Source organism: Scyliorhinus torazame, chromosome 14, assembly GCF_047496885.1.
Source record: "Scyliorhinus torazame isolate Kashiwa2021f chromosome 14, sScyTor2.1, whole genome shotgun sequence".
Classification (NCBI taxonomy): Eukaryota; Metazoa; Chordata; class Chondrichthyes; order Carcharhiniformes; family Scyliorhinidae; genus Scyliorhinus; species Scyliorhinus torazame.
Window position 1 is genome coordinate 205,183,502 of NC_092720.1, and position 144,179 is coordinate 205,327,680.

Sequence of the window (144,179 nt, forward strand, 5' to 3'; positions counted from 1 at the left end):
CAGTAGGCGAATTTTGGTTTAACCCGACCACGCTTAGCACGGACAAGCAGGTTAGGGCAGTTCTGCAAAAGAACAGGACAGCATTCGCGACCCACAAACACGACTGTGGCCTAATGACTGGCTCCGTACAAATCACAGGACCTGACCCTAGACCCCAAAAGCAATATGTATTTCCCCAAGAGGCAGAGGGAGAAATCTCAAAGGTAATTGACAGCTTATTAGAGCAGGGTGTACTTAGATCAATAGCCTCCACTAATAATGCCCTGATTTGGCCAGTGAGAAAACCCAATGGATCATGGCGACTTACCATCGATTACCGGGAACTCAACAAAGTCACCCCCGCAGCAGCCCCCAAGGTAGCCACAAGTCCCGGGACCATGCTCAAGCAGGGACTCAATTCCCGATACTTTACGGTTTTGGATATCAGTAATGGATTCTGGTCCATTCCATTGGCAAAGGCGTGCCAGTACAAATTTGCCTTCACCTTTAAAAACCAACAGGACATGTGGCCATGCCTTCCACAAGGATTCCACAACTCCACCTCCATTTTCCACCGACAGCAAGCAAATGGTTGAGCCAAATTTTCTCGCCCCGAATGTCTGGTCCAGTACACAGACGACCTACTACTGCAGACAGACACCAAGGAAGAGCACATCGAGCTTCTGTCCGAACTCCTGGAACTCCTACAAACAATCGGATGTAAAGTTAACCCCAAAAAGGCCCAGATTTTGGAACACAAGGTGATATATTTGGGAACAATTATCACGCACAGTAAACGCGAGATCGAGCATAAAAGGATTGACTCGATTGCTAAATTGCCCCTTCCCAGAACGTTTCAGCCCTCCGGTCATTTTTAGGACTGGTTGGCTACTGCCGAAACCACATTGACGGTTTCGCCAGCAAGGCAGCGCCCCTCTCAGACCTCCGAAAGAAAGGAACCCCCTGGGAATGGCTTCCGGAGCATACGGCTGCTGTGGACTCTTTGAAACAGGCACTCATAGCAGCCCCCGCACTACAAGTTCCAGACCCGCTTTCCCCCTATGCGATAGAGGTAGCAAGCACAGACCGCACCCTTTCGGCCGTGCTCCTCCAGGAACGGCAAGAACAGTTAAGGCCCATGGCTTACGCCTCCAGAGTTTTAGATGCTGTGGAGCAGGAATTTTCAGCATGTGCAAGGAACCTGCTCGCAGTTTTCTGGGCAGTCCAGTATTTTTCTTACATAACCGGACTGAACCCCATCACAATCCTCACAGAACACACCCCCACCCAACTTTTACTGGACGGATGACTCAAGGACGGTACAGTTAGTCAGATAAGAGCAGCTAGATGGACCCTTTTGCAAGGATGGGACATCACTGTTAAAACAACAAAGACCCACACCTTTTTCGCCAATAACCTACAGTACCCCGGAAGCCCCCATGAATGTGAAATTATCTCTCCACACCACAACACAGGCCCCTTTATTGCTAAAACACCCTGCCAGAAAGATAGGTAGGTCAACCCAGAGCCACAAGCACACAGACATGTGCGAACCCATTAAAATATATGTGGATGGATCTTCCACAATATTAGAAGGGAAGCACATAACAGGATGCGGCATTTATGTCGAGGACGCGCAGGGACGCGCCCTGGAAGAAATAGTAATAAAACGTCCAGGACACTTAGGCGCGCAGGCAGCAGAACCTGCGGCCATCGCATACATAGTGGAACACCCAGATTCCTTCCCCAGTCCAGCAGACATATATTTCGGACAGCCTCTATGTCTGCAACAGCCTTATGGAATTCCTACCCCTGTGGAAAGCAAGAGGATTTGTTTCCGCAGACGGAAAACCCCTCCCTTCAGCCCCATTGCTCCATCACATTTTAGAGCGAGCACAGGACAGGACTTTTGGAATCATCAAAGGTCATAGTCATCATCGTTCCTCCCCCCCTGGAAATGTAAAAGTCGACGCATTGGCAAAAGCAGGTTCCAGGCATGGATATTTTTGGACACCCCCCGAAAGCGCACCAGTGTTCAGGTCTCGAAGACTAATATTGAGGATTTAGTGCAGTCCCAGAAGCAGGATAGCAATCTCAGGGAGATTTTAAAAGTAAGATTCCCACCACCTTTTGATAGGGTTAAGAATGCTCTGACCACACATGACGGTGTGGTGTTAAAAGACACCCTTTATGTGGTTCCTGAACAGGATAGGAATCAACTGATTTGTTTGTTCCATGACAGTCATGGACATCAGGGAATCGATCCCACTACAGCCCACCTCAGGCAGCTCTGCTGGTGGCCGAGTTTCAAAGAAGATGTAAATCACTACATTGAGAATTGTCTTATCTGTGCCCAGAACAACCCAGACAGATATGCCAAGAAGGCTCAACTCAGTCACACCCGACCCGTTAATGGCCCCTGGACTAACCTCCAGATTGATTATATAGGACCATTGCCCCCTTGTAGGAATCGTTATAAATATGTCCTCGTGGTGATAGACATGTTTACCAAATGGGTGGAAGCATTCCCATCCAGAACAAACACTGCAAAGACCACAGCCAAGATCCTAACCCACCATTTACGAGATGGGGACTCACCCGCAGCAATGAATCCGACCAAGGTTCCCATTTTACGGGACGTGTCATGAAGAACGGCCTCACGATATTTGGCATTACCCAAAAATTCCACATTGCATACCACCTCCAGTCGAGTGGTATCGTGGAGCGCATGAATCGGACCCTAAAATCAACCCTCAGAAAAATGGTCCAGCAAAACAACACCACTTGGGACTCAGTCCTCCCCTTTGCGCTGATGTTTTTGCGAAATACAGTTTCAACATCCACAGGTTACACCCCACACACCCTCATGACCGGACGCCCCATGAAAGGCACAGAATTTTTATTAGGATTAGATTTGACCAGCCCCGAAGTGACGGCCCTCACATACGCGAAAGCAGTAGAACAATTAGTGGAAAATGTAAAAACGGCTCAGCTAGCAGCCACAGTGAAATTGGGCACAAGAAAGAAACAGAGCAAGGACTGTTTCGATAAGACAGTGCATGCGACTGAGTTCAGTGTAGGACAGCAAGTCATGCTCTCCGTATACAACACCAGCACATTCCTGCCATCGAAGTATTCGGGTCCGTACTCCATTGCGGACAAAGTAAGCCCTTCCGTCTACAAAATAAAGTATCCCAATGGAAAGACTGCGTGGTTCCATATCAACCAGCTTAAGGCATATGGAACACAGTCTAACCACGCACACCACGTCTTGCTCGAGCAGCAGACCACGCCCTGCCCACAGCCAACGTAACCCTACCCTCCCCCAACACGTCCAGCCCAGCCACGGACTCAACCCCGACTCCACCCCCGAACTATAGACTCCGCCCCGTAACGCCCACAGACTGCAGCAGCAGAGACAGCGACTATGACTCGGACAATAGCCACAGCACGCCTCCCTACTATCCACATGCAACAGGACCCACACCAGCGAATCTGACCACGATTCGAGTGATCCCTTCATGATCACTTTCCGACACAAACCCCACCACCGATTTTCTTGTTTTGTAATGCATGTCCCTGTTTGACATAGCGCCCCTTAGAATGTCAGTTAAACATTTTCTTGCATAGCTATGGTCAGTGTAGAGGCCATAGAAGAGTGCTCGCCGGGTCAGGGAATGAAGATCAACGCAGTTATGTGATCCTTCACGCTTCGCGTTAGGATCACAAGGAGGGTGTGTAGCCACCTGGGTTGGCCAACTCCCGACATAAATTGGAGAACAGCAAAGGCTGCAGAGAAATTCAGCCAACACAGGCAGAAACTAGCAGGCGCAAGTTACTGTGTATTAAATCCTGCAAAAAGCCCAGACAGCATCAATACAAGCAGCCATCTGCATAATAATGTAGCAGCCATCTACATACTGATGAGAAATCCCCGGGAACAAACAAAACATTTGGGATAAACAAAGCCAAGCCAGACTCCTCGGCGCTAGCAGGAGCCAACACAAAAGCGGTTAACGGACACCTCAAGACCGCCCATCGATCAGGGAACTGCTCCAGTATTGGGGAAATCGTCCAAGCGATTGGAACAAAGTCCAATCACTTGGAACCAGGTACAGGGTCCGCCCCGAAAAGCGGGAAGCCCCTGGGGACTATAAAGTTAAGCCCCCAAGTTCAAATCGTCCTTCTTGACCGGGTCACTCATCAATGCGAACCAACCCTTGACAGTGACCAGTGCAGCTGCCGCCGAGATCCAGTAAGTCTTAAGTCAACGCTCGCTACGAGATAGGCGCTCCTAGCTACCAGTTCGTATCAACTTCGAATCCCGCAGACTCAGAACCCGAATGAAAGGCCATTTGTTCCCCTGACCTGGTGGACCAGTCCGAAGCTAAGTATAGGCCTGTTAGTTGTAGAAGTAGCTTAGAAGTAGAATTTATGCAGGAGTAGCGATTACTGTGTATAATAAATGTGCTTTGATTTGAATCTTACTAACTGGAGTTATTGATCATTACTTGAACTTGAACCTCGTGGCGGTATCATAAAGATACCTGGTGACTCGAGAGCAAAGGTTATAAAACAGAGCCAATTGAACCAACCAAAAGTTAGCAACATGTCCACTGACACTTTCGACGTTTCTTCAGTAAGTACATCAGTGGAGCAACCACGCAACAAATATTTTTCTCAAATGTTCGATCAAATCCACTCATGCCAAGAAATCGCGTTATTCCCTTCATCTTGAGGGTATCGGAAACTCCTCAATAACTGTTGGTTTCACATCCCGTGTGACCATTCGACCCTGTCTGATTGTATGGCCAAGGAAAGTGACTTGAGCTTTTCCAAATTCACTTTTGGCTAGGTTTATCACCAAACCCACCTCCTGAAGTCGATGGAATAACTCCATCAGATGTTTTAAATGTTCATTCCATGTCTGGGTGAAAATTACCAGATCGTCGATGTATACCGCACAATTGGGTAATCCTGAAACGACTTTGTTAATTAACCATTGAAATGTGGCTGGGGCGTTTTCCATGCCAAATGGCATAACTTTGAATTGGTATATACCATCTGGAGTCACAAAAGCTGAAATCTCCTTCGCCCTTTCGGATAAAGGTACCTGCCAGTAACCTTTAAGTAACCTTTAGTATGGCAGGGGGGTGGGCACGGAAGCAATAGGTCAGAAGGTGAGAGCATTGAGGGAGAACTAGGGAACAGGGCCAGTCTGACTCTGAGGCAGCGCAGACAGGGAGAAGTTGCTGAACACAGCGGGTCTGGTGGCGTGAAGTGCATATGTTTTAATGCAAGAAGTATGACGGGTAAGGCAGATGAATTTAGAGCTTGGATTAGTACTTGGAACTATGATGTTGTTGCCATTACAGAGACCTGGTTGAGGGAAGGGCAGGATTGGCAGCTAAATGTTCCAGGATTTAGATGTTTCAGGCGAGATAGAGGGGGATGTAAAAGGGGTGGCGGAGTTGCTAGGAAGAATATCACAGCTGTACTATGGGAGGACACCACAGAGGGCAGTGAGGCTATATGGGTAGAGATCAGGAACAAGAAGGGTGCAGTCACAATGTTGGGGGTTTACTACAGGCCTCCCAACAGCCAGCGGGAGATAGAGGAGCAGATAGGTAGACAGATTTTGGAAAAGAGTAAAAACAACAGAGTTGTTGTGATGGGAGACTTCACCTTCCCCAATATTGACTGGGACTCAATTAGTGCCAGGGGCTTAGACGGGGCAGAGTTTGTAAGGAGCATCCAGGAGGGCTTCTTAAAACAATATGTAGACAGTCCAACTAGGGAAGGTGCTGTACTGGACCTGGTATTGGGGAATGAGCCCAGCCAGGTGGTAGAAGTTTCAGTCGGGGAACATTTCGGGAACAGTGACCACAATTTAGTAAGTCTTAAAGTGCTGGTGGACAAGGATAAGAGTAGTCTTAGGGTGAATGTGCTAAATTGGGGGAAGGCTCATTATAACAATATTAGGAGGGAACTGAAGAACCTAGATTGGGGGCGGATGTTTGAGGGTAAATCAACATCTGACATGTGGGAGGCTTTCAAGTGGCAGTTGAAAGGAATTCAGGACCGGCATGTTCCTGTGAGGAAGAAGGATAAATACGGCAATTTTCGGGAACCTTGGATAACGAGAGATATTGTAGGCCTTGTCAAAAAGAAAAAGGAGGCATTTGTCAGGGCTAAAAGGCTGGGAACAGACGAAGCCTGTGTGGAATATTAAGAAAGTAGGAAGGAACTTAAGCAAGGAGTCAGGAGGGCTAGCAGGGGTCACGAAAAGTCATTGGCAAATAGGGTTAAGGAAAATCCCAAGGCTTTTTACACGTACATAAAAAGCAAGAGGGTAGCCAGGGAAAGGGTTGGCCCACTGAAGGATAGGCAAGGGAATCTATGTGTGGAGCCAGAGGAAAATGGCGAGGTACTAAATGAATACTTTACATCAGTATTCACCAAAGAGAAGGAATTGGTGGATGTTGAGTCTGGAGAAGGGTGTGTAGGTAGCCTGGGTCACATTGAGATCCAAAAAGGTGTTGGGCATCTTGAAAAATATTAAGGTAGATAAGTCCCCAGGGCCTAATGGGATCTACCCCAGAATACTGAAGGAGGCTAGAGAGGAAATTGCTGAGGCCTTGACAGAAATCTTTGGATCCTCACTGTCTTCAGGTGATGTCCCGGAGCACTGGAGAATAGCCAATGTTGTTCCTTTGTTTTAGAAGGGTAGCAAGGAGAATCCAGGGAACCACAGGCCGGTGAGCCTTACGTCAGTGGTAGGGAAATTACTGGAGAGAATTCTTCGAGACAGGATCTACTCCCATTTGGAAGCAAATGGACGTATTAGTGAGAGGCAGCATGGTTTTGTGAAGGGGAGGTCGTTTCTCACTAACTTGATAGAGTTTTTCGAAGAGGTCATAAAGATGATTGATGCAGGTAGGGCAGTGGATGTTGTCTATATGGACTTCAGTAAGGCCTTTGACAAGGTCCCTCATGGTAGACGAGTACAAAAGGTTAAGTCACACGGGATCAGGGGTGAGCTGGCAAGGTGGATACAGAACTGGCTATGTCATAGAAGGCAAAGAGTAGCAATGGAAGGATGCTTTTCTAATTGGAGGGCTGTTACTAGTGGTGTTCCGCAGGGATCAGTGCTGGGTCCTTTGCTGTTTGTGGTATATATAAATGATTTGGAGGAAAATGTGACTGGTCTGATTAGTAAGTTTGCAGACGACACAAAGGTTGGCGGAATTGCGGATAGCGATGAGGACTGTGAGAGGATACAGCAGGATTTCGATTGTTTGGAGACTTGGGTGGAGAGATGGCAGATGGAGACAATCCGGACAAATGTGAGGTAATGCATTTTGGAAGGTCTAATGCAGGTAGGGAATATACAGTGAATGTAGAACCCTCAAGAGTATTGAAAGTCAGAGAGATCTAGGTGTACAGGTCCACAGGTCACTGAAAGGGGCAACACAGGTGGAGAAAGTAGTCAAGAAGGCATACGGCATGCTTGCCTTCATTGGCCGGGCATTGAGTATAAGAATTGGCAAGTCATGTTGCAGCTGGATAGAACCTTAGTTAGTGTTCAATTCTGGTCGCCACACTACCAGAAGGATGTGGAGGCTTTAGAGAGGCTGCAGAAGAGATTTACCAGGATGTTGCCTGGTATGGAGGGCATTAGCTATGAGGAGCGGTTGAATAAACTTGGTTTGTTCTCACTGGAACGACGGAGGTTGGGGGGGCGACCTGATAGAGGTCTACAAAATTATGTGGGGCATAGAGTGGATAGTCAGAGGCTTTTCCCCAGGGTAGAGGGGTCAATTACTAGGGGGCATAGTTTTAAGGTGCGAGGGGCAAGGTTTAGAGTAGATGTACGAGGCAAGTTTTTTACACAATGGGTAGTGGGTGCCTGGACTCGCTGCCGAAGGAGGTCGTGGAAGCAGGGACGATAGTGACATTTAAGGGGCATCTTGACAAATACATGAATAGAGTGGGAATAGAGAGATTCGGACCCAGGAAGTGTAGAAGATTGTAGTTTAGTTGGGCAGCATGGTCGGCACGGGCCTGGAGGGCCGAAGGGCCTGTACCTGTGCTGTACTTTTCTTTGATGTGGAGATGCCGCATTACATTCATCCCCCACCATCTGGCCTGCAAAATCCTACCAACTGTCCTGGCTTGATACAATTCACACCTCTTTAACCTGGGGTTACCCCATCTCTGGATATGTAAAGATTTAATCACCTGCTAATGCTCGCATTCCTAGCATTGTTTGGCATCTTTGAATTTGTCTATATATGTGTTTCTGGAACAGACCTCTGCATTCACCTGAGGAAGGAGCAGCGCTCCGAAAGCTAGTGACATCGAAACAAACCTGTTGGACTTTAACCTGGTGTTGTAAGACTTCGTACTGTACTTTTCTTTGTTCTTTGTTCTTTGTACATCCAGTTTAGAAATAAAAGCTGATTGTCCCACTTTCTCAACGCAATCCTCCAAACATGGGCTAGGATAAGAGTCCGTTCTTGTAACTGCATTAACCTTTCTATAGTCCACACACAACCGTTGTGTACCGTCAGGTTTTGGTACCATCACTATGGGTGAGCTCCATTGACTGCAACCCACTTCAATTATGCCATTTTTAAGCATACTCTCAATCTCTTTGTTAACCTGTGCCAATTTTAAAGGGTTAAGTCTGTATGGATATTGTTTGATTGGAACAGCATTTTCCACATCTACATCATGCATAGCCATTTTAGTACTTCCCAAATTATCTCCACAAACTTACCCATGTGACATCAATAACTCTTTCAGGTCAGTTTGTTTTTCCTCTGGAAGGTAACTCAACAATTTATCCCAATTTTTAAGAACATCCTCATTTTCCAATTTAATTTGTGGTCTGTCAAATTCACAGTCATCTGCATTTGGTTCGTCGCTTTGAGTTGGAATCAGTTAAACCTCCTTTTTCTCTCCTTCCCTTTCAAAGTTCCTTTTAAGCATATTCACATGACACACTCGGTGACTCTTCCTTCTATCTGGCATTTTTACCACATAATTCACCTCACTGAATTTCCTTTCAATCTGATAAGGTCCACAAAACCTAGCTTTTAAAGGCTCACTTACCACTGGTAACAATACTAAAACTTTATCTCCACTGGCAAAACTGCGAACTTTGGATTTCTTGTCCGCGACCCATTTCATCACATTTTGTACAACTTTTAAATGTGGTCTAGCCAATTCACCTGCTCTGTTTCATCGTTCCCTAAAATTTGACACGTAATCCAATAATGTAAGTTCTGATTTCTCACTCACCAATTTTTCCTTAATCAATTTAAGTGGTTCTCTTACCTCATGACCAAAAATTAGTTCAAAAGGACTGAATTTGGTTGACACATTAGGTGCATCCCTAATTGCAAACAGTACGAATGGAATTCCTTTCTACCAATCCTCTGGATAATCATGACAATAAGCCCTCAACTTTGTCTTTAATGTTTGATGCCACCTTTCTAACACTCCCTGCGATTCTGGATGGTACGCTGTTGCTTTAAATTGTTTTATTCCTAAGCTAACCATAACTTCTTTGAATAACTTTGAGGTAAAATTTGATCCTTGATCCGATTGTATTTCTGTGGGTAGTCCATACCGAGTAAAGAATTTAAGTAAGTCCTCCACAATGCCTTTAGCTGTAATATTACGTACTGGAATGGCCTCTGGAAACCTAGTAGACACATCCATTATCGTCAAATTATATTGATTCCCACTTTTTGTTTTAGGAAGCGGTCCTACGCAATCAATTAGGACCCTTGTAAAAGGTTCCTCAAATGCTGGAATGGGTATTAAGGGCGCTGGTTTTATCACTGCTTGAGGTTTCCCTATCACTTGACATGTGTGACATGATTGACAAAATTTAACTACATCTTTATGTAGTCCAGGCCAATAAAAATGTTTTTGTATTTTAGCTTGAGTTTTCCTTACTCCCAAATGACCTCCCATTGGTACTTCATGTGCAACTCGCAACACCTCCTTTCTATACCCTACCGGCAACACTACTTGATGAACTTCTGCTCACTTTTCATCCACCCGCATATGTAAAGGTCTCCATTTTCTCATCAACATCACTTTTACGGTAATAACACTCTGGTATACATGCAGATTCCTCTTCCGTGTATGCTTTCTGATACATCCAATTTATTTCTACATCTTTCTGTTGGAACTCCGCCAATTTTCCTGAATTAAAAATATCCGCCTCATCCTCCACCTGTTCTTGTTCTTTTTCAACCATCTGATCAAAAATCGTTTCTGATAATTGCACCTCAACTTCATCTTCACTCTTTGATTTCTCCTCTTGTCTTAACATGTGACTTTACGACCTTGTTACTACACAACCCGGAATAATCCCAGGATATTCATCCTTCTACACTTCAGTTGTCTGATTTTCCACTGGCTATCAACCACCGTAGGCATCACTCCCACCTGTGATCCAGCTATATCATTACCCACGATAAACTGTATTCCTGGACAAGATAGTTTCTCTATTACTCCTACTACCACTTTGCCACTCTTCACTAGTCTCTTCACTGAACTTTCCAACCTTACCTTATATCATGGAACTCTACTCACTTGGGCTTTCCTTTACCACTTTAACAAACCCCACTGTCTTATCCTGGTTTACCACATCAGCCTTCCCAGTGCTTTTCTTCAACCACCAACGCTGTGACTTTACATGGCCTAGTTTATTACAGTGAAAAAATTTCCATTTCTTTCCCACCGTCCTGGATTTCTTTTTTAGTCTGAGGTACGCTCTCCTTATTATTTGCCATCAGATCACCTTTACATTTACACTTGAGTATTGCTCATGTCCCCAGTTTCTATCCCTCACAGGCTGAAATTGATATCGGAAACCAAACTTTGATTTATGAACTAATTCATAATCATCTGTCATTGCTGCTGCTAACCTCACAGTTTTAACCCTCTGCTCTTCCGCATGAGTTCTCACTACATCAGCAATTACATTTTCAAACTCCTCCAAAAGTATAATTTCTCTAAGAGTTTCATAAGTTTGGTCTATTTTCAAATCCCTTACCCACCTATCGAAATTACTCTGTTTTAGCCTTTCAAACTCCATATATGTTTGACCAAATTCTTTCCTTAAATTTCTAAACCTTTGTCTGTCGGCTTCAGGCACTAGTTCATGTGCACCTAAGATGGATTTTTTCACCTCCTCATACGTTCCAGATACCTCCTCCGGTAGTGATGCAAACACTTCACTTGCCCGACCTATCAACTTTGTATGAATCAGTAATACCCACATGTCCTGTGGCCATTTCATTTGTTTAGCTACCTTCTCAAATGAAATGAAAAAGGCTTCTACCTCCTTCTCGTCAAATCTTGGCAATGCTTGGACATATTTAAATAGATCCCCACCAAGCCTTCGACTATGATGCCCTTTCTCACTATCCTCATCACTATCCTCCAACTGTACATTTCCCTTTACGTCTGCCAATTTTAACTGACTGTTATGTTTCATCGCCATTTTCTGAAGTTCGCACTCTCTCTCTTTTTCCCTTTCCTCGCTATCTCTTTCTTTGTTTCCTTCTTCTCTCTCCTTTTCTTTTTCCCTGATCTGTATCTCCCTTTCTCTCTCATTGCATATTCAAGCTGCTTTAATTCTTTTTCATCTTCAAGTTGCTTAATCTGCAACTGGATCTTTGCCATTTCTAATGAGTCAAACTGTATCTCAGGCAATTTTAAATCCTCACCCACCGCTATAATTCCTCACCTTTTCGCATTTTGTCAGGTAATGTTAACTGCGATGTTTTTGCCAAATCTAACAGTCTGCTTTTAGTCTCTGTCCGGAAGGTACTGCATGTGACCGTCTCCACCCCCAAAAACTTCAGAGCCTCTGAAAGAGCCATTGTCCACAACATATTCCCTACTTAAACTAAAATACCACACCTAAAAAGCAACCACAATATGCTCATCCCTCACTGTCTTTAAGTTCACTAAACCAATCCAATAGATAGACTTTTATCCCCCTCGAACCCCCAATTTGTTATGGGCCATTGGTTAGAGAACCCCAAAGTGTATCATGGAGTTCACCTGACTCACAACATTTAATAGATTGTGGTATGGGGAGCACAAGGCCCACTCTACAGGCGTGGTACAGCAGAAATGGAAAAGTATTTTTTAAAGCAAAATATGTTTGTTCGATGAACTCAAGTTAACCTTTTTAAAACATACAGTGAACATCTTAGCAACCATCAATTCAAATACAATCCCCCAAAAAATACAACACTAAGTAATTCTTACTTTCCTTTTAACAACCATAAGACTTAAAAACAAACCTTTAAACAGAAGCACATCAGGTTGAAGTCACTACTGAGAGCAGTTATTAGTTTTAAATCACCAAAGGATTGATTTACAGTTTTTAGATTACAGAGAGAGAGACTCATACACCTTCTGGCTGTGACTGCAGCTATCCAGCTCTGAAAACAAAACTAAAACACACCCTGCAGCAAACAGCCTAAAACAAAAGCAAAAAGCTGACAGACAGCCCAGCTCCACCCACTCTCTGACATCACTGCAGTAGTAAACACCCATTTCTGAAAGGTACTCTCACTACAGATATTTATATACATACCCATTTATGAACACCCATTTCTTAAAGGTACTCTCACATGACAATTACCAGTGCGGTAGATAACGGGGAGCCAATGGATGTGGTATATCTGGATTTGCAGAAAGCTTTTGACAAGGAGCCACACAAAAGTTTGCTGCATAAGATAAAGGTGCATGGCATTAAGGGTAAAGTAGTAGCATGGATCGAGGATTGTTTAATTAATAGAAAGCAAGGAATGGGGATTAATGGGCGTTCCTCTGGTTGGCAATCAGTAGCTAGTGGTGTCCCTTAGGGATCAGTGTGGGCCCACAATTGTTCACAATTTACATAGATGATTTGGAGTTGGGCACCAAGGGCAATGTGTCCAAGTTTGCAGACGACACTCAGTTGAGTGGTAAAGCAAAAAGTGAAGAGGATACCGGAAATCTTCAGAGGGATTTGGATTGGTTAAGTGAATGGGGTAGGGTCTGGCAGATGGAATACAATGTGTGCCCTGTCAATCTCCAGCGGTTTGGGGAAGCTGCCTCTCCCGACCATATTGCCCTCGCTCCTCCCTGGCAGTGCCACGATCCGTATATTTCGGTGCCGGGGCAGCTCTCCTGGTCTTTGACCTTCCTCTTTCAGCTTCCCTGGGTTGCTCCCAACATTTAAAGTTCAGACTCCAGAGCAACAATCCTGTCGCTCTGGTCTGTCGACGCCTTCTCAAGCTCCTGAATCGTCTTCCCCTGAGCTTCCAACGCCTCCGTCACTGCCACCTGGATCTCCACCTTTATCACCTCCCTCATCGCCAACAGCTCCTTGGTCTTCCGTCCAACTCCAGGCCGGGGTTGGAGAGGGGGGAGGCCGTTGTTTGGGTTGTCGGTCTCCTGTCTGGGGTAGCTGGGGACCCCTCGCCATGTGGGTCCGCTGACTCGTCCACCCACTACTCATGGCCTTTCCCTGCCATCTCTACGGCCTCTCAAGTTCACGCTCGCTGGAATGTTGTTGTTTTTCTCTCCCATTCTTATTTATAGGTGAAATAAGACTGATTTTTTGTTTTAAATTCGACTAAAGGTGCCTCTTTCGTTGTATTCTGGAGGAGAGCCACCTGATGTGCGACTGCTCAGTACAGCACCTTCACTAGATTTCCGGCAGATTCCACATGTGACCATTCAGAGAGAGAGTTTATAGTGAGATTGGAGATTAAGGCCTGAATTTCCCATCAATCTCCCCAGGCACTCAGTGGGCACAACAAACTTCAGACCGCGATCGGCCCCAGGATATGCTCCCGGATTCTCCATTGTGGATCTGCTTCACTGCCGCTGCCAATGACAATGGAAATTTTGGCGCTCAGCCAAATCTCCAGTCGCAGCAACGGGACCGGAGAATCCCGCCCATGATACCACACTCGCTGGTCAATTAACGGGCAGCCAGCGGGAAACATGCACTGGGAAAGGCTTTATCAGTGAGAATTGTTCCTGTGCCGAGGGAAGCCCATAATATTCCACAGATTTCCAACACAGAGCCCGAATATTTATTCACTGTCCATTTATTTCAGACAGGGGCACATCAATATACACAGAAATCCACACACACACAATTATCACTGGTAATGTCTGCAGGTCAATATTTTGTTTCTCTTCCACGTTTCAGAATGGGTTACACATTCCTCACTATTGAATGTTTGACCAGATAGGAAAGAAAAATATTCAGAGGGGAAGATATTCAGATGGCTTTGTGAAGGGTAGGTCCTGCCTCACAAACCTTATCGAGTTCTTTGAGAAGGTGACTGAACAGGTAGACGAGGGTAGAGCAGTTGATGTGGTGTATATGGATTTCAGTAAAGCGTTTGATAAGGTTCCCCACGGTAGGCTATTGCAGAAAATACGGAGGCTGGGGATTGAGGGTGATTTAGAGATGTGGATCAGAAATTGGCTAGCTGAAAGAAGACAGAGGGTGGTGGTCGATGGGAAATGTTCAGAATCGAGTTCAGTTACAAGTGGCGTACCACAAGGATCTGTTCTGGGGCCGTTGCTGTTTGTCATTTTTATCAATGACCTAGAGGAAGGCGCAGAAGGGTGGGTGAGTAAATTTGCAGACGACACTAAAGTCGGTGGTGTTGTCGACAGTGTCGAAGGATGTAGCAGGTTACAGAGGGACATAGATAAGCTGCAGAGCTGGGCTGAGAGGTGGCAAATGGAGTTTAATGTAGAGAAGTGTGAGGTGATTCAGTTTGGAAGGAATAACAGGAATGCAGAATATTTGGTTAACGTTAAAGTTCTTGGAAGTGTGGATGAGCAGAGGGATCTAGGTGTCCATGTACATAGATCCCTGAAAGTTGCCACCCAGGTTGATAGGGTTGTGAAGAAGGCCTATGGAGTGTTGGCCTTTATTGGTAGAGGGATTGAGTTCCGGAGTCGGGAGGTCATGTTGCAGCTGTACAGAACTCTGGTATGGCCGCATTTGGAGTATTGCGTACAGTTCTGGTCACCGCATTATAGGAAGGACGTGGAGGCTTTGGAGCGGGTGCAGAGGAGATTTACCAGGATGTTGCCTCGTATGGAGGGAAAATCTTATGAGGAAAGTCTGATGGACTTGAGGTTGTTTTCGTTGGAGAGAAGAAGGTTAAGAGGAGACTTAATAGAGGCATACAAAATGATCAGGGGGTTAGATAGGGTGGACAGTGAGAGCCTTTTCCCGCGGAAGGAAATGGCTGGCACGAGGGGACATAGCTTTAAACTGAGGGTTAATAGATATAGGACAGAGGTCAGAGGTAGGTTCTTTACGCAAAGAGTGGTGAGGCCGTGGAATGCCCTACCTGCAACAGTAGTGAACTCGCCAACATTGAGGGCATTTAAAAGTTTATTGGATAAGCATATGGATGATAATGGCATAGTGTAGGTTAGATGGCTTTTGTTTCGGTGCAACATCGTGGGCCGAAGGGCCTGTACTGCGCTGTATCGTTCTATGTTCTATGATATAACCTGATATAATATTTTGTGCTGGATTATCTTCCTTTCCTGAGCTCCCACATAAATCTGATATAACTTTATTGCTGAGATTAACCCCACTGTACTGACAGCTCCTGGTTCTCCAGTGCCCCACATTAAAGTTCTCATCCTTGTGTTTAAATCCCCTCATGGCCTCATCTCTCCCTCTCTCCATTGTCTCTCTACCACCTAACAGCCCATTCCTTTCACTCTGGCCAGTTACGCATTCCCCCATCTCTCCTCGAACAACCTTTGGAAGCTGTGCCTTCACTGGTCCAGGCCCCACACGATGTAATTCCCATCTAACATCCCCTCATCTCGTTCTCCTCCTTTCAGATCTTCCTTGAAACCCTTGACCAGGATTACAGTCGCCCCTCCCTTACACCCCTCCTTCTTTGGATAACTTCCACTAATGCAGTCGTGTGAAGCCCCTTTGGTGGTTTTCCTCTTTGAAAGTTTCTTTGAATTGAGGTGTGTCCGTAAAGTGATTGCTCGGCTCTGTGGAATGCACGGACTGTATGCATGAGGACCAACAAGTGACTGACCACAAGGCTCTGTAAGCCTGGTCAACTCAGACCCTGGTGACCAGGATGTGCTGAATAGAGTGCAGAGACACATCTGCTGTAGACCAGGCGAGGTTGGAGAGGAACCTGCATTCGGAGTATCTTTATGGTGTTTCCTCACTGCTCCTATTATGCAGTGTAGGCTCGGCACATTGAGAACGGTTGTAGTCTCTGCTTCCACAACCCCTGGTGAATCTGTTCAACTCAACAGTGTGGCCTAAATCTGGGACTCTTCCTCGCTCCTGTGGGTCAGGAGGAACATTTATTTAATCCTGTCATTTCTGCCTGCAATTGGCCCAGTCTTCCTCAAGGTGCAGCAGTGCTGTCTATGGACAGAAGGTCGGTACTGCAGTACAGGAAAAGTGATCAATCTCGTCTCCCAAAGAAACCCTGGATTAACCGAAAGAGAAAGAGAGAGAGAGGTTTCTATTCCTTTCTCTCACTCCCTCCCAGTCTCCTATCTAAGAAAGGCATTTCTTTTGCTGTTGCCCAGTGGAAACCGAAGTGAGTCAATCGCAGCACAGTCAAGGTAATCATCAGCTGACAAGATGTGGCAGCATCTTTTACTCCAGAAAGGACAAGTGCAGAGAAGTCGGTCATGAATTGTGTCCATGTGGTCCTGATGTACAAGGTGCTGAAGGTTGGAGATTGTAACTCAAATCTCACAAGGTGCTGCAGGAAGAAGGGGAAAGGAATTACAGCAGGTTGCAAAAGATGAGGAAGTGGAATGAAAGCCACTTTTACCAATACTTATCCTAGTTTTGGTTGACTAATTTCACCCGCCCTCTGCTCCTCCTCCTCTTCCTATCTGAAAGATACTCACCTTTGCTGTTTGATTTTCATGAACAAGGGCAGCCCTCTGGCACATGATCTACTCTTACCTTTGCCCCGATAGTTCATCACTGGCGAACGCCACAATCACACCTGCCTGAACCTGCCTTCCTGTGATGCCCGTGCAGTGGATTTAATGCAGGCATCCCTTACGACTGGATAACACAGCAGGTACTGCCTGACCTCCCCTGTAGTCAGAAGGTTGTGGGTTCAAGCCCCGCTCCCGAGCCTTGAGCATAAAACCTGGGCTGCAGCTCCGACTGAGTGAATAGTGAACTGTCCGAGGCACTGAAATGTTAAACTGAAGCCCCAGAATCATATCATAGATTATCATAGAATTTACAGTGCAGAAGGAGGCCATTCGGCCCATCGAGTCTGCACCAGCTCTTGGAAAGAGCACCCTACCCAAGGTCAACACCTCCACCCTATCCCCATAACCCAGTAACCCCACCCAACATTAAGGGCAATTTTGGACTCTAAGGGCAATTTATCATGGCCAATCCACCTAACCTGCACATCTTTGGACTGTGGGAGGAAACCGGAGCACCCGGAGGAATCCCACACACACACGGGGAGAACATGCAGACTCCGCACAGACAGTCACCCAATCCGGAATCGTACCTGGGATCCTGGAGCTGTGAAGCAATTGTGCTATCCACAATGCTACCGTGCTGCCTCTCGAATGTGTGTAAAAAGTCCCAGAGCATCATTTGAAAAACAGATGGAGCAGTTCTCTGTGTGGATTTATTTATTTCCCTCAGACAACATTGATGGAGGAGACCATCTTGGTCAATAACTCAATGTTGATTGTGGGATCATGGTCGGTGTAATTTGGCTGCCACATGACCTATATTGTAACAATGACTGCACCTAAAAGCATTTTACCACCAATGAAGTAGCTAAGAACATAAGAAATAGAAGCTGGTGTAGCCCACTTGGCCCCTTGAGCCTGCTCCGCCATTCATTAAGATCATGGCTGATTTGATTGCGGCTGTCACTTCACTTTCCTGCCTGTATCCCATAAATCCCAGCCCCCTTGTAGGTGAACAATCTGTCTAACTCAGCCTTGAATGTATTCAATGCCCGAGTCTCCACTGCGCCCTGCGGAAGAGAATTCCAAACATTAACGAGACTCTGAGAAACAAACTTTATCCTCATTCTGATCTTAAATGGGACAAGTCTTATTTTTAAATTGTGCCCTCCATCCCACCAAAGTTCACGATTTCCACAATAAGTTAAACATTTTCTCAGCATCTACCCTGTCAAGTGTCTTATAAGATTCAATAAGATCACCTCCCATTCTTCTAAACTCCAATGAGCGTGGACCAAACTTACTCCACCTATCCTCAGAACGCAACCTCTTCATCCCAGGACTCAGCGTAGTGAACCTTCTGTCAACTACCGAAGCATATTCATTTTTGAGTAGGGAGACTAAACCAGTCCTCTCGGTGTGGTCTCACTAACTCCCTGTGTACTTGTAGCAAAACTTCCCATTATTATCCTCCATCCACCTTGTGATAAAGGCCAATATCCTATTTGCCTTCCAATTGCCTGTTGTAGCTGCAGGCTAACCTTTCATGTCCGAGGACTCCCAGCTCTCTCTGCATTGCAGCATGCTGCAGTCTCTCTCCATTTAAATAGTATTCTACATTCCAATTCTTCCTGCCAAAGTGGACAATCTTACATTTTCCCTCATTGTTGTCCATCTGCCAATTTCTTGCCCACTCAACCTATCTAAATCACTTTGCAGATTCTTTGTGTCCTCACAGTTGGCTTTCCTACAGATCTTCTTATCGTCAGCAAATTTGGCTGCAACATACTTGGTCTGTTCAACCGAATTGTTAATATATTAAACAATTGATGCCCCAGCACAGATCCCTGTGTCACACTAGATATGATTCGCCAATCTGAAAATGCGCCACTTATCCAGACTCTGTTCGCTGTTAGTTGGCCAAACCTCTAACCATGCTAACATATTATGTCATATGTGGTAATCTTTTATGTGCACCCCATTAAATGTCTTTTTTACATCCAGATACACTACATCTACCGGTTCTCCTTTATTCATTCTGATTGTTACATTTTCAAAGAACTCTGAAGCAGCAAAAGTTCCCAGTCCTTTTCCCATCTATTTTAGCTCATTTTATCCAACACATTAATTGAATAATTAATGTTATAATCTACTCTTACAAACTTTTGCATCCTCTGGGCAGTGAGAGGGAGAGAGAGGGCTTAAATGGGGAAAATGGCACATTACTAACCTTGGGCCTGTCTCAGAGCCACAACTTTGTCTAACCTCATGGAGGTAGCAACCTGTTGAAATCGCTCGTAATGGGACTCAGTCAATTTAGGAGACCTGCCTGTATTGGAAGAGGAGAAAAAAATAAAACGGGGGAGTGAGAGAGAGACACACAAATATTTTAATGTCACGGTTTATAAAGTCTTCAAAGTTTTTACAACATGGAAAGGGGTCCTTCAGTCCATCGCATCTGGGCTGGCCATCAGGCACATATCTACTCGAATCCCTTTTTCCAGCACTTGGTCTGTAGCCTAGTATGCTATGGTGTGTGTTTCAAGTGCTTGTCTAAATACTACTTAAATGTTGTGAAGCTTCCTGCATCTACCACCTTTTTCAGGCAGTGAGTTCCAGATTCCAACCACCCTCTGGGTTAAAAAGCTATTCCTGAAATCTCCTCTAAACTTCCTGCGCCTCGCCTTAAATCTATTCCCCCTGGTTACCGACCCCTCGTCTAAGGGGAAAGGTTTCCTCCTATCTACCCAATTGATGTCTCTCAGAATTTTATACACCTCAATCAGGTCTCCCCTCAGCCTTCAATGCCTCTTGATAGCTGAAACGCTCCAGCCCAGACACCACCCTGGTGAATCTCCTCTGCACCTTCCCGAGTGCAATCACTTCCTTCCTATAATGTGGTGACCAGAACTGCACACAGTACTCCAGCTGTGGCCTAACCAGTGTTTTATACAGCTCCAGCATATCCTCCCTGCTCTGATATTCTACGCCGTGGCTAATAAAGACAAGTATCCAATATGCCTTATCCAATATTACCTCATCTACCTGTCCTGCTGTCTTCAGCGATCTATGGACATGTAGACCAAGTTCCCTCTGGTGCTCTGTACTTCCTAGTGTCCCACCATTCATTGTATATTCCCTTACCTTGTTAGTCCTCCCAAACTGCATCACCTCACACTTTTCTCACCATTCTGCCCATGTAACTAGCCCCTCTATATCATCCTGCAATCTAAGGCTTTCTTCCTCACTAATTACCACACCAACAGTATTTGTGTCATCTGTGAACTTGCTGATTCATACCCTCCACATTCACATCCAGATCATTAATGTACATTACATACAGCAAGGGACCCAGCACCAATCCCTGCGGAACACCACGGGACACAGGCTTCCAGTCACTAAAACAACCATCACCCTCTGCTTCCTGCCACTAAGCCAATTTAGGATCTAATTTACCAAATTGCCCTGGATCCCATTGGCTCTTACCTTATTGACCATTTTCCCACGTAAGATCATGTCAAAAGACTTACTGAAGTCTGTGTAGACTACATCAACTGCACTGCCCTTATCTACACACTGAGTCACCTCCTCGAAATATTCAATCAAATTTGTAGGACATGATATCCCTTTAACAAAGCCATGTTGACTATCCTTGAATAATCCTTACCTCCCCAATAATTTCCCTCCCACTGCTCACTGAGCTGTAAATTCCTAGTTTGTCCCTGTGACTATGTTGAATCATAGAATCCCGAGAGTGCAGAAGGAGGCAGTTCAGCTCAGCACAGTTGCACCGACTCTACGAATGAGCAGCCTTTCCATGCCCACTCCCCCACTCTAAAAGCAAAACTCCACCTTAGCTGCACATCTTTGGACACTAAGGAGCAATTTATCATGGCCAATCCATTAGACACGGGGAGGAAGTGCAAACTCCACACAGACAGTCACCCAAGGCCGGAATTGAACCTGGGTCCCTGGTGCTGTGCAGCAGCAGTGCTAACCATTGTGCCACCATGGGCTATCCTCCAGTCCACTGGCACCTCATCTCTGGACAGAGAAGGTTTGAAAATTATTGGGCTGGATTCTCCGTCACGCACCATCTGTAGCGTATGAGGAGAGGGGGGGGGAGGTGCAAGGCCAGTGGAATCAATACCCTAGAGTTGAATGTTCAACAATGGGAAGAAGGCAAAACGAAACCAGTCTTTTTACATTCCCCACATACAGGAACAGGAAGATGTCATTCAGTCCCTTGAGACATTTAATTAGGGCCCAGCTCTGTGGTGGGTTTCTGACGGCCGTGCTGACTTGCCATTGGCCGCTGATGGGATCTTCCAATCTGATCAAAGTCAATGGCCATTTGATTTGTGTTGCTCATTGACCGTGTCACTGGGGAACCCACCACGGGGGGATTCGCCCTCGGTGAGACCAGAATATCCTACTGACGTGACGAGCCGGAGAATCCCACCCTAGATTATAGGGATTAGGAGCAGGAGTTGGCCATTTGGTCCCTGGAAACTGCTCCGACATTCGGTAATACCCTGGCCCATCAGATTGTAACCTCAGTCCTGCCTACTCTCGATAACCTTTCACCCCATTGCTGATCAAGAATCTATCCACCTCTCCCTGACAAATATTCCCAGACTCTGCTTCCACTGCCTTTTGAGGAAGTGAGTTCCAGAGACTCACCACCCTCTGAGAGAAAGAAATTCTCCTCATCTCCGTCTTAAACGGCAAGTCTCTTATTTTTAAACAGTGACCCCTTGGTTCTACATCCTCTCACAAGAGGAGCCACCCTTTCCACATCCACCCTGTCAAGACCCCTCAGGATCTTGTTTCAATCAAGTCACCTCTTACTCTTCTGAACCCCATCAGATACGGGCTTTGCTCTTCATAAGACAACCTGCCCATTCCAGGTTTGCAAGGTTGGTCGGCAGCTTAACCCCATTTACTGGCCTTGGGTAGAATGATAGAATCTTTCAGCACTGGAGACCATTCAGCCCATCATCTATGTACTTGCTCTTTGAAACAACAGTCTAATTTAATCCTACTCCCCAGAAACTATCCCTTCACCCTGTAAATCAGGCCACTCTTTCAGGTGGTGCGTCCCAGATCTGAACAAGCCTCAGCATTAAAGGAAAACCTAATTTACTCTCCAGTTCTTTTGCCCATTATTTTAAATCTGTGACCTCCCATGGCCGACCCGCTTTCCAGAGGAAACAGTTTCTTCCTATTTGCCTCTATCGAATTTAGACTTAGACCAGGCCTTTGAGATTGACCAATTGGAATACGAGTTCCCTGATTTGTGGGCCAATCAGAGAACCTCTTCTTTGTACATAACAGGAAGTGTCAGATCCTCTGCACTTCCAGTATAGACAGCAAGCTGAATGCACCTGGTTGTACTGCTGTTGTTTTTGTTAATAAAAGGCATTCTGGTGAAGGGACTTCTGCCTCCGCGGACTTATTACAGTGGCGACGAGGAAAATGTAATGACCAAAGGAACCTGCTCTTTATCAGCCGCCACATATTGAGGGTAAGCCATTGACAGGCAAAATGCCTTTATTTGGGAAGTTGGATTCTTTTGACCCTGCAGTGGAAGACTGGGCTCAATATGTAGAGCGGATGAAGTACTTTTTCAGGGCGAACAATATATTTCCAGATGAAAACAAGCGGGTCATTCTGCTGACCGCGTATGGGCCGACAGCTTTTGCCATTTTGTACAGTTCCGGAGGCACCGGACACGAAAACTTTCCAACAATTGATGGACTTAATAAAAAAGTACTCTGACCCTCAGCCACCTCTGATCCTGCAAAGGTAACAGTTTTACTCTGTATTCCGAGACACCGGGGTGTCAGTCGCTAATTTTTTGACAAGATTATGACGATTAGCAGAGGCTTGCGAATTTGTCCTGACGCTAAATGAGATGCTCCGAGACCAGTTGGTGTGTGGAATAAATAATTTAGCAATACAAAAACGTTTGTTAGCAGAGGCCGAGCCGGATTGCATACAAGCATTGCAGCTGGCTTTGTCCTTGGAAAAAGCGGCGAGCGGAGCACATGAGTTACAGGGTACTCCGATAGAGGTAGACGCCCACACCAGTGAACCTGAGTTAAGGGACTACCACTGGGGGAAAAGGCAACTACACAGCCACCCTCAGGAACGACTCGGATACTAGGGAACCCGGGCTCACTTGCAGAACCGCTCCACAGCAACGGAATATTAGGACCAGACAGACTTCCGCCCGGCAAGAAATTATAGTTGTTGCCCGAGTTCAGAGCCAGTAAGGAACAACAGAAGTTTAAAAACCAACATTTCGGAGAAGGACACGCAGGCTGGGGTACAGAAGAATGCACACCCATGGAAGCCACCTACCTCCAACGAGGAACACCTAAATTGTGTAACGATGGTTAAATCAAGACCCATAAAATTAACCCTAAAGCTGAACGGATGGCCAACATTAATGGAGGTCGACAAGGGAGCAGCCGTATCAGTGATAGGAGAAACAGTATTTAATAAAATTCGCACTGGACTCCAACCTTTATCCCTAACCAGGACCTCGGCAAAACTGAGGACATACACAGGGGAACCAGTGAGGGTGTTGGGCACAACACATGTACCTGTGGCTTATGAAGAGCAACTGGTTAGGCTGCCTTTAATGGTAGTGGAAGGTTCGGGGCCAAGCTTATTGGGACGAAACTAGCTAAAAGAGATCTATCTGGATTGGGTAAACATTTTTCTGGAAAATGGTCGCCTGAGTAAACTCCTGTGCAGATACCCAGAGGTTTTCCGAGAAGGGCTAGGATCAATAAAGGGGGAAAAGGCGACATTACACGTAGATCCAGAGGCAGTCCCAAAATTCTACAAGGCCCGACCTGTACCCTTCATATTAAGGGAGAAAGTCGATACTGAAATCAAGAGATTGGAGCGTGAAGGAATAATAAAATTGGTCCAGTTTGCAGAATGGGCAGCACCCGTGGTGCCTATTGTTAAGCTGGACGGCTCAGTCGCCTTTGTGGAGATTTCAAACAAACGATTAATCGCTACTCACAACTGGACAAATAGCCAATTCCCGGATTGAGGATTTGTATGCAAAGCTGGCTGGGGGACTCCTATTCTCAAAGCTGGATATGAGCCACGCATATCAAAGCTGGACGGAGAGTCCCAAAAATTCTCAATGATCAACACACTGAAGGGCCTTTCTCCGTATACAAGATTACCCTTCGGGGTGTCATCAGCCTGTGCGATATTCCAGAGGATGATGGAGAATATATTAGAAGGGCTACCACAGGTCGCCATTTACCTGGATGACGTCCTCATTACGGAAAAACAAGGGCAGAACACCTGGAAAACTTGGAGGAAATCCTTAGGAGGTTTTCAGCAGGCGTGCGCCTGAAGAGGGAGAAATGTGTTTTCCTAGCACCTCAAGTAACCTATCTCGGGTACAAGGTTGACTAGGCAGGGTTACACCCTTTGAAGGATCGGGTGAGAGTGATTAAAGATGGCCCAGCCCCCACCACAATCCAGGAGTTAAGATCTTTTTTAGGACTGGTGGCGTACTACGGAAAGTTGATGCAGAACAGAGCTTCCATCCTGGACCCCTACACCAATTACTAAAAAATGGGCAAGCCTGGGAGTGGTCCGCCCGCCAAGACAGGGCTTTCAAGAAGATCAAAGCACAGCTCTCCTCAGAAAACGTGTGGTCACACTATGACCCCAAAAAAGCGTTGGTGCTCACTTTCGACGCGTCTCCATATGGCGTTGATGCAGTTCTGGCACTGATGCGCTAAGCGTCAGGAACCACAAAGACATGTGAGACTTTAACTCAGGCTTTAATATACTACATGGGAGGCTTACCCGACACAGACGACCCCAGACAGAATGGGGCCTGTCCCAGAAGAGGTTCTTATACTGAGTCCCGGGGGAGTGGCTAAGGCGGAGCTCTCCGTGGCCAGGTCGGGTTCCCTACCAGTGACCGAACCTCTGCAGAGTTACAGTACAATACACAGTATTACAGGGCCACGTTACGCACAACTATTATATACTATGTACAATGGTAGGGAGGTACAGTGGTGTATCACCACAGGCACACAGAGGGCAAAACAGACAGCAACGGCCTCTTGTGTTATCCTGGCAAACGCTGGCAGCAGCAAAACTAAAGTATGCCCAAATTGAAAAGGAAGGACTAGCTGCGATCTTCGCAGCGAAGAAATTTCACCAGTATTTGTACGGATGGAAATTCACGATAATCACAGACCACAGGCCATTGCTGGGCTTGCTGAAAGAAGACAAACCAGTGCCACCAATAGCTCCAGCCCGGATCCAACCCTGGGCCCTGCTACTGGCAGCATACCAATATGGAGCACCGGCCGGGAACCCGGGTGGCAAACGGCGACACACTAAGCATGCTGCCACTGGTACCCAGAATAGAAGAGACGGTGATGACACTACATTTCCTGGACACCCTTCCGGTGGTCGAGCAAAACGTCCATTTGTGGACACAAAGGGACCCAATTTTAGCAAAAGTAAAACGCATGGTGCTAACAGGGAAGATGGAAAGGCCGATCCAGGTGGAATTCCACCCCTACTGGAGCAGGAGAGAGCAGATTACTATGGAAGACGGGATACTGTTATGGGGAGCACGGGGAATAGTTCTTAGTCAAGGCCGTCGAGCCATACTGGCTAAACTACATCATGGGCGGCCGGAGTCTAAAAAATGAAGATGCTGGCCCGGAACTATGTCTGGTGTCCGGGCCTTGACACAGACATAGCAGCAAGTGGGTCAGACAGGCGATCAATAGAAGAGCCTCTGTTCCTGTCAATGTCATAGATAAACTTGTTTGATCATTACACATCTTTTCCATTTGTCTCTTTATCCCAGGCGAATTTCTCCGGACATCTGATATCATTGCGGTGGACCCTAATAAAAGTTACATACTCCTACACAGAAAGGAAGGATGCCCAGAATTAGGCAGAATCCTCCAGCTAAGTATGCCATCAACGACAGAAGGTGCCACCGGCAGCCCCGGTGCACCCATGGGAATGGCCAGGTAGACCATGGTCGCGACTTCATGTCGATTTTGCAGGCCCGTTTATGGGTTCAGTGTTTTTTGAGATAGTAGACTCCCATTCCAAATGGCTGATGTCTACAAAGTAAACTCGGCAAATACAACAGCAGCAATCAAAAACTTTGTGCCTCGTTTGCAACACATAGCCCAGAGGTGTCCCCTTCAGACAATGGATCGGTTTTCACCAGCCAGGAGTTCTCAAAATTCAGGAAGTCAAACGGCATTCGGCATATAAGGACGGCACCATACCACCCGGCAACAAATGGGTTGGCGGAGAGAGCAGACCCTAAAAGTCGAGTTGAAAAAACAGTTGGCAGCATCAGTAGACACCAAACTATCACGCTGGCTATTCGACTATAGGACAACTCCACAAGGGGAATAGCACCGGCAGTGCTACTCATGGGCAGACGACTCCGATTCAGGCTGAGCCTACTATTCCCAAATTTAGGTGGAAGAGTAGAGTGTAGAGTGACAAGAGACCCAATGCAGGGGCCACAACAACTCTCGCCGACAAAGGCAGTTCAACGTGGGTGAAAAGTTATGGGTCAGAAATTATGCAAATGGCCCCACATGGGTAGCAGGAACAGTCAAGGCCAGGACAGGACCTGTGTCGTACGAGATACGTGTGGGAGAACACGTCGTAAAAAAGCACCTGGACCAGGTTCGAGCCTCGGATTCTTTTCCTCCCCTGGAGGTGACTCAGACCAGCATACCGAGGACCGTTGAGAGTCCTCCCCAACAGACTATTCATGTCCTTCCGGCACTGGTGAGGAAATCGGACTTGGACATGGACACGATGGATGATGCGCAGCTGTCACCTGCCGCCGGAGGAAATGGGGGAACCGCCCCTCAGGCGCTCACATCGGAAAAGACGGGTGCCTAGCCGTTATAACCACCCCCCTACGTTGGAGGCCGAAGTGGAGGATCCGGACCCGGCACAGAAACAAAGAAAGAGACCGTGAGTCACGAGGACCACGGGGGCTCCTCGGACTTTGAGCGGGGGGGGAGAGGTGTAAAGATTTAAACCAGGCCTTTGATATTGGCCAATTAGAATACGAGTACCCTGATTAGTGGCCCAATCAGGGAACCCCTTTGTCTGTATATAACAGGGAGTGTCAGATCCTTTGCATTCATGTGCATTCAGCTTGCTGTCCACACTGGGTCGTACTGCTGTTGGTTTTGTGAATAAAAGGAATTCTGGTGAAGGGACCTCTGCCTCCGTGAACTTATTACAGAAGTCCCTCATAATTTTGTAAACCTCTATTGGGTCTGTCCTTAACCTCCTCTGCTGTGAGGGGGACAAGCTCAGGTATTCTAACCTGTGCAAGTGAAGTTTCTCATCCTTGATGTAATCTCCTGTAGACCCCGTCTGTACCAGCGACAAGGTCTTGTCATCCTTCCTGAGGTGTGGGGTGCCCAGAATTAGGCAGAATCCTCCAGCTAAGGCCGAAACAGTGATTTCTTTGAGCCCTTTGTCCAATGTCAATTTCAGTTCTGAAATGTTCAATTGAACCCCAGCCTCAACAGAGACAGAGAGAGAGAGAGAGAGAGACAGAGGGAGAGACAGAGAGATAGAGACAGAGGGAGAGACAGAGAGAGAGAGATAGAGACAGAGGGAGAGACAGAGAGAGACAGAGACAGAGGGAGAGAGAGAGACCTACATATGAAGAAATGCTTTGAGATATAAACCCTGAACAACCTCGCTCCAATTTTAAGTTAAGACCCAAGGTTCTCTCTCCCCAAAATTGAAAAGGGTCAACGTCTGTGCCAATAAGTTTGCACCTACCATAAAGAATCAGCCTTGCGAAGGTCACCAACCCATATTTCTTTCTCTGTAGGAGCATGTAACTACTATTAGGGTCCACCGCAATGATATAAGACGTCCGGAGAAATTCGCCTGGGATAAAGAGACAAATGGAAAAGATGTGTAATGGTCAAACAAGTTTATCTATGACATTGACAGGAACAGAGGCACTTCTATTGTCGCCTGTCTGACCCACTGACTCAGTCCCAGATGGGGAAAGGACAGTGTCTGACCCTCTGTCCCACCCAGTCCCAGAGGGGGAAAGGACAGTGTCGGACCCACTGTCCCACCCAGTCCCAGAGGGGGAAAGGACAGTGTCTGACCCACTGTCCCACACAGTCCCAGAGGGAGAAAGGACAGTGTCTGATCCACTGTCCCACCCAGTCCCAGAGGGGGAAACGACAGTGCCTGACCCACTGCCCCACCCAGTCCCAGAGAGGGAAAGGACAGTGTCTGACCCACTGTCCCAACCAGTCCCAGAGGGGGAAAGAACAGTGTCTGAGCCACTGTCCCACCCAGTCCCAGAGGGGGAAAGGACAGTGTCTGACCCACTGTCCCACCCAGACCCAGAGGAGGAAAGGACAGTGCCTGACCCATTGTCCCACCCAGTCCCAGAGGGGGAAAGGACAGTGTCTGACCCACTGTCCCACCCAGTCCCGGAGGTGGAAAGGAGAGTGTTTGACCCACTGTCCTATTCAGTCCCAGAGGGCCAGAGGTCAGTGTCTGACTCACTGTCCCACCCAGTCCCAGAGGGGGAAAGGATAGTGTTTGACCCATTGGGCGAAACTCTCCGGTATCGGCGCGATGTCCGCCGACTGGCCCCAAAGGTGCGGAATGCTCCGCATCTTGGGGGGCCGAGCCCCAACCTTAAGGGGCTAGGCCCGTGCCGGACGAATTTCCGCCCCGCCAGCTGGCGGAAAAGGCCTTTGGTGCCCCGCCAGCTGGCGCAGAAATGACATCTCGGGCGGCGCATGCGCGGGAGCGTTGCGGCCGCTGACGGCATCCCCGCGCATGCGCAGTGGAGGGAGTCTCTTCCGCCTCCGCCATGGTGGAGACCGTGGCGAAGGCGGAAGGAAAAGAGTGCCCCCACGGCACAGGCCTGCCCGCGGATCGGTGGGCCCCCATCGCGGGCCAGGCCACCTTGGGGGCACCCCCCGGGGCCGGATCGCCCCGCGCCCCCCTCCAGGACCCCGGAGCCCACCAGCGCCGCCTTGTCCCGCCGGTAAGGTAGGTGGTTTAATCTACGCCGGCGGGACAGGCATTTTAGCAGCGTGAGTTCGCCCCTACGGGCCGGAGAATCGCGGGGGAGGGCCCGCCAACCAGCGTGGCTTGATTCCCGCCCCCCGCCGAATCTCCGGTGCCGGAGAATTCGGCAACCGGTGGGGGCGGGATTCACGCCAGCCCCCGGCGATTCTCCGACCGGGCGGGGGGTCGGAGAATCTCGCCCATTGTCCGACCCAATCCTAGAGGGGGAAAGGATAGTGTCTGACCCACTGCCCCACCCAGTCTCAGAGGGGGAAAGGACAGTGTCTGACCCACTGTCCCACTCAGTCTCAGAGGGGGAAAGGACAGTGTCTGACCCACTGTCCCACCCAGTCCCAGAGGGGGAAAGGACAGTGTCTGACCCACTGTCCCACCCAGTCCCAGAGGGGGAAAGGACAGTGTCTGACCCACTGTCCCACCCAGTCCCAGAGGGGGAAAGGACAGTGTCTGACCCACTGTCTCACCCAGTCTCAGAGGGGGAAAGGGCAGTGTCTGACCCACTGTCCCACCCAGTCCCAGAGGGGGAAAGGACAGGGTCTGACTCACTGTCTCACACAGTCCCAGAGGGGGAAAGGACAGTGTCTGACCCATTGTCCCACCCAGTCCCAGAGGGGGAAAGGACAGTGTCTGTCCCACCCAGTCCCGAGGGGGAAAGGACAGTGTCTGACCCATTGTCCCACCCAGTCCCAGAGGGGGAAAGGACAGTTTCTTACACTAAACTATTATTTACAGCTCCAGTAGCTCCCTGCTGTGTCTTCTCCAGTTGGTGCCTTACTGGCCGACTGTATTTGTCCACAGCGAACATTGTTAAGCGCCCCCTGCCCTTTTATCGGGGAAGCTCATATTCTGCAAGTTCCAGGGGCAGGATTTTCCATCAACTGTCGCCGGAATCGGGGAACGCGATCGGACAGAGAGTGGGTTCTACACCAAAATCACGGCGGGCGCCTGTTTCACGCCATTTCCCAATTCGCCGTCACCTCGACAGTGGCGTCAATGCGTTCCACTCCGCATGTACAATAAACACCATTGGCATATCATTAGCAGGCCTGACCTGGTATCCTCTGAGGCCTCCGCAATTCTCCGCCTCCACGGGGGACTTCCCGACGGCGTGGATCACTTGTGCTTTTAAAAATTGAGAAACTTTGCGCTGCGGCTGATGAGGGAGAGAAAGGGGGTAGGACACGGAGGGGCACGACCGTCAGCTGCCGGTCCAGACACTGGCAGGGCTGGCTGGTGTGGGGGCCCCTGCCAGGGCCGGGATGGGGGGCGAGGGCACAGGGTGACCCTCCACGGGACTGGGGCAGTGTGCAGACACGGATCACCACTGCCGAGGCCTGCAAGGCAGCCATCTTGCTGCGAACCCCACCTTGTCCCCTGGTGCTGCAGGGTGAGACCAGCCATATGGGTGCCCCCACCCCATCACCCTGCAACCCAGCCCCCACCCTCTGCCATCCTCCCCTCCAACCAGCTGCCACCTGCCCGCGGGGCATCACACGGTCCACCCAAGGGCAACGTCGACAGTCGCCCCTACAGAAGGTGGCCAGATGGGGCTGCGGAACGTACTAAGGTGGGGTTCGCAGCAAGATGGCTGCCTTGCAGGCCTCGGCAGTGGTGATCCGTGTCTGCACACTGCCCCAGTCCCGTGGAGGGTCACCCTGTGCCCTCGCCCCCCATCCCGGCCCTGGCAGGGCCCCCCCCATGGGCAGCGGAAACCGACGGTACCCCTGGCAGCTCAGGCCAGAGGAGGACGGGTGCCCAGGCCAGAGGGGGAGGGGTGCCCAGGCCAGAGGGGGACGGGTGCCCAGGCCAGAGGGGTAACGAGTGCCCAGGCCAGAGGGGGAACGGGTGCCCAGGCAAGAGGGGGAACGGGTGCCCAGGCCAGAGGAGGACGGGTGCCCAGGCCAGAGGGGGATGGGTGCCCAGGCCAGAAGGGGGACGGGTGCCCAGGCCAGAGGAGGACGGGTGCCGAGGCCAGAGGGGGACGGGTGCCCGGGCCAGAGGGGGAATGGGTACTCAGGCCAGAGCTGGATGGGTGCTCAGACCAGAGGGGGACGGGTGCCCGGGCCAGACGGGGACGGGTGCCCGGGCCAGAGGGGGATGGGTGCCCAGGCCAGAGGGGGACGGGTGCTCAGGCCAGAGGCCCCCCCCCCTTGTTGGGCATCGACGGGACCAAGAGTCCAGGGATGGGGGCGGGACATTCGAGGGCAGAGTCCACAGTGCCAAGCGGGGCCATCGTGTAGCCCGGTGTACCTGATTGGCCATGAGGCTGTGCACCATGCTAACGTGTAGACCTTTCACCCCCTGCAGACACTGGATATTGGAATTCAACCAGCAATGGTGGCCTTCCTGCTGGTCGCCGCAGCCCTGGGGGATGCCCTGTGGCTGTACGAGCGGGAGCTCCTCGAGGAGGAGGAGGAAGCTGCAGCAGCGAAACAGGCCGCAGAGGAACAGGAGGCAACCACTGAGGATGGAGAGCCGGCCAACAGGTCGAGGAGGAGGAAGAGGAAGTGAGGAGGTGCCGTTGGCATGCCATTGAAGACTCCGGCTCAGCAGGGGGACAGTTCAACAATCTGCCTGATCATTGCATAGCTGCACCGCGGGGGGAATGGGGGAGGACTTCCGCTCCTGGTGGATGTCAAGGTGACGGTTGCCCTGAACATTTATGCCACCGAGTCCGTCCAGGCGCCGAGTGGGAACCTGGTTGGGATCTACCAGACCTCGGTACACAGGTGCGTCCGCGCTGTCACGGAGGTCCTATATGCCCAGGCGGATCAATATATGAACTTCGATGTGGACTGAACCTATCAGGATGCCCGGCTAGAGGGTTTGAGGTGCCCCGGGTCCAGAGGGTGATCGATGCCAGACTGCTCGACACAAACAGAAAGGGGATCCACTCGATGAACGTGCAGCTGGTGTGTGACCTTCAGATACACTTCCGCACCCGATACCCGGGCACTGTGCACGACACCTTCATCCTAGATGATTCCTGGCCTCTTTGAGGTGCCCCTGTCTGGGGGTCTGGCTCCTGGGCGTCAGGGGCTATCCGCTGTGGCCATGGGTGATGGCACCTAGACGGAGGCCACAGACCGATGGAAAGCCCATGCAACAACCAGGAGCATGACGGTCTCCTGAAGATGCGGTTCAGACTCCCGGACCGCTTTGGAGGGACCTTCCGTTGCGCTGGGAGGGTCACTCGCATCGCGCAGCAGATGCTGGGGGAGGAGGATGAAAGCCAGGCCTCGTCCAACATGGAGGATGTTGGGGGAGGGGCAAGAATGGACAGGACATAGGGCCCAGGCGGGCACGGGAGGTCGCACAACGTGCTTGTGACCATTGAGCACAAGGAGTGGACCACCTCCATCTGTGACTGCGCCACCACCTTCTAGGTCTGTACCACATCAGCCAGTGACTGCGCCACCACCCTCTCCACCGTGGGCGCGGTTGCATGCTGGCTTTTTCAGGACTCTTATGTTCCATTCAGCGATTGCCACGCATTCAAAGTGGCTTTTCTTTTATTTGTTCATGAGATGTGGACATGATGTGCCAGCCTTTATTGCCCATCCCTAATTACCCTTGAGGTGGCATTTAAGGGTCAACCACATTGCTGTGGGTCTGGAGTCACATATAGGCCAGACCAGGTAAGGTTGGCAGATTTCCTTCCCTAAAGGACATTAGTGAACCGGATGTGTTTATACGACATTTGACTTTTAATTCTTGATTTTTTTTATGAATTCATATTTCACCATCTGCCGTGGTGGGGTTTGAAACTGGGAGCCCAGAGTAGTACCACTCAGCCACCCCCTCCCTCCTTGAGGTGCACAATATTGCGTGAACCATGTCCCGGGCGGCCATCAAGAAATTGAGTTTATCGTTTTGAAAGCACAGCCTCCCTGAAGTACTTGTCACGAGTGAGAGCACTCCTTTCACAAATGAGGCGTTCTCCAGGTTCCTGAAGTCTGCAGCATATCTGCCCCATACCACCCGGCTTCGTATGGGCTAGCGGAGTCAACGGTTCAAACATTTAAAAGGGGCTTTAAGAAACAATCTTTGGGTTCGATGGCCACTAGACTGGCTTGTTTCTTGTTTCGCTACAGGAGCACTCTGCACGCAGTGACGGAGGTAGCTCTCACGGGATTCTAGATGGACCGGAGACCTCATACCCACCTTAGTATGATTTTTCGAGACATAGGAGCGAAATTGTGCCACCACCAGGAGCAGCAAAGGCATTGACCCTCTTTAAGTGAACCTTCCAGGAACTTCATAGCAGGTGACTCGCTGTTTGTTCGCAACTTCACCGAGGGCGCCCATTGGATCCCCGCCATTATCCTTCGCCAGACAGGGTCAGTCTCTTACAAGGTGCAAGCCCAGGAGAAAGCACCTTGACCATATTAGATCCTGGTGTCCACGCCTTGGAAGGTTCCACGTCCTCGGAAACTTCTTCCAAAAACCTATCTTCTGCCTGATAAAGCCACAGTAGCACTTCGTCTTCAGAGACCTCTTCTAGAACCGCAGCTGCGGCCTGCTTAGGCCTCTGCGGAACCCTATGTGAGTCCCGATGCGGAGATGACTGAGGTGGTGGACTCTGATTTGGGGATTGATGCACGATGAATGACCACTAAAGCAAGATTGTAGTCCAACTGAAGGCTTTAATAAGCTAGATGTTTCCCCCAGCAGCTCAGGTACAGAATGAAGGTTGCTGGGGCGGCACAGGCTCTTAAACCCCGCCTAGCAGGGCGGAGCTACCATACATCTTGACCAATAGGAAGCATTTGGTTTCCACCAATGGTGTTCCAGCATTACCAGGTACCTTAATACCTCTACTACCACATTCACCCCCTGTTAAAAAGGAGTCTGGCGGGGGTGGTGGCCTGATACTACAAACATGGTAACGTGGTAGAAATTATAGTTATGGAAGTACCGTAATACCTCCGTACAGCGTTTTGTAACTATTGACAATTTATGATTTAAATTTACAGTTTACAATTTAAAATGAAGCAATCAGTCGATCGGGGGCCCTGGTCGTCCTCTGTGATCGTCGGAGCTTCGGTGGTGACTCCGGTGGAGGCTCGGGCGTCCGTGACTCTGGGAGCGTGGCCTAGATCTCCGTGGCAGCTTCGACACCCCTACACGGCGCTGGTGGGGAAAACGGTTGACCTGTGAAGGGAGCACCTGCAGGGTACGTCAGTGGGTGGGGGGGCTTAGGCGGGGCCGGCAGAAGGACCGATCCTCCTGTAAGGTGCCCTGGTGGAGGGGAGGGTGGGACTGGTGGTTGGGGTATGCGTGGGGCTCCGGCGGGCGCCAGGTCTCTAGGGAGACCGTATCTTGTCAGCCGTCGGGGTACGCCACGTAGGCGTACTGGGGGTTAGCGTGGAGAAGATGGACCCTCTCGACCAACGGGTCCGACTTGTGCGCCCGCATGTGTTTTCGGAGCAGGATGGGTCCGGGTGCTGCCAGCGAGGTCCCAGAGGAGGACTTCCTGGGGAAGACAAGGAGATGTTCGTGAGGTGTCTGGTTGGTGGTGGTACAAAGCAGTGACCAGATGGAGTGGAGGGCATCCGGGAGGACTTCATGCCAGCGGGAGACTGGGAGATTCCTGGACTGTAGGACCAGTAGGACGGTCTTCCAGACCGTTCCGTTCTCCCTCTCTACCTGTCCGTTACCCTGGGGATTGTAACTGGTCGCCCTGCTCGAGGCGATGCCCTTGCTGAGCAAGAATTGACGCAGTTCGTCACTCATAAAGGAGGACCCCCTATCATTATGAATGTAAGCGGGGAACCCGAACAGTGCAAAGATGCTATGGAGGGTCTTGATGACGGTGGTTGTGGTCATGTCGGGGCAGGGGATGGCGAATGGGAACCGGGAGTGCTCGTCAATCACGTTCAAGTACGTGTTGCGGTCGGTGGAGGGGAGGGGGCCTTTGAAGTTCATGCTGAGGCGTTCAAAAGGACGGGAAGCCTTTATCAGGTGCGCTTTCTCTGGCCGGTAGAAGTGCGGTTTGCGCTCCGCGCAGATTTGGCAGTCCCTGGTGGTTGTCCTGACCTCCTCGATGGAGTAGGGCAGGTTGCGGGTCTTGATAAAATGGAAAAGGCGAGTGACCCCCGGGAGGCAGAGGTCCTCGTGGAGGGTCCACTTGTGCGGTGGCACATGTGCCGCGGGACAGGGCGTCAGGAGGCTTGTTTAGCTTCCCGGGACGATACACGATCTCGTAGTTGTAGGTGGAGAGTTCAATCCTCCACCGCAAGATCTTATCGTTTTATATCTTGCCCCGCTGTGCATTATCGAACATGAAAGCAACCGACCGTTGGTCAGTGAGGGGAGTGAATCTCCTGCCGGCCAGGTAATGCCTCCAATGTCGCACAGCTTCTACTATGGCCTGGGCCTCCTTTTCGACTGAGGAGTGGCGGATTTCGGAAGCATGGAGGGTGCGTGAGAAGAAGGCCACGGGTCTGCCCGCTTGGTTGAGGGTGGCCACCAGAGCTACGTCAGACGCATCGCTCTCGACCTGGAAGGGGAGGGACTCGTCGATGGTGTGCATCGTGGCCTTTGCAATGTCTGCTTTGATGTGGCTGAAGGCCTGGCGGGCCTCTATCGACAGGGGAAAAACTGAGGATTGGATCAGGGGACAGGCCTTGTCCGCATAGTTGGGAACTCACTGGGCGTAGTAACTGAAAAACCCTAGGCAGCGCTTCAGGGCCTTGGGGCAGTGAGGGAGGGGGAACTCCATAAGGGGGTGCATGCGTTCAGGGTCGGGGCCTATAACTCCATTTCGCACTACGTTGCCGAGGATGGCTAGGCGGTCAGTACTAAACACGCATTTACCCTTGTTGTATGTAAGATCTTTGCGGTCTGGAGGAATTTTCGGAGGTTTGTGTCGTGGTCCTGCTGGTCGTGGCCACAGATGGTGACATTATCGAGATACGGGAGTGTTGCCCGCAAACCGTACCGGTCAACCATTCGGTCCATCTCGCGCTGGAAGACCGAGACTCCGTTGGTGACACTGAAGGGAACCCTTAAGAAGTGGTAGAGCCGCGTTTCCTAGACCAGCTGGAGTTCCCGAAGGTTGAGGAACAGGAGATGACAGGACTGGGAGCGCAGATTGAGGTGGAGGAGGTGGTAAAAGGAATTGGGAACATGCAGGCAGGGAAGGCCCCGGGACCGGATGGGTTCCCGGTGGAGTTCTATAGGAAATACGTGGACCTGCTGGCCCCACTTCTGACGAGAACCTTTAATGAGGCTAGGGAAAGGGGGGCACTACCCCCGATGATGTCGGAGGCGACGATATCGCTGATCCTGAAAAGAGACAAAGACCCGCTGCAGTGCAGGTCATTCAGGCCTATTTCCCTCTTGAACGTAGATGCCAAGCTTTTGGCCAAGGTGATGGCGACGAGGATAGAGGACTGTGTCCCTGGGGTGGTGCATGATGATCAAACGGGGTTTGTTAAAGGGAGGCAATTGAATGCTAATATACGGAGGCTGCTGGGGGTGATGATGATGCCCCCACCGGAGGGGGAGGCGGAGATCGTGGTGGCGATGGATGCAGAGAAAGCATTTGATGGAGTGGAGTGGAACTACTTGTGGGAAGTACTGAGGAGATTTGGATTTGGAGAGGGGTTCATTAGATGGGTTCAGCTCCTGTACAGGGCCCCGGTGGCAAGTGTGATTACAAATAGGCAACGATCTGACCACTTCCGACTATATAGGGGTACAAGACAGGGGTGCCCCCTGTCCCCGTTACTGTTTGCGTTGGCAATTGAGCCACTGGCCATAGCGCTGAGGGGCTCAAGGAAGTGGAGGGGGGTACTTAGAGGAGGAAAAGAGCATCGGGTGTCATTATACGCGGATGATTTGTTGTTGTATGTCGCGGACCCAGTGGAGGGGATGCCTGAGATAATGCAGACACTCAGGGAGTTTGGAGAATTTTCAGGATAGAAATTGAATATGGGGAAGAGTGAACTGTTTGTGATGCACCCCGGGGAGCAGGGCAGGGGAATAGACAATTTACCGTTGAGGAGGGTAACAAGGGATTTCCGGTATTTAGGGATCCAGGTGGCCAGGAACTGGGGAACCTTGCATAAGCTTAACTTGGCACGACTGGTAGAGCAGATGGAAGAGGACTTTAGGAGGTGGGACATGGTGCCCCTGCCATTGGCGGGCAGGGTGCAGGCGGTTAAAATGGTGGTCCTTCCGAGGTTTCTTTTTGTGTTTCAGTGCCTCCCCATACTGATTACAAAGACCTTTTTTAAGAAGGTGGACAAGAGCATCATGAGCTTTGTGTGGGCTGGAAAGACCCCAAGAGTGAAGAGGGGGTTCCTGCAGCGCAGCAGGGACAGAGGGGGACTGGCACTGCCGAATCTAAGTGATTATTATTGGGCCGCCAACGTGTCAATGATATGTAAGTGGATGAGGGAAGGGGAAGGAGCGGCATGGAAAAGACTGGAGATGGCGTCCTGTAGGGGAACTAGCCTAAAAGCACTGGCGACGGCGCTGTTACCGTTCTCCCCGAAAAAATACACCACAAACCCAGTGGTGGTGGCAACTCTGAAAATTTGGGGGCAGTGGACACGACATAAGGGAGTGACGGGTGCCTCAGTGTGGTCCCCGATAAGGAACAACCATAGGTTTGTCCCGGGAAGGATAGATGGGGGATTTAAATCTTGGCAGCGAGCAGGAATTGCGAAATTGAAGGACTTGTTCTTAGACGGGACGTTCGCGAGTCTGGGAGCACTGACAGAAAAATATGGGTTGCCACCTGGGAATGCATTTCGCTATATGCAAGTGAGGGCATTTGTGAGGGAATTTCCGCTGCTCCCGGCTCAAGAGATCCAGGACAGAGTGATTTTGGGGGCATGGGTGGGTGATGGTAGGGTGTCAGATATATATAGGGAAATGAGAGATGAGGGAGACGATGGTAGAGGAGCTGAAGGGAAAATGGGAGGAGGAGCTGGGGGAAGAGATTGAGGAGGGGCTGTGGGCAGATGCCCTAAGTAGGGTAAACTCTTCGTCCTCGTGTGCCAGGCTCAGCCTGATACAATTCAAGGTTCTACACAGGGCGCATATGACGGGAGCAAGGCTGAGTAGATTTTTTGGAGTGGAAGATAGGTGCGGGAGATGCGCGGGAAGCCCGGCGAACCACACCCACATGTTTTGGTCATGTCCGGTATTGCATGGGTTCTGGGTGGGTGTGGCAAAAGTGATTTCAAAGGTGGTGGGGGTCCAGGTCGAACCAGGCTGTGGGTTGGCTATATTTGGGGTTGCAGATGAGCCGGGAGTGCAGGAGGCGAGAGAGGCCGATGTTTTGGCCTTTGCGTCCCTAGTAGCCCGGCGAAGGATTCTACTTATGTGGAAAGAAGCTAAACCCCCGGGCATGGAGGCCTGGATAAACGACATGGCAGGGTTTATAAAATTTGAGCGGATAAAGTACGCACTAAGAGGTTCGGCTCAAGGGTTCACCAGGCGGTGGCAACCGTTCCTCGACTATCTCGCAGAGCGATAAGGGAAAATAGGAAAGGTAGCAGCAGCAACTCAGGGGGGAGGGGGGGGAGGGGGGCGGGGGGGGGGGAGGACTCATTTGGGTCCTCAGGGGTTTTATGTGTGTGTTTATATATTAGTTATTTATATTAGATGTTACCGAAGTTACTATTTTAGTTACTATTTTTGTTGTTTCTTATTTTGTTGTTGGCAGTTGCCGTTAGTTAGCATATTATTTATTTAAAAAACGATCAATGTATATATTATAAAGCTGTAAAATGGGAAATTTTTGTTTGATCGAAAAACTTTAATAAAATATATTTTTTAAAAAAGAAAAGAAGTGGTAGAGCCGCCCATCTGCCTCGAAGGCAGTGTATTTGCGGTCACTAGTGCGGATGGGGAGCTGGTGGTAGGTGGACTTAAGAACCACCGTGGAGAAGACCTTGTAATGCGCGATCCTGCTTACCAGGTCGGATATGCGGGGGAGAAGGTACGCGTCCAGCTACGTAAACCTGTTGATGGTCTGACTGTAGTCGATGACCATCCTATGTTTCTCCCCGGTCTTTACCACCACAACTTGAGCTCTCCAGGGGCTGTTGCTAGCTTCAATGACTCCTTCCCTCAGTAGCCTTTGGACCTCTGACCTAAGAAAGATCCAGTCGGTTCGCAAACAGGGAAGGCGGCTCGACCTTAAGGGTCGCGAGGCCGCAGACAGTGAGAGGGGGTATAGTGCCGCCGAATTTGAAGGTTAGACTTTGGAGGTTACACTGGAAGTCTAAACCTAGGAGTGTGGCCGCGTAGAGGTGAGGAAGGACGTATAGACGGAACTTTTTGAACTCCCTTCCCTGGACTGTAAGGTTTGCTACACAAAACCCCTTTATCTCTGCCGAGTGGGAACCGGAGGCCAGGGAGATTTTTTGATTAACGGGTTGGACGAGGAGAGAACAGCGCCTTACCGTGTCGGGGTGTATGAAGCTCTCCGTGCTCCCAGAGTCGATTAAGCAGGACGTCTCGTGCCCGTTGATAAATACAGTCGTTGTAGCAGTTGAGAGTGTTCGAGGCTGTTCCGGGTGCGGCGATGACCAGCTAAGTTGCACGTTTCGGCAGCTCCCGGTGGAACGGACTTTTGGGCTCTTGATAGGAGCCCCAACGGCAATTTTAACGGCTAAAAACACCGTGCGGTAAACCAGAAGGGAATTCCCCCTGGACACGGATGGAAAAAGGAGAGGAAAGTGGCCGGATTGCAGCGGATCCTTTGGAACAGCGGCAAGAAAGGCAAGCAAAAACCAAGATGGCGTCGGAAGGTGGCAGTTTCACATGGGGCCCTGAACAACAAGAGTTCTTGAAATGCTGCGTGGAAGAGATAAAAAAGGAAATGAAGAAAGAGCTGTTGGCCCCGATACTACAGGCGATCGAAGGGCTAAAGGAGGAACAAAAGACCCAGGAGCGGGAGCTTCGGGTCGTGAAGGCGAAGGCAGCCGAGAATGAGGACGATATACAGGGCCTGGTGGTGAAGACGGAGATACAGGAGGCACATCAGAAACGATGTGTGGAGAGGCTGGAGGCACTGGAGAACAACGCAAGGAGGAACAACCTGAGGATTCTTGGTCTTCCTGAAGGTGTGGAGGGTGCGGACGTCGGGGCATATGTGAGCACGATGCTGCACTCGTTAATGGGAGCGGAGGCCCCGGCGGGTCCGTTGGAGGTGGAGGGAGCATACCGAGTTATGGCGCGAGGACCGAGAGCAGGAGAAACTCCCAGAGCCATAGTGGTGAGATTCCTCCGTTTTAAGGATAGAGAAATGGTCCTTAGATGGGCGAAGAAAACTCGGAGCAGTAAATGGGAGAACGCGGTGATCCGCGTTTATCAAGACTGGAGTGCGGAGGTGGCGAGAAGGAGGGCGAGCTTTAATCGGGCCAAGGCGGTGCTTCACAAAAAGAAGATAAAATTTGGAATGCTGCAACCGGCAAGACTGTGGGTCACATATCAAGGGAGGCACCACTACTTTGAGACGGCGGATGAAGCGTGGACTTTTATTGTAGAAGAAAAACTGGAATGAGTGGATTATTAAAAAGAACGTTTGGACAAAGTGGTGGGGCGAATGTGGGGGGCGAAGAGGGGTTTTATGTTCTAATCCTGCGGTGTGGTAACTTTTCTCTCTCCCACAGGGGGTGATGGGGGGAGGTGGGGAGGGAGAGGAGATGGGGCGTTGGCCATGGGGGGCGGGGCCAAGGGAGAAGCGCGGGCTTGGCTCCCGCGCTATGATAACTATGGCGGGAATAGAGAAGCAGGAAGGAGGGGGCGTCGCACGGTGCGAGCCGCGGTCACGGGGGGAAGCCGAGGTCAGCCAGAGTTTGCTGACTTCTGGGAGCAACATGGGGGGAGTAATTACGCTAGCGGGGGGTCTAGCGGGGGGGGGGTGGGAGGGGGGAATTACTGGGTTGCTGCTGCTGGGGAAAGGGGGGAGCGGGTACGGGAGAGGATGGGCGGGGGGGCACCGCCTGGGGGAGATACAGCTGCGTGGGAACTGGGTGAAAAGCTGGAAAAAGATGATGGCTAATCGGCAAGGGGGGGGGGTGGGAAGCCCCCCAACTCGGCTGATCACGTGGAATGTGAGAGGGCTGAACGGGCCGATAAAGAGGGCACGGGTACTCGCACACCTTAAGAAACCTAAAGCAGATGTGGTTATGTTACAGGAAACGCACCTGAAACTGATAGACCAGGTTAGGCTGCGCAAAGGATGGGTGGGGCAGGTGTTCCATTTGGGGCTAGATGCGAAAAACAAGGGGGTGGCTATATTAGTGGGGAAGCGGGTAATGTTCGAGGCAAAGACTATAGTGGCGGATAACGGGGGCAGATACGTGATGGTGAGTGGCAAACTACAAGGAGAGACGGTGATTTTGGTAAACGTGTATGCCCCGAACTGGGATGATGCCAATTTTATGAGGCGGATGCTAGGACGCATTCCGGACCTAGAGACGGGAAAGCTGATAATGGGGGGAGACTTTAACACGGTGTTGGAACCAGGGCTGGATAGGTCGAAGTCCAGGACTGGAAGGAGGCCGGCAGCAGCCAAGGTGCTTAAAGATTTTATGGAGCAGATGGGAGGTGTAGACCCGTGGAGATTCAGTAGACCTAGGAGTAAGGAGTTCTCGTTTTTCTCCTATGTTCATAAAGTCTACTCGCGCATAGACTTTTTTGTGCTGGGTAGGGCATTGATCCCGAAGGTGAGGGGAACGGAGTATACGGCTATAGCCATTTCGGATCACGCCCCACACTGGGTGGATTTGGAGATAGGGGAGGAAACAGGAGGGCGCCCACCCTGGAGAATGGACATGGGACTAATGGCGGATGAGGGGGTGTGTCTAAGGGTGAGGGGATGTATTGAAAAGTACTTGGAACTCAATGACAATGGGGAGGTCCAGGTGGGAGTGGTCTGGGAGGCGTTGAAGGCGGTGGTTAGGGGGGGAGCTGATATCAATAAGGGCACATAAAGGGAAGCAGGAGAGTAAGGAACGGGAGCGGTTGCTGCAAGAACTTTTGAGGGTGGACAGACAATATGCGGAAGCACCGGAGGAGGGATTGTACAGGGAATGGCAAAGGCTGCATGTGGAATTTGACTTGCTGACTACAGGCACTGCAGAGGCACAATGGAGGAAGGCACAGGGTGTACAGTATGAATATGGGGAGAAGGCGAGCAGGTTGCTGGCACACCAATTGAGGAAAAGGGGAGCAGCGAGGGAAATAGGGGGAGTGAGGGACGAGGAAGGAGAGACGGAGCGGGGAGCGGAGAGAGTGAATGAAGTGTTTAAGACATTTTATAAAAAATTATATGAAGCTCAACCCCCGGATGGGAGGGAGAGAATGATGGACTTTTTGGATCGGCTGGAAATTCCCAAGGTGAAAGAGCAGGAAAGGGTGGGACTGGGAGCACAGATCGAGGTAGAAGAAGTGGTGAAAGGTATTAGGAGCATGCAGACGGGAAAGGCCCCGGGACCGGACGGATTCCCAGTCGAATTCTATAGAAAATATTTGGACTTGCTCGCCCCGGTACTGACGAGGACCTTTAATGAGGCAAAGGAAAGGGGACAACTGCCCCCGACTATGTCTGAAGCAACGATATCGCTTCTCTTAAAGAAGGAAAAGGACCCGCTACAATGCGGGTCCTACAGACCAATTTCCCTCCTAAATGTGGATGCCAAGGTCCTGGCCAAGGTAATGGCAATGAGAATAGAGGAATGTGTCCCGGGGGTGGTCCACGAGGACCAAACTGGGTTTGTGAAGGGGAGACAGCTGAACACGAATATACGGAGGTTGTTAGGGGTAATGATGATGGCCCCAGCAGAGGGAGAAACAGAGATAGTAGTGGCGATGGATGCCGAGAAAGCATTTGATAGAGTGGAATGGGATTATTTGTGTGAGGTGTTGAGGAGATTTGGTTTTGGAGAGGGGTATGTTAGATGGGTGCAGCTATTGTATAGGGCCCCAGTGGCAAGCGTGGTCACGAATGGACGGGGATCGGCATATTTTCGGCTCCATAGAGGGACAAGGCAGGGATGCCCTCTGTCCCCATTATTGTTTGCACTGGCGATTGAGCCCCTGGCGATAGCGTTGAGGGGTTCCAAGAAGTGGAGGGGAGTACTTAGGGGAGGAGAAGAACACCGGGTATCTTTGTATGCGGACGATTTGCTACTATATGTGGCGGATCCGGCGGAGGGGATGCCAGAAATAATGCGGATACTTGGGGAGTTTGGGGATTTTTCAGGGTATAAATTGAACATGGGGAAGAGTGAGTTGTTTGTGGTGCATTCAGGGGAGCAGAGTAGAGAAATAGAGGACCTACCGTTGAGGAAGGTAACAAGAGACTTTCGTTACCTGGGGATCCAGATAGCTAAGAATTGGGGCACATTGCACAGGTTAAATTTAACGCGGTTGGTGGAACAGATGGAGGAAGATTTCAAGAGATGGGATATGGTAGCCCTGTCAATGGCAGGGAGGGTGCAGGCGGTTAAGATGGTGGTCCTCCCGAGATTCCTCTTTGTGTTTCAGTGCCTCCCGGTGGTGATCACGAAGGCTTTTTTTAAAAGGATTGAAAAGAGCATCATGGGTTTTGTTTGGGCCGGGAAGACCCCGAGAGTGAGGAAGGGATTCTTACAGCGTAGCAGGGATAGGGGGGGGCTGGCACTACCGAGCCTAAGTGAGTACTATTGGGCCGCTAATATTTCAATGGTGAGTAAGTGGATGGGAGAGGAGGAGGGAGCGGCGTGGAAGAGATTAGAGAGGGCGTCCTGTAGGGGGACTAGCCTGCAGGCTATGGTGACAGCCCCATTGCCGTTCTCACCGAGGAACTACACCACAAGCCCGGTGGTGGTAGCTACACTGAAGATTTGGGGACAGTGGAGACGGCATAGGGGAAAGACTGGAGCCTTGGGGGGGGTCCCCGATAAGAAACAACCATAGGTTTGCCCCGGGGGGAATGGATGGGGGATATGGAATGTGGCAAAGAGCAGGAATAACGCAACTGAAAGATCTATTTGTGGATGGGAAGTTCGCGAGTCTGGGAGCGCTGACCGAGAAATATGGGTTGCCCCAAGGGAATGCATTCAGGTATATGCAACTGAGGGCTTTTGCGAGGCAACAGGTGAGGGAATTTCCGCAGCTCCCGACACAAGAGGTGCAGGACAGAGTGATCTCAAAGACATGGGTGGGGGATGGTAAGGTGTCAGATATATATAGGGAAATGAGGGACGAAGGGGAGACTATGGTAGATGAACTAAAAGGGAAATGGGAAGAAGAGCTGGGGGAGGAGATCGAGGAGGGGCTGTGGGCAGATGCCCTAAGTAGGGTAAACTCGTCGTCCTCGTGTGCCAGGCTAAGCCTGATTCAGTTTAAGGTATTACACAGGGCGCATATGACTGGAGCGCGGCTCAGTAAATTTTTTGGGGTGGAGGATAGGTGTGCGAGGTGCTTGAGAAGCCCAGCGAATCATACCCATATGTTTTGGTCATGCCCGGCACTACGGGGGTTTTGGATGGGGGTGACAAAGGTGCTTTCAAAAGTAGTGGGGGTCCGGGTCGAACCAAGCTGGGGGTTGGCTATATTTGGGGCTGCACAAGAGCCGGGAGTGCAGGAGGCGAGAGAGGCCGATGTTTTGGCCTTTGCGTCCCTAGTAGCCCGGCGCAGGATATTGCTAATGTGGAAAGAAGCCAAGCCCCCGGGGGTGGAGACCTGGATAAATGACATGGCGGGGTTTATAAAGCTAGAGCGGATTAAGTTCGTCCTAAGGGGGTCGGCTCAAGGGTTCACCAGGCGGTGGCAACCGTTCGTCGAATACCTTGCGGATAGATAGATGGAATGGGAAAAAGAAGGCAGCAGCAGCAGCCCAGGATTTGGGTGGGGGGGGAGGGGTGGGCGGGGGGGGGTAACTTGTGACAAGGCAGTTGCCTATTAGGGCTAGTTTTCATTTTTGTTATTTAATATTTATTCATTTTTTTTGTTTATATAAAATAGGTCATTGTTATTTGTGCTGTTATAATATTGTGTAAAGGATGCACAATGTACTGTGTTGGTTGACCAAAAATTTTCAATAAAATATTTATTAAAAAAAAAAGAGAGTGTTCGAGGCTGGGACTGATCCAGAGTCACCGAGGCTAATCGCAGCAGTTGAGTGTTCTCTTCGGGCAGTGTGTGGTCAGCCGAGCTGGGGTCCTGGGGGTTCATCCAAGATGGCGGCTCCCATTTGTCGCACATGGCTGGGGTGCACAAAATGGAGGCGCCCATCCGTCTAACGTGGCGTCCGCAGGACAAGATGGCGGTGCCCGGGGGCCGCACGTGGCGCTGGAGTAGGAAGATGGCGGTGCCCGCTGGCCGCACGGGGGACCGTGGAGAGGTTTGTGGTGGTGGTCTGCATTCGCCGCCGGAGACCGTGGCAACCGCACGGGCCTGGCATACCACCACGAAATGGCCCTTTTTACCGCATCCCTTGCAGGTGGATGCGCGGGCCGGGCAGCGCTGGCGGGGATGCTTGGCCTGCCCGCAAAAGTAGCAGCGGGGCCCCCCGGGGTTGCCAGGTCGCCTTGCAGCACAAGCTTGTGGCGGGGATGGGGGATGTCTCGGGGTCAGCTGCGGAGGGGTTCCACACTGCCCAGGGGGCTGCCGCGCGGTCGGAAACATAAGCGCGGGCGTTTCTGGAGGCCACATCCACATGTGAGGATAGCATTCCTGCCACGAAAGCGTCCCGGACCAAGAGTTCAGCGTGTTCGCTCGCCAAAACTTGAGGGCAGCTGCAGTTTCTCCCCAACACCAGGAGTGCACGGTAGAATTCTTCCAGCGATTCCCCAGGGGTTTGTCGCCTCGTTGCTAGCAGATGTCGGGCATAGACCTGGTTTACCGGGCGAATATAATGTCCTTTTAGCAGCTCTATTGCTGCATCGAAATCTTCCGCTTCCTCGATAAGGGTGTAAATCTCTGGGCTCACCCTTGAGTGCAGGACTTGCATTTTCTCTTCTCCCATGGGTGTGTTTTTGGCCGTCCCGAGATATCCTTTAAAGCACGCCAGCCAGTGCTTGAAGATTGCCACTGAGTTTTTTGCGTGGGGGATGAGTTACAGACACTCCGGCTTGATTATGAGCTCCATCCTTTTTTTTATACTAGCTTATTAAATTGATGCACGATCAATGACCACTAAAGCGAGGTTGTAGTCCAACTGAAGGCTTTAATAAGCTAGATGTTTCCCCCAGCAGCTCGGGTACAGAATGAAGGCTGATGGGGCGGCACGGGCTCTTATACCCCGCCTAGCAGGGCGGAGCTACCATACACCTTGACCAATAGGAAGCATACAGTTTCCACCAATGTTGCTCCAGCATTACCAGGTACCGTAATACCTCTACTACCACAGGGATGGAAACAAGGGCGATCTCCGATGGGGAGACCTCAGTTCCACAGCCTCAGGAACAGCAACTGCCGCAACGTGCGTACCGGAGGCGGTGTACGCCTTCGAGATGTACGCCGTCCAACTACCAGTCAAGCGTCAAGAGGGTCCAGCGCTGACTTCCGATGATGGGGATGAGCTGAACGGATGCATGAAGGGTGGCTCTCCTCTTCAAAACTTGAAATTAGGCACTTTTAGTCCAAAAATAGACTGCTGAACCCCCCACCTTCCTCCAATATCACCACAATGAACGAGGCTTTGCCAGGCAACAGCCTGAGGAGGAGCAAAAAGATGGCAGTGCCAATAAAAGTCTGGAGGGGAAGATTGAGGCGATGCCGAATACGGAAGGTGACAAGGATCTGGCCACACTCGAATGGGATGGCCGCCAGGACATATGCTGGGCTACACCCCTATTAATGAATGGAGAGACTCCTAACACAGGAGCTCCAAGTGCTCAACGATGCCATCAAACCCGAAATGATGGCGGCGGTGAAAGTGGCATGAGCGGAGGCGCTGGTCCCCCTTCAAGCAGCGGTGGAAGAGAAAACGGCATCTGGAGACACAGAAGGCCGTGATCAACCAAAGCGAGCGGAACACCTCACCGGAGACGGAGATGGTAAGGTTGGTGGCGGTGCAAGGGATGCAAAGGGGGCAATTCGAGGACCAAGAGAACCGGTCACGCTGACAATAACTCCACATTGTGGGCCTACTGGAGGGCACTGAGGACAGGAACTCTACGGAGTGCGTGGCACAGATGCTGGGCAAACGTGTTGGAGGGGGAAAGCTTCCCCAAGCCCCCAGAAGTGCTCGGAGCCCACAGGCCACTCCAGCCAAAGCCCAAGGCCGGGGAGCAGCCACGGACCACCATCGCAAAACTGCACCAGTACCAAGACCGGGAAAATATCCTGAACTGGACAAGACACATACCATCCTGTAAACGGGAAGAACACTCAATCCGTGTGTACCAGGATATTGGGGCAGTCCTGGCCAAATGTCGGGCGGAATTTAACACAGTCAGGCCCTTTACAATGTGGTTCGGAATGCTGTGTCCCACCAAATTCCGGGTGGCTTTTCCGGGTCGGGATTACTACTGCACCGGCAGAAGCAGACATATTCTAGCACAAGCACGGTCTGGGAAGCAACGACACCAGCAGTGAACCAGAACTCAAGTCTAATTGGTCAAAAAAAAAAATGGAGGGACTGTTTGTGCGAGACTGACCTGTCTCGTCTTGATCTGATCTGACGATGAGTCTCGGAAAGGAGGGGGTGAGAGCAGTAGGACGCTGGAGGGGAAAAGGGGGGGTGGGGGGAGAGAAACGCTATGGTCAGGGGAAGGTGTGGATTGAACCTTGGGGGGCACCACACCAGCAGATGAGCAAGCACAGAGAAGTACTAGCGAGTGTTATGGGGGGGAGATAGTGCCTGGCAGTAGGGGGGGGGAGAAAATTCTGCAAGGAGAGGAGGGTAAGCCCACAGGGGTGTGGGTCGGGGGTGCTGGCATGTCCAGGAGGAAAGTTGAGGGGTGGTGGGGGTGGGGTAGAAGGCTTGCTATGATAGATTGCACATGGCGACAACGGAAACAAGTTCACTGCAAACAGCGATTTTGGAGGGCCCTCAAACAAAAGGAAATCCCAGAGAGCTGGGGCGCATCCACATGGATAAATAATGATGGTGGCCATCTTGGCTGGCCCCTGGATGAAGGGAAACCCTGGAACACAGGGGCAGAGCCACATGGTGAGTACAGTTGCTGCTATTTAGCACAGGGCTAAATCGCTGGCTTTGAAAGCAGACCAAGGCAGGCCAGCAGCACGGTTCAATTCCCGTACCAGCCTCCCCGAACAGGCGCCGGAATGTGGCAACTAGGGGCTTGAAAAATGAAATGAAAATCGCTTATTGTCACAAGTAGGCTTCAAATGAAGTTACTGTGAAAAGCCCCACATTCCGGCGCCTGTTCGGGGAGGCTGTTACGGGAATCGAACCGTGCTGCTGGCTTGCTTTGGTCTGCTTTCAAAGCCAGCGATTTAGCCCTGTGCTAAACAGCTTTTCACAGTAACTTCATTTGAAGCCTACTTGTGGCAATAAGTGATTTTCATTTCATTTCATATCGGAGGGAAGGGAACAGAAATCCCCCATCAGCCACCTCAAAGGATTTACAATGCAGAAGGAGGCCATTTGGCCTATCGAGCCTGCACCGGCCCTTGGAAAGAGCACCTTACCCAAGCCCATACCTCCACCCTATCCCAGTAACCCCACCTCACCTTTTTGGACAATAAGGTCAATTTATCATGGCCAATCCACCTAACCTGCACATCTTTGGACTGTGGGAGGAAACCGGAGCACCGAGGAAACCCACCAGACACGGGGAGAACATGCAGACTCCACACAAACAGTGACCCAAGCCGGGAATCGAACCTGGTACCTGGAGCTGTGAAGCAGCAGTGCCAACCACTGGGATACCCTTCCGCCCTGGAATGCCCGGTGACAAGATCCAGAGTCTTCATCCGCCTGAACAGTCTGAGAGCCGATGTCATCTTCCTGCAAGAGACGCACCTGAGGGAGAAGGACTGACTGCGGGTAAGAAAGAGCTGTGTGGGACGTACTTACCATTCCTGCTACAGGACCAGGGCTGGAGGGGTGGCCATATTGCTCAATAAGAGGACAGCATTTACAGCGACGAGGAAGGTTACGGACCAAGGGGGGACGGTACGTCATGGTTAGTGGTGTCCTGGAGGGGACCAGTGGTCCTGGTAAACGTGTTCGCTCCCAACTGGGACAACGCGGAATTTATGAAGAAAGCTATGGCGGACTCCCCCGACACAGTCACACACCAACCCATCATGGGGGGGGGGGGGTTGCTTTAACTGCGTACGGGACCCACGGACAGACAGAGCAAACATCAAGTCGGGGGGGGGAGGAAAATCAAATATGGCAAAGGAATTGAATGCTTTCAGGGAACAGATGAAGGCAGAGGACTCATGGCGTTTCACACACTCAGGGGAAAAGGAGTTCTCCTTTTTCTCCCAGGTACACAGGGTATATACTTGGATCGGCATTTTGGCAGTGGGGAAAGCGGTGCTTCCAGGGGTAGTAGGAGTGGAGTACGCAATCATAATCTCCGACCACACTCCACACTACGTGGATGTGAAGCTGGAGACGGGCTGGGAACAGCGCCCTCCTATGGAGGCTGGACATGGCCAATAAGGCATTCTGATATTTCATAGAATTTACAGTGCAGAAGGAGGCCATTTGGCCCATTGCCCTTTGGAAAGAGCACCCTACCCAAGGTCAACGCCTCCACCTTATCCCCATAACCCAGTAACCCCACCCAACACTTAGGGCAATTTTGGACACTAAGGGCAATTTATCATGGCCAATCCACCTAACCTGCACATCTTTGGACTGTGGGAGGAAACCGGAGCACCCGGAGGAAACCCACGCAGACACGGGGAGAATGTGCAGACTCCGCACAGTCAGTGACCCAAGCCGGAATCGAACCTGGGTCCCTGGAGCTGTGAAGCAATTGTGCTATCCACAATGCTGCCGTGCTGCCCCAATCTCACAGACCATAGATGGGTACCTTACCGATAACCAGGATGGGGAGGTCTCACCTGCCACGTTCTGGGAGGTGCTGAAGATGGTGGGAACTGATTGTGTGCAATGATAGGGAAGGAGAGGGCGGCCAGGCAGCAGCTAGTCGACTCCATGCTGGAGGTGGATCGGTGGTGCTCCTCGACCCCGACTGTGGAACTACTGGCGGAGAGAAAAAAGCTACAGATGGCCTTTGACCTGCTCTCCACTGGGAAAGCAGTGCACCAGCTCCCCCAGACATGAACATGAGGACAAAGCCAGCCACCTGCTGGTCCAGCAGCTGAGAAAGCAGGCAGCCACGAGAGAAATAGCCCAGGTTCGGGACAGTAGTGATAGGCTAGTCACCACGGCGCAAAGCGTTAACAAAGCCTTTGCAATCTTCTACTGGGGTTGTACACCTCACAATTTATTCTTAGAAGCCATCATCTATCAGCATATGCAAGTTCTGCAACATTGCTGCGGCCTGCAAGGTAGCCATCTTGCTCTGTACCCCACTGACTACCCAGCTTGCCCCTGGATCTGCAGAGTTCCACCGGCCGTATGGCTGCCCCCACCCCACCATCTCCGGGGATGGGGTGGGGGTGGAACACAGTGGGGGCAGAGTCCGCAGTGCCAACCTGGGCCACCATGTAGCCCGGTGGACCTCGTGGGGCACGGGGGGGTACGCATGCTAACGTGTCGACCTTTCACCCCCTGCAGACAATGGATATTGGAATTCAACCAGCAATGGTGGCCTTCCTGCTGGTCGCCGCAGCCCTGGGGGATGCCCTGTGGCCGTACGAGCTGGAGCTGCTCGAGGAGGAGGAGGAAGCTGCAGCAGCGGAGCAGGCAGCAGCGGTGCGAGCAGCAGAGGGGCAGAGGGCAGCCGCCCAGGTTGGAGAGCCGATTGTCCAACAGGCCGAGGAGGAGGAGGTAGTGCAAAGGAGGCGCAGCACAAGGCCTCGATCATACCGGCAGCACCTGACAATTGAGGACCCGCCAGACCTCGAGCCGAAGACTCTGGCTGAGCAGGGGGGCCATACGCAGATCATGGCGCTCATGGCACCGCGGGGGAATGGGGGAGGACACCCACTCGCGGTGACTGTCAAGGTGGCGGTCGCACTGAACCGTTACACCATGGGGCCCTTCCAGGCGCCGGGACCTCACAGAGCTCGGTGCACAGGTGCATCCGTACCATCCCGGAGGCCCTATATGGCAATTGGCGCAATACGTCGATTTCAATATGGACCGAGCCAACAAGGATGCCCGGGCAGCGGGGTTCGCCACCATCGCCGAGATGCCCTGGGTCCAGAGGTAATCCTCATTGGGGTATAGACCTTTGCAGTCCACCCGATAGCTGAGGTAGACTACCTGCTTTGAATAAAACATGCACTTGGCTCGCCCTAGGCGGACACGCTTCAGCAAACCGCTTCAGCACAGCCTCCTGGTTATCCAAGTGCTCTTGCTCATGGGCATCTGTGACCAGCACGTCATCTAAATAAACACATGGGAATCCCCGCAGGATGTTCTCCATTACGTGATGAAAAATAACACAGGTGGAGGACGCTCCGGAAGGTCACCGCATATACTCGTATAGGCACCTGTCTACACCCCTTTGCGGAGAAGGTGTATGCCATCCAGCAGGCCCTCACCCTGACGAATGCCTTGGAACTTCGATCTTTCCTCAGTCTCGTTAACTATTATGCGAACGTGGCTACCACATTTGCTCCCTTACACCTCCTTTTGAAAAAGGTCCCTGTGTGTATTGATAGTGACCTGCTTGCGAGAAACAGGATCCAACTCAAGCTGAAAATAGGCGTTGTTCCTATCGAGCTTTGTGAATGAATACCTCCCTCCCCCTGCAAGCTTCGTGTAGAGATCCTCAATGCGGGACATGGAGAAGCGGGTGAACCACAAAACCGTGTCCACTGTTAATTTATAGTTCCTGCATTAAAAATCCGCTTCGCACGGCTTCATGACCAGAGCCACCAGTGCTGCCCAATTTGTGAATCGGACAGGCTTAATGATCCCCACGGATTCCAACCGGCCTAGTTCAGTCTCCACCTTTTCAAGCAAGGCATCGGGAACCGAGCGTGCCCGGAAATATTATGGCGGGACTTCCAGGTTTTCCTGTATGCGGGCTACAGCCCCTTTTATCTTCCCCAATCTGGGTTGGAACACTTCGGGGTATTCTAAAACCTCGCCTAAATCCTCCGGAACCTGATGAAGAATGTGCTGCCACTGCAGCTGCAGGTGACACAGCCAGTCACTGCCCAACAGGCTGGGCCCGTGGCCTTTTACACCCTCCCCCCCCCATGCCCTTTTACCACAATGAACTGGCACCATAAAGCACCGGGGTCCTGGCAGTAACTGCGATATCCAATGGTTGTCCAATCTGGTCTGGGTATTTGTCAAATCCAGGGTCTGAACTCCATATCCAGCAGGTACCCATTCACACATACTGCAACATTAATGGGGGCCTCTCAGGGGAGCTGCTACACAATGCAACTGCTTGCAGTCGTCCGCCTCTTCTGGCTCATCTAAATAGAAAGAACGGGCTGGCAGCGGCTTCTACCAGGGCATCTGGCTCTCTGCTTCACCCCTGGTCTGCTCTCATGCTGGGATCAGCGACCACAAGCCCCACATGGGTCTGGCTCCCCTTCTACCGACTCCGGGGAAGATTCGCACTGAGGCTCGCCCTTCGGCCGATGGGTCAGGCCTTTACGATGCTCGGTCCAGGGACGGGTTGGGGCCCCAGGACGGGAGGGGGCACGTCCTAAGGCCTTCACCTCCTTTCCCTGCATCTCCTCACTCTGCACTTCTGTGGGACAGCGCAATCTAGACGACATGTTGCAAAGTTAGGGGAGGTTCGGCCAGCACCTTCTGCTGTGAGGCCCCGTTGTTTAAGCCGCAAACCTAGCGGTCACGTAGCATTTTAGACAAAGCAGTGCCATATTCCCAGAATTCCGTAAGGTTTCATGACCTTGATAAAAACTCATTGATGGACTCACCCGGGGTTCTTTCAGCGGTATTAAACCGTTACCGTTGTGCTATTATTGACCGGGTGAGATTAAAACGTTGCCCCACTAATGCAACAAGTTCATCCAAAGTTTTAGTGTCTGGGGCCTCTGAGTTGATAAGGCTCCGTATCTCTCCCAACGTGTGTGTACCACAGGCAGGGAGGAAAATGACTACCTGGCAGTCGTTCTCAGCGATATTGTTGGACCGGATAAAGTAACGCATCCTCTGTATGTACTGATTTCAATCTTCCAGCCCAGCATCAAACACGTCCAACCATCTGAAAAGAGGCAAATTCCAATCTGTATCTAATAAAGATGAGGAGGTGGCTCAGCAACATTGACAGCTAACTAGTCTTTATCCACATCGCCAGTTTTGTAAGGACAACAAAGTAACCCACCGAGTGCTGGAGAAACAAAATTTACTTTATTTTACAGAACTATTATGTACAGCTCCTGTAGTTCACTACTGGGTTTTCTCCAGTTGGCGCCTAACTGGTCGACCCTATTTATACAAAGCGAACATTGTTAAGGGTCCCTGACCTCAAATTGGGGAGCTCATATTCTGTATGATCCAGGGGTAGTGAATCATCCTTACTTTGATAAGGCTCGGAGAGGCCAAAGTAAGACATAGTAAACGGCATTTATTTTACAACAATTATTTACATGAGTGCCGACCTTTTATACAAGCAGGGGTAACCTACCCCACCCCTAGAGGGGAGCTCATATTCCTCAAGGAACACAGGGCCATCCCCATAACGTATGTCCCACGCATGTTATTACATTCCTCCTTCCCCCAGCAAAGTCCGTAGACACCTTCGAAGGACGATGCTGAGGAGAAGATGATAAAGTTGCGAAGATCATTGAGGAAGAAGAAGAAGAATCAGAGCAGCACCAGCAGTAGTCGGATGACAAACACGTTTCAGCTCCGGCAGGTCGCTGTCGAGAGGAGGTGTAGGGTCGGCGGACGTGTACCTTGTCGGCAAACGACGTTTATGGCCGATCATTGGTCGGGGGAGGGGGGGACTACGACATTGGTGCCGGAGATCCCAGATGTTTGCATCTCCATGCTAGAGTCTGTGGACAGAACATCAGGTATGTCAGCGTCGCGGGAAAATGAAGGTGTCGCAGCAGTGGGCTGTCCCGGCAGTGGAGCTGGAGTATCTGAGGAAGAGCTCTGCTGCAGTAACTGACAACGAAGAGACCGCCGGGAAAGGATATCATCCATGTCACCATATAAGCTGCCTACAAACATAAACCTGGTGAGATGCAGGACCCGATTGATGGACCGTGATCCCAGAGAGCAAGTGTGCGCCTTCGGTAAAGTTATGAATGTAGACTGCATTGTCAGGTGCAAAACGTCAAAGAGATCGTGCCAAAAACGCCCTTGCGATTCTTGGTTACGGCGCACCTTAGTGCCAATGTCTGGCATTAGCAAACAGTCGCGTCCGAAGCTGTCAACCCATTAACAGCTCAGCAGGGACCACCCCAGTCACCAGGTGAGGAGTGGTCCTAAATGAAAACAGGAATCTTGCAAGCCGGGTATCCATCGAGCCCACAGTCTGATTCGTCCACTCCTTCTTCCAACCCCTTGAGAGCACATGCTCTCTCGGCTAAACCATTCGGTGATCAGGGGCGGTGAGGACATGGCGAATGCCGTTGCACTTCGCAAAAGCGGCAAACTCTTTGCTCATAAGTGAGGTTCCATTATCAGTGATGAGCACCTCGGGTGTGCCATGGACTGATAGAGAAGCACGTAGGTACTCTATAGTCGCCCGGGATGTGATGGACGTCATCCTGTGGCCCTCCAGCCACTTGGACTGGGTGTCCACCATGATCTGAAACATCAACCCCAAAAAAGAGCCATCAAAATCCGCATAAACGCCAGCCCAAGGGCGACTCAACCACTCCCTGTCATAATATACACCAGTATATCATGGTGCAGACACACACACTGATGGACACACAGCAAAACCAATCAACACACACAACACCGCAGCCAATCACCAGTTAGAGCACACTCACTATATAGACAGAGGGCATCAGAGTTCCCGCTCATTCGGGATGCAGCCTCTCAGAAGGACAGAGCTTACAGCACAGATCTTCACCATGTGCTGAGTGCATAGACTGGTTAGGACAGGCATAGGTCTTTGGTTTAATCTAACATCGTGTTAACCTACAGTGAAAGTATGTTCAACAGTTTCTGACTTAATAAAATAGTGTTGTACTATTTTAAGTGTTGGTGGCCTGTATGTGTTCCACGGATCCAGAGCACCCAACACATCATGGTACCAGTAGGTGAGGGATATTAGAACTTCTTAGACCTACCTGCAAGTGATCCTCCTTCCACCAGCATACAGTCATCCTGCAAAATGGACAGCGTCCGCCCGCCGCCGCCGCTCCGCATCACCGGTAACCTAGGGGCCAACTGGAAGATATTCAAACAACGCTTCCAGCTCTACCTTGAAGCCACAGACTGGAAAGCTGCCTCAGACGTCAGGAAGTCGCTCTCTTCCTATCCACGGCCGGGGACCATGCCATCCACATTTTAAATTCTCTCACCTTTGCTGATGGTGAAGATAAATCAAAATTCAAGACGGTCCTCCTTAAGTTTGACAGTCACTGTGACATCGGGGTGAATGAAAGTTTTGAGCGCTGTGCATTCCAACAGCGTTTGCAGGGTCCTTGCGCAGTCCTGTAATTACGGGCCCACCTCCGACTCCATGATACGCGACCAGATCGTTTTCGGTGTTCAGTCGGACCCCTACGCCAGAGCTCCTCAAGGTAAAGCAGCTCACCCTAGCGACCGCCATCGAGACCTGCGACCTACATGAACATGCCACTAGTCGGTATTCCCACATCCAAGCGACTGAAGCGCACCGAACAAGGGGACGTCGACGAACGTACTGCGCAGGCGCGCACCACGTACGACCGCACCGCACTTAAAGCGGCAATGTCCTGCCAAATCCCGACGATGCCTGCGATGTGGCAAACTTGGCCACTATGCTGCTTTCTGCAGAGCAGCTCAGCCTGCCAACTCTTGTCGCTCCAACCAGCCTCGCAGGGATGTCCGGGCCATTCAACCCACGGGCACAGAGCCCGATTCGGACCTGCTACCCGATATTGACACCGAGGACCTGAAGGCGCCTTTTCGAGTCGGTATCATTTCAAAAAACAGGGTGTCCCCGAAGCAAAGAATCCAGCCTCGATCGGTATACAGCATTGATCCGGACGATGAGTGGTCTGCCAGCCTTACCGTCAACAGGTCCCAAATACGATTCCGCCTGGACACTGGTGCCTCCGCCAATCTCATTGCGCGGTCTGACCTCCAAAGCCTTCAGGTCAAACCAGCCATCCTGCCATCAGCCTGCCAGCTATTGGAGTATAATGGCAATGACATTGCTGCCAGCGGCTCATGCCAACTTGAAGTGACGCACAGGTCACGCAAAGCCATCCTTCCCTTTGAAATTGTGGGCTCCTCGAAAGCGCGCAGGCATGCAAGCTGTTGAACCCAGTTCAGAGAGTTCACTCTCGCTCTCCTGCTGACGCGTCTGCCTTTCAGGACACTGACTTCAGGGCGCAGCTCGACGCCATTATCAACCAGTACCACGACGTCTTCGAGAGCATGGGCACGCTCCCATACACCTACAAGATTTTATTAAAACCGAATGTCACGCCGAATGCACCTCGCAGGGTCCCAGCACCCCTTAAGGACCGCCTCAAGCAACAGTTGCAGGACCTCCAGAACCAAGGAGTGATTTCCAAAGTCACGGAACCGACCGACTGGGTCAGTTCCATGGTATGTGTAAAAAACCCTTCCGGCGAATTGAGAATTTGCATTGATCCCAAGGATCTAAATCGCAATATTATGAGAGAGCACTATCCAATTCCCGAGAGCGAAGAGCTCACAGGTGAGATGGCTCGCGCCAAGCTCTTTACGAAACTTGACGCCTCAAAAGGATTATGGCAAATCCAGCTCGATAAATCCAGCAGGAAACTCTGCACATTTAACACCCACTTTGGAAGATATTGTTACAACAGGATGCCGTTTGGGATCATCTCGGCATCAGAAGTGTTCCATAGGATTATGGAACAAATGATGGAAGGTATTGAAGGTGTTCGTGTCTATGTCGATTACATAATCATTTGGTCCACCACTCCGCAGGAGCATGTTAATCGCCTCCAGCAAGTATTCAGACGTATACATGAGCATGGCCTCCACCTCAACAGGGCCAAATGCTCTTTTGGTCAGACAGAACTTAAGTTCCTCGGGGACCACATCTCCCAATTGGGTGTGCAGCCGTATGCGGACAAGGTAGCTGCCATCACAGCTATGAAAACACCAGAGGACAAGAAGGCGGTCCTCCGATTTCTGGGCATGGTCAATTTTTTAGGGAAATTCATCCCTAACCTCGCCTCTCATACCACGGATCTCAGGAACCAGGGTCGAGGTTCTCCGACCCCCCCGCCGGGGCCCACCGATCTGCGGGCGGGCCTATGCCGTGGGGGCACTCTTTTCCTTCCGCCTTCGCCACGGTCTCCACCATGGCGGAGGCGGAAGAGACTCCCTCCACAGCGCATGCGCGGGGATGCCATGAGCGGCCGCTAACGCTCCCGCGCATGCGCCGCCCGGAGATGTCATTTCCGCGCCAGCTGGCGGGGCACCAAAGTCCTTTTCCGCCAGCCGGCGCCATTTTGGGCGCCGGTTGGCGGACATCGCACCGATACCGGAGAATTTTGCCCCTGGTCAGGAAGACGACAGACTTCCAATGGCTTCCTGCCCACGAGCGAAAATGGAGAGAACTCAAGGCAAAACTGACCACGGCCCCGGTCTTCGCTTTCTTTGATCCGGCAAAGGAGACCAAAATTTCAACCGATGCCAGTCAATCCGGCATTGGGGCAGTGCTCCTTCAACGTGATAAGGCATCATCATGGGCCCCCGTTGCATATGCGTCACGTGCGATGACCCCCACGGAGCAGCGCTACTCGCAGATAGAAAAGGAGTGCCTGGGCGTTCTGACTGGTGTTGTTAAGTTTCACTATTATGTCTACGGTCTTCCTCAATTCACCGTCGAGACCGACCATCGCCTGCTGGTCAATATAATATAGAAAGACTTGAACGACATGACGCCTCGCCCCCAGCGTATTCTTCTCAAGCTCCGGCGATATGACTTCCAGCTGGTATTCACCAAAGGCAAGGACCTCATCATTGCTGCCGCTCTCTCCAGGGCAGTCAACACTCCATGTGACCCAGCGGGATTTGTCTGCCAGGTTGACGCCCATGTGGCATTCGCGGCCTCCAATCTACCTGCCTCGGATGAACGCCTCGTCCAAATTCACTGCGAGACTGCGGCTGACCCTTTGCTACAGTGTGGCATGCGCCACCTAACGGACGGGTGGCTCAAGGGCCATTGCCCTCAATTCAATAATGCCAGAGATGATCTGGCGGTAGTAGACGGGGTTCTTCTAAAATTGTACCGCATTGTCACCCGCTTGTCCTGGAACAACTACACGAGGTCCACCTTGTCGTGGAAAAGTGCCGCCGACGGGCCCGAGAGGCAGTGTACTGGCCCAGCATTAATGACGACATCGCCAACACAGTGCTCAACTGCCCCACTTGTCAGCGCTTCCAGCCAGCCCAACCACATGAGACCCTGCAGCCCCATGAGTTGGTCACGTCAACATGGACCAAGGTGGGCATTGACCTGTTCCACGTGTCGGGTAGAGACTATGTCCTGATCGTGGACTACTTTTCGAATTACCCGGAGGTGATACAGTTGCACGACCTCACCTCGTCTGCAGTCATTCGTGCATGTAAAGAAACACGGCATCCCGCTCAGGGTTATGTCGGACAATGGCCCCTGCTTCGCCAGCCAAGAATGGACCAACTTTGCCAGGCGGTACAATTTTGCTCATGTGTCGTCCAGTCCCCTGTACCCCCAATCCAATGGCAGAGAAGGGAGTACAAATCGCCAACCGGCTCCTATGCAGGGCTGCCGATGCTGGGTCTGATTTCTACCTTGCCTTGCTGGCCTATCGCTCCGCCCCACTGTCCACTGGCTTGTCGCCCACCCAGTTACTCATGAGTCGCACCCTGAGGTCGACGGTGCCGTCCATCCATGTCCCAGACCTCAACCACGTTCCTGTCCTTCACCGGATGCAACTGTCTCGTGCACAGCACAAGGCGGCTCATGACTCCCGTGCAGCTGATCTCCCTGCTCTGGCTCCAGATGACAACATCCGCGTCCATCTTCCGGATGGTGGCTGGTCTGCAACCGCTGTTGTCCTTCGGCAGGTGGCCCCCCGCTCGTCCCTGGTTCGTCTACCGGATGGCTCTATTCTGCGCCAGCCAAGAATGGACCAACTTTGCCAGGCGGTACAATTTTGCCCAAGTGTCGTCCAGTCCCCTGTACCCCCAATCCAACAGCAGAGAAGGGAGTACATACCGTCAAACGTCTCCTATGCAAGGCTGCCGATGCTGGGTCTGATTTCTACCTTGCCTTGCTGGCCTATCGACGCACCCTTCGTCTCGTTCCACGCTCGCCACGTGATCCTCCAGTGTCGCCTCGCCCTCCTGCTGACCCTGCCACGGACTATGCAGAGCTCCCTGTCACTCTGCCTCCCCCTGACTTTGATGCAGCCCAGCCCACTCCTGAACTGGCGGCTCTCGACCCACCCTTGAGGCGGTCAACCAGAATTCGTCGCCCACCTCAGAGACTAAATTTATGAACTTTTCGAATTTATGGACTCTCTGAATTGTTTTGTTGCTTTGTTTGATCGTTTCCCTGGTTTGTATATAGTGTTGATCGCATTACTCTTGTTGCATACTGCTTCTCTGCACCAGGCACCTTCCCATGTAAATAGCTTAGTTCTCATGTACGTAGTCCTGTAAATATGTCTTCGCACCCCATACGTAGTTAGGAACATTCTCACCACACATTATTTATTGCCACACACATACATTTTTTATAAAAGTGGGATGTCATAATATACACCAGTATATCATGGTGCAGACACACACACTGATGGACACACAGCAAGACCAATCAACACACACAACACCGCAGCCAATCACCAGTTAGAGCACACTCACTATATAGACAGAGGGCATCAGAGTTCCCGCTCATTCGGGATGCAGCCTCTCAGAAGGACAGAGCTTACAGCTTAAAGCACAGATCTTCACCATGTGCTGAGTGCATAGACTGGTTAGGACAGGCATAGGTCTTTAGTTTAATCTAACATCGTGTTAACCTACAGTGAAAGTATGTTCAACAGTTTCTAGCTTAATAAAATAGTGTTGTACTATTTTAAGTGTTGGTGGCCTGTATGTGTTCCACGGATCCAGAGCACCCAACACATCACTCCCAGGTGCCGCCTTGGGGTGCTCCTGATGTTTCTGATATATGGGGCAGACCTGGGCCAGAGCCTCGATATCTGCGTCCAACCCTGGCCATCAAACGTAGCTTCGGCGAACTTCTTCAACTTGGAGACTCCAGGATGTCCCGTGTGAAGATCCTTGAAAACCAAAGCCTGCAGGGATGACGACCCTCGTGTCCCATAGGAGGATACCGCCCTCCACAGTCAATTCTGAGAATTTGGGAGAAAGCGCCTACAACTCTCCTGGAAGCTGTTGGCACTGCCCACCGTACAACACCAGCCGACGTACCTTAGCCAGCACAGGGTTGGTCTGCGTCCACTCGCGGGCAGAGGACGCAGTCACAGGCAAAGAGTCCATAAAGCTGAGCACTGCGATGGCTTCGTCCGCAGTGTGCGGTTCAGCGGCCGCAACAGACAAGGGGAAGACAACTCAATGCATCGCATTCGCAATTTGTGTCCCTGGACGGTGTCCAGAAGGGTACTCATATGCGGCTAACAACAAAGCCCAGTGTCTGGGAGGCAAACGTGATTGGACGGTCACGGCCTTCACACATATGATATGACAGCCTATGCCATATGGCGAGGCATCACAGGTCACAAACAAAGGTTTGGACGAGTCATAGAATCTCTACAGTGCAGAAGGAGTCCATTCGGCCCATCAAGTCTGCACTGACCCTTCAAATGAGCACTCGAAATACTACATCCCTGCAACCCCATTACCTAACCTGCACATGCCTGGACAATAATGGGCAATTTAGCATGGCCAATCCATCTGCCCCATACATCTTTGGACCGTGGGAGGAAACCGGAGCAGCTGGAAGAAACCCACACAGACACAAGAAGAACATACAAACTCAAGAAGAACCCGGAATGGAACCTGGGTCCCTGCCGCTGTGACGCAGCAGTGCTAACCACTGTGCCACCGTGCCGAAGTTGAAATGAGTCAGCAGTTTCGAAGAGGATAAATGGCGCTTTACCTCCTTAAAGGCTGTCACCTGGGTCGCACCCCAAACCCAGTGGTGGCGCTTCGTCGATAGCAAGTGAAGGGAGGCCAGGACGGTAGCCAGGTTAGGGACGAAACTCCCAGAATAATTTATGAGACCTAAAGAAGAACAGGGCTCTGTGACGTCTCTTTATCGCCTGTAATTTATCCACTACCATTTGTAGCCCTTCGCAAACGACCCGGTAGCCCAAATAAACCATCTCCTTGGCGTGAAAGACGCATTACTCCCTGCGCAGGCAGACTCCAGAGAACTTCTATAGCACAGCATCGAAGCTCCTCCGTGACCCCTGTGATCAAAACGGCATTGAGATAGATGGCAATTCGCAGTAAACCGTGCAAAATGCCCTCCATCATGCGCTGAAACACAGCACACACCGAGGACATGCCAAACACAAGCCAGGTATAATCGTGCAGACCCTTGTGTGTGTTGATAGTCACATAGTTCCTCAAGGCCTTATCCAAACATAGTTGTAAATAAGTGTCACTCATGTTGGGTTTATTAAACGTCGATCCACCAGCCAACGGAGCGGATAGATCCTCAATCCTGGGCTGAGGCTAACGGCCTAACCTAAAAGCCGTGCTCACCGTTAACTTGTAATCGCCACAAAACGTCCAATCCGGCTTCAGCCCCGGGACCACCAGTGTAGCCCAGTCGGCAAAATGCACGGGCCGGATGATCCACAAACTTTCCAACCATCGAAGCTCGATCGCAACCATCCCGATTGATGGGATAAGGATCGGGTGGGCCAGAAAATATCTGGATAGTATCCATGACAACCTTAACGGGCCTAAGGCCAGGCCGAAAAACTCGAGGAACTTGCTCAGCACTGAGCATAGGTCCCCCATCTCCACTTGAAAAACATATCGGTAATCACACTTTAAGTGGCACTGCCAATCATGGCCCAACAAGCTAGGCCTTCGCCCTTCACCACGATGAGGGTTGGGTGCAAGGACTGACAGTCATAAACCACTGAAGAGAGTGTAGACCCCACTATATGCAAACGTTCACCCGTATACGTGGCCAACCGAGCTGCGGGTCGTCAACAACAAAGGACTCTCTCCCTACTTGATCTATGTTACGTCACTACCAAAACAGCCGCTCCTGTGTCCAACTGCATCCGGAGCAAATGTACCTTGGCCCGCACCAGAATACGGATCGGGGCTGTACAGGGTGCCGACACACAATTGAGATACACTTTGACCTCATCCTCAGCCTATTCCAGGTCGTCCAAACACATGGGCCTTACCCTGGGGCATCCTCTCTCCTATATCCGGTGGCTACGTCCAACCTAATATCTGCACGTCACGCAGGGAGCAGAATTGTTGTCAGTGGCGTCCAGGAACAGTGTGTGGCGTGGAACCTGTCATAATATACACCAGTATATCATGGTGCAGACACACACTGATGGACACACAGTGGGACCAATCAACACACACAACACCACAGCCAATCACCAGTGAGAGCACACGCACTATAAAGACAGGGGGCACCAGAGTTCCCGCTCATTCAAGTAGCAGCTAGCGAGTAAGACAGAGCTCACAGCCTGCAGCACAGACATTCACCATGTGCTGAGTGCATCGACTGATTAGGACAAGACAAAAGTCTTTAGTTGAAGCTAGTATCGTGTTAACCCGCAGTGAGAGTATGTTAAACAGTTAATGATTCAATAAAATAGTGTTGCACTATTTCAAGTGTTGATGACCTGTATGTGTTCCACGGATCCAGAGCGCCCAACACAACAGAACCTGGCCCCGTAACCAAAGGTTGGAATCGCTGCGGTGTTCCTTCTGAGCCATAGAGGAACCACGTAGGGGCAGCACCGGAGAACACTCACTTCCATACCCTGCAACTCTTGAAGGCCCCTTGCAGCGCTTCCTTGAGAAAGGGAGATTTGCATCACTTGTTGAAACATGAGGAAACTTTTGCCCAGAAATTTCTTCTGAGTTTCATTGCCGTTTACCCCACAGACTAAACCCCCATGGGGCACATCCACTAAAACAGTCTCTAAACGGACTGCCCTGTGGACCTCTCGCTGTATTGAACCTGTATCGGTGAACAATGATAGACAGGGTTGGATTGAAATGCTGTCCCATAACGACAAGCTGGTTCAACATCATCGATTTGGGTGCCGCTGGAAATGTGAGGCCCTGGATCATTCCAAACGTACGCCCTCCACAGGCCATCAACAATATTACGGTCTGGCGCTCATTCACTATGATATTATTGGCTCTGAAGAAGTACCGTATTCACTCTGCGTGCTGATTCCAAGTTTCCATACCAGGGTCAAAGGCATCGCCAATCACCCAACCTTGCAGCGCAGTCCAGAAGAAAGAAAAATCAACATGGGGAGGTGGCTCAGCGGGATAGGTTACACGTCAGCAGCACCAGGTTTACCCTCGTCGCCAGTTTATTAACGCTTGGGGAGTCCAAAGAAAGCAAAAGTAAACAGCATTTATCTCACAACAGCTATGTATGTGAGTACCGGTAGAAACTCACCAGGTACACGCTCCTGTCAGTCGGTTCCAGACTGGCCCGCCTTTTATGCAAGTACGGGTAAGCTATCTCTCCACGAGAGAGAAAGCTCATACTCCTAAGGAGCATGGGGAAAACAACCATCCCCACACCCGATATTCCATGCAGAACAGAAATTCATCCCAAGGAGGAGGAAACATGCTAACAGGAGGACAAGGCATCCATGGCTGACAAAGGAAGTTATGAGACAGCAAAAGCAAAAGAAAAGGAATAGAAGGTAGTGAGGATTAGTGGGAAGCTAGGGGATTGGGAGATTGGAAAAGAAAGGGGGGGCTTCCCACCCCCTAAAACATGCATACATGTATAATATAATTGTTTCTCGAGTACCTCAAATAATATCACAGAGAATGAGCACCGACCATAATATAGCTCATGGCCTGTGAAGTGCGTACGTTTGGAATGATGCACTTCCCCAGTTTTTACCTCCCCACACCCATTTTTTTACGTGATCTTGCTAATTATATAGCATTGTTGTTTTTACCTTGTTTGTATTACCCTCTCTCTTTTTTTCCCCTCCCTCTTCTTTGTGTACACCTGTATATATACCATGTTCAAAAAAGCCAATTAAAAACATTTATTAAAAAAAGTGAGCAGAGGACTATAAGGAGGGCGGAGAAGATGAAATATGAGTGCAAGCTAGCTAGTAATATAAAAGAAGATAGCAAGAGATTTGAGATATGAAACTTGAGAGGCAAGAATAGACATTGGACCACTGGAAAATTAGGCTGGAGAAATAGTAATAGGAAACAAAGAGATGGCAAAGGAACTGAATAGTTACTTTGCATCAGTCTTCATGGCAGAAGACATCAGTGGGATACCAGAACTCCAGGTAAATCAGGGGGCAGAGGTGAGTGCAGTGACCATTACTAAGGAGAAGGTTCTGGGGAAACTGAAAGGTCTGAAGGTGGATAAATCACCTGGACCAGATGGACTACACTCCAGGGATCAAAAGGAGATAGCTGAGGAGATTGTGGAGGCATTGGTGGTGATCTTTCAGGAATCACTGGAGGCAGGGAGGGTCCCAGTGGACTGGAAAATGGCTAATGTAACACCACCATTCGAGAAGGGAGGGAAGCAGAATAGGAAATTATAGGCCGTTAGCTTGACTTCGGTCATTGATTAGATTTTAGAGTCCATTATTAAAGATGAGATCATGGAGTACTTCGAAGTGCATGATAAAATAGGACTGAGTCAGCACAGCTTCGCAAAGTGGGGGTCACATCTGACAAATCAGTTAGAATTCTTTGAGGAAGTAACAAGGAAGTTAGACAAAGGAGAACCAGTGGACGTGACTTATTTAGCTTTCCAGAAGGCCTTTGACAAGGTGCCACATAGGAGATTGTTAAATAAGTTAAGAACCCATCGGCTTAAGGGTAAGATCCTGGCATGGACCGAGGATTGACTGACTGGCAGAAGGCAGAGAGGGAATAAAGAGGTCTTTTTAAGGGTGGCAGCCGGTGACTAGTGGTGTACCTCAGGGATCGATGTTGGGACCACAACTTTTCACTACATACATTAGCGATCTGGAAGAAGAAACTGAAGGCACTGTTGCTAAGTTTGCAGATGATACAAAGATCTGTAGAGGGACAGGTAGTATTGAGAAAGCAGGGGTGCTGCAGAAGGATTTGGGCAGGCTAGGAGAGTGGGCAAAGAAGTGGCAGATGGAATACAATGTAGAAAAGTGTGAGATTATGCACATTGGAAGGAGGAATCTAGGCATAAACTATTTTCTAAATGAGAAAAGGTTTAGAAAATCAGAAGCACAAAGGGACTGAGGAGTACTAGTTCAAGATTCTCTTAAGGAGGGGCAGCACGGTGGTACAGTGGTTAGCACTGCTGCCTCACGGCTCCGAGGTCCCAGGTTCGATCCCAGCTCTGGGTCACTGTTCGTGTGGCGTTTGCGCGTTCTTCCTGTGTTTGCATGGGTTTCGCTCCAACAACCCAAAGATGTGCAGTGTAGGTGGATTGGGCATGCTAAATTACCCCTTAATTGGAATAAATTAATTGGGTACTCTAAACATTTTTTTAAAAGATAAAAAAATTCTCTTCAGGTTAACGTGCAGGTTCAGTTGGCAGTTAGGAAAGCAAATGCAATGTTAGCATTCATGTCAAGAGGGCTAGAATACAAGAACAGGGATGTACTTCTGAGGCTGTATAAGGCCCTGGTCAGACCCCATTTGGAGTATTGTGAGCAGTTTTGAGTCCAGTATCTAAGGAAGGATGTGCTGGCCTTGGAGAGGGTCCAGAGGAGGTTCACAAGAATGATCCCTGGAATGAAGAGATTGTCATACAAGGAGCGGTTGAGGACTCTGGGTCTGTACTCGTTGGAGTTTAGAAGGATGAGGGGGGATCTTATTGAAACTTACAGGATACTGCGAGGCCTGGATAGAGTGGACGTGGAGAGGATGTTTCCACTTGTAGGAAAAACTAGAAGCCAAGGCCACAGCCTCAGACTAAAGGGACAATCCTTTAAAACTGAGATGAGAAATTTGTGGAATCTGTGGAACTCTTTGCCGCAGAAGTCTGTGGAGGCCAAATCACTGAGTGTCTTTAAGACAGAGATAGATAGGTTCTTGATTAATAAGGGGATCAGGAGTTATGGGAAGAAGGCAGGAGAATGGAGATGAGAAACATATTAGCCATAATTGAATTGATGGGCCGAATGGCGTAATTCGGCTCCTATGTTTTGTGGTCTTATGGTTTCCTCCAAGTGTTCTGCTTTCCACCCACAGTTCAAAGGTGTGCAGGTTAGGTGAATTGGCCATACTGAAATTGTCCCTTGGTGTGCTGGGGTTACGGGTGATCAGTGCAGACTTGATAGGCCGAATGGCCTCCTTCTGCATTGTAGGGCTCCCATGAATCTATGATTGAGGAACCAAGCTGAGTGGATACAGATTAACTGTGATCATTCAATGAATTGGCCCCCCCGGTTCAATGGATTGCTCCCATGTATATAATAGATCAACCCACAAGCTAATACTGAGGGACATTGAGGGAGAAAGCTCCTGCCTATATGATGCACGATCAATTACACTCAAGACGAAGTGATTTCCTAACTGAAGGCTTTAATCGACTAGAACTTGTTCCCCAGCAGCTTCGGTACAGAAAGTCAAGGCTGCTGGGACGGCACCGGTTCTTATACTCCGCCTGTCAGGGCGGAGCTACGTACCAACAGCCAATGGTAAACTCCTGGGTTTAACCAATGGTCATCAGCCTCTTAGGTACTGCAATACCTGATAATTCCACACTATATAAAATATATTCTGTTTGTTGGTGTTCCTGCACAGTGAATGGTTTGAACTGTGGAACCCTCCCTGTTGTGAGCTCACCTTCCAGTTTCTGAGTCTCTTTGTTGACCTGATAGATCCATTGCAACGGCATACATTGCATCGATCTGTGAAGCAACAACAGAAAGTCATATTCTTGTTCACTCTCCTCGCTCCTCGATTGAACTCACAGCCCCAATGCTTTTCCCAGCACTTTTTCTCCAGTGATTGTGAATAGTTTGAGTTCCTCCCTCCTCCTGGTTTTCTAATATTCTTGAGGTGTTTACCGTGAAGACAGATACAAAATGTTTGTTCAAAGTCTCTGCCATTTCCTTGCTTCCCATTAATTCCTCAGTCTCATCCTCTAAGGAGCTAATGCTCGGTTTATTCACTCTTCCTTTTTAACTGCTTGTAGAGGTTTATCTTGTCTGATTTCATGGGGGCAATTCTAACTCCACGTTGCGCCTGGCTCACCGCCTGCTATTCCTGGAAAATAGCAGGAGAAGCCTTAAACGTGGGGATGGATTCTACCAAAATGGGACTATGTCACCACGCCTGTGCAAAAACGCTGACGTTTCACTCCGGAGTTTCCTCAAAAGAAAAGCTAATTCACTCACCTTCAGAGGACTAGCAGGGACCCTGGAGTGATTCACGCAGGTTTAGCTGTGGATACGGGCTCCCGCACTTCCGGTTTTGAGCCCGCACATACGCCAGCATCCAACCGGCCCAATCTGTCCCCCGGCCGCCCATAAGGCCCCCCCCCCCCCCCCCTCCCAGTGCCTGATCCGATCCCCACCAGGGCTGCCGCAGATGGAGGATCACTGGGCGGGACTCTGGCAACGGTCCCCCAGCCGCGCGGCGTGCTCTGTGATCACGCCGATTCTTGGGTCCCGGAGAATCGTCTGACCGGCACCAGGCCCGATTTCGGCGTGAAAGTTGATTCTCCGTCCCCGCGCCAAATGCGATTTTGGCGCCCGGCTGCAAAGAATCCAGCCCCCGGTTAGCGACCGGCACCGAATGCAGCACGATGCGCCGAGCCCACAACACCTGCCGTGATCTGGATCGCGCCCTTACTGGGAATGAACCACACTTACATATTTAAATGAGTCTTTAAACTGCACATGCAAATATGCTCATCCGTTCGAGGCCAGTGTCTCCCGGTATCTGGGATTCACCTGCCCCATCGGTAACCGTGAGGCCGGTTTCCAAAAATGGAAACCAGATGTGATGGCCTCTCTGGAGGGGGATAGCGAGGGGTCTTGGAGGCCATTGGAGCCCTAGGTGGGCGGACACAGGGCTGGAGAGTCGTCACTGCCAGAGTGACGGGGATGGGGATTGAGAGGGACCATAGTCACGAAAGGGTGTGGAATTGAGGGGGGCCCCTGAAGAGGGTGGGTATGAAGGAGGGGGCATGAAAGAGGGGGCATGAAGGGGGGGTTACGAAGAGCGGGGACCTGAAGGGAGTACATGGAGATTGGTCCTGAAAGAGGAAGGGGGTTGTAAAGCAGGGGGACCTTTAAGATGCTGGAACCCTCAGCAACCCCATAATGGAGTCTGCTCACTTGGGAGGGTGGTGGTCAGCAATGCCCCAATTCCAGCCAGGATGGTTGGAGGTGGGACCAGGATGTGGATGCGGGGGGGGGGGGGTTGCACATGGACCTTTAGTGATTGGGTGAAGTGTGAAGTTGCCCTTCCAGGTCAAGTGTTGGGATTGTTGACCACGTCTGTCGTGAGGGTGGGGGTTTGCGATGTGCACGGGTGGGGGAACCTTCCAGTTAACTCAAAGATCTGGGCACCCTAATCTCTGAGGAGCGAGTCTTGCTGGCGTCTTTAGGCCCCCACTCCAGAAGAAATCCACAGGTGTGGAGGAATCAGTGAGAATTTCTCCAAGCTCAAAAAGAAAAATGACGAAGTGTTGGTGAATTGCGATGGGAATCGCTCCAGAACAGCCATTGGGATTTGCACTGTTTTCCTTTGACCTGGACATGCTGGGGAAGAGTTTAGAGGTTTCAAGGCTACAGATGGAATAATTTCTCCTTCTTCTGACAGATCTGTGAACTGGACATGGTGCATTTGGTGAGCCCACAATGGGGTGTCGCTCACTTGGGGGCTTCCTTGCCAGCGATTTGTGGGGTTGGGGTCTGCAGCATTATTCAGAGATCGATCTCCGAGGAACGGAGCCTGTCAGTGAGTTTAGGTCCCGCCCCTGTCAAGTCCAACGTAAATCCCAACCTTCTGATCAAAAGGATTGAATGGTTTGTGAGCAGCGCTCCCAGTGGGAATGGGTTTTCCCGCTGGCGGGTGCACTTAGACTCAAAACGGGAGAATTGTGGCCCTTGTTCATTACAAAGGGATGGAATTTAAAGTAGGGATAAATTGCTACAGTTGTGTCAGACCTTGGTGAGACTACACCAGTACTGTGTACAGTTTTGTCTCCTTATTTGAGAAAGGACATGATTACATTAGAAGCAGTTCAGAGAAGGTTCACTCGGCTGGTTCCTGGAATAAGGGGGTTGTCCAATGAAGAAAGGGAGGACAGATTGGACTATATCCATTGGAGTTTGGAAGAATAAGATGCAATCTTATTGAAACACATGGGCATAAAGTTTACGTATCTCCACTGGTCTGTTTGTAGACAGTGGGGGTCAAGGGTAGGGGGTCGGCAGTGGCATCATGCTGGGTTCCTGCCTCTCTTGACCTCTGGTGGTAGGGGAGGCGTCCATCAGAAACCCCCTTTTAACTTTGACACCCCCCCACCACCATGCGGTCAATTAATGCTCATTGGAGCCCGAAATCTCTCTGGGACAGACGTCGGGAACGATACCATCCCAAACGTCCTGGCCATAAGAGCCTGAGGGGACTTGACAGGGTGGACGCTGAAAGGATGTTTCCTCTGGTGGGAGAGACTAGAACCGGGAGACACAGTTTCAAAATAAGAGGTTCACTTTGAAGAGGAGATTTTTTTTTCTCTCACAGGGTTGTGAGTCTTTGGAACTCTCTTCCCCCGGGAACAGTGGGAGCAGGGTCATTGAATATTTTAAAGATCGAATTAGATAAATTGTTTATTGATAAGGGAGACTTAGGGTATAGGCGGTAGGAATGAAAGTGGAGTTGTAGCCACAATCAGCTCAGCCTTGATCCTACTGAATGGCGGAGCCGGTGTGAGGGACTGAATGGCTGACTCAATCTGCTCATTCGTATGTTTCTATGTACAAGCACAAAGGGAGGAGTCCATTCGGTCCATCGAAACTGTGCTGAGAGGTACGAGTGTGGTCAACCCAAGCCAGTATAAGCAGTGAAGTACGTACTGGGTGAGACGGAGCGCTCCTTTCATCTGCAACATCTGCTTTCCCTCCATGGGCGTGAACATGAAGACCGCGCTGTCCAATTCGTTGTATGAAACCAGCAGGGATGTTGTGTCTGCAGCCACCCCGAGAATGAACCATTTTCCCGAGTACTGCAGAAGGAAAAAGAAAAACAAACCCATTGTGGTAAACCACTGTTGCACCTCTATTAGGTGATGTATGGTAGAACCTGTACTACAGATGCGACGGTAGTCCCTGCCTGCTGGCTCCACCCAGTAGGTGGAGTATAAATATGTGTGTCCTCCGTGCAGCAACCATTTCGCCAGCTGCTGTGGGAGGTCACACATCTTAGAGCAATAAAGCCTCAGTTGTATTCAACTCGCGTCTTTGTGCAATTGATCGTGCATCAGGCAAACTCCATGGAGATTGCAGACAAAGTTATCCTGGCTAACAGGTTACAAAGTATTAGAAGGTGTCTCCAGTGCAGACACAGAGCATATCAACAGATGAGACGAAACGTTACAGAAATAAGAAGGGAATTGTGGATTGACTGGGACCCGATAAATTTCATCTTCGTGTGTGAAAAGAAGAAGCTGGTGATATAATTGATTAATTGGTTTTAATTTTCTAGATTTGGGGAAGGTTGCATTCGAATGGATAATAGCTAACAGAGCTTTTTTTCAAAAAGGAAGTGAGACAGAAAACAGGAAACTATCGGCCAGTGAGCTGAACATCTGTCACAGGAGAAATATTAGAAAGTAATGTTAAAGACGTCATAGCAGGGCATTTAGATAAATGGAAGATGATTAGACAAAGTCGAAATGGGGCCAATATCATAACGGGGAGGTTCGCTCATGATGTTGGTGGGGGGGAGGGGTTTAACTAATTTGGGGGGGGCGGGTTGCAGAGTGGAGGTACCATACACAGCTAAATATAGAAGAAAAAATTGTGTCAGCCTAGAAGGCAGAGCAAAGATAGACTTGTTTGCACAATGGAATAGGTCTGGATGACATTTACTTTAATGCAAGGAGCCTTAAGGGGAAGGCTGATGAACTAAGGGTGTTGATTAACGCATGGGAGAATGATACGATTGCTTTCACAGAGACATGAGTGCGGGAGGGGCAGGACTGGCAGCTCAATTATTCAGTGTATAGTATCTTCAGTCGAGGTGGTGGGGGAGTTGGTGGTGGGGGGGTGGGGGGGGGGGGTGGAGGTTCTAAAAGATGAGATGGTGCCACAATATTGATAAGAACTTATTCTGTATATAAACCATTTGATAGCCTCTCGATTAGATTCCAGTCTGTATCTCACTCCCAGGAATCCATTAATCTATAGATAAACCATCTGAGCCCCTCGTTTAGATTCCAGTCTGTAACTCACTCCCAGGTATCCATTATTCTATATATAAACCATCTGAACCCCTCGATTAGATTCCAGTCTGTAACTCACTCCCAGGTATCCATTATTCTATATGTAAACCATAAACAAAGAACAAAGAAAAGTACGGGGTCCGTATCCCTCTATTCCCATCCTATTCATGTATTTGTCAAGATGCCCCTTAAACGTCACTATCGCCCCTGCTTCCACCACCTCCTCCGGCAGCGAGTTCCAGGCACCCACTACCCTCTGTATAAAAAAACTTGCCTCGTATATCTCCTCTAAACCTTGCCCCTCGCACCTTTAACCTATGGCCCCTAGTAATTGACCCCTCTACCCTGGGAAAAAGTCTCTGACTATCCACTCTGTCTATGCGCCTCATAATGTTGTAGACCTCTATCAGGTCGCCCCTCAACCTCCTTTGTTCCAGTGAGAACAAACCAAGCTTATTCAATCTCTCCTCATAGCTAATGCCCTGCATACCAGGCAACATCCTGGTAAATCTCTTTTGCACCCTCTCTAAAGCCTTCTGGTAGTATGGCGACCAGAATTGAACACTATATTCCAAGAGTGGCCTAACTAAGGTTCTCTACAGCTGCAAAATGACTTGCCAATTTTTATACTCAATGCTCCGGCCAATGAGGGCAAGCATGACGTATGCCTCCTTGACTACCTTTCAGTGACCTGTGGACCTGTACACCCCGCTCTCTCTGACTGTGAATACTCTTGAGGGTTCTACCATTCACTGTATATTCCCTACCTGCATTAGACTTTCCGAAATGCATTACCTCACATTTGTCTGGATTAAACTCCATCTGCCATCTCTCTGCCCAAGTCTCCAAATTATCTAAATCCTGCTGTATCCTCTGACAGTCCTCATCGCTATCTACAATTCCAGAACCTTTGTGTAGTCTGCAAACTTATTAATCAGACCAGTTACATTTTCCTCCAAATCATTTATATATACTACGAACAGCAAAGGTTCTAGTACTGAAACCTGCGGAACACCACTAGTCACAGCCCTCCAATTAGAAAAGCATCCTTCCATTGCTACTCTCTGCCTTCTATGACCTAGCCAGTTCTGTATCCATCTTGCTAGCTCACCTCTGATCCCGCGTGACTTCACCTTTTGTACCAGTCTGTCATGAGGGATCTTGTCAAAGGCCTTACTGAAGTCCATATAGACAACATCCACTGTCCGATCTGCATCAATCATCTTTGTGACCTCCTCGAAAATCTTTATCAATTTAGTGAGACATGACATCCCCTTCACAAAACCGTGCTGCCTCTCGCTAATACGTCTACTTGCTTTCAAATGGGAGTAGATCATGTCTCGAAGAATTCTCTCCAGTAATTTCCCTGCCACTGAGGTAAGGCTCACCGGCCTGTAGTTCCCTGGATTATCCTTGCTACCCTTCTTAAACAAAGGAACAACATTGGTTATTCTCCAGTGCTCCGGGACATCACCTGAAGACAGTGAGGACCCAAAGATTTCTGTCAAAGCCTCAGCAATTTCCTCTCTTGCCTCCTTCAGTATTCTGGGGTAGATCCCATTATGCCCTGGGGACTTATCCACCTTAATATTTTTCAAGGCACCCAACACCTCGTCTTTTTGGATCTCAATGTGACCCAGGCTATCTACACACCCTTCTTCAGACTCAACATCCACCAATTCCTTCTCTTTGGTGAATACTGATGCAAAGTATTCATTCAGTACCTCGCCCATTTCCTCTGGCTCCACACATAGATTCCCTTGTCTGTCCTTCACTGGGCCAACCCTTTCCCTGGCTACCCTCTTGCTTTTTATGGACTTGTAAAAAACCTTGGGATTTTCATGAACCCCATTTGCCAATGACTTTTTGTGACCCCTTTTAGTCCTCCTGACTCCTTGCTTAAGTTCCTTCCTACTTTCCTTATATTCCACACAGGCTTCGGCTGTTCCCAGCCTCCTAGCCCTGACAAGTGCCTCCCGTTTCTTTTTGACGAGGCCTACAATATCTCTCGTTATCCAAGGTTCCCGAAATTTGCCATATTTATCCTTCTTCCTCATAGGAACATGCCGGTCCTGAATTCCTTTCAACTGACATTTGAAACCCTCCCACATGTCAGATGTTGATTTACCCTCAAACATCTGCCCCCAATCTAGGTTCTTCAGTTCCCGCCTAATATCGTTAGCACAATCACCCGAGGACCACTCTTATCCTTGTCCACCAGCACTTCAAAACTTACTGAATTACCATAAGACCATAAGACATAGGAGCGGATGTAAGGCCATTCGGCCCATCGAGTCCACTCCACCATTCAATCATGGCTGATTTCAACTCCATTTACCCGCTCTCGCTCCGTAGCCCTTAATTCATCGAGAAATCAAGAATTTATCAACTTCTGTCTTAAAGACACTCAATGTCCCGGCCTCCACCGCCCTCTGTGGCAATGAATTCCACAGACCCACTACTCTCTGGCTGAAGAAATTCCTCCTCATCTCTGTTCTAAAGTGACTCCCTTTTATTCTAAGGCTGTGCCCCCGGGTGCTAGTCTCCCCTGCTAATGGAAACAACTTCCCTACGTCCACCCGATCTAAGCCATTCATTATCTTGTAAGTTTCTATTAGATCTCTCCTCAACCTCCTAAACTCCAATGAATATAATCCCAGGATCCTCAGACGTTCATCGTATGTTAGGTCTACCATTCCTGGGATCATCCGTGTGAATCTCCACTGGACCCACTCCAGTGCCAGTATGTCCTTCCTGAGGTGTGGGGCCCAAAATTGCTCACAGTATTCTAAATGGGGCCTAACTAGTGCTTTATAAAGCTTCAGAAGTACATCCCTGCTTTTATATTCCAAGCCTCTTGAGATAAATGACAACATTGCATTTGCTTTCTTAATTACGGACTCAACCTGCAAGTTTACCTTTAGAGAATCCTGGACTAGTACTCCCAAGTCCCTTGGCACTTCAGCATTATGAATTTTGTCACCGTTTAGAAAATAGTCCATGCCTCTATTCTTTTTTCCAAAGTGCAAGACCTCGCATTTGCCCACGTTGAATTTCATCAGCCATTTCTTGGGCCACTCTCCTAAACTGTCTAAATCTTTCTGCAGCGTCCCCACCTCCTCAATACTGCCTGCCCCTCCACCTATCTTTGTATCATCGGCAAACTTAGCCAGAATGCTCCCAGTCCCGTCATCTAGATCGTTAATATATAAAGAGAACAGCTGTGGCCCCAACACTGAACCCTGCGGGACACTACTCGTCACCGGTTGCCATTCCGAAAAAGAACCTTTTATCCCAACTCTCTGCCTTCTGCCTGACAGCCAATCGTCAATCCATGTTAGTACCTTGCCTCGAATACCATGGGCCCTTATTTTACTGAGCAGTCTCCCGTGAGGCACCTTATCAAAGGCCTTTTGGAAGTCAAGATAGATAACATCAATTGGCTCTCCTTGGTCTAACCTATTTGTTATCTCTTCAAAGAACTCTAACAGGTTTGTCAGGCATGACCTCCCCTTACTAAATCCATGCTGACTTGTCCTAATCCGACCCTGCACTTCCAAGAATTTAGAAATCTCATCCTTAACGATGGATTCTAGAATCTTGCCAACAACCGAGGTTCGGCTAATTGGCCTATAATTTTCCATCTTTTTTCTTGTTCCCTTCTTGAACAGGGGGGTTACAACAGCGATTTTCCAATCCTCTGGGACTTTCCCTGACTCCAGTGACTTTTGAAAGATCATAACTAACGCCTCCACTATTTCTTCAGCTAGCTCCTTTAGAACTCTCGGATGTAGCGCATCTGGGCCTGGAGATTTGTCAATTTTTAGACCTCTTAGTTTCTCTAGCACTTTCTCCTTTGTGATGGCTACCATATTCAACTCTGCCCCCTGACTCTCCGGAATTGTTGGGATATTACTCATGTCTTCTGCTATGAAGACTGACACAAAGTACTTATTTAGTTCCTCAGCTATTTCCTTGTCTCCCATCACTAGATTACCAGCGTCATTTTGGAGCGGCCCAATGTCTACTTTTGCCTCCCATTTGTTTTTAATGTATTTAAAGAAACTTTTACTATCATTCCTAATGTTACTGGCTAGCCTACCTTCATATTTGATCCTCTCTTTCCTTATTTCTCTCTTTGTTATCCTCTGTTTGTTTTTGTAGCCTTCCCAATTTCTGACTTCCCACTACTCTTTGCCACATTATAGGCTTTCTCTTTTGCTTTGATGCATTCCCTGACTTCCTTTGTCAGCCATGGCTGCCTAATCCCACCTCTGATAACCTTTCTTTTCTTTGGGATGAACCTCTGTACTGTGTTCTCAATTACTCCCAGAAACTCCTGCCATTGCTGTTCTACTGTTTTTCCCACTAGGCTCTGCTCCCAGTCGATTTTCGTCAGTTCCTCCCTCATGCCCCTGTAGTTACCTTTATTTAACTGTAACACCTTTACATCTGATTCTACCTTCTTTCTTTCAAATTGCAGACTGAATTCTACCATATTATGATCACTGCCTCCTAAGTGTTCCCTTACTTTAAGATCTTTTATCAAGTCTGGCTCATTACATAACACTAAGTCCAGAATGGCCTGTTCCCTCGTGGGCTCCATCACAAGCTGTTCCAAAAAGCCCTCCTGTAAACATTCAATGAATTCCCTTTCTTTGGGTCCACTGGCAACATTATTTACCCAGTCCACCTGCATATTGAAGTCCCCAATGATCACTGTGACCTTGCCTTTCTGACATGCCCTTTCTATTTCGTGGTGCATTTTGTGCCCCTGGTCCTGACCACTGTTAGGAGGCCTGTACATAACTCCCATTATGATTTTTTTGCCTTTGTGATTCCTCAACTCTACCCACACAGACTCCACATCATCTGACCCTATGTTGTTTAGTGCTATTGATTTAATTTCATTCCTAATTAACAAGGCAACCCCGCCCCCTCTGCCCACCTCTCTGTCTTTTCGATAGGTTGTGAATCCCTGGATGTTTAAATACCAGTCCTGAAGCCCCTGCAACCACGTCTCTGTGATGCCTACCACATTATACCTGCCAGTCACAATCTGGGCCACAAGCTCATCTACCTTGTTCCGTACACTGCGTGTATTTAAATATAGCACCTTTAATTCTCTATTGACCGTCCCTTTTTGTTTTCTTAGTGTGGTGGACCTTGGTCTACTGAGCCTTTCCATCCACTGTGTCATATTTTGTGAGATGGGGACTATCGTAACCTCGCCTGAGTTCTGTCTTTTTGTGCTTTTTTGTATTCCTAAGCAGCTACGCTTCCCACTGATTACTTCACCTCCTGGTTCCCTGACTTTACCTTACCCCCAATCTCTAGTTTAAAGTCCTATTGACCACCCTATTTACTCTTTTCGCCAGAACACTGGTCCCAGCTCGGTTCAGGTGGAGACCATCCCAAAGGTATAGGTCGCCCCTGTCCCAAAGCTGATGCCAGTGTCCCATGAAAAGGAACCCCTCTTTCCCACACCACTCTTTCAACCACCTGTTAACTTCCCTTATTCTTGCCTCCCTATGCCAATTTGCACGTGGCTCGGGCAGTAATCCGGAGATTATGACCCTTGAGGACCTGTTTTTTAATTTGAATCCTAGCTCTTTATAATCTTTAAACAGGTCCTCTTTCTTAGACTTGCCTATGTTGTTGGTACCGACATGGACCACAACAACTGGATCCTCCCCCTCCCTCTCTAGTATCCTTTCAAGCTGGTCAGAGATGTCCCACACCCTAGCACCGGGCAGACAACATACCATGCGGGATTCTTTATCCTGCTCACAAAGGATATTATCTATCCCCCTGATAATAGAATCCCATACAACTACAACTTGCCTATTTACTCCCTCCCCTTGAATGGCCTGCTGAACCATGGTGCCTTGGTCAGCTGACTCATCCTTCCTGCAGCCCTGTTCGCCATCCACACAGGGAGCAAGTGCCTCATACCTGTTGGACAGGGTCAAGGGCTGAGGCTCCTGAGTTCCTGACTGCTGGTTCCCTTTACCTGCCTGACTTGCAGTCACACCCTGCTGTCCCTGGCCACTGGCAGGATTTAAACTACTTACTCTGACAGTTGTGACTGCCTCCTGAAACACAGTGTCCAGGTGAGTCTCCCCCTCCCGGATGTGCCTCAGTGTTTGAAGCTCAGACTCCAGCTCATCAACTCTGAGCCGGAGCTCTTCAAGCAGCCAACACTTACTGCAGATGTGGTCGCTGCAGCTCACAATGGGATCTGCTAGCTCCCACATCAAGCAGCTCAAGCACATCACCTGACCAGCCATCTCTAATTAATTAATTCGTTTAATTTAAGTTTACGAGTTTAGCTGTGTTTTTTTTAAATTTGGGGCAGATTTGCTATCAACCAATCAGATCACAGCTTCCCTCTGACGTCACTTTTGAAACAAAAAGTGGGAAACAGGAAATTACCGTTAGGTTTTTACACTCCCACAGAGACTGCGCCTCCTCCGAACGGGTCCTGAAACTTTCCTGATTACCTCACTGCACCAAATTACCAAGTTTCAAATTCCCACTCTGGATGTGTCTCTTTGACCTGCGCAACGCTGTCACTGTTCCCGAAATGCTCCCCTACTGAAACTTCTACCACCTGGCTGGGCTCTTTCCCCAAGACCAGGTCCAGTACAGCACCTTCCCTAGTTGGACTATCTCCATATTGTTTTAAGAAAGCCTCCTGGATGCTCCTTACAAACTGGACCCCGTCTAAGCCCCTGGCACTAAGTGAGTCCCAGTCAATATTGGGGAAGTTAAAGTCTCCCATCACCACAACACTTTTGCTTTTACTCCTTTCCAAAATCTGTCTACCTATCTGCTCCTCTTTCTCCCGCTGGCTGTCGGGAGGCCTGTAGTAAACCCCCAACATTGTGACTGCACCCTTCTTATTCCTGATCTCTACCCATATAGCCTCGCTGCCCTCTGAGGTGTCCTCCAGCAGTACAGCTGTGATATTCTCCCAAACCAGTAGCGCAACTCCGCCTCCCCTTTTACATCCCCCTCTATCCTGCCTGAAACATCTAAATCCTGGAACATTTAGCTGCCAATTCTGTCCTTCCCTCAACCAAGTCTCCGTAATGGCAACAACATCATAGTTCCAAGTACTAATCCAAGCTCTAAGTTCATCTGCCTTACCTGTTATACTTCTTCCATTAAAACATACGCACTTCAGGCCACCAGTCAGCAGTATCTCCCTGTTTGCTCTTCCTCAGAGTCATAATGGCCCTATTTCCTAGTTCTCCCTCAATCTTTTCACCTTCCAACCTATTGCTCTGGTACCCACCCTCTTGCCAAACTAGTTTAAACCCTCCCGTGTGACACTAGCATACCATCTGAACCCCTCGATTAGATTCCAGTCTATAATTCACTCTCAGCTATCCATTATTCTATATATAGACCATCTGAACCCCTCGATTAGATTCCAGTCTGTAACTCACTCCCAGGTATCCATAATTCTACATATAAACCATCTGAACCCCTCAATTAGATTCCAGTCTGTAACTCACTCCCAGGTATCCATTATTCTATATATAAACCATCTGAACCCCTCGATTAGATTCCAGTCTATAATTCACGCTCAGTTATCCATTGTTCTAAATATAAACCATCTGAACCCCTCGATTAGATTCCCGTCTATAATTCACGCTCAGGTATCCATTATTCTATATATAAACCATCTGAACCCCTCGATTAGATTCCAGTCTATAACTCACTCCCAGGTATCCATAATTCTACATATAAACCATCTGAACCCCTCAATTAGATTCTAGTCTGAAACTCAGTCCCAGGTTTCCATTGTTCATATATAAACCATCTGAATCCCTCGATTAGATTCCAGTCTTTAACTCACTCCTGTTATGGGCGGCTAGTCAGGTCTCAATAATGGCTAAGATACTGAACCAGATGCGTAACATTTTAAATTTTGATGACTGTGTGTTCCGGGAGTGATAATATAAGTAATGCTTGGTTAGTTTACAAACAAACTTTATTAAAACAGAAGAAAAGTAAACAATATCTAAACTTTACTTCAGCTTTAATACTAACAAAGTATCAAAGTGAAAATGCTGGAAAATCTCAGCAGGTCTGGCAGCATCTAGAGGGAGAGAAAAGAGCTAACGTTTCGAGTCCCGATGACTCTTTGTCCAAGCAGAGTACATGCAATTTCTTAACCTTAACACACTAGTTTCCATTAGACAACACAGTAACAGAACATGCAGCTCTCCTTCCACTTTACAGACAGAAAAAGGCAAGACTTAAATTTCTGAAGCAACTTTCTTTCTGGGTAGGGACATTCATTCTGAACCCTTTTCCAAAGCCTGCCTCGGTGTCAGCTTTCGTGATCTCTCTGCTCGGTTTTTACAGCCTTCTGCTGTAACCTTTCAAAACAGCATTTCTTCCTCCCTCTCTCTCTCTCTAAGCTCTGCCAATCCTCTCAAAAAAAGGTTCTCCCTTAAGATGGCCAGACTTGAATCCTTTATCGTTATTTTGGCTGATTTCTCACTCATATTTACACAAAAGAAGAGCTATGCCGGCAAATACGTCATCAGACTCTGTGATGGGATAATGGCTGGTCAAACAAGGTTGTCCTGAATGACAATGGATCTGGAGTGAGTCATCCTCGCTGAACTGGGGCATCCTGTTTATTCCCACCAATGAGGTTGGGCGCGATCCAGCAGCCATGCTGTGCCCAAAACGCAGCGCGCCACAGGGCAGCATGGCCTTTGAAAGCTGGGAGAGCCCGCTCACGGGATCTACCCGGCTCGCAACGCCTTGCAAGATTCAATGCAATCTCACGAGCTGTTGCGATGTGAATCCCGCCCATTGTAGGCAGAATCACTTTTTAGCAAATCGGCGCATTGAAGAAAGACAGATAGGGCATGATTTTCTGGCTTTGTTACACTCTCGCTCAAGTGTAATGAGGCAGGTGAATAGTGGGAGGGGCCAAAAATGAGAACCGCGCCAGACGCCAAACAGCTTGCAATGCAACTGGCCTGCTCCCGTAGGGGAAATCGGGATCTCACTATCACGAGGCGAGAAACCAATTATCACCACTTAAACCCCATTTATATATAATTAACGAGAACCACCCCATATCCAACAGCCTCCAGTCATTCAACGGCCACCCCAGCAGGGCTTCTGTGGGGAGATGGGAAGGTGAGCAGCCATCTTTACTCACAGGCAAAAAGCCCAGGGGCTCTGGGCTTACTGCCCCTGTGCTCAGCGGAGGGCAGGGGACCCTCGGCTGGAGGTGGGCCGTTCGCCACCATGGGAGTTTGCAGTGGGGGGGAGGTCGCTGGGGGGGGGGCAACCATTCGCGACACTAGCAAGTTAACCCCTGGATCTGACGTACATGTTCCGGGGCCAAATCTCGTCCCTGGTCGTTTGCCCCACCGACCACCCATAACCCCCACCGACTATCGAGTCCTCTGGCCGTGCAGCTGACTGCTATCGCTAATAGCGAATTGGCAATCGTAATTTAGTGAGCACTTCACACAACCCAAGAGGATTCCCGTGAGTGGGCGGGCCATGTAGCATGTGGGAGTCATTGTCTTGCACCCCAATCAGACCGTGAAGCCTGGACAATATACCTGAACACTGTGGGAGGCAACCAGCATCCGAACACCCAGGGGACGGAGCACAGCTCCGTGGGCATGGTCACGGCTGGAGGGTGGGTGAGTGCGAAGGGAGGAGATCAGCGCCCGGTCCAGGTGACATTATCAGCGGGTGTCTGGGGTCTGGTGAAGGGGACCCGCCGCGGCCGCAGTGCGTGGGCAGGGTGTTCCGGGGGGGGGGGGAGGTCAATGGGGGAATGGAGAGTCCCGGGATGGGAGCCACAGCTGTTTGTCAGTCTGACACCCTCTCCCAATTCCTCACAGATATTGAACGCTATGACAGGGTTATTGAACACAGATGTTACCCCAGTGGTGCTGCTGGTAGGCGATGCGGCTAGGCGCCGGAGAAGGCGGCAGCAGCGTCTGCAGATGCTCGTGGTGGCGGACAATAGGCCGGACCCCACCCCACACCCTGAGGACCCGGCCTCGGGATCATTCCCGCGCTCTAGTGGGGACCTGTGTGGTATCATAGAATTTACAGTGCAGAAGGAGGCCATTTGGCCTATCGAGCCTGCTTCGGCACTTGGAAAGAGCACCCTACCTAAGCCCACACCTCCACCCTATCCCGCAACCCCACCCAAGTGACTGGGACATGCTCTGCAGCGTACTGGCAATGCCCACCCGCGACTGGGACATGCTCCGCAGCCTCTCGGCCATTCCCATCTGAGAGAGGGACATATCCCGCAGAACCTCATCAAGGTCAGCCTGGTACTGGGTGACAGCCCCCAGCAAGTTGGACATTCTGCCAAGACCCTCAGCCATGGCCGCCACCGACTGCCCGATGCCTTGGACACCTTCACTAATGGTGCCAACATCGTGCACCAAGCTTTTCACTGCAGTCGCCACCCTAGCAGTGTTGGCCTCAGTGTCACGCATTGCCGGTGACATCTCCTTTGCCCGTAGCCTCTGGGACTCCTCCAAGCGTATGTGCATCTGCTGGAGTGACGCTGACATCTCCCTATGAATGTCCCGGATGCTCCCTATCGTCTCCATCAGCTCCGGGAACCTGTGTACCACAGGCTCAGCATCAGGCTGGGACCCAGCTGGGCCCTGGGATCCAGCAACACTCCGACTGCTGCCTGGGGGTTGCTGCCTCCACCTGATGTGCAACATCAGCAGTGTGGAGCTCACCAGATTGTGCCCCCAAAGCCTGTCCACTAACATGTCCCACCGAGTTGTGTGTACCTGTGCTGGTGGAGGGTGGCGATGACAGCTGTGCCACGATTATTACGATTGCAACCTTGGAGTTCTCCACCGAGGTGGTTCATGAGAGGCAGGAGAGGGCACAGCCTGGGATGGGCCGGCACCATCAGCTGGAGGATGAGTGGGAGAATGGATCTCTGGTCAGTGGGAGGGATGGGTCAGCCAGTAAGGCAATAATAACTCACAGCTGACAGGTCCCCCCGGTGGAGTCTGGTGGTTCCTCACCTCTGCACCGTCTGCCAGCCTCCTCATGGGTTACCGCGCTGTCCTCGGCCACACCCGTCTCCTCTAGGGCCCGCTCCTCGAAGGAGGTAAGGTTTCTTAAGTCCGGCACTGCTCCTGCCATTTATGGGAGATCTTTTCCTGAGGAGACACAGAGAGGGCATTGTTAGCCACACGTGTGGATCACAGTGGCAGGAGAGGGGTGTGAAGGAAGGGCTGAAGAGGGAGGGTTTGGAAGGGGGAGGGGGATGGATGCTCCCTTGTGGGGGGGGGGGTCTACTCACTCGTGCTGCCCGCTGTAAGCCGTTAACCCGGTCACAGACCCCGAGCTCACAGCCGCTGCCCCCTCGTCCCAGGCAGCACTGGCTGCCCTATGGTTAACCCCACCCCTGGGACCCTCGGGGGAATAGGACATCCCTCCTGGACTCCACCGCGACTAGGAGCCTACCTAGGTCAGCATCTCTGAACCTTGGGGCCGGTGTCCTCGCCCCATTATTGTCAGCGGGCTGGGGTTGGCAGAGCGAGTGCAGCTTAAGTGCTGCTCGGCCTTGTTAGCGGAGGGCTAGCGAGCACAGTCCCGGCGAATCAGCGTCCGAGCCTTCATTTGCGGTGAGTAGCCTGTGAGGCCTCATTAAGTGGACCAATTAACGTTGAATTGGGTTGCCGGCCTCGCTGGGCCGAGAAGCTTGCGGCAATTCCCATTCCTACCGTACTTAGATTCCGGAGGATCCCCTGCCTAATCTCACTCTAATGTGCAGATTCCCGATGTACCTGGTTTTGAGACTCAATCTCTTCCCCTCAGAGACCTCGGGCAAGTGTCGTTCAACACTGGTCCCCACAAACGGACCAGGTGGGGGTCCCTTTGGGCAGGGTGGTGCCCTGGCACTGCTGGTGCCACCCAGGCATCCTGGCAATGCCAATTTGGCATGCTGGCAATGCCACATGGGTTCCAGGTTGGCATTTCCAAGGTGCCCAGGTGACGCTGTCAGATGACAAGGGCACTGCCAGTTTGGCACTGCCAAGGTGCCAAGCTGGCAATTCTTGCGCAATCGGGCCAGGGTTGCCCAGCATGGATGGGGGGGATGCAGGGACCCTCCTACACTGAGTTTGGGCTGGGGGTGAGGTCAGGGACCGTTTTGGGGGCCTCAGAGATCGAGACGCCATTGCTCGTTACAATGGGGCGTTCAGGCGAGCAGAGCTTCCGACTGTACAAAATGGGACTAGTGCGGCCTCGACTGTGCATTCCCCGTTAAGGCCCCTTATTCAATGCAAGACGTGTTAAATAGCCATGTCTTTCCCGGTACTGCAGGCAGCAGACACAGGCGGCTAAACGTGCTCGCTAGGGGACTTTGCTCTCTTTTCGTAGAATCACGCCCGTTAATTCTGAATGGGACAAGCTAACTGAGGCTATGGTGTATCTCTCTGACTCTGCTGCTCGCAGTCCTTTTGACCCCTAAATTGCCTGCCACATCTTGCACTCCATTTCTGCACTCAAGTTCCTAATATCTCCCCATCGTGACAATTCCCTTCCTAAAAAAAAGAGCCATCAATATACACAGATGGCATCATTTTCTGAACCCTTTTCAATCTACACATTTTTGATGATTACATACAGTTTACATGCAAAACAGTACATATATTTTTCATTTTTATACAAGCAAACATGAATGTAGTCCATTGCTGTCTTTCCGCATGTCACGGCCAAGACAGTGCACCAGCAATCACCTTTTCTTTCCAATACTTTTACATTAATTCTGTCCAAGTAGTCCTGTTATTATCAGAACTCCAAATGGTCTCAGTGTCAGCCTCCACACTTTTATACACCAGAATTCCATCAATAATTCAGTTACATGTAGTTGGCTGATTTATCAGCAGAGTTTTCCACTTAGTTGTATGACAGTAGTTGTTGACAAGCTGTTTGGTTGTTGTTGCAGCATTCATCATCAGTTCGTCACATTCATCAATGGTTTTGCATCCTGCTTTTGCTGTCTGTTGAGGAGAGCCAAAATAATTGGTCATGATGTGGAGATGCCGGCGTTGGACTGGGGTGAGCACAGTACGAAGTCTTACAACACCAGGTTAAAGTCCAACAGGTTTGTTTCGATGTCACTAGCTTTCGGAGCGCTGCTCCTTCCTCAGGTGAATGAAGAGGTCTGTTCCGGAAACATATATATAGACAAATTCAAAGATGCCAAACAATGCTAGGAATGTGAGCATTAGCAGGTGATTAAATCTTTACAGATCCAGAGATGGGGTAACCCCAGGTTAAAGAGGTGTGAATTGTATCAATTGGAACAGACCTCTTCATTCACCTGAGGAAGGAGCAGTGCTCCGAAAGCTAGTGACATCGAAACAAACCTGTTGGACTTTAACCTGGTGTTGTAAGACTTCGTACTGTGCTCACCCCAGTCCAACGGCAGTCCTAGTGACATCGAAACAAACCTGTTGGACTTTAACCTGGTGTTGTAAGACTTCGTAAAATAATTGGTAACAGTGGTGCATTTGGACAGTGTTAAAAAGCCATCATTTCCTGTTGACTATTCTGGCTACATTTGTACCAGTTCTTCAGCCTCCAGATTCCATAGTTCACCATGGATGATGCTGTCTGTGAAATGGTGAGACAGCTTTAATCGTTCATCTGTTTCCCCCTGACCACGTCCTAGTGTCTTCACTTCCTGTGTCACCATTATGATAGCAATTTGATTGCTCTTGCGAGCTCCACAGCCCCTGTAGTTTCTTTGATTACAACCTGCTGTCTTGTGAATAGCTCTCCCACTTGGTGCAGATAGAACATAGAACAATACAGCGCAGTACAGGCCCTTCGGCCCACGATGTTGCACCAAAACAAAAGCCATCTAACCTACACTATGCCATTATCATCCATATGTTTATCCAATAAACTTTTAAATGCCCTCAATGTTGGCGAGTTCACTACTGTAGCAGGTAGGGCATTCCACGGCCTCACTACTCTTTGCGTAAAGAACCTACCTCTGACCTCTGTCCTATATCTATTACCCCTCAGTTTAAAGTTATGTCCCCTCGTGCCAGCCATATCCATCCACGGGAGAAGGCTCTCACTGTCCACCCTATCCAACCCCCTGATCATTTTGTATGCCTCTATTAAGTCTCCTCTTAACCTTCTTCTCTCCAACGAAAACAACCTCAAGTCCATCAGCCTTTCCTCATAAGATTCTCCCTCCATACCAGGCAACATCCTGGTAAATCTCCTCTGCACCCGCTCCAAAGCCTCCACGTCCTTCCTATAATGCGGTGACCAGAACTGTATGCAATACTCCAAATGCGGCCGTACCAGAGTTCTGTACAGCTGCAACATGACCTCCCGACTCCGGAACTCAATCCCTCTACCAATAAAGGCCAACACTCCATAGGCCTTCTTCACAACCCTATCAACCTGGGTGGCAACTTTCAGGGATCTATGTACATGGACACCTAGATCCCTCTGCTCATCCACACTTTCAAGAACTTTACCATTAGCCAAATATTCGCATTCCTGTTATTCCTTCCAAAGTGAATCACCTCACACTTCTCTACATTAAACTCCATTTGCCATCTCTCAGCCCAGCTCTGCAGCTTATCTATATCCCTCTGTAACCTGCTACATCCTTCCACACTATCGACAACACCACCGACTTTAGTATCGTCTGCAAATTTACTCACCCACCCTTCTGCGCCTTCCTCTAGGTCATTGATAAAAATGACAAACAGCAACGGCCTCAGAACAGATCCTTGTGGTACTCCACTTGTGACTGTACTCCATTCTGAACATATCCCATCAACCACCACCCTCTGTCTTCTTTCAGCTAGCCAATTTCTGATCCACATCTCTAAATCACCCTCAATCCCCAGCCTCCGTATTTTTTGCAATAGCCTACCGTGGGGAACCTTATCAAACGCTTTGCTGAAATCCATATACACCACATCAACTGCTCTACCCTCGTCTACTTGTTCAGTCACCTTCTCAAAGAACTCAATAAGGTTTGTGAGGCATGACCTACCCTTCACAAAGCCATGCTGACTATCCCTGATCATATTATTCCTATCTAGATGATTATAAATCTTGTCTCTTATAATCCCCTCCAAGACTTTACCCACTACAGATGTGAGGCTCACCGGTCTATAGTTGCCGGGGTTGTCTCTGCTCCCCTTTTTGAACAAAGGGACCACATTTGCTGTCCTCCAGTCCTCTGGCACTATTCCTGTAGCCAATGATGACATAAAAATCAAAGCCAAAGGTCCAGCAATCTCTTCCTTGGCCTCCCAGAGAATCCTAGGATAAATCCCATCAGGTCCCGGGGACTTATCTATTTTCAGCCTGTCCAGAATTGCCAACACCTCTTCCCTACGTACCTCAATGCCATCTATTCTATTAGCCTGGGGCTCAGCATTCTCCTCCACAACATTATCTTTTTCCTGAGTGAATACTGACGAAAAATATTCATTTAATATCTCGCCTATCTCTTCAGACTCTACACACAATTTCCCATCCCTGTCCTTGACTGGTCCTACTCTTTCCCTAGTCATTCGCTTATTCCTGACATACCTATAGAAAGCTTTTGGGTTTTCCTTGATCCTTCCTGCCAAATACTTCTCATGTCCCCTCCTTGCTCGTCTTAGCTCTCTCTTTAGATCCTTCCTCGCTACCTTGTAACTATCCATCGCCCCAACCGAAACTTCACACTTCATCTTCACATAGGCCTCCTTCTTCCTCTTAACAAGAGATTCCACTTCCTTGGTAAACCATTGTTTTCACTCCTCTCCGATCTCATGCAGATGATTGCTGATAGGTTGCAGTTCTTTTGCAATCTGATGCAGGACCTCATCTTTCCTCCTAGGCTGTCTTTCCAGACCCGCTTTCTCTTCTGTGTAACCATCACTGGTACCTCTTGCTGGATGGACTTCCCATGCCAGCAGCTTCTTAACCTTCCTTTAATCATTCAGTCTGTCCATTTTTCATTTACGTACATCAGTCATCTCAGTTAATACCAGTGCTGTCGCTAGCGGATTGAGCTTTCATGGATTTTGTTTCATGGGAATTTCCTACATCCTGCTTAATTACTTTTGTACATCCCAAGTTTTCCCACCACACAGCTCTATGTGACGAATTACTCTTCAGGTCAAATTGATTTTCCATCTGATCAAACATGGCACGATTCAACGAAAAGAGAACAAAACCCCATGGTGAGCACCTTTAGCCACACGTTTATCGGCCCCCGCAACGCCAAGAAACACATGGCTATCCAACACCTCTCACATTGAATAAGGGGCCTGGGTGGGGAACTTGCAGCCAAGGCCGCAGATAACCCCATTTTCTACAGCGAGGAGCTCCACTCACCGGAACTCCTCAGTATAACTCACTATGGCAGGATCCTCAGGGCCCTGCACCTCCCAAAACACCCACACATGGCAGCCCGATCACCAGCACGCAAGAGATGCCAGCTTGGCACCATCAGTCTGGCACCCTGGCAGTTCCCCTGCCAGCTGGCACCTGGACAGCACCAGGCTGGCACTGACAGGGTGCCAGGTTAGCGCTGCCTAAGTGCCAGATGGCACTGTCAGGGCACTGAGGTAGCACCAGCAGTGCCAAGGTACCACCGTGCACAAAGGGCCTGCACCTGGGGGCTCCGACCACCTGGGAGGCCCCACGAGTGCCGTTCCATCTGGTCCCCATTTGTGGAGACCAGTTTTTTTTTTCCAAAAATATACTTTATTCATAAAATCTATCATAAACATTACAGAATATTTCGAATTGTCTTGACTGTACATGTCCATCAGCGTTACACGTTCCCTTGACTTTCTTCCATTCAAGTTTGATAACATTACACACATAATCACTCTTTATGTTACAATTCCTTCTTAAACATTTACATTGTCATGTTTCTTTTATACATTGGAGTGTTAATGACCCAGACCGAGGGGGGGTTTACACTGTTACCCGCCCGTCGGTGTACATTTGCTGGTAAGACCTTACACAGTGGCCTTTCCCCATTGCACCTTGGCGGCAGCTGCCCCAAGCTTGAGTGCGTCCCTCAGCACGCCCTGGACCTTGGAATGTGCCAGTCTGCAACACTCGGTCGAGGACAGCTCTTTGCACTGGAAGATCAGCAAGTTTTGGGCAGATCAAAGAGCGTCTTTCACCAAGTTGATGACCTTCCAGCAGCAGTTGATGTTTGTCTCGGTGTGTGTCCCTGGAAACAGTCCATAGAGCACAAAGTCCTGTGTCACAGAGCTGCTCAGGATGAACCTTGACAAATACCACTGCATCTCTTTCCAGACCTTCTTTGCAAAGGCACATTCCACAAGGAGGTGGGTGACCGTCTCATTTCCCCCACAGTCACTCCGAGGGCAGCGTGCAACGGCGCTGAGCCTTCGGATGTACATGAAGACTCTGACGAGGAGGGCCATTCTCACCACCAGCCAAGCTAGGTCTTGGTGCTTGTTTGAAAGTTCTGGTGATGAGGCGTTCTGCCAGATGACTCTGATAGTCTGCTCAGGGAACCATCCAACGTCCTCCACAGTCTGCTTTTCCCTGGGGGCCTCAAGGACATTACGTGCTGACCACTGCCATTGCCTTGTGGTCAAAGGTGTTTTTCTTCAAAACCTTTTCCACGAGGGACAGGTGGTACGGCACGGTCCAACTACTTGGAGCGTTCCGCGGCAATGAGGCCAGGCCCATCCTTCGTAACACCGGGGACAGGTAGAACCTCAGTATGTAGTGACACTTGGTGTTTGCATACTGGGGGTCCACGCACAGCTTGATGCAGCTGGACACAAAGGTGGCCATCAGGATGAGGGAGATGTTGGGTACGTTTTTCCCTCCCTTATCCAGAGGTTTGTACAAGGTGTCCCTTCGGACACGGTCCATCTTGGATCTCCAGATGAATTTGAAGATGGCCCGGGTGACAGCTGCGGCGTAGGGTCGGGTAATGGACCAGACCTGCGCTACGTACAGTAACACCGAGAGTGCCTCACACCTGATGACCAGGGTTTTGCCTGCAATGGAGAGGGAGCGTTGCTCCCACCCGCCCAGTTTTTGTCTTACCTTGGCGATGCGCTCCTCCCAGTTTTTGGTGCACGCCCCAGCCGCTCCGAACCATATCCCCAGCGCCTTCAGGTAATCTGACCTGACAGTGAAGGGGACAAAGGACCGGTCGGCCCAGTTCCCAAAGAACAAGGCCTCGCTCTTGCCTCGGTTTACCTTGGCTCCCGAGGCCAGTTCAAACTGGTCGCAGGCATTCAAGAGCCTGCGTACAGACGCAGGATCCGAGCAGAAGACGGCGACGTCGTCCATATACAGGTAGGCCTTGACTTGCACTCCTCCGCTGCCTGGGATCGTCACTCCTCTTATACCCGGATCCCTCCTGATGGACTCGGCAAAAGGTTCTATGCAGCACACAAACAGGGCCGAGGAGAGCGGGCAGCCCTGCCTGACTCCAGATTTGATCTGGAACTTTTCTGATTCCCACCCATTGATTGAGACTGCGCTATAGATGTTTGTGTAGAGCAGTTTGATCCAATTGCGAATTCCCTCCCCAAACCCCATTTTGGAAAGCACATCCATCATGTAGGTGTGCGATATTCAGTCAAAAGCCTTCTCCTGGTCAAGGCTGATGAGGCAGGTGTCCACCTTCCTGTCCTGCACGTAGGCGATCGTATCCCTGAGTAGCGCGAGGCTATCAGAGATCTTCCTGCCGGGTACAGCACAGGTCTGGTCAGGGTGGATCACCGACTCCAGAGCAGACCTGACCCGATTGGCGATGAGCTTGGCTAGAATTTTATAATCCACATTCAACAGTGAAATGGGGCGCCAATTTCGAATTTCTTCCCTTTCCCCCTTCTGCTTGTGGATGAGGGTGATGATGCCTTTCCTCATGGATTCTGGCATGCTGCCATCCAGAAGCATACTCTCGTACACTTCCAGCAGGTCTGGGCCCATCCAGTCCCACAGAGCCGAATACAACTCAACCGGTAAGCCGTCGCTTCCGGGAGTTTTACTCGTCTCGAAGGATCTAACGGCCTTTGGCAGCTCTTCCAGAGTTTGCGGTTTGTCCAGGTTTTCCCATTCGCTGTCGCCTAAGACCTCCGTGCTAGACGACAGGAAGGTCTGAGAAACAGTGCTATCTGTTGGCTTCTGTTCATACAGTCCGGCATAAATGCATCATCGATGCGGCTGGACGATCCAGCAGAGCCAACAGCAAACTAGACGCTACGTCCAGGCTCCTGATGGGAACGGTAAAAGACGCCAAGCTGCTCGACGTTTTCAGCAACCCTGCAGACGGAGCGCAGCGGAGATACACATGGTCACGGCCAGACGGGTCCGTCAGCTCCAGGGTAGATTTCTTCTTTGTGTCCCGTGCTTTCACGGTCAGGTCCACCATCGTTAAGCCGGTGTTCTTCTCTGAACACTGCCTCCGACTGGCCGACTGCCACCTGCAGGAAGACCAGGGGGTAGGCAGGGGGACATGGAAGCTAAATGTAAAATTGTTGACTCCAGAGAACCTCGAGGAACTTAAAAGGGATTACAAAGGTTGGAGAACCGTGAAACCCCTCTTTGAGTCTCCACATCTCTGGTGGGAAGCAATCAAGGGGAACATCAAAAGGTTTTTCATCCTCAAAGGCATTCAAAAGGTGAAAGAGAGACGAGGGGTCATGTCCAGGCTCCAGAAAAGTATGCAGAATTTGCTCCAGCTGCAGTCGATGGGGATGGATGTCAAGGAGGATCTCCAAGAGGTGAAGAGCCAGCAAACCTCACTCTACACGTCGGAGGCCTCCAAGGTTATCTTCCGTTCCAGAGCCCGCTCCGTGGAGCAGGATGAAAAGTGCTCACGCTATTTCTTCCAAAAGGTGCACAGAGAGACTTCTGTGATCAACAGCCTGAAGGAAGAAGATGGCTCTGTAAAGTCATCGCAGTCTGACATCCTGAGGATTTGTGGAGACCAGTACTGAACAGCACTCAACCTGAGGTCTCCAAGGCAAAGGGGACAGATCCCACATCTCAGGTACCGCAGGAATCTGCACATTAAAGTGAGACTAGCTGTCTTGCTCTAATATGCTGATTTGCTAAAAAGTGGCCGTGCTCACAATGGGCGGGATTTACATCACAATGTCTCGCAAGACGTTGCAAGACGGGTAGATCCCGGTAGTGTGGTCTCCCGGTATTTATCGGCTTTGGCGAGCTGCTTTTCGGGCGCGCTTCGCCTTTGGATCGCGCCCGAGGTTTCTGACAATTCACCCACAACCTGTTGTTGTTCTTTACTAACCATCTGATCAAATATGGTTTCTATCTTTTCAATCTGAGCCTCCCTATCGGTACTCCTCAAGTTCTCTTCCTCCTGCCTCAGCCTGTGGCTTTGTGATCGGGTTATCACACAATCAGGAAACATTCCTGGATGTACTTCCTGTTTTGTCTCTGTTTTTTGACTTTCCACTGGCTTTTCAACTCCAGTAGGCTGCACTCCCACCTGTGATCCAGCGATATCATTCCCCAGGAGAAATCGTATCTCTGGCAATGGTATTTCTTCTGCTATTCCTACCACCACTTCACCACTTTTTAACAGACTCTCTAACCTTACATAATGGCACCCTACTGCTCTCACCATTAATCCCACATATTGCAGCCTTTTCCAACAATGCGCCTTCCAAACCACATGTCTCCTTTGTTATTGAAAATATGGAAAGATGTGTCATTTGAAACATGGAAGTCTGGCAATATCTGGTCTGAGAGAAACATGAGAGAATGTAGGGAAAGATCCCACGAAGGGTTCACAGCAGCTGCAAAGAGCAAGATTATAAAATGCAGATTCTTTCCATCAAGCAAACACACAGGATTTTTATATGAAGCTAAAAACAATGGCTCACACCTTCATTGAAAGTAACTATCTTAGTAAGCGTCTGGAAAAGCATGGATGAGAGTTCCAGTTGAGCTAGGTGATAAATGTAAACCTTTCAAGTTATAACCAAGTAGATTTTTAGCATACAGCTAAAAGCAATGTTTCACACCTTCATTGAAATTAACTATCTTAGTAAGCAGCTGGAAAGGAAAGGATGAGGTTCAGTTGAATTTGGTGACAATTCTAGGTGTGAAATTCTGCTAACACCAGGTAAATTAAAAGAAAACTGGAGACTATCAGTCTACGAGAAACATAATTTAGAGCCAAAATCAAAGTCAAAATTATGAGCTGAGGACACAATTGGAAAATAAAACTATAGAAATGACAGGAACCAAACCAAAATTCACACCCCTATTGACAGCAAAGCATTTTAGAATATCACAAAGGAACTTTGAACATCACAAAGGAAACAATGTAATCAGACCTGAGGCCATGCCCAAAATGAATACTTAGTCGGGTTAGAAAAATTCAGATTAAAGGTACCTTTTACAATCCAAGGGAAATAAGAATTACTTTACAATAAAGTCATAAAAACTTAAATAACTGTTAGAAAAATATATACCTGGGGATAACTTGAAAACATAGTTTGACCTGAATAGCACCCACTGAAGCCTGCATCGGAATCAGGGAGTGAGAATCCCTGTTCACCATTTCGAATGTCGACCCTTTTTGGTATAGGGGGAATTCTAAGACTAGTGGTGAGTTTTTAACTTCACCTTATCTCTCAACATTAAAGACTGACTTGCGGACTTGACTTCCAGCGGGGGAAGAAAGCGGTCGCGGGCAATGGAGCTCCGGAGGAGGGAACGCAGTCGCGTCCCGTTCCCCAGAAAAAACTTGCGCCGAAGCGTGCAAACCGGCCTGACTGCCCCCCCCCCGCAGGAGAACGTGGGGCAGGAAGAGCAGCACGGTAGCACAAGTGGCTAGCACTGTGACTTCACAGCGCCAGGGTCCCAGGTTCGATTCCCCACTGCGTCACTGTCTGTGCGGAGTCTGCACGGTCTCCCCGTGTCTGCGTGAGTTTCCTCCGGGTGCTCCAGTTTCCTCCCACAGTCCAAACACGTGCAGGTTTGGTGGATTGGCCATGATAAATTGCCCTTAGTGTCCAAAAAGGTTAGGAGGGGTTATTGGGTTATGGGGATAGGGTGGAAGTGAGGGCTTAAGTGGGTCGGTGCAGACTCGATGGGCCGAATGGTCTCCTTCTGCACTGTATGTTCTAAAAAAGAAAAGAACGGCGGCCCAGACCAAAGTCGGGACTGAGCGGAGCCAGCGACAAAGAGGTCCCCCTCCCCCTCCCCAGCGGTGACCACAAGGCGGGCGGCGGAACAACGGAGGACTCCCGGCCCGACCAGAAGCCTCTCTCTCTCTCGACCCTCCTGACCCGGTGTGTGGGTGAGTGAGGGGGAAAAAAACTTCACCCTTTTAGTGTTAAAGGGGAGAAGAGGGGGGGGGGGAGATAAAGGGGAAAAAAAGGGGGGGGGGGAATGAAAAATGCCAGAAGGAAGCCAAAGCAGAGGGAGAAAGGGCACCAGAAGCAGAAGGGGCTGTGGGCGAGCCCGCTCAGACGAGCTAACCGGCACACGAAGCGGCGCAACGGAAGGCTCACCGAAACAAAAAGAACTGGGCAGACAGGAGCATTCTCCCCCGGGGCCAGGGGGGAAGTGGAACTGGAAGGCAGCCTTTGCCGAGGCGCTGAGGGAACATCAGCAGGAAAACAAGGCAGAGGCCAGGTCCGACATGGAGGCCGCAGTGCAGGCAGCAATGGCCAAGGCCTTGCGGAGGTGCAGCGCGCCCTGGGCAGAGCAGAGAAGGAACTGGAAGCCCAAGAGGCGACCATTAAGGAGCTGGAAAAAGCCGCAACCGACAAGAGCGACTGGATCACGGCCCTGGAGAAGGAGGTGGCGAGACTGGGCACAACGCAGGGATGCTTGAAGGGAAGAGTGGACGATCAGGAAAACCGCTCGAGGTGGCAAAATGTCAGGATAGTGGGCCTACCAGGGGATCGAGGGTAGAAACCCCACGGCCTACGTGGCCGAGATGCTGGGCAACTTAGTGGGAGGGAAACTTTCTCCAACCCACCAGAAATGGACAGAGCACACCGGTCGCTGGGCCCGAAGCCCAGGGCAGGGGACCACCCGAGAGCAGTGATAGCTAAACTGCACCGGTACCAAGACAGGGAAACAACCCTGCACTGGGCCAGGCAAAACAGAACCTGCAAATGGGAAGGACACTTCATTAGAGTTTACGGGGACATTGGGGCAGACCTAGCCAGGAGCCGGGCCAAATTCATTAGAGCGAAAGCAGCTCTTCACAAGAGCGACGTGTGTTTTGGTATGCTGTGCCCAGCGAAACTCTGGGTCATATACCAAGAAAGAGAATACTTCTTTACAGCCCCTGGCGAAGCAAACAGGTTTGTCGAGGAACACGGGCTGGAAAACCGACAGCGAGGGTAGGAATAAGAGGCCCCTGGCAAGGGGCAACAACACGCCAATGGGGGGTGGGGGGGAAGGTTTGAGGCAACAACAGGCCTCCCCGCTACCCCCACCCCCGCCACGGCGAGCTCACCCTGAACAAAAAAGCGAACCACTACCCGAGGGATCACTTCAGGTGGGAGACCAGGCCCCAGCACGAGGGAACGAGAGTAGCGGAGAAGGGAGATCAAGCAAGAGGGGTACAGGGTAGGATGGGGGAAGAAAGGTCAGAAAACCGCAGAGGCCGGGCGAGGGAGAAGCGAGACAGTAACTCCCGAGAGGGGGGCCACCGCGCTAGCAGGAAAGCTAGTGCCGGGGGCATGCAACAGAGCAGGGCCGCAGCGCGCCCCCAACAGGGGGGAAGGCACCAGGTGGGAAGGGGGGGGGAACCACTCAACAGAGGCGAGAGAGCAAACGGGGATAGGGGCAGGGGAAAGCGGGACAAAAGAGGGGTGGGAGTGGGGGGAAAAAGGGGAAAGGGAGGGACCAGGGGGAAGGGGGGGATACAGGGAAGGAGAGACAAACAAGGCTAGAAAGAGAACAACAATAAGGCTGCAAAGTGCCACAACCAAGGGCTCGGAACAAGGAATCGCTGCACCCATCCACCTAGTACTGCCTCTGGGCGAAGGGACACCCCAGAATGCAGGGGACTACCCACGTGGTGGACGTAACATTGGCGGCAGGTTATGTGCCCCCTGCATAACTGGAAACCCTGGAGCGCAGGGACCCGACCGCATGGGAAGAGCAGCGACAGCGACCATCCTGGACGGCCCCCTAACAAAGGGAAGCCCCAGAGGGCAGGGCCGTGTCCACCAGGTAAGTATGGTTAATCCCACAGGAGCGAGGGGACAGATGCTCCCCACCAGGATTGTCACCTGGAACGTAAGGGGACTCAACAGCCCAGTGAAAAGATCCAGAGTCCTCACCCACCTAAGAAACACGAAAGCCGACATAGTCCTCCTCCAAGAGACACACCTGAGAGAGCAGGACCGACTGCGGGTAAGAAAGGGCTGGGTGGGACAAACCTACCATTCCTGCTATGGGACGAGGGCCAGTGGGGTGGCGATACTGATCAGCAAGAGGACGATGTTTAGGGCGTCAAAGATGGTTACGGACCCAGGGGGACGGTACGTCATGGTCAGCGGGGCCCTGGATGGGGCACCGGTAGTACTAGTTAACGTGTACGCGCCCAACTGGGACGACACGAGCTTCATCAAAAAGACATTGCCAGAAATCCCTGACATAGCGACACACCGACTAATCATGGGGGTGGGGGGGGGACTTCAACTGTGTACAGGATCCAACGACTGACAGATCAAACCCCAAAATGGGGAAAACCTCAAGCATGGCAAGGGAACTCGGTCACTTTATGGAGCAGATGGGAACGGTGGACCCCTGGAGGTTCACCCACCCAGGAGAGAAGGAATTCTCCTTCTTCTCCCCAGTACACAACGTACACACCAGAATTGACTTCTTTGTGGTGGGGAAAACGGTGCTTCTGGGGATAGACAAAGTGGAATACTCCACAATTGTGATATCCGACCACGCTCCACACTACATGGACGTGAGGCTGGAGACGGGCAGGGCCCAATGCCCCACATGGAGGTTGGACATTGCCCTACTAGCTGACAAGGCCTTCAACGAAAAGATATCGCAGGTCATAGCACAATACACAGACAACAACCAGAACAGGGAGGTCTCACCCTCCACGTTCTGGGAAGCGCTAAAGGACGTACTAAGACTGGAAATCATCGCTTTCAAAACGCAAAGAGATAGGGAGGAGAGGTCAGCTAGGCAGCAGCTGGTCAACTCCATACTGGAGGTAGACCGTAAATACTCCGAGGCCCCGACCATAGAGCTCCTGGCGGAGAGGAAAGAGATACAAAGGAACTTTGATCAGCTCTCCACCAGGAAAGCAGTGCACCAACTCCGCCAGGCACGTGGGACCCTATGCGAACACGGAGACAAAGCCAGCCGCCTGTTGGCACACCAGCAGAGAAAGGCAGCCACCAGAGAAATTGCACAAATCAGGGATCCCAGAGGCACACTAGAAACAGAACAGAAAAGATCAACAAAACCTTCAAGGCCTTCGACCAAGGGTTGTACACCTCAGAGCCCCCAATGGGTGGAGTCCGGGATGAAACGGTTCCTTGATGGACTGGACGTACCAGTCGTGGGGAGGGCAGAAAATGGGGCCTGGAAGCACCACTAGCACTGGGAGATCATGGACAGTATTAGCTCCATGCAAGCGGGGAAGACGCCGGGACCAGGCCGGTTCCCGACGGACTTCTACAAATAAGTTGTGACAGCACTGGCCCCGCACCTGCGGGAGATGTTCACAGACTCGCTAGCTAGGGGCACACTGCCACCCACGCTAGCACAGGCCTCAATCTCGCTGACACCTAAGAAAGATAAAGACCCAACGGAAAAACACTGCCAAAACACTGGCCAAAATCCTAGCCAAAAGGCTAGAAGACTGCGTACCAGAGGTGGTCGCTGAGGAACAGACGGGCTTTGTCAAAGGTAGGCAGCTAACCTCAAACATTAGGCACCTGCTAAACGTGATAATGACCCCATCCGGGGAGAGAATACCAGAGGGGATCGTACGGACCAACAACACCAACTCCCGATACATTCAGCTGCACAGGGGCACCAGACAAGGATGCCCACTGTCCCCGCTGCTGTTCGCTCTAGCGATCGAGCCACTTGCAATTACTCTCAGAGCAGTAAAAAGCTGGAGGGGGATCCGAAGAGGCGGCAGAGAGCACAGAGTCTCACTCTAAGCAGATGACCTGCTCCTCTACACAAAGCAGCATGGACAGATTCATCGCGCTCCTGAAAGAGTTTGGTGCCTATTCGGGCTACAAACTCAACATGAGCAAAAGCGAGATCTTCCCGGTACACCCACAAGTAGGGGGGGGCAGCACTAACAGGACTGCCGTTTAAACAAGCCCGACACAAATTCCACTACCTAGGGATCCAAATAGCCCCTGACTGGAAAGGGATCCACAAATTGAACCTCGCCAGTCTGACAGAGGAAGTAAAAAAGGACCTGCAAAGATGGAACACAATCCCACTCTCGCTCGCGGGGAGAGTCCAGACGATCAAAATGAACATACCACCCAGGTACATCTTCCTACTTAGATCCATCCCGATCTACATCCCCAAGGCCTTTTTCAAAGCGCTGGACAAACTAATTATGGCGTTCGTAAGGGGGGGGGGGGGGGAGGGGCGGGGGGGGAGGAGCGGGGGGCGGGGGGGGGGGGGCGGAGGAGGCCTCCTGCAGGAGGACCTCCCTCCGGGCCCGTGCCACGGTGGCACTCCCATCCCCACCCAAAAAACACTCCAGCAGCCCGGTGGTGATAGCCACCCTCCAGTCCTGGAATCAACAATGGCAGCAATTTGGCCTGAGCAAAATGTCGGACAAAGCTCCCATCTGCAACAACCATAGGTTCACACCAGCGCTGACTGACGCCATCTTTAAAAAGTGGGGACAGGACGCGGAGGGACACTGACATTAAGGGCCTATACATGGACGGCAGGGTCGCAACACTGAACGAATTGAGAAATTCCAGCTAGCCAGGGGGAACGAGCTAAGGTACCTGCAACTCAAAAACTTACGACGAAAGGAGACAAGGACGTAACCACAACCTCCACGACAGACATTACTTTACTGGACGCAAGCATTCTAGATAAAGGGAACTGTAGCGACATGTATGATCGACTGGTTGAAAGGGCCGACACCGTACTGGACACAACAAGAAAGAAATGGGAGGAAGACCTGGGGATTGAAATAGGGTGGGGACTCTGGAGCGAAGCACTGCATAGGGTCAACTCCACCTCCATCTGCGCAAGGCTCAACCTGACGCAGCTAAAAGTTGTACATAGAGCCCGCTTAACAAGAACCCGTATGAGTGGGTTCTTCCCGGGGGTGGAGGACAGATGTGAAAGGTGCCAAGGAGGCCCGGCCAACCACGGCCACATGTTCTATTCTTGCCCCAGACTTGTGGAGTACTGGACAGCCTTCTTTGAGGCTATATCCAAAGTGGTGGGGATGAGGGTGGAGCCATGCCCGAAAGTGGCTGTCTTCGGGGTTTCAGACCAGCCAGATCTATTCCTGGGGAAGAGGGTGGACGCCCTTGCCTTTGCCTCCCTGATCGCCCGCTGTAGAATTCTGTTCGGCTGGCGGTCAGCAGCTCCACCCAAAGCTGCAGACTGGCTGTCCGACCTCTCAGAATCTTTCCAAATGGAGAAAATCAAATTCGCCATCCGAGGGTCAGACGACGGCTTCCACAGAACGTGGGAGCCATTCAGCCAATTGTTCCGGGACCTGTTGGTGGCCAACGAACAAGCAGAAGAATAGCCAGGTAGCCAAGAGTCAGGGGAAAGTAGCCAAGGCATGAGAGGGAGAGATAGACCAGGAGAGGGGGGGGGGACAGCTAAACCTAAGAGAAAAGAAAGGTGAACCAAAGGAGAAGGGGAGCGGGGTAGAAGTGGAGGAGGGGGGAAGAGGGAGGAGACAGGGAACAATAGAGGGGAACCAGAGAGGTGGGGGGGGGGGAGGCAAGGGAATGATAGCCTGAAGGAGGGCACGGGAAACGACAACAAACTTGGCAAATACAGTAACAGAGGGTTACCTGCGTGGTCGATAACATGTTACTCAGTCCTTGGTTGATGGTGAGGTCCTCTGAATCTTGTTGAAGAAGACTCAAACTCATCCAGTAACAACAAAGGTTTATTGAGTAACTATAACTATTAATGCATGAGTTCTTTACCTTAACATGGAAACTAGGAATTGGATAACAAGATTTAACAATTGTAACTAAATGTAACTCCACTAACTATCTCTGTGATTCTGATGTTACCCTGTTCACAGCGCACTCGAGAGAGAGAGAGAGAGAGACCCTGTGTGGCTGCCCTTTATACCCCTGTTGGTCCAGCCCTCTGATGATCATGTGGTGCTGCTATCTACCCATTAACCCTTTGTGTGCATGCACCTATAGAGATCACCACAGAGAGCAAGGAAGATACTGGCGAAAGACGGGACAAACGGCCGAAGCAGAGGTGAACGCGCGACGACAGCGGCTGCGGAAACCGTCCGGGAGAAGCAAGATCCATTCTCGTATTGTCCTCTCTGTATTGGGCGTAACTAATGTCATTGTTTCTCCAGCACCCAAATGTATATGCACCTCCCCAGTTTCCCCCTGCCTCCCACCCACAAACAGGGTTCCGACTTATGTGTTCAAAATAATAACAACTAACTGTACAGAGTTGTTGTTGAGCTAGTGCACAATATCGTATCAGTCTTTTTTTTTCTTTTGCACATTCTTTCTGCACATTCAGCAGCTCCCAAATGACTTTTGGGCTCTTTTCAGGGCCCCCAACGGCATTTTTTCGATGTTTCCCACTGTGGGAAGGAGAGTACATGGCCCGCCAGTATATGGCTTTTACCAGGAGCGGGGCGACTAAAAAAATGGTGGTGGACCCGAAGAAGGTGCGAGGGAAGAAGAACAAAATGGCAGCGGGCGGGGACCAGGCAGCGTGGATGCAGTGGGCGCACGAACAACAGGAGGTTATCCAGCGCTGCTTCAGGGAGATTAAAGCGGACCTGCTTGAGCCGGTGAAGGCTTCTCTTGCTAAGCTGCTGGAGACCCGCGAGGCCCGACAAAAGATCTCCGACAACGAGGACGAGATCTTAGGCCTGGCGGTAAAGGTGGAGGCGCACGAGACGCTCCACAAGAAATGGCAGGAGCGGTTCGAGGAGATGGAGAATCGGTCGAGGTGGAAGAACTTGCGGATTCTGGGCCTCCCGGAGGGGCTGGAGGGGCCGAACGTGGGGGCCTATGTGGTCATCATGTTAAACTCGCTGATGGGAGCGGGGTCCTTCCAGGGGCCCCTGGAGCTGGAAGGGGCCCATAGAGTGCTGGCGAGGAGGCCCAAGGCTAACGAGCCTCCGCGGGCGGTGCTGGTGCGGTTCCATTGGTTCGCTGATCGGGAGTGCATGCTCAGGTGGGCCAAGAAGGAGAGGAGCAGCAGGTGGGAGAACGCGGAGGTTCGAATATACCAGGACTGGAGTGCGGAGGTGGCAAAGAGGAGGGCCGGGTACAATCGAGCGAAGGCGGCGCTGCACAGGAAGGGAGTGAAGTTTGGCATGTTGCAGCCGGCGTGACTGTGGGTCACCTACAAGGACTGGCAGCATGATTTTGAGTCTCCGGAGGAGGCGTGGGCCTTTGTTCAGGCCGAGTAGTTGGACACAAATTGAGAGCCGGGATGGGCGTTTGGGGATTGCGGTTGATATGTTACATTTTGAGAGGGGTCCTTTGCTCTTGTTTTTTTCTTTCTGGTTCGGTGAGGGTGGTTAGGGCGGGTTGGGCACTGTTTTGGTTGGGTTGGTCGGGGGGGTTCTTGGAGGGGGGTAAGCAAATGGAACAGGGGTGGATGGCCAGCAGTGGGTTGGGGCCCCGCAGGGGATGGGGCGGCCCGAGTCGGAGGTGAGGGGACTGGGCTTGTAAAAGGAGCTGCATCAGAGGTGGCGGGGCCGGGTAGGTGGAAAGCGCGGGCTTTTTCCCGCGCTGAAGACTGGAGGGGGCGGGGCCGGGGCGGGGAAGCGAGGGTTGTTTCCCGCGCTTTGGCTGGAAGGGGGAGGTGGGGAGCCTGCGGATGGTGAATGGAAGAGGAGGGTGTGCCACACAATGGGAGGAGTCGAAGGAGAGGCGGGAGTGGCCGGGGTCAGCTGGAGTCAGCTGACTTGCGGAAGTGCAATGGGGGAGTAAAGCAGCTTGGAGGGGTCCTAGCTGGGGGGGGAGGTGGAGGGTGGGGGTTGGGTGGGGGGAATCGGGTTGCTGCTGCTATGGTCAAGGGGGAGCTGGAGCAAGTAGGGGGGGGTCGAGACGGGGTCTGCTGCTGTGGGGAATGGGCCGGGCGTGGGGTGCAGGCGCGTGGCTGGCCAAGGAGGGGTTATGGCTAGTCGGCGGGGGAGGGGGGGCGGGTAGCCCCCTGATCCGGCTGATAACCTGGAATGTAAGGGGACTGAACGGGCCGGTCAAGCGGGCCCGCGTGTTCGCGCACCTGAAGGGGCTGAAGGCGGATGTGGTCATGCTCCAGGAGACACACCTGAAGGTGGCAGACCAGGTAAGATTGAGGAAAGGGTGGGTAGGTCAGGTTTCATTTGGTGCTGGATGCCAAAAATCGGGAGGTGGCGATCTTGGTGGGAAAGAAGGTGTCATTCGAGGCGTCGAGCATTGTGGCAGACAATGGTGGTAGGTACGTAATGGTAAGTGGTAAGCTGCAGGGAGAGAGGGTGGTGCTGGTCAACGTGTACGCCCCGAACTGGGACGATGCGGGTTTTGTGCGGTGCATGTTGGGTCAGATCCCAGATTTGGAAGTGGGGGGCCTGATAATGGGGGGAGACTTTAACATGGTGTTGGATCCGGCACTGGATCGCTCCAGGTCTAGGACGGGCGGCTAAGGTGCTAAGGGGGTTTATGGACCAGATGGGAGGGGTGGACCCTTGGAGATTTGCACGGCCGGGGGCTAGGGAATTTCCATTCTTCTCACATGTCCAGAAGGCTTATTCCCGGATCGACCTTTTTATTTTGAGCAGGGCACTGATAGCGAGAGCAAAGGATACCGAGTACTCGGCGATAGCCATTTCGGATCATGCCCCGCATTGGGTGGACTTAGAGCTGGGGGAGGAGAGGGACCAGCGCCCGTTGTGGCGCTTGGAGGTCGGGCTGTTGGCGGACGAGGAGGTGAGTGAGCGGGTCCGAGGAAGCATAGAGAGGTATCTGGAGGCCAACGATAACGGGGAGGTCCGAGGGGGGATGGTGTGGGAGGCGCTGAAGATGGTGGTTAGGGAAGAGCTGATCTCCATTAGGGCCCACAAGGAGAGGAGGGAGCAGAGGGAGAGGGAGAAGCTGGTGGGGGAGATGGTGAGGGTAGACAGGAGGTATGCGGAGGTGCCTGAGGAAGGATTGTTGAGGAAGAGGCGCAGCCTCCAGGCCGAATTCGACCTGGTGACCACCAGGAAGGCGGAGATGTAGTGGAGGAAGGCCCAGGGGGCGAATTATGAGTACGGGGAAAAGGCAAGCCGGATGCTGGCGCATCTGCTGCGTAGCGGGACGCAGCTAGGGAGATTGGGGGAGTTAAGGACAGGGGAGGGAGCGTTGTGCGAAGTGGGGTTGGCATCAATGGGGTCTTCAGAGACTTTTATGAGGAACTGTATTGGTCCGAGCCCCCACTGGAGGAGGGAGGGATGGGCCGCTTTCTGGACCAATTGAGGTTTCCGAAGGTGGAGGAGGGACTGGCAGCGGGATTGGGGGCCCCGATTGGGCTGGAGGAGCTGATCAAAGGGATAGGGAGGATGCAGGCGGGGAAGGCACCAGGGCCGGATGGTTTCCCGGTCGAATTCTACAAAAAAATATATGGACCTGTTGGGCCCGTTGCTAGTTAGGACCTTCAATGAGGCAAGGGAGGGGGGGGCTTTGCCCCTGACGATGTCCTGGGCACTGATCTCCTTGATCCTGAAGCGGGACAAGGATCCCCTGCAATGTGGATCGTACAGGCCGATTTCGTTGCTTAACGTAGATGCCAAGGTGCTGGCGAAGGTCGTAGCCACGAGGATTGAGGATTGTGTGCCGCAGATCATCCACGAAGACCAGACGGGGTTCGTGAAGGGGAGGCAGTTGAACGCGAATGTGCGGAGGCTTCTGAACGTTATCATGATGCCGGCGAGGGAGGGGGAGGCGGAGATAGTGGTGGCGATGGACGCTGAGAAAACCTTCGATAGGGTAGAGTGGGGGTATCTGTGGGAGGTGCTGAAGAGGTTTGGGTTTGGGGAGGGGTTTGTCAGGTGGGTTAGGCTGTTGTACGAGGTCCCGATGGCGAGTGTGGCCATGAACAGGAGGAGGTCTGAGTACTTTCGGTTGCACCGAGGGACGAGGCATGAGTGTCCCCTGTCCCCCCTGCTCTTCGCACTGGCGATTGTACCCCTGGCTATGGCACTGAGGGAGTCGAGGAACTGGTGGGGGTTGGTGCGGGGTGGGGAGGAGTATAGGGTGTCGCTCTATGCAGACGACTTGCTGCTATATGTGACGGACCCGGTGGGGGAATGCCGGAGGTAATGAGGATCCTCAGGGAATTCGGGGATTTCTTGGGGTACAAGCTCAACATGGGGAAGAGCGAGCTGTTCGTGGTTCAACCAGGGGACCAGGAGAGGGGGATTGGCGAGCTCCCACTAAAAAGGGCGGAGAGGAGCTTCAGGTATTAGGGGGTCCAGGTGGCCAGGAGCTGGGGGGCCCTGCATAGGCTTAATTTCACAAGCCTGGTGGAGCAAATGGAGGAGGAGTTCAAGAGGTGGGACGCGTTGCCGCTGTCCTTGGCGGGTAGGGTGCAGTCAGTCAAAATGACGGTGCTCCCAAGGTTTTTGTTCCTGTTCCAGTGCCTCCCCGTGTTTATCCCGAAGGCCTTTTTTAGGCGGGTCAACAGGAGTATAATGGGGCTTGTGTGGGCGCGAGGGACTCCGAGGGTAAGAAGGGTGTTCCTGGAGCGGAGTAGAGCTGCCCAATCTCTGTGGGTACTACTGGGCCGCCAATGCGACAATGGTGCGCAAGTGGGTGATGGAGGGGGAGGAGGCTGCATGGAAGAGGCTGGAGACGGCGTCTTGTGTGGGTACAAGTCTGGAGGCGCTGGCAACGGCGCCGCTGCCGCTCCCTCCAAGGAGGTATACCACGAGCCCGGTAGTGGCGGCGGCCCTCAAAATCTGGGTCAGTGGAGGCGGCACAGGGGGGAAGTTGGGGCCTTGGTCTGGACCCCAATACCGGGGAACCACCGGTTCGTCCCAGGGAGAACAGATGGAGGGTTTTCGGGGTGGCACAGGGCAGGGATACGAAGGTTGGGAGTGGGGAAGATCTCGGAAACTTACCAGGTGATGCAGGAGGAAGAGGCCTCAGTGGTGGAGGTGAAAGGTAAGTGGGAGGAGGAGTTGGGAGAGGAGATCAAAGAAGGGACGTGGGCAGATGCCCTAGGGAGGGTGAACTCTTCCTCTTCGTGCGCGAGGCTCAGCCGACTTATAACCCCTAAATTGCCTGCTACATTTTGGACCCCACTTCTGGAACCAAGTTCCTAATATCTCCCTCTCATGACACTCCTGGCTATTCATTATTCTCTATGTAAACCAATATCTTGATTAGATTTCAGTTTGTAACTCCCTGTGTGTGTGTGCGCGTGTGAGCTTGCATGTGTGTGTGTGTGTGTGTGTGTGAGCGTGCATGTGGTCAATGTAGGATATCAGCGCTGCTGTTAAATGATGGTCACCAATAATGTGGTGTTGGTACCAGATGCAGCCTAATCAATAGATAAAGGCCGGAATTTTCTGTCCATTATTGCCGGCTGGAGTTTCTGGTCCTGCTCCAGTGAATGGACTTTTGGCTTTGTCCAAAGTGGGGCAGATGTTAACTTCTCAGTGACAGCGAGCTGAACTGGGAGCTTGTTTCCCATTCCTCATCATTCTTACTTCCATTCAGTTCATTCTGGGGGAGACATTAAACAGGGTTTCTGACTGGCTGTTGACCATCTCGCTCTCTTGTGCAAAACTAAGGTCTACCCAAGATCTATTCCAGTTGCGGTAATGTTGATCTGATCATTTATTTCACTCGCTCCAGCTGCAAACTGTTTTTCTCCTTGCCCCGCTTTGCCCAAAGCTATCATTGATTCACGATGTGGATTTTTTCATCTCGTGAAGCTTTTCTTTCACTGCCTCCTCTGGACATTTGGCTATTTTATTCTCAATCCGACCATGAGACCATTGTTACCAACCCCCCACCCCCCTCCGCCCTCCCCGGCCGAGTTATGTTCCCTGAACTCCTGGCCTGTTCAGGCTTGTACTGCTATGGGATATTACTGGTCTCCTTTCTCAGTATATTTAGCCTGTTTTTTCACCCTCTGGGGCTATGGTGACTCGCACAACAGCAGAGGGCATCCCATAAACACTCACACTCGCCGCGCGCTCACACACACACATAAACACACTCACCCACACACACCAACACTCACCCAGCCACACACACACTAACACACACACACGCCAATGCTCACACACACACACGCACCAACGCTCATGCACACCAACGCTCACACACGCACCAACGCTCACACACACCAACGCTCACACACACACCAATGCTCACACACACACCAATGCTCACACACACACCAACACTCACACACACCAACGCTCACACACACCAACGCACACACACGCACCAACACTCACACACACCAACACTCACACACACACCAACGCTCACACACACACCAACGCTCACACACACACCAACGCTCACACACACCAACGCTCACACACACACCAACACTCACCCAGCCACACACGCACCAACGCTCACACACACCAACGCTCACACACGCACCAACGCTCACACACACCAACGCTCACACACGCACCGACACTCACGCACACCAACGCTCACACACGCACCAACGCTCACGCACACCAATGCTCACACACGCACCAACGCTCACACACACCAACGCTCACACACGCACCAAAGCTCACACGCACCAACGCTCACACACACCAACGCTCACACACGCACCAACGCTCACACACACCAACGCTCACACACGCACCAACGCTCACACACACCAACGCTCACACACGCACCAACGCTCACGCACACCAATGCTCACACACACCAATGCTCACACACGCACCAACGCTCACGCACACCAATGCTCACACATGCACCTTCGCTCATACACACCAACGCTCACACACGCACCAACGCTCACACACACCAACGCTCACACACGCACCAACACTCACGCACACCAACGCTCACACACACCAACGCTCACACACGCACCAACGCTCACGCACACCAATGCTCACACACGCACCAACGCTCACACACACCAGCGCTCACACACGCACCAACGCTCACACACACCAACACTCACACACGCACCAACGCTCACGCACACCAACGCTCACACACACCAACACACACACACCAACGCTCACACACACCAACGCTCACACACGCACCAACGCTCACACACACCAACACTCACACACACCAACGCTCACACACACACCAACGCTCACACACACACCAACGCTCACACACACCAATGCTCACGCACACCTACGCTCACACACACCAACGCTCACACACGCACCAACGCTCACACACACCAACGCTCACACACACACCAACGCTCACACACACACCAACGCTCACACACACACCAACGCTCACACACACCAACGCTCACACACGCACCAACGCTCACACACACCAACAATCACACACGCACCAACGCTCACGCACACCAACGCTCACACACACCAACGCTCACACACACACCAACGCTCACACACACACCAACGCTCACACACGCACCAACGCTCACGCACACCAACGCTCACACACACCAACGCTCACACACGCACCAATGCTCATACACACCAACGCTCATATACGCACCAACGCTCATGCACACCTACGCTCACACACGCACCAACGGTCACACACACCAACGCTCACACACACACCAACGCTCACACACACACCAACACTCACACACACACCAACACTCACACACACCAACGCTCACACACACACCAACACTCACACACACACCAACTCTCACACACACACCAACGCTCACACACACACCAACGCTCACACACACCAACGCTCACACACGCACCAACGCCACACACACCAACACTCATACACGCACCAACGCTCACGCACACCAACGCTCACACACACCAACGCTCACACACACCAACGCTCACACACACACCAACGCTCACACACGCACCAACGCTCACGCACACCAACGCTCACACACACCAACGCTCATGCACACCTACGCTCACATACGCACCAACGCTCACACACACCAACGCTCACACACACACCAACCCTCACACACGCACCAACGCTCACACACGCACCAAAGCTCACACACACACCAACGCTCACACACACACCAACGCTCATGCACACCAACGCTCACACACGCACCAACGCTCACGCACACCAACGCTCACACACACCAATGCTCACACACACCAATGCTCCCACACACCAATGCTCACACACGCACCAACGCTCACACACACCAACGCTCACACACGCACCAACACTCACGCACACCAACGCTCACACACACCAACGCTCACACACGCACCAACGCTCACGCACACCAATGCTCACACACGCACCAATGCTCACACACACCAGCGCTCACACACGCACCAACGCTCACACACACCAACACTCACACACGCACCAACGCTCACGCACACCAACGCTCACACACACCAACGCTCACGCACACCAACGCTCACACACACCAACGCTCACACACGCACCAACGCTCACACACACCAACACTCACACACACCAACGCTCACACACGCATCAACGCTCACACACACCAACACTCACACACACCAACACTCACACACACACCAACGCTCACACACACCAACGCTCACACATGCACCAACGCTCACACACACCAACACTCACACACGCACCAACGCTCATGCACACCAACGCTCACACACGCACCAACGCTCACACACACCAACACTCACACACACCAACGCTCACACACGCACCAACGCTCACACACACCAACGCTCACACACACCAACACTCACACACACCAACGCTCACACACACCAACGCTCACACACGCACCAACGCTCACACACACCAACACTCACACACACCAACGCTCACACACACCAACGCTCACACACACACCAACGCTCACACACACCAATGCTCACGCACACCAATGCTCACACACACCAACGCTCACACACGCACCAACGCTCACACACACCAACGCTCACACACACACCAACGCTCACACACACACCAACGCTCACACACACACCAACGCTCACACACACACCAACGCTCACACACACCAACGCTCACACACGCACCAACGCTCACACACACCAACAATCACACACGCACCAACGCTCACGCACACCAACGCTCACACACACCAACGCTCACACACACACCAACGCTCACACACACACCAACGCTCACACACGCACCAACGCTCACGCACACCAACGCTCACACACACCAACGCTCACACACGCACCAATGCTCACACACACCAACGCTCATACACGCACCAACGCTCACACACACCAACGCTCACACACACACCAACCCTCACACACGCACCAACGCTCACACACGCACCAACGCTCACACACACACCAACGCTCACACACACACCAACGCTCATTCACACCAAAGCTCACACACGCACCAACGCTCACGCACACCAACTCTCACACACACACCAACGCTCACACACACACCAACGCTCACACACACCAACGCTCACACACACACCAACGCTCACGCACACCAACGCTCACACACACACCAACGCTCACACACGCACCAACACTCACACACACACCAACACTCACACACACACCAACGCTCACGCACACACCAACGCTCATACACACACACACGCTCACACACCAACGCTCACACACACACCAACGCTCACACACACCAACACTCACACACACACCAACGCTCACACACACACCAACACTCACACACACACCAACGCTCACACACACCAACACACACACACACCAACGCTCACACACACCAACACTCACACACACACCAACGCTCACACACACACCAACACTCACACACACACCAACGCTCACACACACCAACACTCACACACACACCAACGCTCACACACACCAACGCTCACACACACACCAACACTCACACACACACCAACACTCACACACACACCAACGCTCACACACACACCAATGCTCACACACACACCAACACTCACACACACACCAACGCTCACACACACCAACACTCACACACACACCAACGCTCACACACACCAATGCTCACACACACACCAACACTCACACACACACCAACGCTCACACACACCAACACTCACACACACACCAACGCTCACACACACCAACGCTCACACACACACCAACACTCACACACACACCAACACTCACACACACACCAACGCTCACACACACACCAATGCTCACACACACACCAACACTCACACACACACCAACGCTCACACACACCAACACTCACACACACACCAACGCTCACACACACCAACGCTCACACACACACCAACACTCACACACACACCAACGCTCACACACACACCAACACTCACACACACACCAACGCTCACACACACCAACACTCACACACACACCAACGCTCACACACGCACCAACGCTCACACACACCAACACTCACACACACCAACGCTCACACACGCATCAACGCTCACACACACCAACACTCACACACACCAACACTCACACACACACCAACGCTCACACACACCAACGCTCACACATGCACCAACGCTCACACACACCAACACTCACACACGCACCAACGCTCATGCACACCAACGCTCACACACGCACCAACGCTCACACACACCAACACTCACACACACCAACGCTCACACACGCACCAACGCTCACACACACCAACGCTCACACACACCAACACTCACACACACCAACGCTCACACACACCAACGCTCACACACGCACCAACGCTCACACACACCAACACTCACACACACCAACGCTCACACACACCAACGCTCACACACACACCAACGCTCACACACACCAATGCTCACGCACACCAATGCTCACACACACCAACGCTCACACACGCACCAACGCTCACACACACCAACGCTCACACACACACCAACGCTCACACACACACCAACGCTCACACACACACCAACGCTCACACACACACCAACGCTCACACACACCAACGCTCACACACGCACCAACGCTCACACACACCAACAATCACACACGCACCAACGCTCACGCACACCAACGCTCACACACACCAACGCTCACACACACACCAACGCTCACACACACACCAACGCTCACACACGCACCAACGCTCACGCACACCAACGCTCACACACACCAACGCTCACACACGCACCAATGCTCACACACACCAACGCTCATACACGCACCAACGCTCACACACACCAACGCTCACACACACACCAACCCTCACACACGCACCAACGCTCACACACGCACCAACGCTCACACACACACCAACGCTCACACACACACCAACGCTCATTCACACCAAAGCTCACACACGCACCAACGCTCACGCACACCAACTCTCACACACACACCAACGCTCACACACACACCAACGCTCACACACACCAACGCTCACACACACACCAACGCTCACGCACACCAACGCTCACACACACACCAACGCTCACACACGCACCAACACTCACACACACACCAACACTCACACACACACCAACGCTCACGCACACACCAACGCTCATACACACACACACGCTCACACACCAACGCTCACACACACACCAACGCTCACACACACCAACACTCACACACACACCAACGCTCACACACACACCAACACTCACACACACACCAACGCTCACACACACCAACACACACACACACCAACGCTCACACACACCAACACTCACACACACACCAACGCTCACACACACACCAACACTCACACACACACCAACGCTCACACACACCAACACTCACACACACACCAACGCTCACACACACCAACGCTCACACACACACCAACACTCACACACACACCAACACTCACACACACACCAACGCTCACACACACACCAATGCTCACACACACACCAACACTCACACACACACCAACGCTCACACACACCAACACTCACACACACACCAACGCTCACACACACCAATGCTCACACACACACCAACACTCACACACACACCAACGCTCACACACACCAACACTCACACACACACCAACGCTCACACACACCAACGCTCACACACACACCAACACTCACACACACACCAACACTCACACACACACCAACGCTCACACACACACCAATGCTCACACACACACCAACACTCACACACACACCAACGCTCACACACACCAACACTCACACACACACCAACGCTCACACACACCAACGCTCACACACACACCAACACTCACACACACACCAACGCTCACACACACACCAACACTCACACACACACCAACGCTCACACACACCAACACTCACACACACACCAACGCTCACACACACCAATGCTCACACACACACCAACACTCACACACACCAACGCTCACACACACACCAACACTCACACACACACCAACACTCACACACTCACCAACGCTCACACACACACCAACACTCACACATGCACCAATGCTCACACACACCAACGCTCACACACACACCAACGCTCACGCACCAACGCTCACACACACCAACGCTCACACATACACCAATGCTCACACACACCAACGCTCACACACACACCAACGCTCACACACGCACCAACGCTCACACACGCACCAACACTCACACGCACCAACGCTCACACACGCACCAACGCTCACACACGCACCAACGCTCACAAACACCAACGCTCACACACGCACCAACGCTCACACACACCAATGCTCACACACACCAACGCTCACATACGCACCAACGCTCACACACGCACCAACACTCACACACACCAACGCTCACACACGCACCAACACTCACACACACCAACGCTCACACGCACCAACGCTCACACATGCACCAACGCTCACACGCACCAACGCTCACACACGCACCAACACACACACACACCAACGCTCACACACGCACCAACACTCACACACACCAACGCTCACACGCACCAACGCTCACACACGCACCAACGCTCACACGCACCAATGCTCACACGCACCAACACTCACACACACCAACGCTCACACACACACCAACACTCACCCAGGCACACACACCAACGCTCACACACACACCATCACACACACACACACGCACCAATACTCACACACACCAACACACACACCAACACTCACACACACCAACGCTCACACACACACCAACACTCACACACACACCAACACTCACACACACACCAACACACACACACACACCAACACTCACCCAGGCACACACACCAACGCTCACACACACACCACACACACACACGCACCAATACTCACACACACCAACACACACACCAACACTCACACACACCAACGCTCACACACACACCAACGCTCACACACACACCAACACTCACACACACACCAACGCTCACACACACCAACACTCACACACACACCAACGCTCACACACGCACCAACACTCACACACACCAACGCTCACACACGCACCAACGCTCACACACACACGCACCAACGCTCACACACACACCATCACACACACGCACCAATACTCACACACACCAACACACACACCAACACTCACACACACACCATCGCTCACACACACACCGACGCTCACACACATCAATATTCACACACACCAACGCTCACACATACAAACACACACCAACACACACACACACACACTAGCACTCGCACACGCCAACACATACACACACACACATTCCTCCAGCAGGGTAGCAATCTAGCAGCTAGGACTCGAAGCTGAGTTCTCCGTCCTTTCCCCAGGCACAGAGGCTCACTTCAGATCACCCCCGGTCTGCCATCAGAAGAGGTCTGAAATTCAACCCCAATCCCTGCCTGGCTCGATTGCATGTTAACCCGTCCAGGCCGCCACCGTGTCTTTGGAGAGAAGCTGCCTTTCCATCTGGTCTTGTTTGTTCCTTACCTCGGCCGTGCTGAGGATTCCAGTGGGGAGCAATGTCTGAAATTCACATTGTCGAAGGAGTAAGACCAGGCAGAGAAATGTTTTCCACAGTTGCTGGAACATGACTGCGTAAAAAAAAAAATCAGCACTTTCCAAATTGGACTGATTCCCAGATTTCCAGCCTTCAGAGTGGACACCAAGTTCTGGACTCCCGAGTTCTGACTCCTTGATGTTGGATTTTATAGACAGGAGGCCAATTATTAACCGCATTTCCCAATCAGATTGAGCCACACTGCAGAGGGGCAATCAGGAGGAAATAATGTTCCTCAGTGAGGAAGGGTCTGTGGGGCCAAACTCCCATTTCCCACACCAAACCCGCAGCTCCCATTCTTGACCAGTTGCCGGGTCTGGGAGGTGTGCAGCGAACCGGTGCTGAAGGTGGCTGGATGGCCACAGCGGGTGGGCTGGGCCTGGGTCCATGTCCGTGTCAGTGTCCCAGTCTCCTTATAAGGCACCAGGCAGCTCAGCTTCCTGGGCTTCAATGGGCGGTGTGGCGGCCCAGGTGGCGTCGGGGACCATGGGCAGACCTGGACTGGCGTATCTGGTGCAGATGTGGTCCAGGTGGCGGCTGGCATCATGTCCCTGTGTCCAGACCGAATAGGAAACCGGCTCAGTGACCCGGAGTACCATCAGCAACTCTGCTGGAGCCACACCCGTGGTGGCATGAGGGCTCGTCCGGTAACTGAAGAGGAAACGGGCCCGTCGCCTCGCCCAAAACTCCCTGCTCAGTTTCTTCATTGCCCTGGTGAAAGGTTGGACTGTCCTCTCGGCAAAACCGTTGGAGGCCCGGTGATTTGGGGCGGTTGGTACAAGCTGGATTCCATTCGAGGCCATGAATGCTTTAAACTCCTTGCTGGTGAAGGTGGCGCCGTTATCCGACACCAACACTTCGGGTGTCCATGGGTGTTGGATGTGTGCCGCAGTCTATCTTCTGGCACCTTGCGGACCTCGAGCCACTTCGAGTGGACGTCTATCACCACGAGGAATGTCGCTCCCTGAAATGGGGCGGCGAAGTCTCTGTGGACGCGGGATCCTGGTTTTCGCGCCCATTCCCAAGGGTGTATTGGCGCAGCTAGTGGGGCCTTCTGGTTCTCCTGGCATGGGCCACAGTGCTAAACCACGATGTCTGAGTCTACCCTGGGTCACCAGACACAACTGCTCTGCAAAGCTCTGAGCTGGCCCCAATACGGGACCATGTCCCAGACCCTCGACAATTGTGGGTCCGTCTGGGTCCATTCGTATATGCGAGCCGTCATTTCCAGCAAGGAATTTATGGTGCAGGAGCCGCTACTACTTCTGCGGCTGAGGCAGGAGAGGGGCAGGTGGCTCCATGCATTGCGGGGTGAGATCCTCCTGCACGGTGTTTCCAGCGTGTGAGACCTACCTGACCGGGCAGTGTTCCCTGCATGTGAGACCCACCTGCCCGGGCGGTGTTCCAGCGTGTGAGATCCACATGCCCAGGCGGTGTGCCAGCGTGTGAGATAGACCTGACCGTGCGGTGTTCCCTGCGTGTGAGACCCACCTGCCCGGGCGGTGTTCCAGCGTGTGAGATACACCTACCCGTGCAGTATTCCAGCGTGTGAGATACACCTGCCCGTGCAGTGTTCCAGCGTGTGAGATACACCTGCCCGGGCGGTGTTCCAGCGTGTGAGATACACCTGCCCGTGCAGTGTTCCAGCGTGTGAGATACACCTGCCCGTGCAGTGTTCCAGCGTGTGAGATACACCTGCCCGTGCAGTGTTCCAGCGTGTGAGATCCACCTCCCCGGGCAGTGTTCCAGCGTGTGAGACCCACCTGCCCGGGCAGTGTTCCAGCGTGTGAGATCCACCTGCCCGGGCAGTGTTCCAGCGTGTGAGATCCACCTGCCCGGGCAGTGTTCCAGCGTGTGAGATCCACCTGCCCGGGCAGTGTTCCAGCGTGTGAGATCCACCTCCCCGGGCAGTGTTCCAGCGTGTGAGATCCACCTGCCCGTGCAGTGTTCCAGCGTGTGAGATCCACCTGCCGGGGCAGTGTTCCAGCGTGTGAGATCCACCTGCCCGGGCAGTGTTCCAGCGTGTGAGACCCACCTGCCCGGGCAGTGTTCCAGTGTGTGAGATCCACCTGCACGGGCAGTGTTCCAGCGTGTGAGATCCACCTGCCCGGGCAGTGTTCCAGCGTGTGAGATCCACCTCCCCGGGCAGTGTTCCAGCGTGTGAGATCCACCTGCCCGTGCAATGTTCCAGCGTGTGAGATCCACCTGCCGGGGCAGTGTTCCAGCGTGTGAGATCCACCTGCCCGGGCAGTGTTCCAGCGTGTGAGACCCACCTGCCCGGGCAATGTTCCAGCGTGTGAGACCCACCTGCCCGGGCAGTGTTCCAGCGTGTGAGATCCACATTCCCGGGCAGTGTTCCAGCGGGTGAGATCCACCTGCCCGGGCAGTGTTCCAGCGTGTGAGATCCACCTGCCCGGGCAGTGTTCCAGCGTGTGAGATCCACCTGCCCGGGCAGTGTTCCAGCGTGTGAGATCCACCTGCCCGGGCAGTGTTCCAGCGTGTGAGATCCACCTGCCCGGGCAGTGTTCCAGCGTGTGAGATCCACCTGCCCGGGCAGTGTTCCAGTGTGTGAGATCCACCTGCCCGGGCAGTGTTCCAGCGTGTGAGATCCACCTCCCCGGGCAGTGTTCCCGCGGGTGAGATACACCTGCCCGGGCAGTGTTCCAGCGTGTGAGATCCGTGTACCTGGGCGGTGTTCCAGCGTGTGAGATCCACCTGCCCGGCACTGTTCCAGCGTGTGAGATCCACCTGCCCGGGCGGTGTTCCAGCGTGTGAGATCCGTGTACCTAGGCAGTGTTCCAGCGTGTGAGATCCGTGTACCTGGGCGGTGTTCCAGCGTGTGAGATCCGTGTACCTGGGCGGTGTTCCAGCGTGTGAGATCCACGTGCCCGGGCAGTGTTCCAGCGTGTGAGATCCACCTGCCCGGGCAGTGTTCCAGCGTGTGAGATCCACCTGACCGGGCGGTGTTCCAGCGTGTGAGATCCACCTGCCCGGGCAGTGTTCCAACGTGTGAGATCCACCTGCCCGGGCGGTGTTCCAGCGTGTGAGACCCACCTGCCCGGGCGGTGTTCCAGCGTGTGAGATCCACCTGCCCGAGCAGTGTTCCAACGTGTGAGATCCACCTGCCCGGGCAGTGTTCCAGCGTGTGAGATCCAACTGCCCGGGCAGTGTTCCAGCGTGTGAGATCCACCTGCCCGGGCAGTGTTCCAACGTGTGAGATCCACCTGCCCGGGCAGTGTTCCAGCGTGTGAGATCCACCTGCCCGGGCAGTGTTCCAGCATGTGAGATCCACCTGCCCGGGCAGTGTCCCAGCGTGTGAGATCCACCTGCCCGGGCAGTGTACCAGCGTGTGAGATCCACCTGCCCGGGCAGTGTTCCAGCGGGTGAGATCCACCTGCCCGGGCGGTGTTCCAGAGTGTGAGATCCGTGTACCTGGGCGGTGTTCCAGCGTGTGAGATCCACCTGCCCGGGCAGTGTTCCAGCGGGTGAGATCCACCTGCCCGGGCTGAGTTCCAGCGAGTGAGATCCACCTCCCCAGGCAGTGTTCCAGAGTGTGAGATCCGTGTACCTGGGCGGTATTCCAGCGTGTGAAATCCACCTGCCCGGGCTGAGTTCCAGCGAGTGAGATCCACCTCCCAGGCAGTGTTCCAGAGTGTGAGATCCGTGTACCTGGGCGGTGTTCCAGCGTGTGAGATCCACCTGCCCGGGCAGTGTTCCAGAGTGTGAGATCCGTGTACCTGGGCGGTGTTCCAGCGTGTGAGATCCACCTGCCCAGGCAGTGTTCCAGCGTGTGAGATCCACCTCCCCAGGCAGTGTTCCAGCGTGTGAGATCCACCTGCCCAGGCAGTGTTCCAGCGTGTGAGATCCACCAAACCGGGCGGTGTTCCAGCGTGTGAGATCCACCTGCCCGGGCAGTGTTCCAACGTGTGAGACCCACCTGCCCGGGCGGTGTTCCAGCGTGTGAGACCCACCTGCCCGGGCGGTGTTCCAGCGTGTGAGATCCACCTGCCCGAGCAGTGTTCCAACGTGTGAGATCCACCTGCCCGGGCAGTGTTCCAGCGTGTGAGATCCACCTGCCCGGGCAGTGTTCCAGCGTGTGAGACCCACCTGCCCGGGCGGTGTTCCAGCGTGTGAGATCCACCTGCCCGAGCAGTGTTCCAACGTGTGAGATCCACCTGCCCGGGCAGTGTTCCAACGTGTGAGATCCACCTGCCCGGGCAGTGTTCCAGCGTGTGAGATCCACCTGCCCGGGCAGTGTTCCAGCATGTGAGATCCACCTGCCCGGGCAGTGTCCCAGCGTGTGAGATCCACCTGCCCGGGCAGTGTACCAGCGTGTGAGATCCACCTGCCCGGGCAGTGTTCCAGCGGGTGAGATCCACCTGCCCGGGCGGTGTTCCAGAGTGTGAGATCCGTGTACCTGGGCGGTGTTCCAGCGTGTGAGATCCACCTGCCCGGGCAGTGTTCCAGCGGGTGAGATCCACCTGCCCGGGCTGAGTTCCAGCGAGTGAGATCCACCTCCCCAGGCAGTGTTCCAGAGTGTGAGATCCGTGTACCTGGGCGGTATTCCAGCGTGTGAAATCCACCTGCCCGGGCTGAGTTCCAGCGTGTGAGATCCACCTCCCCAGGCAGTGTTCCAGAGTGTGAGATCCGTGTACCTGGGCGGTGTTCCAGCGTGTGAGATCCACCTGCCCGGGCAGTGTTCCAGAGTGTGAGATCCGTGTACCTGGGCGGTGTTCCAGCGTGTGAGATCCACCTGCCCAGGCAGTGTTCCAGCGTGTGAGATCCACCTCCCCAGGCAGTGTTCCAGCGTGTGAGATCCACCTGCCCAGGCAGTGTTCCAGCGTGTGAGATCCACCTGCCCGGGCAGTGTTCCAGAGTGTGAGATCCGTGTACCTGGGCGGTGTTCCAGCGTGTGAGATCCACCTGCCCGGGCTGAGTTCCAGCGAGTGAGATCCACCTCCCCAGGCAGTGTTCCAGCGTGTGACATCCACCTGCCCGGGCGGTGTTCCAGTGTGTGAGATCCACCTGCCCAGGCAGTGTTCCAGCGTGTGAGATCCACCTGCCCGGGCAGTGTTCCAGCGTGTGAGATCCACCTGCCCGGGCAGTGTTCCAGCGTGTGAGATCCACCTGCCGGGGCAGTGTTCCAGCGTGTGAGATCCGTGTGCCTCGGCGGTGTTCCAGCGTGTGAGATCCACCTGCCCGGGCAGTGTTCCCGCATGTGAGATCCACCTGCCCGAGCAGTGTTCAAGCGTGTGAGATCCACCTGCCAGAGCAGTGTTCCAGCGTGTGAGATCCACCTGCCCGGGCAGTGTTCCAGCTTGTGAGATCCACCTGCCCGGGCAGTGTTCCAGCGTGTGAGATCCACCTGCCCGGGCAGTGTTCCAGCGTGTGAGATCCACCTGCCCGGGCAGTGTTCCAGCGTGTGAGATCCACCTGCCCGGGCGGTGTTCCAGCGTGTGAGATCCACCTGACCGGGCAGTGTTCCAGCGTGTGAGATCCACCTACCCGGGCAGTGTTCCAGCGTCTGAGATCCACCTGCCCGGGCATGTGTTCCAGCTTGTGAGATCCACCTGCCCGGGCAGTGTTCCAGCGTCTGAGATCCACCTGCCCGGGCAGTGTTGCACCGTCTGGGATCCACCTGCCCGGGCAATGTTCCAGCGTGTGAGATCCACCTGCCCGAGCAGTATTCCAGCGTGTGAGATCCACCTGCCCGGGCGGTGTTCCAGCGTGTGAGATCCACCTGCCCGGGCGGTGTTCCAGCGTGTGAAATCCACCTGCCCGGGCAGTGTTCCAGCGTGTGAGATCCACCTGCCCGGGCAGTGTTCCAGCGTCTGAGATCCACCTGCCCGGGCAGTGTTCCACCGTCTGGGATCCACCTGCCCGGGCAATGTTCCAGCGTGTGAGATCCACCTGCCCGAGCAGTATTCCAGCGTGTGAGATCCACCTGCCCGGGCGGTGTTCCAGCGTGTGAGATCCACCTGCCCGGGCGGTGTTCCAGCGTGTGAAATCCACCTGCCCGGGCAGTGTTCCAGCGTCTGAGATCCACCTGCCCCGGCAGTGTTCCAGCGTCTGAGATCCACCTGCCCGGGCCGTGTTCCACCGTCTGGGATCCACCTGCCCGGGCAATGTTCCAGCGTGTGAGATCCACCTGCCCGAGCAGTATTCCAGCGTGTGAGATCCACCTGCCCGGGCGGTGTTCCAGCGTGTGAGATCCACCTGCCCGGGCGGTGTTCCAGCGTGTGAGATCCACCTGCCCGGGCAGTGTTCCAGCGTGTGAGATCCAGCTGCCCGGGCAGTGTTCCAGCGTGTGGGACCCACCTGCCCGGGCGGTGTTCCAGCGTGTGAGACCCACCTGCCCGGGCAGTGTTCCAGCGTGTGAGACCCACCTGCCCGGGCATTGCTCCAGCGTGTGAGACCCACCTCCCCGGGCAGTGTTCCAGCGTGTGAGACCCACCTGCCCGTGCAGTGTTCCAGCGTGTGAGATCCACCTGCCCGGGCAGTGTTCCAGCGTGTGAGATCCACCTGCCTGGGCTGAGTTCCAGCGAGTGAGATCCACCTCCCCAGGCAGTGTTCCAGAGTGTGAGATCCGTGTACCTGGGCGGTATTCCAGCGTGTGAAATCCACCTGCCCGGGCTGAGTTCCAGCGAGTGAGATCCACCTCCCAGGCAGTGTTCCAGAGTGTGAGATCCGTGTACATGGGCGGTGTTCCAGCGTGTGAGATCCACCTGCCCGGGCAGTGTTCCAGAGTGTGAGATCCGTGTGCCTGGGCGGTGTTCCAGCGTGTGAGATCCACCTGCCCAGGCAGTGTTCCAGCGTGTGAGATCCACCTCCCCAGGCAGTGTTCCAGCGTGTGAGATCCACCTGCCCAGGCAGTGTTCCAGCGTGTGAGATCCACCAAACCGGGCGGTGTTCCAGCGTGTGAGATCCACCTGCCCGGGCAGTGTTCCAACGTGTGAGATCCACCTGCCCGGGCGGTGTTCCAGCGTGTGAGACCCACCTGCCCGGGCGGTGTTCCAGCGTGTGAGATCCACCTGCCCGAGCAGTGTTCCAACGTGTGAGATCCACCTGCCCGGGCAGTGTTCCAGCGTGTGAGATCCACCTGCCCGGGCAGTGTTCCAGCGTGTGAGACCCACCTGCCCGGGCGGTGTTCCAGCGTGTGAGATCCACCTGCCCGAGCAGTGTTCCAACGTGTGAGATCCACCTGCCCGGGCAGTGTTCCAACGTGTGAGATCCACCTGCCCGGGCAGTGTTCCAGCGTGTGAGATCCACCTGCCCGGGCAGTGTTCCAGCATGTGAGATCCACCTGCCCGGGCAGTGTCCCAGCGTGTGAGATCCACCTGCCCGGGCAGTGTACCAGCGTGTGAGATCCACCTGCCCGGGCGGTGTTCCAGCGGGTGAGATCCACCTGCCCGGGCGGTGTTCCAGAGTGTGAGATCCGTGTACCTGGGCGGTGTTCCAGCGTGTGAGATCCACCTGCCCGGGCAGTGTTCCAGCGGGTGAGATCCACCTGCCCGGGCTGAGTTCCAGCGAGTGAGATCCACCTCCCCAGGCAGTGTTCCAGAGTGTGAGATCCGTGTACCTGGGCGGTATTCCAGCGTGTGAAATCCACCTGCCCGGGCTGAGTTCCAGCGAGTGAGATCCACCTCCCCAGGCAGTGTTCCAGAGTGTGAGATCCGTGTACCTGGGCGGTGTTCCAGCGTGTGAGATCCACCTGCCCGGGCAGTGTTCCAGAGTGTGAGATCCGTGTACCTGGGCGGTGTTCCAGCGTGTGAGATCCACCTGCCCAGGCAGTGTTCCAGCGTGTGAGATCCACCTCCCCAGGCAGTGTTCCAGCGTGTGAGATCCACCTGCCCAGGCAGTGTTCCAGCGTGTGAGATCCACCTGCCCGGGCAGTGTTCCAGAGTGTGAGATCCGTGTACCTGGGCGGTGTTCCAGCGTGTGAGATCCACCTGCCCGGGCTGAGTTCCAGCGAGTGAGATCCACCTCCCCAGGCAGTGTTCCAGCGTGTGACATCCACCTGCCCGGGCGGTGTTCCAGCGTGTGAGATCCACCTGCCCAGGCAGTGTTCCAGCGTGTGAGATCCACCTGCCCGGGCAGTGTTCCAGCGTGTGAGATCCACCTGCCCGGGCAGTGTTCCAGCGTGTGAGATCCACCTGCCGGGGCAGTGTTCCAGCGTGTGAGATCCGTGTGCCTCGGCGGTATTCCAGCGTGTGAGATCCACCTGCCCGGGCAGTGTTCCCGCATGTGAGATCCACCTGCCCGAGCAGTGTTCCAGCGTGTGAGATCCATCTGCCTAGGCAGTGTTCCAGCATGTGAAACCCACCTGCCCGGGCAGTGTTCCATCGTGTGAGACCCACCCGCCCGGGCAGTGTTCCAGCGTGTGAGATCCACCTGCCCGGGCAGTGTTCCAGCGTGTGAGATCCGTGTACCTGGGCGGTGTTCCAGCGTGTGAGATCCGTGTACCTGGGCAGTGCTCCAGCGTGTGAGATCCGTGTACCTGGGCGGTGTTCCAGCGTGTGAGTACCCACCTGCCCGGGCAATGTTCCAGCGTGTGAGATCCACCTGCCCGAGCAGTGTTCAAGCGTGTGAGATCCACCTGCCAGAGCAGTGTTCCAGCGTGTGAGATCCACCTGCCCGGGCAGTGTTCCAGCTTGTGAGATCCACCTGCCCGGGCAGTGTTCCAGCGTGTGAGATCCACCTGCCCGGGCAGTGTTCCAGCGTGTGAGATCCACCTGCCCGGGCAGTGTTCCAGCGTGTGAGATCCACCTGCCCGGGCGGTGTTCCAGCGTGTGAGATCCACCTGACCGGGCAGTGTTCCAGCGTGTGAGATCCACCTACCCGGGCAGTGTTCCAGCGTCTGAGATCCACCTGCCCGGGCATGTGTTCCAGCGTGTGAGATCCACCTGCCCGGGCAGTGTTCCAGCGTCTGAGATCCACCTGCCCGGGCAGTGTTGCACCGTCTGGGATCCACCTGCCCGGGCAATGTTCCAGCGTGTGAGATCCACCTGCCCGAGCAGTATTCCAGCGTGTGAGATCCACCTGCCCGGGCGGTGTTCCAGCGTGTGAGATCCACCTGCCCGGGCGGTGTTCCAGCGTGTGAAATCCACCTGCCCGGGCAGTGTTCCAGCGTGTGAGATCCACCTGCCCGGGCAGTGTTCCAGCGTCTGAGATCCACCTGCCCGGGCAGCGTTCCACCGTCTGGGATCCACCTGCCCGGGCAATGTTCCAGCGTGTGAGATCCACCTGCCCGAGCAGTATTCCAGCGTGTGAGATCCACCTGCCCGGGCGGTGTTCCAGCGTGTGAGATCCACCTGCCCGGGCGGTGTTCCAGCGTGTGAAATCCACCTGCCCGGGCAGTGTTCCAGCGTCTGAGATCCACCTGCCCCGGCAGTGTTCCAGCGTCTGAGATCCACCTGCCCGGGCAGTGTTCCACCGTCTGGGATCCACCTGCCCGGGCAATGTTCCAGCGTGTGAGATCCACCTGCCCGAGCAGTATTCCAGCGTGTGAGATCCACCTGCCCGGGCGGTGTTCCAGCGTGTGAGATCCACCTGCCCGGGCGGTGTTCCAGCGTGTGAGATCCACCTGCCCGGGCAGTGTTCCAGCGTGTGAGATCCAGCTGCCCGGGCAGTGTTCCAGCGTGTGGGACCCACCTGCCCGGGCGGTGTTCCAGCGTGTGAGACCCACCTGCCCGGGCAGTGTTCCAGCGTGTGAGACCCACCTGCCCGGGCATTGCTCCAGCGTGTGAGACCCACCTCCCCGGGCAGTGTTCCAGCGTGTGAGACCCACCTGCCCGTGCAGTGTTCCAGCGTGTGAGATCCACCTGCCCGGGCAGTGTTCCAGCGTGTGAGATCCACCTGCCCGTGCAGTGTTCCAGCGTGTGAGATCCACCTGCCCGGGCAGTGTTCCAGCGTGTGAGATCCACCTGCCCGGGCAGTGTTCCAGCGTGTGAGATCCACCTGCCCGGGCAGTGTTCCAGTGTGTGAGACCCACCTGCCCGGGCAGTGTTCCAGCGTGTGAGATCCACCTTCCCGGGTAGTGTTCCAGCGTGTGAGATCCAACTGCCCGGGCAGTGTTCCAGCGTGTGAGAACCACCTTCCCGGGTAGTGTTCCAGCGTGTGAGATCCACCTGCCCGGGCAGTGTTCCAGCGTGTGAGATCCGTGTACCCGGGCGTGTTCCAGCGTGTGAGATCCGTGTACCCGGGTAGTGTTCCAGCGTGTGAGATCCATCTGCCCGGGCAGTGTTCCAGCGTGTGAGATCCAACTGCCCGGGCAGTGTTCCAGCGTGTGAGATCCACCTTCCCGGGTAGTGTTCCAGCGTGTGAGATCCACCTGCCCGGGCAGTGTTCCAGCGTGTGAGATCTACCTGACCGGGCGGTGTTCCCTGCGTGTGAGACCCACCTGCCCGGGCGGTGTTCCAGCGTGTGAGATACACCTGCCCGTGCAGTGTTCCAGCGTGTGAGATACACCTGCCCGTGCAGTGTTCCAGCGTGTGAGATACACCTGCCCGGGCGGTGTTCCAGCGTGTGAGATACACCTGCCCGTGCAGTATTCCAGCGTGTGAGATACACCTGCCCGTGCAGTGTTCCAGCGTGTGAGATACACCTGCCCGTGCAGTGTTCCAGCGTGTGAGATCCACCTCCCCGGGCAGTGTTCCAGCGTGTGAGACCCACCTGCCCGGGCAGTGTTCCAGCGTGTGAGATCCACCTGCCCGGGCAGTGTTCCAGCGTGTGAGATCCACCTGCCCGGGCAGTGTTCCAGCGTGTGAGATCCACCTGCCCGGGCAGTGTTCCAGCGTGTGAGATCCACCTCCCCGGGCAGTGTTCCAGCGTGTGAGATCCACCTGCCCGTGCAGTGTTCCAGCGTGTGAGATCCACCTGCCGGGGCAGTGTTCCAGCGTGTGAGATCCACCTGCCCGGGCAGTGTTCCAGCGTGTGAGACCCACCTGCCCGGGCAGTGTTCCAGCGTGTGAGACCCACCTGCCCGGGCAGTGTTCCAGCGTGTGAGATCCACCTGCCCGGGCAGTGTTCCAGCGTGTGAGATCCACCTGCCCGGGCAGTGTTCCAGCGTGTGAGATCCACCTGCCCGGGCAGTGTTCCAGCGTGTGAGATCCACCTGCCCGGGCAGTGTTCCAGTGTGTGAGATCCACCTGCACGGGCAGTGTTCCAGCGTGTGAGATCCACCTGCCCGGGCAATGTTCCAGCGTGTGAGACCCACCTGCCCGGGCAGTGTTCCAGCGTGTGAGATCCACATTCCCGGGCAGTGTTCCAGCGTGTGAGATCCACCTGCCCGGGCGGTGTTCCAGCTTGTGAGATCCACCTGCCCGGGCAGTGTTCCAGCGTGTGAGATCCACCTGCCCGGGCAGTGTTCCAGCGTGTGAGATCCACCTGCCCGGGCAGTGTTCCAGCGTGTGAGATCCACCTGCCCGGGCGGTGTTCCAGCGTGTGAGATCCACCTGACCGGGCAGTGTTCCAGCGTGTGAGATCCACCTACCCGGGCAGTGTTCCAGCGTCTGAGATCCACCTGCCCGGGCATGTGTTCCAGCGTGTGAGATCCACCTGCCCGGGCAGTGTTCCAGCGTCTGAGATCCACCTGCCCGGGCAGTGTTGCACCGTCTGGGATCCACCTGCCCGGGCAATGTTCCAGCGTGTGAGATCCACCTGCCCGAGCAGTATTCCAGCGTGTGAGATCCACCTGCCCGGGCGGTGTTCCAGCGTGTGAGATCCACCTGCCCGGGCGGTGTTCCAGCGTGTGAAATCCACCTGCCCGGGCAGTGTTCCAGCGTGTGAGATCCACCTGCCCGGGCAGTGTTCCAGCGTCTGAGATCCACCTGCCCGGGCAGTGTTCCACCGTCTGGGATCCACCTGCCCGGGCAATGTTCCAGCGTGTGAGATCCACCTGCCCGAGCAGTATTCCAGCGTGTGAGATCCACCTGCCCGGGCGGTGTTCCAGCGTGTGAGATCCACCTGCCCGGGCGGTGTTCCAGCGTGTGAAATCCACCTGCCCGGGCAGTGTTCCAGCGTCTGAGATCCACCTGCCCCGGCAGTGTTCCAGCGTCTGAGATCCACCTGCCCGGGCAGTGTTCCACCGTCTGGGATCCACCTGCCCGGGCAATGTTCCAGCGTGTGAGATCCACCTGCCCGAGCAGTATTCCAGCGTGTGAGATCCACCTGCCCGGGCGGTGTTCCAGCGTGTGAGATCCACCTGCCCGGGCGGTGTTCCAGCGTGTGAGATCCACCTGCCCGGGCAGTGTTCCAGCGTGTGAGATCCAGCTGCCCGGGCAGTGTTCCAGCGTGTGGGACCCACCTGCCCGGGCGGTGTTCCAGCGTGTGAGACCCACCTGCCCGGGCAGTGTTCCAGCGTGTGAGACCCACCTGCCCGGGCATTGCTCCAGCGTGTGAGACCCACCTCCCCGGGCAGTGTTCCAGCGTGTGAGACCCACCTGCCCGTGCAGTGTTCCAGCGTGTGAGATCCACCTGCCCGGGCAGTGTTCCAGCGTGTGAGATCCACCTGCCCGTGCAGTGTTCCAGCGTGTGAGATCCACCTGCCCGGGCAGTGTTCCAGCGTGTGAGATCCACCTGCCCGGGCAGTGTTCCAGCGTGTGAGATCCACCTGCCCGGGCAGTGTTCCAGTGTGTGAGACCCACCTGCCCGGGCAGTGTTCCAGCGTGTGAGATCCACCTTCCCGGGTAGTGTTCCAGCGTGTGAGATCCAACTGCCCGGGCAGTGTTCCAGCGTGTGAGATCCACCTTCCCGGGTAGTGTTCCAGCGTGTGAGATCCACCTGCCCGGGCAGTGTTCCAGCGTGTGAGATCCGTGTACCCGGGCGTGTTCCAGCGTGTGAGATCCGTGTACCCGGGTAGTGTTCCAGCGTGTGAGATCCATCTGCCCGGGCAGTGTTCCAGCGTGTGAGATCCAACTGCCCGGGCAGTGTTCCAGCGTGTGAGATCCACCTTCCCGGGTAGTGTTCCAGCGTGTGAGATCCACCTGCCCGGGCAGTGTTCCAGCGTGTGAGATCTACCTGACCGGGCGGTGTTCCCTGCGTGTGAGACCCACCTGCCCGGGCGGTGTTCCAGCGTGTGAGATACACCTGCCCGTGCAGTGTTCCAGCGTGTGAGATACACCTGCCCGTGCAGTGTTCCAGCGTGTGAGATACACCTGCCCGGGCGGTGTTCCAGCGTGTGAGATACACCTGCCCGTGCAGTATTCCAGCGTGTGAGATACACCTGCCCGTGCAGTGTTCCAGCGTGTGAGATACACCTGCCCGTGCAGTGTTCCAGCGTGTGAGATCCACCTCCCCGGGCAGTGTTCCAGCGTGTGAGACCCACCTGCCCGGGCAGTGTTCCAGCGTGTGAGATCCACCTGCCCGGGCAGTGTTCCAGCGTGTGAGATCCACCTGCCCGGGCAGTGTTCCAGCGTGTGAGATCCACCTGCCCGGGCAGTGTTCCAGCGTGTGAGATCCACCTCCCCGGGCAGTGTTCCAGCGTGTGAGATCCACCTGCCCGTGCAGTGTTCCAGCGTGTGAGATCCACCTGCCGGGGCAGTGTTCCAGCGTGTGAGATCCACCTGCCCGGGCAGTGTTCCAGCGTGTGAGACCCACCTGCCCGGGCAGTGTTCCAGCGTGTGAGACCCACCTGCCCGGGCAGTGTTCCAGCGTGTGAGATCCACCTGCCCGGGCAGTGTTCCAGCGTGTGAGATCCACCTGCCCGGGCAGTGTTCCAGCGTGTGAGATCCACCTGCCCGGGCAGTGTTCCAGCGTGTGAGATCCACCTGCCCGGGCAGTGTTCCAGTGTGTGAGATCCACCTGCACGGGCAGTGTTCCAGCGTGTGAGATCCACCTGCCCGGGCAATGTTCCAGCGTGTGAGACCCACCTGCCCGGGCAGTGTTCCAGCGTGTGAGATCCACATTCCCGGGCAGTGTTCCAGCGTGTGAGATCCACCTGCCCGGGCGGTGTTCCAGCGTGTGAGATCCACCTGCCCGGGCAGTGTTCCAGCGTGTGAGATCCATCTGCCCGGGCAGTGTTCCAGCGTGTGAGATCCACCTGCCCGGGCAGTGTTCCAGTGTGTGAGATCCACCTGCACGGGCAGTGTTCCAGCGTGTGAGATCCACCTGCCCGGGCAATGTTCCAGCGTGTGAGACCCACCTGCCCGGGCAGTGTTCCAGCGTGTGAGATCCACATTCCCGGGCAGTGTTCCAGCGTGTGAGATCCACCTGCCCGGGCGGTGTTCCAGCGTGTGAGATCCACCTGCCCGGGCAGTGTTCCAGCGTGTGAGATCCATCTGCCCGGGCAGTGTTCCAGCGTGTGAGATCCACCTGCCCGGGCAGTGTTCCAGCGTGTGAGATCCACCTGCCCGGGCAGTGTTCCAGCGTGTGAGATCCACCTGCCCGGGCAGTGTTCCAGTGTGTGAGATCCACCTGCCCGGGCAGTGTTCCAGCGTGTGAGATCCACCTCCCCGGGCAGTGTTCCCGCGGGTGAGATACACCTGCCCGGGCAGTGTTCCAGCGTGTGAGATCCGTGTACCTGGGCGGTGTTCCAGCGTGTGAGATCCACCTGCCCGGGCGGGGTTCCAGCGTGTGAGATCCACCTGCCCGGCACTGTTCCAGCGTGTGAGATCCACCTGCCCGGGCGGTGTTCCAGCGTGTGAGATCCGTGTACCTAGGCAGTGTTCCAGCGTGTGAGATCCGTGTACCTGGGCGGTGTTCCAGCGTGTGAGATCCGTGTACCTGGGCGGTGTTCCAGCGTGTGAGATCCACGTTCCCGGGCAATGTTCCAGCGTGTGAGATCCACCTGCCCGAGCAGTATTCCAGCGTGTGAGATCCACCTGCCCGGGCGGTGTTCCAGCGTGTGAGATACACCTGCCCGGGCGGTGTTCCAGCGTGTGAAATCCACCTGCCCGGGCAGTGTTCCAGCGTGTGAGATCCACCTGCCCGGGCAGTGTTCCAGCGTCTGAGATCCACCTGCCCGGGCAGTGTTCCACCGTCTGGGATCCACCTGCCCGGGCAATGTTCCAGCGTGTGAGATCCACCTGCCCGAGCAGTATTCCAGCGTGTGAGATCCACCTGCCCGGGCGGTGTTCCAGCGTGTGAGATCCACCTGCCCGGGCGGTGTTCCAGCGTGTGAAATCCACCTGCCCGGGCAGTGTTCCAGCGTCTGAGATCCACCTGCCCCGGCAGTGTTCCAGCGTCTGAGATCCACCTGCCTGGGCAGTGTTCCACCGTCTGGGATCCACCTGCCCGGGCAATGTTCCAGCGTGTGAGATCCACCTGCCCGAGCAGTATTCCAGCGTGTGAGATCCACCTGCCCGGGCGGTGTTCCAGCGTGTGAGATCCACCTGCCCGGGCGGTGTTCCAGCGTGTGAGATCCACCTGCCCGGGCAGTGTTCCAGCGTGTGAGATCCAGCTGCCCGGGCAGTGTTCCAGCGTGTGGGACCCACCTGCCCGGGCGGTGTTCCAGCGTGTGAGACCCACCTGCCCGGGCAGTGTTCCAGCGTGTGAGACCCACCTGCCCGGGCATTGCTCCAGCGTGTGAGACCCACCTCCCCGGGCAGTGTTCCAGCGTGTGAGACCCACCTGCCCGTGCAGTGTTCCAGCGTGTGAGATCCACCTGCCCGGGCAGTGTTCCAGCGTGTGAGATCCACCTGCCCGTGCAGTGTTCCAGCGTGTGAGATCCACCTGCCCGGGCAGTGTTCCAGCGTGTGAGATCCACCTGCCCGGGCAGTGTTCCAGCGTGTGAGATCCACCTGCCCGGGCAGTGTTCCAGTGTGTGAGACCCACCTGCCCGGGCAGTGTTCCAGCGTGTGAGATCCACCTTCCCGGGTAGTGTTCCAGCGTGTGAGATCCAACTGCCCGGGCAGTGTTCCAGCGTGTGAGATCCACCTTCCCGGGTAGTGTTCCAGCGTGTGAGATCCACCTGCCCGGGCAGTGTTCCAGCGTGTGAGATCCGTGTACCCGGGCGTGTTCCAGCGTGTGAGATCCGTGTACCCGGGTAGTGTTCCAGCGTGTGAGATCCATCTGCCCGGGCAGTGTTCCAGCGTCTGAGATCCAACTGCCCGGGCAGTGTTCCAGCGTGTGAGATCCACCTTCCCGGGTAGTGTTCCAGCGTGTGAGATCCACCTGCCCGGGCAGTGTTCCAGCGTGTGAGATCTACCTGACCGGGCGGTGTTCCCTGCATGTGAGACCCACCTGCCCGGGCGGTGTTCCAGCGTGTGAGATCCACACGCCCAGGCGGTGTGCCAGCGTGTGAGATAGACCTGACCGTGCGGTGTTCCCTGCGTGTGAGACCCACCTGCCCGGGCGGTGTTCCAGCGTGTGAGATACACCTGCCCGTGCAGTGTTCCAGCGTGTGAGATACACCTGCCCGTGCAGTGTTCCAGCGTGTGAGATACACCTGCCCGGGCGGTGTTCCAGCGTGTGAGATACACCTGCCCGTGCAGTGTTCCAGCGTGTGAGATACACCTGCCCGTGCAGTGTTCCAGCGTGTGAGATACACCTGCCCGTGCAGTGTTCCAGCGTGTGAGATCCACCTCCCCGGGCAGTGTTCCAGCGTGTGAGACCCACCTGCCCGGGCAGTGTTCCAGCGTGTGAGATCCACCTGCCCGGGCAGTGTTAATGCGTGTGAGATCCACCTGCCCGGGCAGTGTTCCAGCGTGTGAGATCCACCTGCCCGGGCAGTGTTCCAGCGTGTGAGATCCACCTCCCCGGGCAGTGTTCCAGCGTGTGAGATCCACCTGCCCGTGCAGTGTTCCAGCGTGTGAGATCCACCTGCCGGGGCAGTGTTCCAGCGTGTGAGATCCACCTGCCCGGGCAGTGTTCCAGCGTGTGAGACCCACCTGCCCGGGCAGTGTTCCAGCGTGTGAGACCCACCTGCCCGGGCAGTGTTCCAGCGTGTGAGATCCACCTGCCCGGGCAGTGTTCCAGCGTGTGAGATCCACCTGCCCGGGCAGTGTTCCAGCGTGTGAGATCCACCTGCCCGGGCAGTGTTCCAGCGTGTGAGATCCACCTGCCCGGGCAGTGTTCCAGTGTGTGAGATCCACCTGCACGGGCAGTGTTCCAGCGTGTGAGATCCACCTGCCCGGGCAATGTTCCAGCGTGTGAGACCCACCTGCCCGGGCAGTGTTCCAGCGTGTGAGATCCACATTCCCGGGCAGTGTTCCAGCGTGTGAGATCCACCTGCCCGGGCGGTGTTCCAGCGTGTGAGATCCACCTGCCCAGGCAGTGTTCCAGCGTGTGAGATCCACCTGCCCGGGCAGTGTTCCAGAGTGTGAGATCCGTGTACCTGGGCGGTGTTCCAGCGTGTGAGATCCACCTGCCCGGGCTGAGTTCCAGCGAGTGAGATCCACCTCCCCAGGCAGTGTTCCAGCGTGTGACATCCACCTGCCCGGGCGGTGTTCCAGCGTGTGAGATCCACCTGCCCGGGCAGTGTTCCAGCGTGTGAGATCCACCTGCCCGGGCAGTGTTCCAGCGTGTGAGATCCACCTGCCCGGGCAGTGTTCCAGCGTGTGAGATCCACCTGCCGGGTCAGTGTTCCAGCGTGTGAGATCCGTGTGCCTCGGCGTTGTTCCAGCGTGTGAGATCCACCTTCCCGGGCAGTGTTCCCGCATGTGAGATCCACCTGCCCGAGCAGTGTTCCAGCGTGTGAGATCCATCTGCCTAGGCAGTGTTCCAGCATGTGAAACCCACCTGCCCGGGCAGTGTTCCATCGTGTGAGACCCACCCGCCCGGGCAGTGTTCCAGCGTGTGAGATCCACCTGCCCGGGCAGTGTTCCAGCGTGTGAGATCCGTGTACCTGGGCGGTGTTCCAGCGTGTGAGATCCGTGTACCTGGGCAGTGCTCCAGCGTGTGAGATCCGTGTACCTGGGCGGTGTTCCAGCGTGTGAGTACCCACCTGCCCGGGCAATGTTCCAGCGTGTGAGATCCACCTGCCCGAGCAGTGTTCCAGCGTGTGAGATCCACCTGCCAGAGCAGTGTTCCAGCGTGTGAGATCCACCTGCCCGGGCAGTGTTCCAGCTTGTGAGATCCACCTGCCCGGGCAGTGTTCCAGCGTGTGAGATCCACCTGCCCGGGCAGTGTTCCAGCGTGTGAGATCCACCTGCCCGGGCGGTGTTCCAGCGTGTGAGATCCACCTGACCGGGCAGTGTTCCAGCGTGTGAGATCCACCTACCCGGGCAGTGTTCCAGCGTCTGAGATCCACCTGCCCGGGCATGTGTTCCAGCGTGTGAGATCCACCTGCCCGGGCAGTGTTCCAGCGTCTGAGATCCACCTGCCCGGGCAGTATTCCACCGTCTGGGAACCACCTGCCCGGGCAATGTTCCAGCGTGTGAGATCACCCTGCCCGAGCAGTATTCCAGCGTGTGAGATCCACCTGCCCGGGCGGTGTTCCAGCGTGTGAGATCCACCTGCCCGGGCGGTGTTCCAGCGTGTGAAATCCACCTGCCCGGGCAGTGTTCCAGCGTGTGAGATCCACCTGCCCGGGCAGTGTTCCAGCGTCTGAGATCCACCTGCCCGGGCAGTGTTCCACCGTCTGGGATCCACCTGCCCGGGCAATGTTCCAGCGTGTGAGATCCACCTGCCCGAGCAGTATTCCAGCGTGTGAGATCCACCTGCCCGGGCGGTGTTCCAGCGTGTGAGATCCACCTGCCCGGGCGGTGTTCCAGCGTGTGAAATCCACCTGCCCGGGCAGTGTTCCAGCGTCTGAGATCCACCTGCCCCGGCAGTGTTCCAGCGTCTGAGATCCACCTGCCCGGGCAGTGTTCCACCGTCTGGGATCCACCTGCCCGGGCAATGTTCCAGCGTGTGAGATCCACCTGCCCGAGCAGTATTCCAGCGTGTGAGATCCACCTGCCCGGGCGGTGTTCCAGCGTGTGAGATCCACCTGCCCGGGCGGTGTTCCAGCGTGTGAGATCCACCTGCCCGGGCAGTGTTCCAGCGTGTGAGATCCAGCTGCCCGGGCAGTGTTCCAGCGTGTGGGACCCACCTGCCCGGGCGGTGTTCCAGCGTGTGAGACCCACCTGCCCGGGCAGTGTTCCAGCGTGTGAGACCCACCTGCCCGGGCATTGCTCCAGCGTGTGAGACCCACCTCCCCGGGCAGTGTTCCAGCGTGTGAGACCCACCTGCCCGTGCAGTGTTCCAGCGTGTGAGATCCACCTGCCCGGGCAGTGTTCCAGCGTGTGAGATCCACCTGCCCGTGCAGTGTTCCAGCGTGTGAGATCCACCTGCCCGGGCAGTGTTCCAGCGTGTGAGATCCACCTGCCCGGGCAGTGTTCCAGCGTGTGAGATCCACCTGCCCGGGCAGTGTTCCAGTGTGTGAGACCCACCTGCCCGGGCAGTGTTCCAGCGTGTGAGATCCACCTTCCCGGGTAGTGTTCCAGCGTGTGAGATCCAACTGCCCGGGCAGTGTTCCAGCGTGTGAGATCCACCTTCCCGGGTAGTGTTCCAGCGTGTGAGATCCACCTGCCCGGGCACTGTTCCAGCGTGTGAGATCCGTGTACCCGGGCGTGTTCCAGCGTGTGAGATCCGTGTACCCGGGTAGTGTTCCAGCGTGTGAGATCCATCTGCCCGGGCAGTGTTCCAGCGTGTGAGATCCAACTGCCCGGGCAGCGTTCCAGCGTGTGAGATCCACCTTCCCGGGTAGTGTTCCAGCGTGTGAGATCCACCTGCCCGGGCAGTGTTCCAGCGTGTGAGATCTACCTGACCGGGCGGTGTTCCCTGCATGTGAGACCCACCTGCCCGGGCGGTGTTCCAGCGTGTGAGATCCACACGCCAAGGCGGTGTGCCAGCGTGTGAGATAGACCTGACCGTGCGGTGTTCCCTGCGTGTGAGACCCACCTGCCCAGGCGGTGTTCCAGCGTGTGAGATACACCTGCCTGTGCAGTGTTCCAGCGTGTGAGATACACCTGCCCGTGCAGTGTTCCAGCGTGTGAGATACACCTGCCCGGGCGGTGTTCCAGCGTGTGAGATCCACCTGCCCGGGCAGTGTTCCAGCGTCTGAGATCCACCTGCCCGGGCAGTGTTCCACCGTCTGGGATCCACCTGCCCGGGCAATGTTCCAGCGTGTGAGATCCACCTGCCCGAGCAGTATTCCAGCGTGTGAGATCCACCTGCCCGGGCGGTGTTCCAGCGTGTGAGATCCACCTGCCCGGGCGGTGTTCCAGCGTGTGAAATCCACCTGCCCGGGCAGTGTTCCAGCGTCTGAGATCCACCTGCCCCGGCAGTGTTCCAGCGTCTGAGATCCACCTGCCCGGGCAGTGTTCCACCGTCTGGGATCCACCTGCCCGGGCAATGTTCCAGCGTGTGAGATCCACCTGCCCGAGCAGTATTCCAGCGTGTGAGATCCACCTGCCCGGGCGGTGTTCCAGCGTGTGAGATCCACCTGCCCGGGCGGTGTTCCAGCGTGTGAGATCCACCTGCCCGGGCAGTGTTCCAGCGTGTGAGATCCAGCTGCCCGGGCAGTGTTCCAGCGTGTGGGACCCACCTGCCCGGGCGGTGTTCCAGCGTGTGAGACCCACCTGCCCGGGCAGTGTTCCAGCGTGTGAGACCCACCTGCCCGGGCATTGCTCCAGCGTGTGAGACCCACCTCCCCGGGCAGTGTTCCAGCGTGTGAGACCCACCTGCCCGTGCAGTGTTCCAGCGTGTGAGATCCACCTGCCCGGGCAGTGTTCCAGCGTGTGAGATCCACCTGCCCGTGCAGTGTTCCAGCGTGTGAGATCCACCTGCCCGGGCAGTGTTCCAGCGTGTGAGATCCACCTGCCCGGGCAGTGTTCCAGCGTGTGAGATCCACCTGCCCGGGCAGTGTTCCAGTGTGTGAGACCCACCTGCCCGGGCAGTGTTCCAGCGTGTGAGATCCACCTTCCCGGGTAGTGTTCCAGCGTGTGAGATCCAACTGCCCGGGCAGTGTTCCAGCGTGTGAGATCCACCTTCCCGGGTAGTGTTCCAGCGTGTGAGATCCACCTGCCCGGGCACTGTTCCAGCGTGTGAGATCCGTGTACCCGGGCGTGTTCCAGCGTGTGAGATCCGTGTACCCGGGTAGTGTTCCAGCGTGTGAGATCCATCTGCCCGGGCAGTGTTCCAGCGTGTGAGATCCAACTGCCCGGGCAGCGTTCCAGCGTGTGAGATCCACCTTCCCGGGTAGTGTTCCAGCGTGTGAGATCCACCTGCCCGGGCAGTGTTCCAGCGTGTGAGATCTACCTGACCGGGCGGTGTTCCCTGCATGTGAGACCCACCTGCCCGGGCGGTGTTCCAGCGTGTGAGATCCACACGCCAAGGCGGTGTGCCAGCGTGTGAGATAGACCTGACCGTGCGGTGTTCCCTGCGTGTGAGACCCACCTGCCCGGGCGGTGTTCCAGCGTGTGAGATACACCTGCCTGTGCAGTGTTCCAGCGTGTGAGATACACCTGCCCGTGCAGTGTTCCAGCGTGTGAGATACACCTGCCCGGGCGGTGTTCCAGCGTGTGAGATACACCTGCCCGTGCAGTGTTCCAGCGTGTGAGATACACCTGCCCGTGCAGTGTTCCAGCGTGTGAGATACACCTGCCCGTGCAGTGTTCCAGCGTGTGAGATCCACCTCCCCGGGCAGTGTTCCAGCGTGTGAGACCCACCTGCCCGGGCAGTGTTCCAGCGTGTGAGATCCACCTGCCCGGGCAGTGTTCCAGCGTGTGAGATCCACCTGCCCGGGCAGTGTTCCAGCGTGTGAGATCCACCTGCCCGGGCAGTGTTCCAGCGTGTGAGATCCACCTCCCCGGGCAGTGTTCCAGCGTGTGAGATCCACCTGCCCGTGCAGTGTTCCAGCGTGTGAGATCCACCTGCCGGGGCAGTGTTCCAGCGTGTGAGATCCACCTGCCCGAGCAGTGTTCCAGCGTGTGAGACCCACCTGCCCGGGCAGTGTTCCAGCGTGTGAGACCCACCTGCCCGGGCAGTGTTCCAGCGTGTGAGATCCACCTGCCCGGGCAGTGTTCCAGTGTGTGAGATCCACCTGCCCGGGCAGTGTTCCAGCGTGTGAGATCCACCTGCCCGGGCAGTGTTCCAGCGTGTGAGATCCACCTGCCCGGGCAGTGTTCCAGTGTGTGAGATCCACCTGCACGGGCAGTGTTCCAGCGTGTGAGATCCACCTGCCCGGGCAATGTTCCAGCGTGTGAGACCCACCTGCCCGGGCAGTGTTCCAGCGTGTGAGATCCACATTCCCGGGCAGTGTTCCAGCGTGTGAGATCCACCTGCCCGGGCGGTGTTCCAGCGTGTGAGATCCACCTGCCCGGGCAGTGTTCCAGCGTTTGAGATCCACCTGCCCGGGCAGTGTTCCAGCGTGTGAGATCCACCTGCCCGGGCAGTGTTCCAGCGTGTGAGATCCACCTGCCCGGGCAGTGTTCCAGCGTGTGAGATCCACCTGCCCGGGCAGTGTTCCAGTGTGTGAGATCCACCTGCCCGGGCAGTGTTCCAGCGTGTGAGATCCACCTCCCCGGGCAGTGTTCTCGCGGGTGAGATACACCTGCCCGGGCAGTGTTCCAGCGTGTGAGATCCGTGTACCTGGGCGGTGTTCCAGCGTGTGAGATCCACCTGCCCGGGCCGGGTTCCAGCGTGTGAGATCCACCTGCCCGGCACTGTTCCAGCGTGTGAGATCCACCTGCCCGGGCGGTGTTCCAGCGTGTGAGATCCGTGTACCTAGGCAGTGTTCCAGCGTGTGAGATCCGTGTACCTGGGCGGTGTTCCAGCGTGTGAGATCCGTGTACCTGGGCGGTGTTCCAGCGTGTGAGATCCACGTGCCCGGGCAATGTTCCAGCGTGTGAGATCCACCTGCCCGAGCAGTATTCCAGCGTGTGAGATCCACCTGCCCGGGCGGTGTTCCAGCGTGTGAGATCCACCTGCCCGGGCGGTGTTCCAGCGTGTGAAATCCACCTGCCCGGGCAGTGTTCCAGCGTGTGAGATCCACCTGCCCGGGCAGTGTTCCAGCGTCTGAGATCCACCTGCCCGGGCAGTGTTCCACCGTCTGGGATCCACCTGCCCGGGCAATGTTCCAGCGTGTGAGATCCACCTGCCCGAGCAGTATTCCAGCGTGTGAGATCCACCTGCCCGGGCGGTGTTCCAGCGTGTGAGATCCACCTGCCCGGGCGGTGTTCCAGCGTGTGCAATCCACCTGCCCGGGCAGTGTTCCAGCGTCTGAGATCCACCTGCCCCGGCAGTGTTCCAGCGTCTGAGATCCACCTGCCTGGGCAGTGTTCCACCGTCTGGGATCCACCTGCCCGGCAATGTTCCAGCGTGTGAGATCCACCTGCCCGAGCAGTATTCCAGCGTGTGAGATCCACCTGCCCGGGCGGTGTTCCAGCGTGTGAGATCCACATGCCCGGGCGGTGTTCCAGCGTGTGAGATCCACCTGCCCGGGCAGTGTTCCAGCGTGTGAGATCCAGCTGCCCGGGCAGTGTTCCAGCGTGTGGGACCCACCTGCCCGGGCGGTGTTCCAGCGTGTGAGACCCACCTGCCCGGGCAGTGTTCCAGCGTGTGAGACCCACCTGCCCGGGCATTGCTCCAGCGTGTGAGACCCACCTCCCCGGGCAGTGTTCCAGCGTGTGAGAACCACCTGCCCGTGCAGTGTTCCAGCGTGTGAGATCCACCTGCCCGGGCAGTGTTCCAGCGTGTGAGATCCACCTGCCCGGGCAGTGTTCCAGCGTGTGAGATCCACCTGCCCGGGCAGTGTTCCAGCGTGTGAGATCCACCTGCCCGGGCAGTGTTCCAGTGTGTGAGACCCACCTGCCCGGGCAGTGTTCCAGCGTGTGAGATCCACCTTCCCGGGTAGTGTTCCAGCGTGTGAGATCCAACTGCCCGGGCAGTGTTCCAGCGTGTGAGATCCACCTTCCCGGGTAGTGTTCCAGCGTGTGAGATCCACCTGCCCGGGCACTGTTCCAGCGTGTGAGATCCGTGTACCCGGGCGTGTTCCAGCGTGTGAGATCCGTGTACCCGGGTAGTGTTCCAGCGTGTGAGATCCATCTGCCCGGGCAGTGTTCCAGCGTGTGAGATCCAACTACCCGGGCAGTGTTCCAGCGTGTGAGATCCACCTTCCCGGGTAGTGTTCCAGCGTGTGAGATCCACCTGCCCGGGCAGTGTTCCAGCGTGTGAGATCTACCTGACCGGGCGGTGTTCCCTGCATGTGAGACCCACCTGCCCGGGCGGTGTTCCAGCGTGTGAGATCCACACGCCCAGGCGGTGTGCCAGCGTGTGAGATAGACCTGACCGTGCGGTGTTCCCTGCGTGTGAGACCCACCTGCCCGGGCGGTGTTCCAGCGTGTGAGATACACCTGCCCGTGCAGTGTTCCAGCGTGTGAGATACATCTGCCCGTGCAGTGTTCCAGCGTGTGAGATACACCTGCCCGGGCGGTGTTCCAGCATGTGAGATACACCTGCCCGTGCAGTGTTCCAGCGTGTGAGATACACCTGCCCGTGCAGTGTTCCAGCGTGTGAGATACACCTGCCCGTGCAGTGTTCCAGCGTGTGAGATCCACCTCCCCGGGCAGTGTTCCAGCGTGTGAGACCCACCTGCCCGGGCAGTGTTCCAGCGTGTGAGATCCACCTGCCCGGGCAGTGTTCCAGCGTGTGAGATCCACAAGCGGGCAGTGTTCCAGCGTGTGAGATCCACCTGCCCGGGCAGTGTTCCAGCGTGTGAGATCCACCTCCCCGGGCAGTGTTCCAGCGTGTGAGATCCACCTGCCCGTGCAGTGTTCCAGCGTGTGAGATCCACCTGCCGGGGCAGTGTTCCAGCGTGTGAGATCCACCTGCCCGGGCAGTGTTCCAGCGTGTGAGACCCACCTGCCCGGGCAGTGTTCCAGCGTGTGAGACCCACCTGCCCGGGCAGTGTTCCAGCGTGTGAGATCCACCTGCCCGGGCAGTGTTCCAGCGTGTGAGATCCACCTGCCCGGGCAGTGTTCCAGCATGTGAGATCCACCTGCCCGGGCAGTGTTCCAGCGTGTGAGATCCACCTGCCCGGGCAGTGTTCCAGTGTGTGAGATCCACCTGCACGGGCAGTGTTCCAGCGTGTGAGATCCACCTGCCCGGGCAATGTTCCAGCGTGTGAGACCCACCTGCCCGGGCAGTGTTCCAGCGTGTGAGATCCACATTCCCGGGCAGTGTTCCAGCGTGTGAGATCCACCTGCCCGGGCGGTGTTCCAGCGTGTGAGATCCACCTGCCCGGGCAGTGTTCCAGCGTGTGAGATCCACCTGCCCGGGCAGTGTTCCAGCGTGTGAGATCCACCTGCCCGGGCAGTGTTCCAGCGTGTGAGATCCACCTGCCCGGGCAGTGTTCCAGCGTGTGAGATCCACCTGCCCGGGCAGTGTTCCAGTGTGTGAGATCCACCTGCCCGGGCAGTGTTCCAGCGTGTGAGATCCACCTCCCCGGGCAGTGTTCCCGCGGGTGAGATACACCTGCCCGGGCAGTGTTCCAGCGTGTGAGATCCGTGTACCTGGGCGGTGTTCCAGCGTGTGAGATCCACCTGCCCGGGCGGGGTTCCAGCGTGTGAGATCCACCTGCCCGGCACTGTTCCAGCGTGTGAGATCCACCTGCCCGGGCGGTGTTCCAGCGTGTGAGATCCGTGTACCTAGGCAGTGTTCCAGCGTGTGAGATCCGTGTACCTGGGCGGTGTTCCAGCGTGTGAGATCCGTGTACCTGGGCGGTGTTCCAGCGTGTGAGATCCACGTGCCCGGGCAGTGTTCCAGCGTGTGAGATCCACCTGCCCGGGCAGTGTTCCAGCGTGTGAGATCCACCTGACCGGGCGGTGTTCCAGCGTGTGAGATCCACCTGCCCGGGCAGTGTTCCAACGTGTGAGATCCACCTGCCCGGGCGGTGTTCCAGCGTGTGAGACCCACCTGCCCGGGCGGTGTTCCAGCGTGTGAGATCCACCTGCCCGGGCAGTGTCCCAACGTGTGAGATCCACCTGCCCGGGCAGTGTTCCAGCGTGTGAGATCCACCTGCCCGGGCAGTGTTCCAGCGTGTGAGATCCACCTGCCCGGGCAGTGTTCCAACGTGTGAGATCCACCTGCCCGGGCAGTGTTCCAGCGTGTGAGATCCACCTGCCCGGGCAGTGTTCCAGCATGTGAGATCCACCTGCCCGGGCAGTGTCCCAGCGTGTGAGATCCACCTGCCCGGGCAGTGTACCAGCGTGTGAGATCCACCTGCCCGGGCGGTGTTCCAGAGTGTGAGATCCGTGTACCTGGGCGGTGTTCCAGCGTGTGAGATCCACCTGCCCGGGCAGTGTTCCAGCGGGTGAGATCCACCTGCCCGGGCTGAGTTCCAGCGAGTGAGATCCACCTCCCCAGGCAGTGTTCCAGAGTGTGAGATCCGTGTACCTGGGCGGTATTCCAGCGTGTGAAATCCACCTGCCCGGGCTGAGTTCCAGCGTGTGAGATCCACCTTCCCGGGTAGTGTTCCAGCGTGTGAGATCCAACTGCCCGGGCAGTGTTCCAGCGTGTGAGATCCACCTTCCCGGGTAGTGTTCCAGCGTGTGAGATCCACCTGCCCGGGCACTGTTCCAGCGTGTGAGATCCGTGTACCCGGGCGTGTTCCAGCGTGTGAGATCCGTGTACCCGGGTAGTGTTCCAGCGTGTGAGATCCATCTGCCCGGGCAGTGTTCCAGCGTGTGAGATCCAACTGCCCGGGCAGTGTTCCAGCGTGTGAGATCCACCTTCCCGGGTAGTGTTCCAGCGTGTGAGATCCACCTGCCCGGGCAGTGTTCCAGCGTGTGAGATCTACCTGACCGGGCGGTGTTCCCTGCATGTGAGACCCACCTGCCCGGGCGGCGTTCCAGCGTGTGAGATCCACACGCCCAGGCGGCGTGCCAGCGTGTGAGATAGACCTGACCGTGCGGTGTTCCCTGCGTGTGAGACCCACCTGCCCGGGCGGTGTTCCAGCGTGTGAGATACACCTGCCCGTGCAGTGTTCCAGCGTGTGAGATACACCTGCCCGTGCAGTGTTCCAGCGTGTGAGATACACCTGCCCGGGCGGTGTTCCAGCGTGTGAGATACACCTGCCCGTGCAGTGTTCCAGCGTGTGAGATACACCTGCCCGTGCAGTGTTCCAGCGTGTGAGTTACACCTGCCCGTGCAGTGTTCCAGCGTGTGAGATCCACCTCCCCGGGCAGTGTTCCAGCGTGTGAGACCCACCTGCCCGGGCAGTGTTCCAGCGTGTGAGATCCACCTGCCCGGGCAGTGTTCCAGCGTGTGAGATCCACAAGCGGGCAGTGTTCCAGCGTGTGAGATCCACCTGCCCGGGCAGTGTTCCAGCGTGTGAGATCCACCTCCCCGGGCAGTGTTCCAGCGTGTGAGATCCACCTGCCCGTGCAATGTTCCAACGTGTGAGATCCACCTGCCGGGGCAGTGTTCCAGCGTGTGAGATCCACCTGCCCGGGCAGTGTTCCAGCGTGTGAGACCCACCTGCCCGGGCAGTGTTCCAGCGTGTGAGACCCACCTGCCCGGGCAGTGTTCCAGCGTGTGAGATCCACCTGCCCGGGCAGTGTTCCAGCGTGTGAGATCCACCTGCCCGGGCAGTGTTCCAGCGTGTGAGATCCACCTGCCCGGGCAGTGTTCCAGCGTGTGAGATCCACCTGCCCGGGCAGTGTTCCAGTGTGTGAGATCCACCTGCACGGGCAGTGTTCCAGCGTGTGAGATCCACCTGCCCGGGCAATGTTCCAGCGTGTGAGACCCACCTGCCCGGGCAGTGTTCCAGCGTGTGAGATCCACATTCCCGGGCAGTGTTCCAGCGTGTGAGATCCACCTGCCCGGGCGGTGTTCCAGCGTGTGAGATCCACCTGCCCGGGCAGTGTTCCAGCGTGTGAGATCCACCTGCCCGGGCAGTGTTCCAGCGTGTGAGATCCACCTGCCCGGGCAGTGTTCCAGCGTGTGAGATCCACCTGCCCGGGCAGTGTTCCAGCGTGTGAGATCCACCTGCCCGGGCAGTGTTCCAGTGTGTGAGATCCACCTGCCCGGGCAGTGTTCCAGCGTGTGAGATCCACCTCCCCGGGCAGTGTTCCCGCGGGTGAGATACACCTGCCCGGGCAGTGTTCCAGCGTGTGAGATCCGTGTACCTGGGCGGTGTTCCAGCGTGTGAGATCCACCTGCCCGGGCGGGGTTCCAGCGTGTGAGATCCACCTGCCCGGCACTGTTCCAGCGTGTGAGATCCACCTGCCCGGGCGGTGTTCCAGCGTGTGAGATCCGTGTACCTAGGCAGTGTTCCAGCGTGTGAGATCCGTGTACCTGGGCGGTGTTCCAGCGTGTGAGATCCGTGTACCTGGGCGGTGTTCCAGCGTGTGAGATCCACGTGCCCGGGCAGTGTTCCAGCGTGTGAGATCCACCTGCCCGGGCAGTGTTCCAGCGTGTGAGATCCACCTGACCGGGCGGTGTTCCAGCGTGTGAGATCCACCTGCCCGGGCAGTGTTCCAACGTGTGAGATCCACCTGCCCGGGCGGTGTTCCAGCGTGTGAGACCCACCTGCCCGGGCGGTGTTCCAGCGTGTGAGATCCACCTGCCCGGGCAGTGTTCCAACGTGTGAGATTCACCTGCCCGGGCAGTGTTCCAGCGTGTGAGATCCACCTGCCCGGGCAGTGTTCCAGCGTGTGAGATCCACCTGCCCGGGCAGTGTTCCAACGTGTGAGATCCACCTGCCCGGGCAGTGTTCCAGCGTGTGAGATCCACCTGCCCGGGCAGTGTTCCAGCATGTGAGATCCACCTGCCCGGGCAGTGTCCCAGCGTGTGAGATCCACCTGCCCGGGCAGTGTACCAGCGTGTGAGATCCACCTGCCCGGGCAGTGTTCCAGCGGGTGAGATCCACCTGCCCGGGCGGTGTTCCAGAGTGTGAGATCCGTGTACCTGGGCGGTGTTCCAGCGTGTGAGATCCACCTGCCCGGGCAGTGTTCCAGCGGGTGAGATCCACCTGCCCGGGCTGAGTTCCAGCGAGTGAGATCCACCTCCCCAGGCAGTGTTCCAGAGTGTGAGATCCGTGTACCTGGGCGGTATTCCAGCGTGTGAAATCCACCTGCCCGGGCTGAGTTCCAGCGAGTGAGATCCACCTCCCCAGGCAGTGTTCCAGAGTGTGAGATCCGTGTACCTGGGCGGTGTTCCAGCGTGTGAGATCCACCTGCCCGGGCAGTGTTCCAGAGTGTGAGATCCATGTACCTGGGCGGTGTTCCAGCGTGTGAGATCCACCTGCCCAGGCAGTGTCCCAACGTGTGAGATCCACCTGCCCGGGCAGTGTTCCAGCGTGTGAGATCCACCTGCCCGGGCAGTGTTCCAGCGTGTGAGATCCACCTGCCCGGGCAGTGTTCCAACGTGTGAGATCCACCTGCCCGGGCAGTGTTCCAGCGTGTGAGATCCACCTGCCCGGGCAGTGTTCCAGCATGTGAGATCCACCTGCCCGGGCAGTGTCCCAGCGTGTGAGATCCACCTGCCCGGGCAGTGTACCAGCGTGTGAGATCCACCTGCCCGGGCGGTGTTCCAGAGTGTGAGATCCGTGTACCTGGGCGGTGTTCCAGCGTGTGAGATCCACCTGCCCGGGCAGTGTTCCAGCGGGTGAGATCCACCTGCCCGGGCTGAGTTCCAGCGAGTGAGATCCACCTCCCCAGGCAGTGTTCCAGAGTGTGAGATCCGTGTACCTGGGCGGTATTCCAGCGTGTGAAATCCACCTGCCCGGGCTGAGTTCCAGCGTGTGAGATCCACCTTCCCGGGTAGTGTTCCAGCGTGTGAGATCCAACTGCCCGGGCAGTGTTCCAGCGTGTGAGATCCACCTTCCCGGGTAGTGTTCCAGCGTGTGAGATCCACCTGCCCGGGCACTGTTCCAGCGTGTGAGATCCGTGTACCCGGGCGTGTTCCAGCGTGTGAGATCCGTGTACCCGGGTAGTGTTCCAGCGTGTGAGATCCATCTGCCCGGGCAGTGTTCCAGC

General features: G+C 53.6%; 1 protein-coding gene across 1 annotated transcript; it reads right to left on the minus strand.

The window, feature by feature from the left end:
- Positions 1-15,043: 15,043 nt before the first annotated feature.
- Positions 15,044-114,352, minus strand: LOC140390375 (apolipoprotein M-like). The gene is made up of 6 exons (XM_072475485.1): positions 114,210-114,352; positions 70,582-70,730; positions 67,337-67,401; positions 27,832-27,942; positions 19,217-19,315; positions 15,044-16,796 (listed from the first exon to the last, which is right to left on the minus strand). The coding sequence occupies exons 1-6, from the start codon at positions 114,309-114,311 to the stop codon at positions 16,780-16,782; spliced, it is 543 nt and encodes a 180-aa protein (XP_072331586.1). The 5' UTR covers positions 114,312-114,352; the 3' UTR covers positions 15,044-16,779.
- Positions 114,353-144,179: the final 29,827 nt, after the last annotated feature.

Bases quoted from the DNA above. Each gene is read 5' to 3' on its own strand.
- LOC140390375 (XM_072475485.1), bottom strand. From the start codon at position 114,311: ATGTTCCAGCAACTGTGGAAAACATTTCTCTGCCTGGTCTTACTCCTT. The intron at 70,731-114,209 runs GTAAGGAACAAA...TTCCTTCTGCAG, and splicing joins GAATCCTCAGCACGGCCGAG to TACTCGGGAAAATGGTTCAT. The intron at 27,943-67,336 runs GTGAGCTCACAA...TCTTTATCCCAG, and splicing joins AGAGACTCAGAAACTGGAAG to GCGAATTTCTCCGGACGTCT.